This window comes from Oxyura jamaicensis, chromosome 3, assembly GCF_011077185.1.
Source record: "Oxyura jamaicensis isolate SHBP4307 breed ruddy duck chromosome 3, BPBGC_Ojam_1.0, whole genome shotgun sequence".
NCBI lineage: Eukaryota > Metazoa > Chordata > Aves > Anseriformes > Anatidae > Oxyura > Oxyura jamaicensis.
Window position 1 is genome coordinate 102,432,606 of NC_048895.1, and position 117,537 is coordinate 102,550,142.

The 117,537-nt window shown below is 39.3% G+C and overlaps 1 protein-coding gene across 1 annotated transcript; it reads right to left on the bottom strand.

Moving 5' to 3' along the window:
• Window positions 1-2,623: 2,623 nt before the first annotated feature.
• On the bottom strand, window positions 2,624-98,624 carry MBOAT2 (membrane bound O-acyltransferase domain containing 2). Its single transcript, XM_035320854.1, has 13 exons — window positions 98,428-98,624; window positions 82,649-82,794; window positions 80,025-80,102; window positions 40,239-40,334; window positions 36,699-36,754; window positions 28,207-28,261; window positions 27,203-27,386; window positions 21,418-21,610; window positions 18,230-18,333; window positions 17,819-17,883; window positions 12,848-12,980; window positions 10,008-10,159; window positions 2,624-9,428 (listed from the first exon to the last, which is right to left on the bottom strand). Exons 1-13 carry the CDS (start codon window positions 98,497-98,499, stop codon window positions 9,206-9,208), a joined length of 1,557 nt encoding a protein of 518 aa, XP_035176745.1. The 5' UTR covers window positions 98,500-98,624; the 3' UTR covers window positions 2,624-9,205.
• Window positions 98,625-117,537: the final 18,913 nt, after the last annotated feature.

The following is a 117,537-nucleotide window of genomic DNA, read 5'->3' on the forward strand; positions in this document are numbered from 1 at the left end:
CATCGTACAGTTATTGGGTTGGCCAAGCTCAACTTCCCCTTGGTGAATCCATGCTGATTACTTCCAGTCTCCTTGACTCTGAGATGCCTCAAAATGGCTTCCAAAATTAGCAGGGGTCACCTTCCTGGGGATCGAGGTAAGGCTCAGCAGTTAATTAACAGCCTAGAAACACGAGACTCAATGAAATAATTAGTACAGCTGAACAAAACTGTTGTATGAAAACCCAGAGCTCCAAGACCAAGAGCACCATGAAAAATAATGAGACTATAAAAGCAGCAGGTCAATTCATCAAAAGCGGGTATTGAATTCCTTCCCCACTGGAACAGGTTTTTCTCATCTAAGGCTGGAGATGCTCTTATCCACTTAGTTCTAGTTTTTCAATTGTCATAGCCACAGGTCTCCAGTCTGATCTCTTTTGATGTATAATACTCCAAAATCATGGATGAAACTTAGCAAGACTCACCAAAAAATCATCAAGTGCATTTTAAAACTTTTTATTTGCCTCTCTCATCCAAGTATGATTTTTAATTTTTAAACAACTGAAAAGCTTAGCTGTCACAGTAAACAAGCTTGTCTCAGGCACACAATTGCCTATTTCAGATGTCAACACCTGCCCAATACAAATAAACTTTAAAGATGATTACTGTATTTAATGATTAATGAGCTTATTATTCTACTGATGATAATTACTACAATACTTGAACTGTTTTCTTTCCTTCATCTGATTTCCTCAACCTAAATTGATCAAAATCATGACCACTTAACAGGCATATGTTTGTCTTTGGACCAAAGCATTAATGTGGGAAGAGGCTATCATGGGATGGAGTACATGACTCATTTTGTAATGAGCCAAATGGTAAAGTAGGAGACTGAGAGCAAACCAGGAAGATTTGACATGAAGGCCAAGGTGTTTTGAACAACAGAAAAGCTGGCAAGGAATTCTCCCCCAGTGAAATAAGTTATTAATTACCAAGCTAGTAACTTAGGTATCCCATGGGGAATTCATTGGGAAACATCACTTTAATTATGTGAAATATGAGCGTTTTGTTTATATCATGCTTGATTCATTTTTTTTTTTAATAACACCAGAATAACTAGAATAAAAATGTGGAGATTCCATTTACTGTTATTGTTTACTTAGTTTGGAAAGATAGTGAATAACCCATACAGAGAAACATTTATTTGCTATTAGATACGACCATCCTAGGAAGAACTGTAAGATGTACTGGCAAACCCTGCTGAGGATACACGTCTCCACTTCTACTTCACTAAGTAGGTTGGAGATATCTTCCCCTAGAACTAATTCTGTATTCTGTACTAAAACATCCTGCATGTTATCAGGAAGCTACTCAGATGGAATTAAGTTCAATTACAGGCACAGGAAAATGTCTGCTTGCTCCAGGATGTTCTTAATCAGGACTTTTTCTTCAGCATCTTAAAAAAGTGGAGTTACAGTTTTCCATCATAGGAATAAATCAGATGTGCAGACAAGTCTCATCGTCCTGAAGTGGTATCAGATAACCGTATTTTATCTTAATCTGTTCACATGTTCCTCACTAAATGCATTGATAAATCAGTTAGTTAGTTAATTTAGTTCATGGGAATACTTTTCATACCGGTGACCCCCACCCCTGTGAACCTGAAAAGGCAATTTCCATTGCAATATCTAAGTTCTGGTTGAAATGACAAATCACCAGAGTTTCTACAACTGTATCTGTAGTCCTTTGGGTTGAAATAGCAAGTCTTTTTTTGTCTTGTTGCTTTGTTTTGTTTTAATCTCCCGTGATATGACTTCCTAAAGGGGAATTCTAAATGTTTAAAAATATTATTAGCACAGCTGGGCCTTTCAAGAGACCAGCACGTATGTTCTAGTGTTGCTCCAAGCAGAGGCATATTTGTAAAGATCTCTTCACAAAATTATATTGGCTTTGCAAAGTATGCTCTGAAGCACTATTACCAGATCAAGAGAAGGGAGAAAATGATTCAGTATTAGATAGGAAGTGACAGAAACAGCACTTGAGTACTACTGCCATACTATATCCCATCTTTTCCATAACAATTTATATGTGCATGGTAAAAGAGTCCCAATCCGCTTTAATAAACCATCACCAGCCAACTCTCACAGTAGAATCCTAATAGTGGAGTTTCAACCAGCGAAAGAAATGCACATGTATAGTACACATTTAGTCCTGTTTCTTTTGAGCCAGCAATTAAATAAGCTACTTGTTTGAAACAGTGATGTTGGTTTGTTAGTTATGAAGTTGCCAGCTGAAAAAAAACCTTGAGTGGTCATGTTCAGAAACAGGACACACGGGGTAGCAATAGGCTTTTAGATGGAATTTTAAAGTTGTGTAAGTACAATTCCCAAGTAACAAGTAGTTGGCCTTGAAATTCTATTTACCAACTCTACTGGAAAATAATTATATGTGCACATTTGTATGCAAGCTCTAGACAGCATATGGGATACAAACAATTTTTAAACAAAATACTGCAAATAACAGTGCAAATGCAAGTGTTGTGAGGCTTAGTAATCTCTAAAGGAGAAACTGCATTAAAATAATACCATTTTTAGCACTCATTAAAAACAGACAGACACCAATGAATTTAGAAAAACAAGTTCACATTTTTTTAAACTACAGTTTAATCAGATTTAAAGACACAAATTAGAAAAAAACATTTATAGGCAAGTTAAAAACACCTTTAAAACATAACAGCACACTGCTTCTGCAGCACTGCTGAGACAAATTAGAAATAAGTAATTATTAAAATATCACAATCACAGTGTAACTAACAGTGGTATTTTAATTTTACCATACACCAACACTTAGTTTATGGATCTGTTGAAAAATAACACTTTTTTAAAAATATATATTTTGGAATAATAAAAATGAAATTCACTGACAATGCATTATATTCTGAATCAGGAAAGGCAAATTTAGGAATACTGTAGCTATCCACACTTTCAGGGGTGTTTTCTCATCTTAACATATGGGTATTTGGAGGCATTACTACTTCTGCATTGAGGTAAAACTATTCCCTTGAACGTGTGACCAAGGCAGGAAATAATGTAGTTCTGTATTTTAAATTCTTAAATTCAATAACTTATTACAACATCTTTGAATAATGCTATTTTCACCCATCTTACACTATTTTCCATTCAGTGTATTTTGAATGTTCTCTCCTAACTGATCTAGAATACATCTGAGGTCTGGGATTTAAGAATGACTACCTAGTTTCTATTTATCATTTTTGACACCTTTGTCACACTAAGACACATCAGAAGGTTCATCAGAGAAATAGTCAATACCACTGGACAAAAACAGGTACAAAGAAAAGACGTAAAAAGAACTGAAACACATAGAAAGGCAAAATATGTGTAGGCAAATACTCCTTTAACTTATTGTGACAAAAGATTGTTGCACCTTTAGTACGTAGTATTACACTATTCTGATTGCCAGTCTCTAGGCACCCTATTTTTTATCTCAGATTTCGCTATTTTTCCTATCTCAGATTACATCTTCACCATTTGGACGGAAGAAAGGGACCCTCCCAGTCTGACTGAAGCATGGAGCACAGCTGTCTGTTCATACTACGGATCATGGGGAAACATAAAGTAAATCCAGCCTGGGGTGTTTCTCCCTCAGAACAAAAGGAAGGAGATTCTGCAGAGGTCTCTTTTGCCCAGAGGTTCCTTTGGAATAAAGTGCTAGACTGAGCCACTATTAACAGAAAAAGCTTCCTCTGCAAGTGGCCCAGTTTCCAACTCAGATTTCAGTCATGTGTCTGCAGTCCAATTTTGCCTACGTGGTCTGCAGCAGAAAACCCAAACTGAACGAAGCCCTTTACCTTCCACTCAAGCCGTAACCAGCAGATTCTGTTTGTGCTTCCAGAAGCAGAAAGCTTAGTGCTCCAAGACCAGAGCTGAACAGACGTCAGCAGATGCAGCATACGACCGGCGGGCTCAATGCTACTGTCATGTAAATATTGATATGACCTATTTTAAACGTATTTATGCACACCATAGGCAGCTACAGCTCGTCAATTCGTGTTTATATGGATATGCACATGGATCCAGGCCATCTAAAAGTGCCTAAAACCAAAACCAGGCCTATGTCACTGGACACTGAACTAACTCACAGAAGAGGGTGAAGTGGCAAAATTTGCTTTTGCACATTTGTATAGCTGCAAAGTGAGCAAGTTATGTTTTAGATATCATTCTATGGGGTGAAAATTGTTACAGTTGTTAGGTTTTGTTAAAAATATACAAAAAGCTCATCTCAAAACTCACTTTTAAGAAATTAAAAAAAAAAAAAATCATTTAGTTTTAATCATAATAAGTAACCATTGCAACATGTGAAGTTAAAACATCTCAGGGAAACTTTGCAGACGCCTGTATTTTGTGGTGTTTGTGAAGTGTCCAGGTCAGGATAGCAACACCTACCACAGTTCCAGGCAGATCTAGCACAGAGCAGCAGCAGCTGGAGCCACAAGAAGCTCCTCTGTCCAGCCCTGCCTGTAGCATTAGCAGCGTGAGCCACCCCAGGAACTCCATGCCAAATCCTCCTGGCCACTGCTGGGACACGCTCAGACTGCACAGAGTTCTGCGCAGGGAGCTGTTCCACAAGGCTGTGAGGAGGGGAAAGGCTGACGGTGCCAACTAGCTGAGATTCAGACCTCAGATCTGGTAATCTGAGCAGAGAGTAGGTGTGATTCAGTAGAGTATCTGCTTAGATACTTAGCGTAGTATTTAAGTACTTGTTTAACTTGAAGCACTTATAGCCAACCGGTGTTTTGCCAGCACTTAAAAATATACCCAAGTGCTGTTCTGAGTACTACTGGACCTAAATAAATAAAGAATAATTGTGTACTTAAACACCGTGATGGATCAGCACAGAACATGTTTTTATATGTAGGGTTGGCATCATAATAAAAAGCTGAAATTTATTTCCATCAGTTTTTCTAACACTGATCACTTTTCAAAACAAATGGCATCATTTACAAATTCATTGCAAAAATTAAAAAAAAAAAAAATCAAACCTCTTTCAGAATTCAGTGAAAATTACAAAGTGAAAGAGTTAAGGGTAAAGGAAACAAAAGCCTAAAATTATTCTAGTTTGTGCTTTTAAACTTCTCTGTCTCTCAAGGCCAACTTATAAAGTTGAACACATGAAAGTTTACATGTAAGCAACAGTGACACATTTGTATGCAAACACAAGTATACATCTGCTCATGTACTTCAACAAATTGTCAGCAATTTGTTTGCAAAGCTTCCAAGAGAAAAATCCAGACTCTTTTAAAATTATTTTTGATATGGATTTGACAGTAGGCCAGGCTCTCACAAGGGTGTTTACAAAACAGATCTCATCTGCATCAGAAGTTTTATGACCAACTAGATCATTGCCAGTAATAGGAGCACTACTACCTCGTGTCCATCCTGTCATACAAGCATAGTACTTGTGTTTATTTTACTTATTCCCACAGGGGAAAGGGAACAAGTTAAGTAAGCGTAAAATTCTTTTCCTATACGATATACTCTACTGGTAAAACCCATATCACAGGTCAGTGTAGAGCACGGAATACACAAAGACCTCTTTGTAAAGTCTTCTCATTAAAGCATGATTTCTATTAAGAGCATATTAAAATGCATACCAGTATTTTTACATGATAATGTTTTGTACATGATACTATGTTTTAAAGTGTCACCTATTACTGAAACCTTGTCTACATGTCAGCTGAAGGAATGGCCACAGGAGTTTCCTCGAGAAGGACATAATGTAACTGTAAAGCTAACAAAGCCTTCCCTATTACAACAGTAGTAGGCACCACTGAAACTAGTCTTTAAATATATATATAACACATATCTCTTTCATTAATACAGAAGCATAACAGGTTAAAAAAAGGTTAAGCAAGCGAATAGTTACTAGCAGGGTGACTACATTTAGTAACTAATATTAACTCATTAAGTGCCTGTTTGAATTGTTCACAATAGGCAAGGATCTGCAAAGCACCATAAAATTATCAGTAATATGTTACATTTACTTTTCAAAGAGTGCTCATCTGGAATACAGAAAAGACTTCTGCCTTTTGGATATATATTATTTAAGTGAAAGAATATTGAAAACCATGTTTCCTTCATGTCCAAAATGGTTCTAGCCAATTTGCTTTCTGCTTTTTTTCTCAGCAAGAATAACAGTAAATCACCATCATCCTTTCAAATTCATTATTAGGAAGTTACATGTGTAAAACTTGAAGATTATCTAAAGCATCTGAGCTGGCTGCTCTTGTCTTTTTGACTGACTGAATGAAAAGGATCCAGTGCCACATTTTCATTTGTGATAGCAAGGCAGAAAACTAGCAAAGCTGAGGGAAAACAACAACTAAAGCCCAATTTGACTAATATCAGAGTGCTGCCATTTAAAAGAAAAACCAAAAAACTGAAACACCTCCTTATGTAGTCCTCAAGAGAACTCATCTGCATAAGGAGCAATTTTTGTTACAAGTACTTCAAGTACTTCTATATTCCACAATGATATTTTGAAAACTAAATTTTAGGACACTACAGTTAAACAGAAATTCTATGCAAAATAAAATCATCATAATTTTCTTATGTTGCAATTATTTAAGGGGTTCAAATAGTGAAGAAAAAACTAATTGTATTGCACACAGACACCAGTCATGTCCACTTTTGAAACCCACATCTTGCTACTTGTGACCAGCTAAAGCAAGCACATTTTTTTTTATCAGTTTTAACTTGCACGTAAGTTCTGAACAAAACTGTATCTGTGAATTCACTCACACTGAAGTACGGGACTTCACTAGCCTAAATCTGCTTATTTTCTGGGAGTGCTTGCAATTGCTTTTGTATTTCTTAATGAAGAACTCAGAAGCCTCCCTCGCACGTATTGGCACTCCTGCCAAAACAAGAAAAGAATACCAGAAAATTGATGGAAAAATGGCACATGAGATGTACTGGCATCCAAAACTGCTTGTTTGAGTAGATACATAGCCTGCACCAACAAGAAGAGGAATTCAAGTTGAACAGCAACAAATACTGAAAGAATCAACCCAAAATCTACTCACCCACCCAGAAATGTGCAGTTCTATTTGTTATTTAACGTGAATGTCCTTCCAAGAACAGAAAGTGGAAAATGTCTTTCCTGATTCTATCTCTAATAAGGATAAATAAGCATAAAGAAATTAGTGTGCCCTTGCTTAGAAACAATGGAAGAAAAAAAATGTCATTTTGTAGAGACAAATGATTACAATGGCAACACCATGGGGAGGTCTACTTGGGTAATCAACAGAAGGATTTAGAAATCAGATTATTTTCCTTGAAAGATAATAAAACTGTCACTGAAACGCTCAACATCCCTGCCCACCTAAGACTCACTCCATATTTAGGTCCACCTTTCTGTGTCAGTTTAGTGCTAACCTACACGTAATAATAATAACAATAATTTTTTAAAGTGTGTTTTCCTCCTGTGAGTTTTAAGGAGACAAAGGACAGACACAGAATTACCACAGCAAGGAAACAGCTCTGACCTGACTTAGGTTTGTAGGGAGTAAGTCAGACAAGTATTGAGACAAATTCTGCATGGTAATGTCCCTAGAGGGCAAATGATGACCATTACAGTTCCCCTGGTATGAGGAATATTGACCCCCCAGGCCAAATACTTGATCAAAAAATTCAGGATCAAAACAGTATGACAAAATTTTCATTTGTTTCATTCACCCATAGGTTACTAACCAACAAGCCGCATTATTTTTCTCCAATAGTATTTTTTTCTAGCTTTAAAACTGGTACAATGTATGGATAAACAGTTCATTTACTAAAATTAAATCATATGAAAACACTGAATATAAGCAATATGTAGCCCTTTAACACGGTACTTTTGCAGGGACAATCATCACAACAAATGGTCTGGAACAGATATAGCCAATGCATTATCCCCTTGACTTTCTTCCATAATTCAGTTAGTTAGATATTCTCAAGGATTTCTTTCTTTCACTATGTTACCCACAAATACTATGTGAAATCTGCATTTAAAATCCTAATTTAAAGAGAAATCTTTTCCTCTAATTCATAAACCTCTTTGCATAAAGGGCCATCAATGATTAAGCATACGGAAATTGGTTATCATGGTGATTTCACATTTTACCGTATGAATTAGATCTCAAGTTAATTTTGACATTTTTACACCTCAAGCATCATCGACTAACTACTGTATGCCTTAAAATTAAAAGTGACTTTGTTTTTAAGTATTAAAAATCATTTTTGGTAAAATAGTTCTATTCTAGAACAAGTATTTCTGGTATTTAAGGGTAAAAACACATTTTCATTGAAGTCCTGCTGCTTGCACAATGTCTTCAGTGTCCTGCGGCTGCCTTTCCTACTCTAGCTGCAAAAGCCTACTTGGTGATGTTTTGTAGTGATTTTATACTTTAAATTAAACAGTATGGAGCTGTCAAGCTCTGGAAAAGGTGAACCTCCAGGTGTGTGTGTGTTTTTTTTACTCCATTCAGAAGGATTATGCGTAATTAGACTCTTTATCACAGAAACCTAACTATAATTTGGCATCAGTAAAGTTTACAGTTCCATAATATACTGTAATTGTTTGAGATACTTTAAGAAAACCCTCCAAATACTGAGATGCTTATTGCAATTCCCTTTTAAAGAGGAGGTTCGAAAACCTTCTAATGACTTTGCATTTCATATTTGTATCTTCTTTATAGCATATAGGATCATATATTTGAAATACGCTTTCCACAAAATCAGTCTTGAAAATATCACTTAGAAACAATATTTCAGTAAATAGAGGGTTTAAGGCAAGTCATTCATTTGGAAAAATTAATTTCCATTTGTTAATCCTAGATTGACACAATTGTATCTCACCCCATCAGTGCCTTGGGATACACAACGTACATTCAGCAAAGGGCACACATATGACCCTATGGACATACGTTGCAAGTCCTGAGTGCCCATTGAAATAATGGTAATATCTTCATATAAGGCGTGACCCACAGGGACATGGCATGGAAGGGGTTAATCTGTTTTGTTTCCAGTCTTGCTATTGTATGTGATTTTCCTAGGTAATGCATTCTTTTCATACTAAACATCTTTGCAAACAAATACAAACCCCTTTAAAAGGTGCTAAAAATGGGTTTCTGAAAACATACAAAATATATTCATCATAGTACTCCTCAATCACTGCTTTAGTGCTTGATATCTGCAGGTTATTTCTTCTTTCTGACTGAAACTATTATTTGTTGTGGAATAACTGTTCTTTTGCAAAAGATTTTCTTCTTCTAGTTTTTTGGGCCACGCAGGCTGGATGCTTTCGTGCTTTTTACTTCCTTTTTGAGTTCTTTTCAATGGAAATACCAACAGCACCAGGATGCTGACAATATGAAGACAGAAATAGCAGGAGCTAAAAAAAATACAAAAAACACAACAAGTAAAAACACTAGTTCAACAAAACTCTGACTAGTCTTACAAGATACTTAAGGAAATCTACTTGCATACAGTACTTTTCACATAAAATATCTAAGTAAAACATTAATATTTTCTTTTTAAATTAAAAAGTAGTAAGGGGAGAGATAGAAATAAAGTCTTCTCCCACGGTATTTAGTGCGGTATCAGAGATGGTACCAGGTTTCTTAAGTACCGGATGCCAAGTAAAGAGAAATCTGCTTTGAATTTATTATTTCAAAAAAGTTACTTGTAGGAAGTCATTATCTAGTCTTGATATAAAATAGGTCAAGGACAAACTCATCTCAAAGGTTTTATTTTCCGCTGCAAGAAAAAATAAGTCCATTATGATAGGAAAACAAGAGCACTTCATGGTTTCTTAAACAAAAACCAAGCTCACATGTTAGAATACAATAGCTTGCTCAACTAACAAATCTGATAATTATCGCTAATGTAATTCAGAATTCAGGAATCTTCTGCCACAGAAAATGCATCTACTTTGAGTTAAAAAAAGAGAAAGGAAACAGAACATACTTACCTGTAAAAGGTGAGAGAGGGTTTCACAGAAAGCAGTACAAATGGCACAACTGTGTAACTTATTGCTACTTGAGTTGTCATCCATGTTACAATATCATAACATAGTTTAACAGTAGGAGATTCAACAAAATAGTGTCTGATATTGTTTCTTATCTGAAAAAGCAGATAATAGCAAGTTAGATTAGTAATAAACTGATTACTGCTATCTTCCTGTATAGAATTTTTCTACAAAATTCATAGGATGAATAGAGATGTTACTGTCTGGACAAGCATTTGTCTGTTTAAAATACTTAAAAAAACATTAACTTCAAAAGGAGTCTATTCAAATTCCTTGCCTTTTAGGATAGCATGCTTCATCCAGTGCAGGACTTTTAACTATTTAAGAATTTAAGCCAAATTAAAAGAATGCATACACACTTAGACTACTTATCTGAATGTGGCAGGCATTCTATTCTACAGAAACATTTTGTAAATACAAAGTTTTGGAGTAAATGAAAACCAGAAGGCTTCTGCTGAAAGCTCCTACCTAGTAAACAGCTCACATATGTAAATGGGTAGGATATATTTGAAGACTAGTGGGATAAAAACAAAACAAAACAAAACAAACAAACAAACAACAACACACACACACAAAAAAAAATAAATAAAAAAAAGAAACCAGAAAATTCCAAATTTCAGTTCTAATGACAAATGTTAGGAGCCTTAATAAGAACTAATATCAAGTGGGACTAAGTGGGACTATTATAAAAAGATTTATTATTTCATATGCTGAGTCTTCTTTTGCTTGTAAAATTCTGTTTGAGTAATAGAATACCAATGGTATTTCAAAAAATCCCCAACTTGCATAGGTTTGAGTTCAATTTTGTTTAAGACAAGACAGAACCTCTAATATGAGTCCACTAAACAAGTATCTTAAGTGGGGATGTGTAGTGGGTTTATGCGGCAAGGTTTTGGTAGCAGTCAACCCCTCTTGGTAATATAGATACAAAATTGATTCCTCTAAGGTTACATTTTCCTCCTAATTACATTTTCCTCCAAAATAACTCCTAAATTATCGCAATCATCTGCTGACTTCCAGACTCCAACAAGGTTCCTGTGCCTGACAAATAAAGATTTTAGGATTGATGTGGGGGAAAATTAACTAATGCCCTCCATGAAAAGGTTGTTCCAATAACCACTCCTCTGAAGGCTTCCTGCCAAAATGGAATTCTAGGCTGGCTTATGCTGATTTCCTTAAAACCCTTAAAAACATTAAAACCCTTTTTCAGTTTTCTTGCCCTTTTTACCCATATTCCCATGTACGTATCACATTCCCACTCAGACTTTGTTAGTTAAGCTAAGACAGATAAGTCATTCTAGCCTCATACCCTTCTACCTTGCTGCCTGTCATCTCCCCTGCTTTCTCCTATCACCACGTACAGTGACTTGTTCCTGACTTCTGTAAAGCTTCATCCAAGTTTTACAGAATTTCTTGTAGAGAAATGGAGTACGGTAGGACCTGAAGGATGACATTTAAGATAAATCTATGATTTCCCATAGTAAACAACTGATAGGAAGCATCGAATGATTAACGGGAATAAAACAAGTTGAATACATATTTAGGAATGACAGGTGAAGAAAATGTGAATCGGAGTTGCCAACTTGTTCAGTCTTAATAAAGGCTAATAGAGTTAAATAACAAACATGCTAAAGTGCCTCTAACGTATCTTACCAGTTAATATGAAGTACCTGTTTGTATAGAAACTGAAAATCTTTTAATATTTTATTGATTATTGATATGAAATACGAATACAACACAGCTTCCTAGCAAAGCCCAGGACTAAGAGCAGGAAGCAGTCTGATTTACTGCACTTCCGCTGTTGAGAAAATACAACTTCTACCTGTGAACTGTCCCTGAACCCTGGCTTTTGCCCCTGGTTGATAGATGCCAAAGTTCACTGTGACAGAGACTGGAATGGAGATGGGAAATACACTTATTCTATAGAAAGGAGTCAATTCTGTCAAACAAAGACTATACTCCATCTCCATGAAGTAACAGAAGCAGGTGTTTTATTACTGTTAGCAACAATCTAAATCCGAAGTACCACTTTGCCCTAGCTATCACCGCAAGAAAGAGCAGGCTGCTTCATTTCTCAGTCTCCCGGCTCTTTCAATGGAAAAGCGGTCTGCTATTCTGCTCTGGGCTGACAGCTGAGTATCTTGCTCCTCTTTCCCCTTGAGCAGCTGAAAAACCTGCCTCTGTTCTTATTCAGCTTCTCCAGCAGGACTGTGAGGTTTCTTGACAGATTTGCTGGGTCCATTTCACTCTAAATAGCAACAGCAAAAGTTTGTTATTATTACTGTGCTGCTGGTTGGGCAATTTTAAGTAGTAACTGCACTACAGATGTTTATCTGCTGTTGAGGGTGATCATTCTTTAGTTACCATCATTATAACAGTATTGGACAGAAATTATGGAGGAGGGTGGACTCTTTAAATATCTAGCACTAACCCTCAAATTTTAAGCTAATGATCATCTGTGACAAGAGAGTTTTTTTCATAACGATCCCAGATAACACCTTGATCAGCATGGCATAGTAACACATGATCTGTTACAAGAAAGGAAGAGTTTACACAAAAGACATGCTACAAAGATGTTATAGGATGTGCATAGTCTTGCTTGATTCTGCTGATTACTCCCTCTTTATAATTAATCATTCCCACTGTTCTCATAACTAAAAAATAAACACTATCACACATACTGTTTGTCATCTCTAAAGCACATCTTTGGAGTACAGAACACGTTCTCAATTTTCTTTCACAAAACTACTTATTATTTAAGAAGATACTTGGCTGGTACTTACAGCTCGTGCTGCTAGTGTCATTAGTACTCCTGTTAAAAATGTTAAATAATATCCCGGGTAAACCCCATGCCAAATGGCAGAAAGGATGAACGTCTGGATCGTTGGGCTGAAGGTGGCTCGCTCATAGCACACTCTAACAAAAGAAAGACAAACCAAGATAAATAACATGAGAGACAGATCATCAGTCTTTCCAGTTACCATTTATACATTTATACTATTAGCAGGTTCACCTCTAACATAATACTTGCAATGCAACTGCAGTTTACTATTATTTACTAACATTGCCACTACATTATGACTTACAGAAAATATCTAAAGCTACTCAGAGCTGCAGACGTAACCCCTCAGTGCTAACCTAAGCTGAGTGCCATCATTTATGGTACTTATTCATAGTGAAGTGATACAGAAGCATCCAAAGACGGGTGTTGGTATTAATAAGGGATCTTGAGCCATCCAAAAATAGGTTTGAAAAGCTAGACTGAAAGGCACAGATTATCCCACAAGCTCTTGCAGTAGGTCCGATATATATTTTTCATAAAATGAAATCTGCTTATGGGTGAAGGGGCAAAGTAACAGCTACCTTCAATTCTGAGTAACAGAGAGACTGCAGTTGTACATGTGTGTGTAGGGCAATCACATGAGCACGATGATGAAGTGATAATTAATGAGTCTAGGGATGCAAGAATACTAAATAAGGAGAATGCTGAATTTTGCTGTTTAAAAATTGAGACGGAATTACTTGGCAAGGTCCTATAATAAGGAGTTCTAGAAGGACAAAGGGAAAAAGGAATCCAAGAGAGGTAGTAGTTTCTAAAAGACAACATTAAATGACACAGTGACAAACCATCATGATGTGGAAGAATGATAGGAAGCATGGTAAGGTCCTGATATGGCTTCATCAAGAGTTCTTTAATGATCTGAAAACCAAAAAGCAATAGGAAATATGGAAACAGATGCATACTTAAGCGAAGCAAAAATAAACAGCACAAGCATGCACGAACAGAAATCTAAGACTAACATATAAAAATGAGTTTTAACTAAAAAAGGGCATTGACACCAATATGTGAAAAGGTTTTTATAAATACGTAGCGTGTAACAGGAAGACAGAAGAGAAGGCATGTCTATTATTGAAAGAGGAAGACTAATGATACAGAAAACCAAAATATTCACTATTTATTTAACTATTTAACTACTTCCATATATGCAAAGGGTTATTAAGGCTAAGTAATACAGTCAGTGTTAAAGAGCAGAAGGTAAAAAGACAGGATCTGAACAGGGAAAGATCAGAAGTGTATTCTGCTAATTTAAGTTATTTCAGACAAATAGATGCGATGAGTTTTATCTCACTAGTTCTTCAGTGTGGGGCACCACTACAGCCCCCTTCCCTCACCAAAGGGCTTTGCTAACAACAGCTGTTAAGATAAGAATGTGGGCCTTAAGTAGGGTGCAAGTGTATATGTGCATAAGTAATACACAAAACTATCTGAGGTCATTTGCCCAAAATAGATAACTTTAATGAAGAAAGTAACGTTGGCCAGATTAAACAATAACCAGGAATTTCAAAGAGACTTTTGAAACAAAGAAGGTGTCAGCCTGAAAAGAAGTACAAAAGCAGCATGAAAAGTTGCAACAATTCAGAGATGCCTTGGAATAAAAACACCAGGAGTCAAAACCTGGTTTCACACTGCCAGAAGTCACCCCACGAGCATCACCTGCCAATGCCAAGACAGAGCAGCCTTCCCAGTGGACACCAAGTAGCCTTCATCCAGCAGGGGGAATGTCAGTACAGTAAGCAATACACAGGGAGCAATATCTCACCCGTATCAGCTGCATTCACGTGAACTCGCTGCCTGCTTTTCTAATTGGCATGTGGATCAGAAGGTTCACATGGAACTGGGGAACTCAATCTCCAACAGGCAGTGTGCACAAGCAGGATGCCCACGCGTGGAAAAAGAAGGTGTGTTTTTGTAACCTGCATGTCCTTTGGCGTGTAGGCGGGCTGCATGTAACTGTGGGCACGTACGCGCATTTTTAAAACTCTTTGGAATTAGTTACAGAAAAGGGTTTAGAAATCTGTTTATTAAGTCACAACACCATGCGCTTACAAAATGTTTCCTCTTCTAGTACCGATATGAATCTTGAATGTGTATTTCACTGACCGCTGGTTAATTAAATAACATTAATATACTGATAAATGGCTTAAAACTCCCTTTTCTTTGGTTTAAACTACTTTAACTGAGCAGATTTTCCCCTGTAAAGAATTCAGGAGCTAACAATCTAACTTCATTAACTAACCAAATATCAGTCGTATCAACACAAGTCAGGCAAAATACATACTAGAAACAATCATCAGGCTTCAATTGCAGAGAATTAAAAGTAAGCTTAAAATTTTCTCTATGGATTTTTCAATAAGAAATTCTGTTTGAATGCTTCATTTGACATTCCTAAAAGCAAACCAAGGAAATAGGGTCATCATAGCATGCTCAGAAAATCTGTTCAAATGTGGGTTGTTTGGGCTATTTGTGATTTGCTCTAGCACTGGGAAGATGCATCAACTGCTCAGCAAGGTACTGTCCTTGGCCTGGTTCTGTATGTTCATTACTAGTTTGGGTGATAGGCTAAGAAGTGTATTTTTCACCCTTTCTTCCCTTCCTTCTTTATGGGAGGGAAAGTGAGGTAGAGAAGATGTGCATCGTACTCTCACCAGGTAAAGAACTAGCATCCAAAATGATCTTTGACAGATCTGAAATGTTTTGAAATCAACAAGATGAAGTCCAAAGTCTAGAACCTCTAAGAACATTGGAAGATACAAAACTTTAACTGCCTATGTAACACTATGGGAAAAGTAATGATCATGAATAGGAATCTACGGTATGGAAAACCTGAGTATCAGCTGAGCATGAATAAACACTCGATTGCTGCTGACAGATGTAATACTGATGTACTAGCAGGAGTGTTATCTAAAGAAAAGAAGGATAATTAAGCCATTTTAATAATTCATTCTGCCTGTACCAAGCCAGGGGAAAGACCTTGGAGGTCTCAGAAGTACTACATCCACTGTAAGAAGACAAGAAGTCTGGGAAGAAGCCAGAAGAGAGAAAGAAGTACCACAGAGGCTTTGCAAACATAATTAGATGTTTCCTTTGGAAAAAAGAATGAATAGGCTGAGGAATTTCCCAATGAGGAAACATTATCATGATATATATAGTGTTGATACATGCTAATGTGTAAGTATCTATTTTGAAATGCATGCTTCTAAACATAATACTTTTGAACTGCTGTATTTCCTAATATGCTCATTAAAGTTTATGATCCGTAGACCAGATAACTGCGTAACAGTTTTTACAAAAGCTTTTTTTTTTTTTTCCACACACAATCGGGGTTTAAAACCTGTAATTCTGACAGCTTCTGAGAGCATCAGAAAGAAACAGAAACAATATTTACATTCCGCATTTCTGTATTTCTTGTGAGATAAATACCTAAGATTTTAGGTGCTTCTATGAATGGTAAATAAGTGAGGTTTTAAAATGTTTAAAGTAATTTATGAGCATGTCTTCTTAAAACTGCTGTAGCATTGCAACTAGCAAAATGATAGGTATTTGTATCATATATTCTGTGCCATTACTTGTAGTCCTTGTATGTAATCATTAAAACAATCTTTTACTCAAAATTTAACTTTAAGAAACCTTTCCACTTTCTTTCACTGTTGCAAGAATCAATTTGTACTTAGAATGTCCTCAAAGAGTCTCCTCCAATTGTTCTAAAAATATTTATTAAAGAAGATGCATTAATTTCTCTTGGCACCTTCTTTTAATGTCACCCTAAGAGCAATTGATTTGCCTTTTTTTTTCTCCTTCCAATTCAAAGGAAATTCTAATATTTTCTGCAGTAAACCAATGTTCCGTTAAAATCATTCAATGTAAGAGTTTGAAAGGTTACTGAAACATAACCACACTAAGTTTTAATACTGATAAACTTCTATAGATAAATTTAAAACTTGCTTTATTAAATGATGCATTTTTATGACTGTGGCATACAATTCTTCCTTGTTGTCCTATCAGCAGATCCTAGTGCCTATGGAGCCAACTAGAACATGCACATGAAATTCTATTTCTGTTGTTTTGTTTGTTTAATTTTTATTACTAAGTCAGATAAATATTTAAGGAAGAAATTATGGAAAAAAGAGCACTGAGTATAAAGAAATTTGATGGAGGCAACTTCCTGCTGCCAGCCATCCAAGAATGAGATAAAGTCCTCTGAGTGATCCCAAGATGGGGGTCTAGGTTAAACTTGCATCTAGTTTTAAAGGATTATCTATACGGAGACTGGAAGAAGGGAAACAAAACCTATGTACAAGGACACTTGTACAAGGACACTTTCTTGTCTTACTTTCTAGTCACCACAAAGAAGTGGTAGAAGTAGAATGATTTACTTCACCGGGCACTACGCCTGTTTCTCAGACAAGGGAAGAAATGCATCTGAGGGATATTTGTTTGCCTTTTTTTTTTTTTTTTTGATAGCACATTGCATGGTTTGGTATTTCCCATGCACCAGTTACAGGAGGAGTGCAGAAAGTTCTCTCAGAGAATGTATGGAAATTCTTGTATCACTGTGTGGCTAGGAGCTTCCACAGGCTAGCAGCCAAAGATGTATGCTACTGCTCTCAGCTACATGCACAGCTTTGAATGGAAACAGAAAAAAAAAGGAAAGAGATTACTCCGCAGATTAATACTTCTAGGTTACCTATGGCCAATAGTGAAGTTAAACAGTTTCCATCGCTAGCTGACAGTTTACACTAAGTGATCAAAATTCAGAGGCCTTAATACAGGTATTACAAGAAGAATGTTCTATGCAGTTGCTGAACAACTGTACTGTTTTGTGGGCTTCAGCTTTAAATGCTAAATTATCTTCAAAGAAATATTTATTTTAGAAACTTCTGTGCAGAAAAGCTTGCCTTTAAGAAATACATACCTTTTAAGCCAAAGAGCTGTTTGGATATTCCAGTTATCAAGAAACATCTTGAAACTTGTGGAAGACTGTAAAACAAAACAAAACCAGTAATTGTATTTCAGTGATTGTAAAATGTTATTAAATATTCCAGAATTCCGGCATATAAACTGCTCAAAAAGTATTTTGAGATTAACTGAATAAGGAATTTACTCAACTATTTATAAGCACAGAATGTTTTGGAAATCAAACGACAAGTAAAACATATTCAAAGCAGATTCTATTTTCCATTCTTCCCTAAGGGTGTGAACTTGTCATTTTTGATTTAAAACATACTCAGTATCTTGATAAACAAAATGCTTAGAAAAAAATAATGAAATTGCAATTAAATACACACATGGGCACGTATTTTATTTAAAAGAGCAGTGAACAAACCTCTATTTGCTGGATTCTCAGATTTGATATTAGATCCCAACGTGTAACTCCGTTTTTGTCATAGCCTCTAAAACCAAACCCTGCTGCGTTATTAATTGCATCTGCTGCAATGGGACAAAAAGAAACAAAGGAATTATGAACTAACTGCTGGTATTACAAACATTGTGCGGTACACAGCATGTATTTGTTCAAAATATTGGTGATATTTCAAAGGCTATGCATGTGTTTTTAAATACTGCATTAGACGCTGGAACAAACAGAAAACAATCCAAGTAACAGACTTGCTTTCAATTAAAAAAACGTGTACTAAAGCACAAGGATGGGTGCCATTACTATCTGCCTCACAGTACAGATGCCTCCCTCTCTCACAGAGCTTACTTGGATGTGCTTGAGCAATTTGACAGAAAAACAAACTCAATGAGATGCATCCATACTACAAAACAGTGGCTGCTGGTGATGACTTGAGACAGCAGCTCAACTCGAAGGTATGTGCCTTCAGTGTTTGTAATGCAGCAATAGTGATGGTTAAAGCCCAACAATAAACCTGCACGATTCAGCTACGTGCACATTCACAGCACCACACGTAACCAGTGAAGACCTAATAAAGTATGCAGCAATTTACTTAGCAGTGCACAGTTTGTCAGACTTCCAGTGATCACAGAATCACAGAATAGTCTAGGTTGGAAGAGACCTCCAAGATCACCCAGTCCAACCTCTGACCTAACACTAACAAGTCCTCCACTAAACCATATCCCTAAGCTCTACATCTAAACGTCTTTTAAAGACCTCCAGGGATGGTGACTCAACCACTTCCCTGGGCAGCCTATTCCAGTGACGACATGAGGCTGCTGTTAACATCCCACTTGTGAGTGTTTACAATGCATATTGTAAATACTTCCAAACAAACCATATTTTTCTGCAGGAAAGCAGCTACCATCATGTGGGCTGTGCAGGAAAAAGCGAGGGGTCTCACCCTGAACATCACGTCTCATGTTCAGTACTCACCTCTGGCTCAGCTTTGTCAGCCAAGCCACTAAAGCTTCCTCAGCTGAACTTCTCAAACTCGGATGGCCACTTGCACATAAACTGGAGTCCTTCCCAAATATTGCCTCTGCTGAGCCAGGCATTGAGTGCATGCACCCAAACATCATAACCATGGGGCACTTGGCTACACCAAGGACCATGGGGAGGAGAATGCCCATTCCTCTCACAATTCAAAGTACTCCAGAGGAATTGGAAGCAAGGTAACCAAAAGGCTCTGCAGCAGCAATACAGATCCAGTCCTCCAGTGAGAGGACATTAGCCCTGTGTGTGAGCTCAGAACTTTTCCAAAGCACTCTAATCAGGTTGTCCCTTTTTAAATTACAACTAGCAAGGCAAAAAATCCTCAACTTTTATTACTATTTTAAAAAGAATTTACTTTATATAATAGTGATACATAAGTGAAATTCATCAATTCATTTTCCTTTCTTCTCAACAGCTTTTTCAAGGTACTAATCAAACATACTCAGAAAATAAAAGATGCGATTGATCCAAACACTCAAACAGTTCCTTTCCTGAAGTTGAGTTTCTCCAGTTATTCACAGGTCTTGAAGAGGGCTTTGTGATGGTTGATTTGATTTAATACAAGGCATTTTATAGTATTTTTTCCCCTCACCAACAACAATTTTAAAAGATATCTATCTGGTATAACTGATGTCACCTGCAAATATTAGACAACCATTTTACGTTGTTAGAAACAGCTCAATATATGAACTCCACAATCCCTTGCTGGCTAAAGCACAAAGACTACAGCTAGAGTAAGTAGCCATTTTATCAACTAGCATTTAGTAAGTACTCATTTTATTAACAGATCTTTTTTCTTAAGTGCAAAGAATAGCATTGTGCAACTCAGAAGTATAACATCCAGTAAAAATGTTAAGGTCTCTGCACATTCAACTCACACCATTATAAGTTTAGATGAAATAAAAGCGAAGGAGAAAGTTGAAAGAAGTTATTTAGCAAACCAAAAGTACAAAATTAATATAGTGTATTTTTGTCAGTGTTTTACCAAAGAATGCTAACACTGCTCTGCTAGCAAACCGAAGTAGAAATCTATCTGAAGAATGACGGGGGAAAAGAAGAAAATTATTCATTTTTCAGCTGACTCCTGCTTTTGACAGACGATGGTACTGGTGCATAAGAGCATAATATTCAGAAATATTTCATTCCACAACAAGGCCCAGAATTACTATATCCAGACGCACTGAAAGCACTTCATTCATTGACCAGGAATGAAACCAGCAGCTGTAAATGAGTCATGCTGCTCTGCTACACTGAGGCTTTCTTTATTGCATTGTTTCCCACAGATTTTCTCTCCAAAGACTTATGAAACAAATATGTAAAACTGAAGAGGAGGAGGAAACCAATGAAATCTGTTTTGTGAGACACATCCAGTATGCCAACTTATATAAATACAGTATTCTGCTTTTGTTGTTGTTGTTTTATTTTAAATAACATGATATGAAAAGCAAAACATAGCTTAATCTATTCAGTGTCTTAGATCAGTGACTATGGGTGTCCTGTCATTTGTCAACTAGAATTTTTAGCAAGCAAAGACTAAAAATGAAGTGTCATCCATCAAATTCTGGAAAAACCACTGCAAACACTATCTACTATTAACAACACTATTACACATCTGAATTTCAATATACTCGTTTTCCCTTCATGCTTGAAAAAAACATCAAGCAAATTACTGCTAACGAACCAGAGAAAGAGGCTTAGAATAACTTTTCAGACATGCTGAAGGCAAAGAATAATAATAATATTAAATAATAATAATAAAAAAAAACATAAAAGCACCCCCAAGGACTGTACATCAAACTAGTTCCATAATTTTTAAAAAGCAAAAAAGACATTGCCCATTAAAACACTGTCACTCTCCAAAAACCCTCATGTTTCACTCAATTTGTTCAGTAGACCATGATCTCATTTGCAATACTGTTACAACGTTGTGCTTAGTTTTATGATAGGTTTTGTTTCATGAAGAAAAGACATCATTCAGTACATTTGACAATCCATTGTAATACTTGAATACAATAATGTTTGCCTAAGGCCTCAAGAGGGCACTGTCACTTTTTAATACACAGCGTGCAGCATCTCAAATGAAACTCAATACATAGAGCTGTGGGTTTTTTTTCCGTACTTACCTAAAGTCCATGCAAAATAATATTTGGGTCTGGCAGCCATAAGAGACACGTATAGGTAGAAAAACCTTACAGGCCATGATGCTGTAGCTCTGAAGTTCTCATCAATGTTGTATTCCACAGGCAAAGTTTTCGTAATCGTCATGTGAAAGAGTAAGGAGAGTCCACAGATTAAGAGTTTCTGTGCCACAGCTATCTGAAAAGTTTAAGATAAGAGACTTTGTAAGCTTCATTTTTTTGTTAGTGTTATGGAAACAAAGGCAAGTTATAATTCTCCTTCCCTAAACAGACGTGTATATACATCAATTTTTCAGTAATATTTACAACCAAATTTAAAATAGGTGTTAACATTTTATAGAGGTTCATGAAATATCCTTAGCTTGATGACACTGTGAGCACCACATCTTCTGGCAAACACAGAAAATCAAATTCAGCTACACCCAGCCCCTATGAGGCCCCTACAATAATGGGAAGATCTTTTGGAACTCCAGTTTCTATTACATTGTCAAACTACCTAACCAAATAAGACATCGCAACACAAAGAATACAACCTAGCACAGAATGAGATGAGTACAATTATTGCAGAGATTTCAGAAATAATGGCAAAATTTTAGTGCATCTTTGGTAATCTTTGGTGTAATATGGGTGTTCAATTGCTGCCCAACTCAATGTATCAATCATCTCTGTTGGATTATTACAATATCTAAACCAGTAAAATAAAGAAATAATTTATGAATTTACAACCAAAATGCTTCAGTACTATAAAGATCTGCTTTCCCAACTAGAATGATCAAAGGAGTCAAATAGTATGCTCACAGATGTGTTAAAAATAAGTTCTTCAGCTAGAATCTGGACTCAAATTACCCCAAAATTCAGTTTTGCTATAACCACCACAGTAAACAGTATACTATTTTTAGGAAATCAGTATTTCTAAGTTTCTGTTACAAAATGCACAAAGCACTAATGCATGACATTCACTGCTTTGACTAGTTAGTATCACCCATATTCCAAGGGTGGATAGTACAGTCTGTGCAAACTCCTAAAGGAACACACTAACCAAGCGCTTACAGATGAAAAGATTGAGAGCTTGAGCATTTAAAAGTAATTAGCAAATTTTTGTTGTAAGCAAACTCGGTATTTAAATTTAAATATTATAATTTTAATTTATGTTATTATTCTATCAACACTAAACTTGGGAGGAAAACAATAAACACAGCTATTTTGCTTTGCAGCACTGGAACAAAGCTAACCAAAATCCTTCTTCTGCCCATTCTGCTTCTAATACACCTACCCAAATCTTTAAAGTCCTAGTTCAATTCAAGTGCAGCTACATGCACCTAGTTCAAAATAAAGAATAGCTCAGTTCCATAATGCAGAATACAGCATGAAGTGCCCAACTGAAAACACGTTTCTGCAGGACGCACAATATCAAAGATTCCCTCACTCACAAAGGTGCATGAGGTGGTACAACCTGATCAAAAAATCTGGAAAAGCTGTAAAATGGTAACTGCTAACTTTAGAGACTGCATGCATTTCACGTGGATCGTCAGAGAGGATAAGAAAACCCAGCCAGTTTCACAAACCGGCTGGATAATTCAGGAGGCAACCACCTATCAACAGCTAAAGCTGCGGTTTAGTTATTTTTTTCTACTTGTTTTCTAATAATGTTACTTTCAATACTTTATTACAAGAGTTCAAAGTAGAAAGCATTAGCTTTCCAAACATGTTCCTTTGTTTTTCTAGCAACTATTAATCCATCCCCTTCTTTGCAAGATCAAAGAGAAAGTTCAGTTGGCAAAACTTCTTGTCTTCAGTTTATACAGAAACCAATGTTACTCAGTTATTATTAACACTAATCAATCTTTGACTTTGGTAGGCTATATCTAATAAATACAAAAGCTGATTATTTGTAAATATGAAAAGTATCGATCCTAAACAATGAAGACAAGTTGCAAAGACTTAACTTCATTGAAATTTTCAATGAAATTCATCTTAAGAAAAAACAATGAGCTCACACAGCTGTACTTTTAGAAAATAAACTCTGCAGTTTTCAATCTGTAGTTGTAGAACTCCTACGTACTGTAGGAGGAAGGTGTTTTTATTTAAATTATGTATTTCTGCAATTTTTTTTAGCAGCAACATTTAACTACAGGGACAAATATAATAATATCCAGACACAACATAACATATTAGTTAATTTTGTTGGTGGTGGTTAGGGGTTTTAAATACTACTTCACTCTATAATTTTAAGTCCCAGAACCCCAATCAAGCATGCTGACATCACTCACAGAGATCAGTACAGGTGTATTAAAGTCCTTAGCAAACAAGGATGGAGATAACCTCCTGACCCTACAAAGACTGGGAGCTGCAATTTCAGGACTGGTTTAAGCTGAATTTCTGAAGAATAATCCAAGCACGTGCTGCAATGCAAAGAAGCAGTCCTTTCTTTTTTCCTCACCTTAGCTGCAAGTTTTTCCTTCTGGTGAGTCGGATTAGGGAAGCAAATGAGGTGAGATGGTGAAATGGTAGCCTTTGCAGGTTCTGACTTTTTTTTTTTTTGACAAGCTAGCTTTAGATGGGATCAAATGATGTGAATCAGATCACCATGCCATGGAATGCACATTAGCATTTATATGATAAGCAAATGACTTGGAAGCCCCAAGTTAATACTTGGGTTGGCCTCAATAGATGATAAAATTACAGCCTGAGACTTGTTTAGCATTCTCAAGTATGAATACATTTACACAGAAACAGAAGCCCTCACCTGACACCACAGTAATCTATTGTTCAATTGCCCGTATAAATGCATTTGGTAAAGCATTGATTCACGTCGTTTTACTTAATCAACTAGGCTATTGATATAAACTTATTTGCAAAGGCATAAATGGCTAACAACTGGATTTCATGTTCATGGGAGGATTGGTCAGTCTTTACAGGGATGAAGTAACTAATTTTAAAAAGTTTCAAGTTCATTTCATTCACTCCTCAAAGTTTTCAGTGCATCAAGTTGAAAAGTAAAACCTGTTTATTGTGGAATAACTGAAAAACTGCACTCCAAAATAATAGTTCCATTAACGAATTAAGAGAACAGCTGCAGGATATCTTTCACCTCACGTGAAGTAGAATATGCAATTTATTTTACAACAAAAAGGTAGAAGGGCCTGGCTCATTTAGTTTTGATGAATAAAAATTGGGCATACCTGTATAAAAATATCAAATATGGTTAACACTGGGAAGGGAAAAAGATATTTAAGGTAGAAGACAGTGCCAGGAGAAAAACAAGTGTGCATAAATCAGATGGCAATGCAAGCAGGTTGAAAGCTGGATTCCTAATCTGTGAAACGAGTTCCAGAACAGCTTTCTAATTGAGGTAATAAACACTCACTGAGCTCCAGATTATATAAATATATATCACTGTATGAACAATATAATGTATATAAAATACATATAAAAAGTAGAAAAGGATCTTCTAAGTTTATCTGAATATTTTTTGTTGCTGTTCTTGGCTGATAAACAATAAGGAGCTCAATATAATACTGAACTATGTTAAAGTGTATCATTTTGTGGAGGATAGCACCTCAATTAAAAATTACAGGTAATTAAGCAAGAACTTTATAACGTGTAGGAAGAGTCTGCATAATATGCAAGAAAGCAGGTATCTGCTGACAGGCATCTTGAATTTTAAGGGTAGCCATAATAAAAAGAAACTTACAAAGACAGATATTAATTTCTGAGAGTTGACACCACTTTGAGCACCAACAATTGATAGCTTGCAAAAAGGCACAATAGGAGGGATATAAGAAATAAGTTTTAATATGTTGACTTGATTCATTTAACATGCAATGAGCACAGAAAATATACTAAACCAAGTTAATATCATGCAGTCAACACACAGTATAGAGGAGGAGGCTGGCATGAACTACTTTTGTTATATAAATGATAATTAACAAGAAATGAAGCTTATATTATTATACTCAACTCAGCTGAAGGACTTTTTTTCACTTACTATATTAACATTTGCTGATTCCATTTGTATTTCATTTTTTGAGTTACCTAACAATTTATTCTTCTTGAAATAATTAAGTAACAAGGAACACATTTAAAATATTAACATGAAGTTAATGGGCTGTAAGCATTCTTCTAGAACAAAACAATGAGTACTTTAGTTGATGCAGCAAATGCAGTAAACAAATTATATCATCCATATTTCTCCAAAAGCACACAATACTCTCTGGTGTTATAAAATGCAGCCAGATTTCTCTAACACCAGCTGGGAGATGAAGTATCAACAGCATAGACAGCTTCTCTTTATTTTTATGTCAAAAGGTAATGCAGCATAAATTGCAAAAAAAAAGTCAAGCATTTTAAGAGCAATACAATTTAAAGAAAACTGCTTACCTGAAAGAAGAATATGTTATAGGTTCATGCTTTTATTTTTATTGACTTTGTTCAAATCACTAGCAAGATTATGTGGTAAAAAGCTATGAAGACCTACCAAGCACTCGGTAGATGAATGTCCAGAAGTAGTGATATTGACAGATTTGGTTAGTTCCATTTATTTGCAATAAATTTACTACACAATATTTTCCTCCAGAAATAGGATTTTAGTCCATAAGATGTGATGCGTCTATTGAGCCAAGAGGATGTTTAAAAACAAGTGTGCAACTCTGCCAACACAACATATCCGTGCAGTCTATGGACAGACTGTGAGGTGCCCACCTATGCAGGGAAGTCTCATTTGTCGTCCTCCCTTCTTGACTACTTGCTCAACAGCACATTTCTATGACCTTAGGTACTTTGTCAACATGTGGAATGGTTTCAAACATTATCATCCTCCAACCACGAGTTTACATTCCTGTGGTGCAAGTTACTACAACCACACGAGGCTTATAGAACAGAATGTGCAAAAAAATCATCACCCACATTCAAAGGATGGAAGTGGATAGACATCTACTTAATTCTTTGGATTAAAATAGAAAAGTAACAAGCTTTGGGAGCTTTTGATTTTAATTCCAACCATAAAATCTCTCTGGTAAGGTACGATCAACTGGACTTTCTTCTGTACAGATGTGTTCTCTTTTCCAACAATAGAACAAAGAGAAAAACAGTAGACTGTATGGATGACTAGCCATACTCTTTATTTCTTAAATCTAAAGATGTAGTAAAAGATGGACTATCAATTACAGTATGCATCTGTTTTAGACAAGTTTGTAAACTCTTCAGAGCATTATTGCAAGTCCACCATTTACCACACCTTCAGATAAAAGAAAAAAATATATCCATCCTCAGTATCTTTGTAGACAAATAAAAGAAAAAAAAACATATTTTGATGAGTATTTTTCAACTTAATGCATATGAATGGTTTCTACTTGCTGCATGCAGACATGAAAAAAAAAACAGAATTCAAGAATTTTCATGGAACTTTGCTCAACTGTTAAGATGTGCAGCTCATCCTTACCAGGACATTTTTGTACACAGTATATACTTTGAAAAAAAAAAAAAAAAAAAAAGATGCATTAACCACTTCATCTAAAGATGACTTTTTACCATATAAGCTTGGTAGGAAGCACCAATTTCATTTGCTTTTGTCCACAAGATCCAGACTGGAAACCATGGAGAAATCCTGCCTTAAAGAATAAGTATTTAACTTTTGGAACAGAGAACTGAACTGTTAATGAATGAACTCCAGATACAGCTCAGAAGTTATGCCTGTAAATGAACAGTGCAAATCAAGCTTTTCATGCAATGATTACATCAGCATCGGCACTGCAAGAGTCATACATCTTACATTTGGAGAAGGATCCGTTTGTTCATATTTTGTATCTTCCTTCCCATTTGCTTCAGACTGTTGCAGTTGGTATGATCTGCCTTCAATGAAATTAATATAGTCTTTGTAAGAGCATAACGGGCCTGCCAGGATACCCATGAAATTACAGTTGTAACTTAAATACTCCAGTAGACTTGGCATGCGTCTGTAATTCAAAGACAAGCAGCTCGTGAGATGGCATGTGTGTTTCCACAGAATTTCCACAGCAGGAGAAGTCATACTGCATGTCATTGCTTACTCTAATTGCAACAAGAACCAAACACAGAAAAGCAATTCATGTGTATTTTGCAATCACAACTTAAAACATTCTAAACACAGTATTGCTTTCCAATCTGTACTGAGCATTTTCAGTCTGATGTCTTTAACTCTGGTGACTTTCTCCTTGCTCTGAGGAGGCATTTGACTGAAGTTGTGACTGGGGAAGAAGGAAGGGTGTTTCCCTAAGTGTTAAATTGTTTCTGTTTTCTTTTTTCTCCCCAGTAACTGAATCAGTAAACAAAGGTGTGTGTCAACTGGTGATAAATTAAGTTAAGCAAAATTCCTCAAGTCAAGACTGTTTTGCCCAGGATAACATATTATTTTCAAGTCTCTTGAATAAAGAAAGGAAAAATATAAGTTAAATGCTGAAAAACAGAAATCAGACAAATATGTTCCTTCACCAACTACTTTATATGTGTGTACTAAGTGTTAATTAGTCTCCTGTCTGATATGGCATTAATTTGCATATAATCCATAGAACTTTGCATACTTAAGAAAAACATTCAGTTTCAAGTGGTATTTTCCAGGAGAATAAATGCATGCAATTAAGTTACAAATATACAAAGCATGGACCTGTTTTAGATGAGTTTATAAACCTTCCATTTTGAACATAAACTGCAGCAATTCCATAAAGCATCAATAAAGCACACAAACCACTGGCTTCTCCCTGCCCCTAAAACTAAACTCTCAGATCCCTGAAAGCCTACCTTACAGCCAAGCATCTCTGTGATGGTGTCAAATCTTCATTTTTTCGAAACATTCCTAGGGAAAAGCAAAAGGAAAAGGAAAACTAAAGAAAAGCTCTAACACCACACATTAATTAGCAGTGTCTTTAATCAGTAGAGCAACTCTTATGCCACAATGTAATTTTTTTAATGTCCTCAATTCGTTTCAGAGATATTATAAGACGTAATAACTGCTGAAATTGGATTGGACATTTCTTACCGTTGACAAAATCACAAAATTTCATATTCTCAGTTACATCCAACAGTGCCTAAACCTGAAACCAAATGGATTTCAGGAAAGTGTTAAAAAGGCTTGTATTAAGTTTTGAAAAATCCAGTTACCTTACATTTGTTAAGATTTCAAAATGTGCAGGTTTTAAAGCCCTTTACTGCCAGTCAGGGAAGTCAAACTCCAAACCCCATTAACCCAGCAGTAACCCAGAGACACCACACTAGTTACACGCCTTGGACGTGTTATATGAACACAGACCACGACAGATTTATGTTACCCAAAGCACGATGCAGACCTAAAAACCACCATCATGCTGCAAGTAAAGTTTATAAACAAGGTCCAGTGAAGCAGACACGACAGTAAAGGGTGCCTGAGTCTTTGCCATGAGCCCAAACCAGAAGCCCTAACCCCTGCCAGCAGAAGGGGGCAGGCCAAGCCTAAGTTAGGCAGGGAGGCCTAAATTACATTCTGGTCATACCCGGCCCTTTTTGAAATGCTGGTGGCCTACTCCTGAAAAACAAGTTTCTGAATTGCTGTAAAAGAGAAAGGTTGACAATATAACCTTCAACACTTTAAATAATTATAAAATACGTTAATCCGAGGGCAGGGCGCAGAACAAGCTGAGCTCCTTCCAATAGGCCTGGCTGCTTCAGCTCCTCCTGCAGGCTTGCCTACAGCTCAGACCCTTGTGAGGGCATCCATTCTGTGCCGTTCACATCTGCAAGCTTCCTTTGTGGATGCAGACACTCAAAAAATTATTTTCTAAAGCATCTCTTCCTAAGGGAAATAAAGCTTATGGAATCCCACTTCAATTATCTTCCTCTCTAGCAGTTCCTAAACCCAAAAGCGAATTTCCAATCAAGTTTAATGAAGGAGTAGAGGTAATATAGATATGAAATTCTAATGTGTTTTATAAAAATAGGTGATTATATAGATAATATAGAAGGAAAAGATCCTCCTCCGCTCACAGAAAGATTACACCTTCAAGGCCTGCCCCTTGATGCCAGTAAATCCACAGACAGGAGCCTTTATATTTGATGTAAGCTTATATAAGCAAAGTCTCAACTGGAGTCTCTCCCTGTTTTTATTTGTATATTTATATATAAGATACCAAAATCAGTAAAGTTTGAGGCAAGAAAAAGAGGGGGGAATCAAACCTTTCTTAATCCTGTGGCTCATGGCAATACTTTTATCTAAAGAGAATGTACCTGTTGTCTTCGTGTGACTCTAGGAACTGTGACCTATAGACACTTAGGACTTAAAAACTGCACTCTTAGTCTTCAAAGCTGAGACAATAGAGAGGGCTTAAAACACTGGCATCTCCTACAACCTCAAAAAGTGCCTTCTTCATTCCTGATCCTCCCCATTCATTCATACTCAAGGGAAAAAAAAAACAAAACAAAAAAAAAATAAAAATAAAAAATAAAAAATAAAAACACTAAGGGACAAAGCACAATCCCTAACTCCACACAGACACTTTCTCTTCCCCACAATTACAGTGTCACATCATCTCTTTAATACTACAGCAAAGATTTCTATGCTGATAAACTGCACTGAACAAAAACGTGGGAGAAGCTTCTTGAAAGGTCCTTGAACTTTTAAGGCTGTAGCATTACAGGTCTCAGGTACTGAATCCTGGAATTTAGCACAATCTAAAAAAGAAATTCAGAACAGAGACTCACGTAGGATGTAGATCACACAACACAAACTGTATAGGGAAGAAGCCTGGACAGAGCCTTACAACCCCTTACAAAACAGCCCAGAGCAGGATCCTCCCTAGCAGCTGTATCCCACGTGAATACCTTCTTCTCTGAATCAGAAGGAGGAAGCAGTGACCACGTGTGTCCAAATGAACATACCCAAAGCCAGACTAACCACTAAAGAAAGGTAATTAGCCAAACAAAAGATTTCACACCATTGACACATTACGAAAAAGGAGAGGAAAAAAGCTGAAATGGAGTGATCTAACCACTGAAACATGCCCTTTGGGGCATGTTTATATACATATTTATATACAATATATATTTCTGGTGGGGTAAAGAGCTGGAATATTTAAAAGGAGTTCAAGTATGCTTACAAATGTATATGAAGATTTACTTTCCAAATGCATAAGCTGGTGGGCAATAAGACCGGCTGTCTCAAGCTTGTACATTGTACAAGTAAGACTCCTTGTAGTTTTCACCTCCCTATCTCACTAACATTTCACTCCATCCATCAGCTTCATGGAGGTCAGTGGCTTTCCCCATAAGCTTTTTTTTAATGTCTTTTCAGTGCCTTTGTCACACTCTCAAAAACTTTCAGGAAGCTGCTGTTAACACTTTTTAATTGACAGAAAAGGGCATAAGGTGCTTTTAAAATCATAGAACAGCCCAGGTTGGAAGGGACCTTGAAAGACCATCAAACCCAACCTTATCTAACACAAGATAAATCCATACAAGTTCATCAATATTTCCAAGGCAGTGTATCTGCCCATGCGGTCAGAGGCCTCAAATCATAGCTGTTCCTGCACGCTGGAGATAAAGAAACCCCATTTCATCAACATGCTACTGCCAGGGAATTCACGAAGTTTTCTAACTTTTCTCTGGGGTTTGTGAGATATATTTTCTCATGTCCTAAAGCACCAAACTACTGCAATGGCTGCATCTTTCAGTTGCTACCAAATCACACAGTGGGGATTAGAGAATATATGCTTTATTGAACATCAGTTAGAAAGGTGAAATGATTTGGCCACTCAGCAGCTATAACTCAGTTTTCTCATCTGTAAAGTAAGAAACAAGCCTACATGCCTTCCTTGGTGAAGGAATTTTGTAAATTCACCCTTAGCAAAATTTATCCCCATTGGTCTAAATCATGAGGAAGCTGCACCTGTTCATTCCTCCTCAGGAGATCACATCCTAAAGGTAGCAAAACCAACATCTTTAGGTACATGCCAACATCGTTCCCTCCCTATAGGCTTTATTAAAGCTTGTTTTGACTACTACCATGCATTCTCACAAAAACAGTACAACGTTATCATCATATCCTGGTATTACCTCAGCTTTGTAGTTAAGCTGCTTGAATATCTACCTTTACATTTGCATGAAAATCTGGCTATTCAGTAACTCATTAATAATGCTTAAACATGAGATTATATTACAGTAATAATACTTAAACATGGAGATCCTATCACAAGCCTTGTTGTAAGTACAGCAAATTTTAGTTTGAGGTTCTGAAATGGATCACCAGCTGAGCTCAGATGCTTGCTGCTACTGAAAGTTTCAAGACGTGAAGAAGACCCAGACATTCAATATCAGCTTTAGTTGTTGCTAGCGCACTGGAAGCAAACAAAGATACCAGCTGAGTAAAATTGCACAGAAACTACAAAAAAAAAAAAAAAAAAAAAAATCTGAAATTTTGAAATCCAGAAAGCCACACCAGCAAACACAGGCTGAAAATAAAACACTTTAAGACTTAGGGGTGGAGAAATACAATATAATCCTTTAAACACTAATAATGTGTATGGTAGTGAGTGTGATTTGGTAACTCCAATAATGGCCATGTTGTCCCTAACACAAGAGGAAGCACTTAAAAAAAGATATACAAAAATGCAGATCAACAGACAATTGACAGAGGGCATTAAAAGAAATTCCTAGACTTGTGAAGAAAGTATCATAACTAAAAAAAAAAAGGCAAAAAAAAAAAATTCAAAACAAACAAAAACACACCACCACACCATTCCTACTGAATATGGGAGGTATTTGCCTTTGAGAGAAGTAAAAGGCAAAGAGTCAAATTAACTGAAAATAAAGACGGAATGTTTGTATCAACTAAACCAAGAAGCATTCCTCAATATGTTTGACAGCATTACATTATTTGAGAACAGCTAATAAAACTACTAGTACTAACAAAATAGTAGATACTGCTGTTTGGATAGGACTACTCATTACCTGCCAACCAAGAAGGAATTAACCTTTTTTTCTTTTAAACTATATTGCTTAAAAACATCCCAAGTGTACGGTGTGCTGCTACGACTGTATGAAGCTGGTAGCAATAGAGAATCAAGACCACTGCAACTAACAAGGTGTTTGCATGCGAGTTTCTCCAACTTTAGGCTTGTTTCTTTTTCCTTATCTGTTTTTTTTTTTTTTTTTCCCATTTTTCCATGTGTTTTCTCTATCCATTAAAATATCTTCCTCCCAGGGGCCATATGGAACAGAGACTATGCTATCATAATTTTCTGGGGAAAGTAGCTCTAATGGCCAATTTGGAAATCTTACAACGCTATAATAGTACAATAGTAATACGAGCACAAAACAATCCAGCCACTGTCCTCATATGCTGCTGTTAAAGTGAAGTAAATGTAGGGAGATCAAAAAAGAAATATTGGTGTACGACTAGCATATAACTGTATTTTGCCAAATCATGATTCAAAGGAAAAGGAGAAGCTAAAAACAAAACAAACAAACAGAAAACAGCCCTTTAGAGTACACTGAATATGCAACTCATCTCCTTCTAGCTCTCACAGTGAATGCAGTGCCTTAGATCAGCATCAATGTCTGTTCTATTGCTTTTAAAAATGGAGGGCGCCAGATACATCATCATAATTAGAAAAAAGCAAGCAGTGTTCCAGGAATAGCACATTTAAGCAGTGGCAACTACAGAGCTTGAAAACCAAGACATGAGGGATGGCAGGAGGGTGCATACAGGACAGGAAAGTTTATTTTTTTGTAGTCAGAAAGCATGTGAGAGATAAGCCCCAGGAACAAAGAAGAAGCTGACGGAAGAGTGTTATGGTTCTGGTTTCCTACCTGTGTTTGAACACATTTTTCTGACAAATGCAACATGGTAATATGGAGAAATAATTTGGAAGAATTACACTTCTTTCTTAGTAGATGAGTATTACATTTAAGTGACTTTTTCCTGTTTATATTTAAGTTTTATGTATTATTTAGTTTAAGTTACAGAAATAAGGATGAGGTTAGAAGAAGCTGTGACCATTTTTCCCCTTTTAAGTTGCAAATATCAAGTCTAACGTTCCCTGTTTTTGCTGACTGAATCTCTTGGTGATTTAAAAATAAGTATGTTGTGAGCTCCAGAACTTCCTTGGGTTATGAATATAACTGATGAAGAGACTCTTTGTTTAAGATTAATTAAGCACTAGAGTTAAAAACAAGCTGCCAAAGTCCATACAGATTAGTGTATCCATACACATTGGTGAGATTAGATTTTGATACAGGTACTTCCTGTAAAGATTCCCCAGCTCATACAGAATTGCAGAAAATGAGTGAGGCTCATGTGCTGGTGAGCAAGTTATAAGCAAAAGAGGGAGAACTCAGTATGTAACTCATCACAAGTTACAGGAGTTAAGCAGTCACAGTATCTTTCTTCTCTTCTGTTCAAATTTTGGTACCTTATAATTGCAAAAGCCTCTCTACTTGACGCCATCTTCTAGCTAGGAATTTCACATGCACATTTTTAGCCTTTCTAAACCAGCTGCAGACTAACGTCGTGCTTCTGGAACGTCTGCAACACACCTTTCCTTCTCAAAAATATGCCAGTTTTAAATTCGGTGAAAAAAGGTACTTCAGACAGAATCTGAAGTACAAGTTCCTTTTTCCCCCTAACTCTGTCATTAGCCTAACAAATCTGTATCTTATGTCTATATTAATACACAAATCTAGATCTTCCCGTGAAGAATGAATATGGACACAAGCAGTCTCCAAATAATGTAAATATTTCTGCCTTTAAGATGTACATGTGTGATGCCAAAAATAATCTGCAAGAATTAACATACTGACTATTCATTTTTGGCAGTGCTCATTTAAGTAGCAAGAACCTGTATGAAGGCAAGAACTATCAAGGGCTTAAGTTCAAAACATAAATCAAAGTACACCAAAGGCATAGTCTAAGTTTATACAGGTGTAAATTTGTGATCCAAATAACCTTCTGAAAAGAATCATAGAATCATTAAGGTTGGAAAAGACATTCAGGATCATCTGGTCCAACCATCACCCTACTACCACTGTCACCCACTAGACCATGTCCCTAAGCACCACGTCCAACCTTTCCTTTAACACCCCCAGGGACGGTGACTCCACTGCAAAGCAAATTTAAATTATTCCTGTGCAATTTGCATAGAATTGTGCCATTGTAATAATAAAAGCCCACACTAAGTACACAGGGTTGTAGCAGTTACAGGAATTGTCACTGTTTATGTACAGAAGTACTAGAGTTCCACTTGGAATCAAGAACATCCACCAAGACTAGACAGACTCATTAGCATGCAGCGTGATTGAGTGGCCTTCATGATTACATCCAGTTCTTTCCAGAACCTTCACATGCAATACCAATACCACGTGAACACAATGCTGCCAGGAAAAGATCAGGTCCAGAAGACTTGCCTTTACCACAAAACCAACAGTTTTCATTGATTTCTCTTGATGGATCCCTTATAAATTGTGTAAGTTGTCTGGGGTTAAAAATCATTACTTTAATACAATCTCATTTTCCCTTGTACTTCTTTTCTCGGCATCTCCTGACATCAGACTCATCGTTGCTCCTGAATTTACATTGGTCTCACCAACTTTTGAAATTCATGCTCACACTGTGCTTCTAGCAGTTGTCCTTCTCCAGCTCAGCTCAAGAGCTCTGCTAAGCTGCAAATGCAACCAGAGAGAAAGCTTTCCAATATTTTATCAGCTACTCCCCAGAGGCTGACAAAAAATCTAGAGGATCTCTGATGTGGGGGCAGCAAGGACAAAAAAAAATCAAGATTGATGCTCAGAATTCAATGACATCCCGAGAAATTCAGACAGAAAATAACTTGGACTTACTAGGAAACTACAAATTGTCTGTATTAAGTAGGAAAAAAAATCTAGCATAGTCTGTAATGAAAGTTAAGAATAGTGCTGACTAAATGAAACATTTTTTTCAAGACTACCAGAAACACCCACATGGCTTGTCCCATAACCCAACTCCACTACTTGTGCACGATGTCAGCAACTCTAGAATAGCTCTTTCCCCTAGCAAAATAATAGTAGGAGGAAGCATTTATCTTTGATACTACAATTATTACTTCCTTAGAATAAGTTGTTTCCTCTAATCTGCATACTCTGTACTCAAATTGATTATAGCTTGCAAAACTAATACCCTATATGTTTCCTCTGGAAGTTAGACATCAGCTTTTTGACCAATTAGATATGTCTAGCATTATCCATTCATTTTCATTCATTCAAGAATTCAAACAGGAAGTGTTCCCCAGGCTTTTCATCTTTATGAATGTTGTTGCCTACAGGCTTCTCTAGGCAGTGTCTTACAAGAAAGGAAAAAATGCAACAACAGCACTAAAGCTTGTAGGCACATAGGACAAAAAATACATTGAACTCCATATATAACATTACTAAACACTTCTCAGAAAAACAGGTGGCTTGATCCAGGTGTCTGGGGCCACCTACCCAAATCTTCAGGTGACAGCTGTAGTTCAAGAAATTCATGCTGATCAGATAGGTTCTCTGGATACTTTCAAACTAAGAGAAAGACAATCGCTCTTTTAAATTTAAAAGTAACTAAATACCTGGATGCCCTACCCTTGAAATAAACATTAGGATACATTTCTGTCACAACTACGGCTCATTCATCTGCTGGAAAAAATAGGAGAAAAGGTAGGAGAAAAGACAAAAACATGACTATATAATGTCCCTGTTTGCTCTTTCACACATTAGCAGTGAGTGCAGTTATGACAATGAACTACATGAAATGTATAGAAAGGTTTTATACACGTTGGTATACATATCACAAATTAGGAAGAGATCAGCAGTTAGCAGTTTATGACAAGAGGTGTTCAAGAACAGAGATCACCACATACCACCGATGTCTCAATAGTACCCTTTGAATTTGGAAGAATTATTTGGCTAACTCTCAGGATCTATATACTAGCACAAAAAAAAGTCAGTGGTCTTTGGCCCCCAAAATGTCACTCATCTTTTATTAAGTAGTATCTTCTGCACAACGTAAGCATGTTCAGAGCTGGTATAGTGTTTGAGCTACGTTTCTTGATATTTCCTGTAGTAAGCACCAAAAGAATCCATTGGCACATAAAAATACTTTACAAAAAAAAATTACAATTACAATACAATTACAAATACAAATACAATAAAAATTAGCCTAGAGTAACTTACTGTAGTGGGTTGTGACTAACTTTCCTTAAATTTATTTTGTTTAGACTATTAAATGGAAAATTAATGACAGTTTAAAGAAATCTTACCATCATGAATCTCAAAGGCCAAACTAGTGATCTTCTGTGTAATTATCATCATGGGACTGTTATAAGAAAAGAAAGAACCATTTAGAGAAAAAAGTTCTGAATTTTCTTTCACATGTAAACATATCAGGGAAAATTTATACTACTAGACCAAGTTAATTGCTCTCTACTGAAAGATTTCTAAGACAAGGACAAAGTGGTTAGTTTTTAGAGGTCAAACCATTACAGAGCTTTCAAACTATCAAAATAATTTACTTCTTAGATACAGTATTTGAAAAATCATGCTTTTTGTTGTGCATTAAGTTCCACAAACACAGCCAATGTTCTACATTTACTTTCTAATAGCATAGTCTTTTGTTGTCGTTCTTGTTGTTTTAAACAGCAGGAATAGTAAAGAAAAAAGGGCTGTAAGAACAATCATAGGCATTATAAGTTACAGCAGTAAGCAAAGGACAATATATATACCAAAGCTGAGAAGCATTATCATTTATTTAGATATGCAGACCATTTTCACTGTTTCTACTAAGAGCTGGTCCTGCGCTTAATTTTTCATTTACAATTATTATGTACTTCAAATAAATATACATGGCAAAACTAAAACCTAGCATAATTATGCTGACTCTAATGGAATTCAGTTTGTGCTGAATTTGGTACACTTGATTGGATCTTAAGCTTCCCAAGAGAGATTATTCACTGGCTAAGTAACTCAGCTTCAACTGTATTTGGAAAACCAAAAACTTTACTGTGAAATGGTAACCATCTCCGTAATATCTAAGAATTATCAACTGATATAAATCCCAGTAATCCTAACCCTTAACGGGGGCAATGGAGAAAAAAGCATAAAGAAGGCTATCAGAAACTTAGAAACTTATTTAGAAACTTAACTTTGAAATCAGATTTTAAAAATATATTGGAGAATTTATTTGCCTAGCAGTATCTGAGCTGGAGTCATAAATAAATAAATCATACTGTAGGATGAGTGCATAACTTTGTTCAAGTCTTGACTGCACTCAGCCTTTTTTCACATATTTAAATTACAATAGAAAACTAAATCCAAAAGCCATCAAGTCCTCCTTTACTGACAGTATTTTGCCAGATGGTTCAGTCTGTCAACTGGTATTTTTTAGGTTTCAGGTTATTTCAAAGCACAATATATTTTCAGTCCTCAAAATGCAATCACGGAAAAAAGTTTTGCGTTGTATTATCAGTGCCCTAAAAATCCTGTTATCGAGGCTAGAGTGACAGGCAAGTGTCAGCAAGGGAAGAACCTAAATGAGAACAGGCAGTCTGGGAAATCCCTCATATCTCTTTCCAGCATTTAAGCTGAAGACTTGCTTGGTAGTGTCACAGATCCCTGATTCTGAACAGAATGGGTTTTCCTTCTGTAAATGGACATTTTCAGTAAATGGACAAGCATAGATCCTGCTTGGCTGAAGGATGGAGCCCAGGAGGAGCTCGGCCAGACCTTACATTAATTCTAGCTCATACATCTGTTATTGTTATCATAGCAGACCCTGGCATTTTTTCCTTCTGAGGTGGCTATTCCAGCATCTTCAGAGACTTGGCTGAGGAGCAACAATCTAGAGACTAAAAGAGGAAGAGCCCTTCCTGGAACAGTGAGGCTGTGTAGCAAAATTTTAATTTTAATTTTAATTTCCCTTTTAGGTGCTGGCTGAAGGGCAAAGGAAGCTGTGGAAGGCTTGCTGGCACCTAGTATCTGTCACTACCAAAGCCAGGATTGCAACGCTCTGCACAAGCAATGGCACCTCCAGCATGGGGCCAAATTTCCTTGGCAGATTCTCTGGGCTTGGACACCTCATATTTGCACAATGGGCTAGGAGAAATATCTAGGTATTCATTCAAAGCTCTGTCAGGGCTAACCACTATATGAAGCCATGCCAATTTCTTCAGTACCAAGAAAGAACTTGATGGTGCTGGGATTCAACAGCTGTTAAGGGCATTTTTGTTATTTTTGATCTTACTCTCCTCCCCTAGAACTAGAGAAAATTGGTGGAACATAGCCTTCTTCAGTTCAAGTTGCAGCATGTCGTTCTCCTTCTGTTTTGGAAGTAACATCTGTCTCAGGCCTCAAGGGAGCAGATGCAGTTTATGCCAGAGACTTAATACAATATGCATGCACCAACCTCCCAAACCAAGGCATGAAAGGGTATTTTAAATCAGGCAGCTCAAGCACACAATCAGAGAGACAGATCTAGGCTTTAGAACAGTTCCATCCAGAGCAGAGACCTCATGAATCTCCAGACATGTTGAGACCTAGCAGAAATCTCTGCACCAAACCAACACAGCCACGAAGACAGCTGGTATCTGAAAGCAATACAGTCCCATTTGAGCAAGTGTGCTCAAGCTACTATTAATAGTTTGAAAGCAGCAACAAGCAAATGTAATTACACTGCTTCCCGGTACAGCTCAGAGCTTTGGTCACTGCAAGGCTGTACCTATTTTGGCCCTACACTGAACTGGGAGGGACCGCATTTGGATTTATTGTTCCACTCCTAACGGTGACATTCAATTCAACATTGGTAAATCTAGCTTTGCGTGTCTTTATGTTTATTTCTGCGTTACAATCTCTCATTAAAGTCGTCAGAGATGTAGACAATACAGTTAGGGGCATATGTCAAGTCATCCAGTTCACATCAAGGTGGATACGTAGTGGTGGGTCAGCTGAAGTGCCCTCCAGGATCTCCTGTCTACATTGATTAGATCTCCTCTGCCCGTAACAACAACTTGGGTATCTGGCTTGAAGGCAGACACTTGCGTGTAGACACACAGAAAGATGTTTCTGAAGGTTAAGAGCCAGCTTATAACAACAGAAAATAATAACTTAACAAAAGCTATAGGTTTCAGCCTACAAATTAGTTTCTGGGCTCTTACCGGTGAGGACTGAGAAGTGACAAGGCTAACACACACAACTCTACTACTAAACAATAACGAGTACCACTGAACTACAAAGACCAAATGCCTTTCACAGTGTTCTGAAAAGTATTTAATACATTTTATTATATTTTTTTTTTAAACAGACTTGCAAACGCTTTTTTTTGCCTTTTTTTCCAAAATGCTCCTTTACAACAAAGCACCATCAGGAGAAAACATTTATAGAAAATGCTGTGCTTTGTTTCTGTCTGCAGTACAAAGAAAAATCACCAATTTTTTTCTTATTTTTACTTTGCATATTTATTCTATTTTGCTCATATATAACTCCAACCAAATATAGGTTAAGCTCATTATATAAAATGAGGACACAAGCAGGCATAGCTTTCCATTTCCAAGGGCTGTATGATTACCCAACCACACCTCTGCTTGGATTTCACTTTTTGAAACAGCTAACATAAAACCCAAAACAGAGCAAAGCTAAAAGCTGATTTCCTTAGAACATTCAGAGTTTCCTCATGTTGTGGGATCAGACTGCATAAGACATACATGTCCATGTACCACAATTCATATGGTAGTAAAGGGGGAAAAAAAAAAAACAGATACAGAATCACATAGCAAGGCAAGATAGGAAGATTTTTTTTTTCTCCTTACCCAGAAAAATCAGCAGAATACTGTCCATAATCAAAGATATAGACTCTAGTAATTTGGCACACAGTGAGGTATCCCAAAGCAAAAACGAAGCAATACCTGGAAAGAAAAGAAGAAAAAAATGCTTTTCAATTAAAAAACAGCAATTTTTAATTAGCTTTTAATCTCCAATTATCTCCAACAAGTATTACATAATTTGCATATGCAAATACACCTTCATCCCAACTACTTTGGGTAATATTTATTCTACAGAACCATGTAGATTTTTTTTAAGTGCACAGTACTAAATTACAAATGCTATTGTCATTATCATATTTGTATTCACATCAAGCATAGGATTTATAATTTAAATCCTGCTGTAAAAATCACAAGCTCTAAAGAGAAAATGAATCTATTAATTTTATGCCAAAGTTAATTTTTGTCTATATGAGTACACAAATTAGGCAAATTATACATTGAACATCATCTCCATTGAATGTACTTCTATACATTTAAAATTCAGCACCCCAAATCCCACTGCTTCTGTTTTCAGAGATTAGAAAAGATGACTGATTTTCAAATACACACATTAAAACACATCTGAATGAAAAGGGAACAATACACCTTTATGCCTCCTGTTAAAGCTGATCCTTGCAAATATAAAAGATAATAACCTTTTTTAATTTCACGTATCATTTTTCAGTTCATTTTTTTCTTATCCCCTTTTTAGGACATAAAATGGTAAATTGATGGGACTTGATTTGCCAATATACCTCCCAAAATTGTCAGAATCCTTACAGTCAAAAAGAATGGTGAATGCCAGCAAAAGCTTCACCAATTCTTTAAAACTTTATATATGAACCTTACAGTCTTGAATATTCCCATGCAACCAATGAAGCATTCATGGTAATGAAATCAAGCTCTTGCTTAATGTTCACAAGACTACTGTTCAGCCCCTATAGCAGACCATGCTGTACCATCAGAATCCAGTTAAAATGAAAATATTCATACACTAAATGGAAAATCATGACTAGGACTGTACTTAGATGAAGTGGCGAGGGATGCTACAGGAGGAGTTTGGAACAGGCTTTTCCTTTCTTTTCCAAATTATCATTTTAGCAAAAAAGTGTTTACATAATAAATTCTAAAGTCTTAGAAATTAGTCTTCAACCTGAAAGTGATACCCACCTTTGGCACACAGAACACTTGCAATTTAACCTTCAGTTAAGAATTGTGCTAGGTATAAACTACGTAACGTTTTTAAACATCCAACCTTCAAATTAGAGAGCTATTTCCTACCATATATAACACATATCAGTAGCTACATTAACCCATGCTTCTTTGTGGTTTTAGAGCTTTAGGTTTCCTGCTTTAGCAATAAAGAGTAGTTCCTGTTTTCACCAATATAAACAATTTAGAAACAACTATTACACTGGGTGCCTAATTGGCGCAAAAATGCGTATAACAGAAATCCAACAAAATTCAACAATAATTAAACAATAATTGGCTCATAACATTACTGAACTATTTCAGCAAGGAGAACAATTTCACACAAATAAGTACTATGTAGTGGCCGGCCAATATCAGGAGCATGATACACTGTAAAATGAGTTCAGAATTAAAATTTCACAAAGTATTTTAAGAAAAACTACTCTCCCAAAAAATCACACAGGTTTCACACGAATGATGACTATTCAAGTTTGATTTGCCCACACTGTTGGTCCCAGTGTTTCTGTTTGCTAAAATTTCAGTATGATTTTCAGCTTTACCAGCCTCTTGATTTACACACTTCACAATCACAGACAGAAAATAACTTGTTACATGTAGGGATACCTACATACCCCCCCACAGATACCAAGAAAAAAATAAAAATTAAATACTGTAGTTTTCTTTAAGAAAGACTCAAGTTATCCTCACTAGCAAGATGACGTACCTATTAATGACAGCTCACTCACCGTATATTGCAATAGATCTAAAATAAACAGAATTACACACGAAACTGACTGCAGCCTTCCTAACTTATTGTGCTACCCATAGCAGTAAGGCTTATTTTGTTAGGAAAAGGAACACGTGATACATTAGTGGATCAGTCACATCCCATCCGATAAATAAAAGCAGGCACCAGTTATGACCTCATAGTTTGTCTTGTAAATACATTTACACCAAGTTTTTAACAAAACATTATGAAGACTTGTTTCTACAAAGCTACATTGACCCTACAGCTGAAGAAAAACAAATATCCTAAAAAGAAGAAAAACACTGAAAATTGAGGAAACCTTAGGTTCATTTCTACATAGTCATAATGATACAGTCCTGCAGCACTATGTGAACATCCAGCTGAAAATTCAACTGTGAACATTCAACTGAAATGGCCAGTCGTTATTTATATCTAAAGAAAGTAGTTTAAACCCAGTTGCAGTATACATTTCCACTTAGGAACGCAGACTGAGGCAATGATCCTACCTGGTTATGGACCAGTAGAATGTGCAAGAGTTTTAAAGGTACCGGCAGGTGGCTATGGAATTGCTTAAATGCCTTACGACTTCCACAGCGAGGTAACTTTCTACAGTGAAATGACCGTCTTGGCAAACAAGTGGAGAGCAGTGGGTATTGCATACTTGGATTTCAGTAGGGCTTTTGACACTGGCTCCATAAGATCTTCACAGAGAAGCTGTTGACGTATGGGCTGCATGGGCAGTGGGGTGGATCAAAAACTGCCTGAACAGCCAGGCCCGGAGCGTGGTGATCAGCGGCCTGTAGTCTTGTGGGAGGCCCGTAACTCGTGGTGTACCTCAGGGGTCAATACGAGGTCCAGTCCTGCACAACACCTTCATTAACGATCTGGATGATGGGACAGCACCCTCAGCATGGCTGCCGATCACACAAAACTGGGAAAAGTGAAGTGCCTGATATGCCACAGGGTCACGCTGCCATTCTGAGGGACCTCAACAGGCTGGAGAAATGGGCTGGCAAGAACCGCATGGCAACAAGGGTAAGTGCAAGGTCCTGCACCTGGGGAGGAACAACGCCAGGCACCAGGACATGCTGGAGGCCACCCAGCTGGACAGCAGCTCTGCAGAAGAAGACCTGAGGGTCCTGGGCCTGGTAGGCCTCCACGCACTGCTTCCAGCCACAGCCCTTCCGTGATTCTGTTACGCAAATGTCCAATGACAAGAACACTTTTTTACATTTCATGTTCTTAACCACCGGCCAACCTCCAGATTACTACACTCTGACATCCTTATATAATCCAGCCATAAATTTGCATTAATGTTCCTAGCCTAGACTCCAGGGCAAACAATCCTACTTCTGACATTGCCTGGTGCTGGAGCACCTGTCTGCACACATTAACAGCTCACTGAGAGTGGAAGCTGTTAAAAATGAAGAGTAGAAAAACCTTACATGTCATTAAGGATTTCCTTTTTCCCATTTTCTTATAAAAGTGTAGAGGTTCACGCTCACCATTAAACTTAACACATCTTTACCAAAGAAAGTGGCCAAAATCCTAAAGACTCAAAACCTGAATTCAGTTGCAAGCTAAATTTAAAGCTTTGATTAGTCAAAAGTCAAATAGACTCTGACATCAAAACTCCATGTTCCATGTATCTGAATTTTGCCTAAGACTTTATTAATTAACATTTCTATCCAAACCACAGCTTCAGTGATAGCAAGGATGTTAAAGACAGCAAGGCACACACATCGTCACACGCCCTGTATGACAGCTCCTCTGCTACAGGTGTCAGAGGTCCATATAATAGCTCCCAGCAGAAGGTAACACAGACCCTTCTGCCCTGCTGTGACAAGTTGCAGAAACTGCTGAGGAAGAAGGTGAGTTGAGCCAATCTGGAGAAGTGAAGGCCATCCAGCTGGCTTTGGATATTGCTGAACAAATTAAATGGGAGATAGTTCATGCAGTAGCCCTCAGGCCAGTCTGGGCAGGGCAAGATGTAAAAAAAAATACGCTGCACACCTCAGCTGAGGAGAATGGCCCCACCTGGAGCCTCTGGCAGAAAGACCCCAGGGAGACTCAAGGTCAGCCCCTAGGGTTTTGGAGTCAGGCATACAGAGGATCCAAGGCCCACTATACTCCACCTGAAAATGAGGTATTGGCAGCGTATGAAGGGTTTCAAACAGCTTCAGAAGTGATTGGTGCTGAAGCACAGCTCCTCCTGGCACCCCAGAAAGAATCAAGTCAGACAACAGGACTCATTTTTGAAACAACCTCATAGACACCTGTGCCAAAGAGCACGGTGCTGAGTGGGTATATCACGTACCCTAACATGCACCAGTCTCTGGGGAAAAAGAATTTGAACATCACTGTTAAAGAGACTGCACTGAGAGCAATGGGTGCTGGGACATCCAAACGTTGGGATACGTATCTGGCAAAGGCCCCCGGTTAGTCAACACCAGGGGTCTGCCAAGTGAGCTGGCCCTGCCCAGTCAAACCTGTTACATGCTGTGGGAAAGTGTCCCTGTGGTGCACATAAGAAACCTGCTGGGGAAGACAGCCTGGGCTAGTCCTGCTTCAGGCAAGGCAAAACCTACCCGTGGGATTGCTTTTGTTCAAGGACCCGGGCAGAATGATGGGGAAGTCTGATGTGTACCTCAAGGGGGCCTGATGCTGGGTGAGAATAGCCCGGGATTTGAAGTGGATGGTGCTAATTGGTGCTACATAATAGCCTGTGTCATCACTGCTAGGGTTGCTATATGCCAAATCAATAGTATTACAGTAGGAATCATCCAAATCAATGAAAAATGAATTCTGACAGCACCAGACAAGCACAGCAGTGAGGGAACCAGATCTGGCTTCTGCAGCAATCTGATTGCTACAACAGATGGAGGCCTAAGTCATGGAAAAGTTACATCTGTGTGTGTGTGTACGTATCAAAGGATAGGAAAGGTAGGAGTGATTTAATTGGAAAGTGGGGGACAGGAGGATGACAGATAGTATAGAATAAGGGGTGGATAGTTCCTGGTTTCAGCTGGGATAGAGTTCCTTTTTTTCCTAGTAGCTGGTATGGTGCTGCGGGCTTCGGATGAGCATAACACCGATACCATGGGGGTAGTTGAGCTGTGGCAGAGCAGTGCTCACACTGCCCAGGGCCATTCTGCTCCTCACGCTGCCCTGTGAGGTGCCGGGGGGGGGGGGGGGGGGGGGAACCAGGAGCAGGGGGGCACACGGCCAGGACAGGTGGCCCAGGCTGGCAAAAGGGGTGTCCCACCCCATGTGGCATCATGCTCAGCAACAGAACTGGGGTAAAGGAGAAAAAGGGAGGATGCTTGGGTTGATGGCATTTGTCTTCCCATAAAACTATCCCATGCACTGAGCCCCGCTCTCTTGGCAGCAGCTGACACCTGGCTGCTGAGGGGAAGCAGCAAAAGGGGTCCCTGGTTTGCTTTGCTTGCACAGGCAGTTTCTGCTTGTCCTAGTAAACTGTGTCTCAACCCATGAGGTCTCACATTTTCACTTCTCCAATTCTCTCCGCATCGCACCTAGGTATAGCAAGCAAGCAGGCAGCTGGGTGGTGCTGAGCTGCCTGCCATGGCTAACCCACAACTTGTGTTAGGACACAACCATGCATCACAGCCAGGTTTGAACAAACAGACTTCTGAGATTTGTTTACTTTTATTGCTTTAGCATTGCAAGTTTGAACATGGTACATAATTCTATGCAAAGACCTTCAGTAGTAACTGAAAGGTCAATACATACACAAGTAAAAGATACAAAACTTGGTGCTTCATCAAGTGAAACCTACTGTTTCAAAATCACATTTGCTTTACGTGCAAGTGAGAAATCCACCTTTCTGACATGACATAACCTGACATTTGTCAACACTTGGCCTTTAAGTCTAAGTAGGATTATTATAGTTTGTCATGTGGCAAACCAACAGGTCCATGTAAAATATGAAAATACTATCCACTTTAAAGACATAGCAACGACTAAGTATTACCTAAATTAACCTGCAAGAAACCAGAGATTGTTTCTGGATGGAAATATAGACTTTTTACTGTTAGCAATGACAATAAAATAAATCACAAGAACCATATGGCAAGACATAGACAACAAGTGGCCAAAGTAAAGATAAGTAATCCTCTAAGGATTTCTTACATAGATAAACAAAATCAGAGAAGCACAGCAGTAATGCCTGCAATTCTGTAATATATAGTTCACTATTATTTTTCAATGGGATTTTGCCTGACAATTAACTTCTGGTTATTTATAAAATAATTTATGTTTACCTTATCAATGAAGAACTTGAACTTCCCAGGTAGTAAAACTAGAAGGCTGTTGTTTTCTAAACATAACAAAAAGCTTGTTCATCACTGTAAAACACAGTAACTGGACAGAATTTGGTATACTTTTTCTTATTAAAGGTAAGAAAAACTAAGGAAAAGAAATGCATAATTATATGCCAGTTCCCTCATTCCCCTAAATTGGGGAAGGGGGGTGTCAATGACATTGCCCTCTCTGCTACCTCCAGAAAGGAGGAAATAGAAGAAATTATATACTACTTCAAATGCAAATCCAAGTTTGTGTTCAAGATTCAAAGGAAGTCTTTAGGGTGCACGAAGTTGCTATAATCATCCATGGTGAATCCCACTGTCCATATAGGAAAAACAAAGATCAGAAGCCAAGATGAAAACCACGTTCTCTTGAGTGTTCATGAAGGGTTACAAATACAGGGGAGACCTGCCTATAATGAACCTGACTATGAAATGTGCAGATGAATCCTTCAATAATCCATGAATACAGCTCCAAAGGTTACTGGTTACAAGCTCCTTGTTTGTTCTCCCCTTTTTTCTGTTCCTTCATCAGATTTACTTTCAAGTTTTTCTAAATAAGACAGACAGTGGAAACAAGGTGATACAACTCAAAAGAAAACTGAGAAACCAGTGATATTTTAGCCCTACTGAATGAAAATATCAGACCCAGCCATAACGACCAGGAGTTGACAGGCAGTTCAGTCAGTTAATGACAGGAAAAAAAAAAAAAAAAAAAAAAAAAAAAAAAAAACAGAACAACCAAAGCAGAGCCATGTGCTGAGGAAATGTACGTATGTGATCATCCTGTAGCAAAAAATAAATAAACGCAGCTTTTACGACACACTTAGCAGGGACAAAAAAGGGTTTACAAGTACTCAATTCTTTTTACAGAGTATTAGATGATACCTGGGGGGGATGGGACAGACATCTTTCCCAGCGTCTTTACAAGAGACGCTCATCGAGACAGTTGAGCAGGAGCCCAACTGGCACCTTGCCTCAAGGAGAACCAGAAACATCCAACAGATCCAGGATCTGTTATGCCTACCAATATCCTCTTCCAAATCAAAACCTAAATTTTATCTGCTGACCAAAGCGTCAGCCACCTGGGTACTTCCAGATAACCTTTGAAATAGATGTTGGCCATCTTGACCTACATGGTAGGGTGTTTTTGCCACATTCAGCTGATGTCCACACTGAAGTTATCATGCAGAAATTGAAAGAAAAACCCTCAGACTTCTTGACGGGATTTCAGATTCCCTTTTATAATTTATCTAAAACAAAGCTGTCTTCCCACAGAGTAGTAAAATTTACTGCTGTGTTATGTTAACAAGTTACAACTGAATTACAACTATCTTCCTACTATGTCAACCACCAGCCCCAAACTACACAGAGCTCTGAAGAGTTCAGATTTTTAACTGATGAGGGAGATGGAAGAACTTGCAGTAGTCCATACAATGGTTCTCATTTTCCAAGTGAATCACTACACTTCTGCCATGCAACACCATATCCCTTGTTAACAAGAGTTGTAATTTAACCAGGGAAAGTAGAGCAATATGTTCTCCCCAAAGGAGAGCTAAAAGGTTTAGAACAGTCCTGTTTCTCCTGCAGGTTTGTGGTGCAACTTGCTGAGTATCTCAACTCCTGTGCAAGTTCAGGTTGATCAGGTTGACTTGAAAGGATTCAAACCACATGTGAAAATGCTTCAAAAACATCCAGGAGTACTCTTCCTGTATGTTGCCCTGATGTTAAGGAACCAGGAAACAAGCTAACGGGCCCTTTCACGAAAAACACCCCACAGAAAAGGTCAGAAAAATTAGTAAAGTTTTGCAGAGCTCAAATACATGAAGTTCTTTACCCAACTACCACAACATTAATCATAGGCTGTACATGAATGCAACATTACTCAATGCTAAATTTTCTCCTCCAGTACAAAAGCTGTTGGTCTTAAAATCCATGTTACTCTTCCACCTATACCTGCTACTAGGTAAATCATGTTCTCATGAGCAGAATTACAGAAGTAAGTCACATTGGACAAGAATTACTAAAAACAAGTCACAATATGCTTCTACTAATAACTCTAAGATGCAGTGACCTGTAATGTACGTTGTACTATATACAGCTAATAGACACCGAGACATTAATTTAGAATTTGTCTAGGACTAATTCACAGGATCTCTGTCAAAATGACCTTGCTTGTCTATCAACAGATGCAACGAAATCAGGCATGTCTGAGACATTGCAATAATGAAATAGCAGAAAGCAGAACAGATTGTCTGATACATCTAACTTCAGCTTTAAAGTTTAAAAACAAAAACAACCAAAAGAAAAGCACCACCAACGCCCTCACACACCAGAAAATAGATTATAAGCAAACAAGACTAGATACCCCATTAGAAAGGTTTTTGTTGTACAAGTTTGCCATATTATGTTTTAATTCATTACTATTTTGAACTTCAGACAACTAAAAACAGTAATATTTATTTTCCCCATTAAATTCAGTATTTTCATTTTTAAAATTGTTAAGTAATGAAAGTTTAACTATGTTCTAACATTATACATTAAATATAATGTTCTATATATATACACACATTTTTACAATAAATATTAAAAATACTAAGCTGCCTCTATCGGTGGTACTCTATAGAGCATGCAGATCAAGAGAATATGTTTAACTTTCCATAAAAAAAAAGAAATGCAAAGATCTCTCCTATTAGCAAAGAAAATGCATTGCCCTATAGCATTATTTCTTGTCCAATGTTTTTTGGTGCTGTTTTTTTTTTTAAAAAAAACCTGCATATGCAAATATTCAAGTCTACAGATGTATACAAAGCCAAAAAGTGTCCCATAGTGTCCCATATATATCTACCTGTATCTGTACAAACATATAAACACACACAAATATGCACCTGCTTTAGTTCTTTTACACCACATGGAGTTTCTTTTGGTTTCTGAACTTCTCTGTTGAATTCAATATATATTTTGTATTACACCCTGTATTGCTAACCAGAGTGACTACATTTAATAGATTCATGGGCATCATTTCTGCCAGTGGAGAACACCTCCTAAAGCTCATCCTTGTATAATCCCTCTCCTTGATTGCCCCCACAAACAACAGAACCTGTAACACAGTTCAAAATCTGCTTATTTACTTCAGTGCAAGGTGTGGTTTAACAGCTAGTTATGCTTTTACAGGCAACCCCTTTTTAATTTAGCATGGCCTTATTAATGCATTCCACTTGATAATACTGCTTTGCTGCCCACCACCTCATCTATAACAAAGAAGGACATAAAGGCCCCATACAAGCAACAGTACTAGGTCAGGTTAAGTCTCCATCTAGCACAGCATCCAGGTTTGTGTTCTTCCACAGAAGGGGCTAAATGCAGGTTCCCAGGCAAGCACACAAGCAGACCAAGGAGAGAAACTACTTCGAAACTACTTCCCAATGCTCTCCAAGACTCAAACCATCACCATCTTAAAGGCCTGGAGTCAAACACAGCATCCACACATTTAATAACCTTCTATAAACTCCCCCCACTCCTCAAAAAAAAAAAAAAATGCACACCCTTATCTTTACCACCCTCTGTTGCTCTGAATACAGGGCAGAAATAACTGCTCAGCATTTTTAAGTTTCCAGCATAACTACATAAAAATTAGGTAGAGCAGAATGAGTGAGCAGAAGCACCTGCAAATACAAAGCTTCAGTCCCCGTGTCCCTCAGAGCCTTTGGTGTGCCAGCTAAGAAAGAGCAACCACATCCATAGGCTAACTCCAGAGCTTTGCATACACTGACCAGTCACAGTCCCAGGCTAACTATAACATACATTAGCTGGTTGTATTTGTATAACCGGGGGCAGGAGTTGCGTTTTTGTTTGATTTTACACTTCTGGGGGGACTCGTCATCTTATAAATAAAATATTTGGCCAAGTACCTAACATACCTATCTCTATTTGCAGAAAAGCCAATGAAAATAGGAACCATGACCTTGACAAAACCACCCTTCAGGATCTGTCGTAACAGCTTTTGTTATTTTAGGCTCTTCCCTTGCAGTGGAAGGACAACAGCATAGTACGCTATCTTGCTGGAAGAAAGTTAAATAAACCAACCAGCCCAGGGCACTTTTTCACCAGCTAATCGGCACATCCTACAGATTTAGCCTTGAAACAAAGCTTTCATGTCCAGTCAAATCCCATTCCTTCCATTACATTAGGAAACAATAGTTTTTTGTTTTTTTTTTTTTTAAATGTAGTTACACAGTTTGAAAAGGCAGAACTGACCACCGTGTAGCATCACAGCACATTTTTTTCTGAAATTGGTTTTCAGAAAAGGTGACAGAATAGCCTCAGAGTTTCTCCATGGCCATGTTCCAGCCCTGTGCTGAAAGCTTCTGCCTGGGTTGGGTAGTTTGATTTTTTCCCATTGCTTGTGCCAAGGTAAAAATCGCTAAGAAATAAAGTCTTGTCCCTAGGGTCAGAAGCAACTTGTTATTAAACACAGCTATATTAGCTGCTTCACTTCTAATGAGCATAATTAGCTTTCATTGCTCACACAGCAAAATTCCACTCGCAGTTACAACATAAAACATGTTTGCAAAACTTCTGAGGGAAAAACATCAAGCAAAAAGGTCCAAAGTGCCAAAGCTCAACATCTAATTCTGTAAGCATCAAGTCCAAGCCAATAAAAATACTGATTAGAATTACTTTTGACTGTGTAACATTTCACGGGGTAAGCCAGCCTGCCCCAACCTGTTGTTGTTAGAGGCAGAAGAGATTCCTTATTGACACAATTCCTGTTCAAAGTATAGATACACTACTGACGTAAATCTTCTGGACTGCTTAGCACATGGAGCAGTTTTTAGGGTGCAGATAACCAGTCACAGAGTGAGATTATGTGGCCTTCAGCAAGTCACAGTTCTCTGTTTCAAGAGACAACCCTCTAAAACGTGAGCAATATTAATCCCTGTAATTCATCTGGAAGTCTCCTGACCCATATGCTAGTCTGTCCTCTCATTACTTCAAGCGGAGATCTAAAACGCATTGGAAAAAAGCCAAAAGACAAAACTAGACTGCTTATTAGCCTGTGGCCAGAAGGAAGTGCTTACACTATCATGGTTTGGCAATGAGCTACCTGGTCATCCCACCCTCCTCAACCTCCACATGAAGGCTTTTGTGTCTGATGGCCATCCTAAAGCACATTTTCCAGGTGGACATGTAGAAATAACAGCAGTCCTAGGCAACTTTTGGCACAACAGCTGCACATGGCCTCCAAAGCCATTTGCTCGGCCTACCTGCCATGAGTTGGCTTGCTCAGCCAGTCAGGCAGGGTGCAGTAACATGGCGCTGACAGGCCTAGCAGCTGGCCTAGCCTCAGGGCCTCATCTCCGGGCTAATTAGCGTCTGTAAGAGATTCACTCAGCCAGCAGAGAAAGATATCCAGGGCCATTGGTTTTCCTGCATACAGCCAGGCACTTGAAGCCAGGGGAAAGAAAGCCTAATTAGCTCTCCTACACCCAGAAGCACTTGGGAGCTAGCTTTGTTTACTACAGATCAGCCGGAGATGTTACCACTCGCCTAATGTATTTTGATGTTTTGCTACAGAATGGTAATGTAGTGGCCTGGTAAAGTAAATCTCAAACCAAGCTAAATTAAACAATCCGTCCATTTATATCTGCAGGCCATGTTCCAAATGCACCATTAACATATGACAGATACAGCCACAGACATTCTTGTCAAAAATGAATACTCAGATTTTGCTATTATCCACATGCTCTCACACGGTGTTTTCTCTCACTTTCTGACCACTCCCCCCACTCCCTCCAAATCTGGAACGTCTCAAGGACAAGGAGATCAGCTCTGGGCTGATCAAAGGAGGAACATCAACCACAACTGAAGCGTGGGGGGAGCACTTTCATTGCTTCCCTGGGATCGAAGAAATGTGTTGTTCACTTCATTCTTCCTGGGTGTCTCCAAAGGAACATGGAACCAGGAAGGATGGGAATAGAAAAAATTGCTTTATCCCTTATTGGACTTGAAGCTGAGAGCTGAAGTTGATCCTGTCCAAAGTCTAGTATTAAACTGAGATGATGCCTCAGAGGTCACCCAAGTTCTCTCTCACAGTGTGTCATACCAACCCTTATTTCTGCAATCGCTTGGAAGTGTAACAGTAAACAGTGTAGATAAGAGCACCAGATCTGACCTTTATATTTTAAAAAGCTGCTAACAGTATGTAACAGTTAAAAAACATGTACAAAGAAAACCTAACAGCTTCACAACACGAAGCACAAAGGCAAAGTTCCCTGACCTTGGAATCTGCCTTACAAACCCCAAGCGAAGGAAGAAGATCCCTTACACATCTTCTGATTAAGATGAATAGTCATAACTCAGAAATAAAATAGCCACTAAATTCCACAAACACTGCTATTTTAGTGCTGTGAATTTTCAGCTGTTCACCTGTATTGCTATACAATATTTGCCTGCCTGTATGATATTGCAGCGTCACAGCACTGCTGATTTTATCCTCACTCTTTCTTCCATGTGATAAACACCAGAAACACACCCAGTGGCTTTACTTCTACAGACCAGCAGAAAACCATGGGTGGAAAACAGTCTCCTTTAAGGAGGCAGGCAATGAGACAATTTCTGAAGAGTATTTTTAAGGAAATAAGTTGGTACAGAACACTGACAGTAGCAGGCCTATTGATGAGAAAGCACTATTTTAAAAATACAGCTCTACTAGCCATAACAGTTTAACTACTGTACACAAAAACTGCTAAAATATAAAATATTTTATAAGACTAAAACATTTTGTTTCAGCAGACCATAAAGTTTCATACAAGAACTTAGGGCAAGCGCACTGGAATAAGTTTTCAACTGGCAGACCCACAATGAGGTCAATCATTAAACCCATTACCATCGTAATCTCAGTACTTGGCAAGTATCATCTTGGATAAAGATAGGAGCAAGCTGTTATTTTCATTCACCCACTCATCGCCCCACTCCTGCTCCATACCCCTCCCGGGCCCCACTCACACCCCCCCGTGTCACAGCTGTTGTCCGTCCTGGCCCCAGCCCAGGACACAGTCCCAGCTGTCTCAGCCTCCCCAGCTCTGCTGCTACCCCCACATCCTCAGATGCAAACACCTGAGACAGAAACAGGGCAACTGCAACCCCACCAGGAGACGGGGAAGTTTTGCTCAGTCCTGAGGTGATGCCAGCTGGAATTTGTGTTCGGCCAGCCGGGAGATGTTCTCTGCAGGCGTTAAGGATGGCAACAGCTGTGGGGATGTGATTTGCAGAGAAGGTGGTTGTGCAGCCAGAGTCAGGGCACGCAGCAGCTTGCAGAAATAAACATCCCAATTCCTGAAAGGTGGAATATGCAAAAGGAAAGGCCACAGGAATCAAATTTAGTTACAGGAATAGAGGATTTGAATGATTTGAGTATCACGGGGAAGCCAGGTGTTTGTGTTAACAGCCTAACATATCCAGAACACCACTGAATTTTCTTTTAAACTGTTTATCAAAGCAAAATGCCTTTCTTATAGAGGTACTCACCAGAGGGAATGATGTCACTGTTTCCCATTTCTCACTTCTCCAGAAAGGGAAGACACAGTCCTACACAGTCCTTTCCTTTCAACTGGCTGTGAGTAACTCTCTGCCCTCTTGCCTGCAAGCTGCTCCGACCTACACCAGATCTGCAGCTCCGCTCCCCCTGAGGAAGTGATCTAGTAGCGATCAGGCACATATCTCAAACAGTGCAGCATTTGGAATAAAAGCTTATCAAAAAAAAACCACCTGATTTAAAATACAGCTTGAATGAAATTCCTGCTTTGTTCTGATGCTTAATGCACCCTTAACCTGGAAGCACCTATTCGTTCAGATGACTTGTTTCATTTGGGGCTGGTTTTATCCCATCTCAGCCCCCCCCTCGAGCTAAACTACATCACCACAATCACACAGCAGTTTCTTATCTTCGACATCCTTTAATTAATTCATAGCAACAGATATAACGCATTCACATGATGCATCAGCTTTGCCACTGTCACAGTCCTTGTCATATGCTCCTGCAGAATCATATTTAGAGATCAAAGTCAGCTGTCTCCTCCTCCCAGCCTGGAGAAAACCTGTCGGTAACTCCATTTTCTTGGCTAAATGGTGAAGCCTGAGACAAGTTACTCCTGAAAACAGAAGCAGTAACTTATATTTTCATGCAGATTTCTTTTGTCCCACATGAAAGGAACACACTGAATCATTTCCAAGAGCGAATCTGAGCTGCTCCACAAAAAGGATATGCAATAGAAATAGCATGCCAGGAAACCGACTGTCAGCACATGTGAGCTGTACACACAATGATTATTTGCGATATACGGTAATCCTATTGCATATCAATATGCAGATACTTCAAAATGCTGATTACTGAGAAGAATTAGTACTTGCAGATTGTTGCATGCAAGTGTAGAAGGAACCCTTTATGAGAAAACCTGCATTTATTTTTGGAACATTTTCCTTACTCCTGATAACAATGCGACACTGAAAAATGAATATTAATTACTTAGTGACAGTCTAAGTCATGGCATAATCACTCATGGAAGTGTCACACGTTAACCCCAAACAATAATTATTCAAAGCTACACTTCTGATGTCTATGTTAGAAGGTATTTTCATAACATATCTATATATTCTATACATAGCTATTTATAATTATATATTTAGTTTTACTTGGATACTGCCTCGATCGTGTCTCCATATGCATTTGAACTTAGTCATACGTTCAGCCTGCAGTTGCTGCTAGACTGCTTGCACCCAGCTTTGTAATCTTGCCATTCTTCAGTAAAGATGATAATCTTACACACTTTGGGCAACCAAATTATCTCACAATTAACTAAAAATATTAATAAAGAATAGAATTGTTCAGTTTACTCCAGCCAAAATAATCATATGACCTGTCCCTAGAAATATACTGTATAAAGTCAACAAGCAGAACCTTTAATAACAGAAAATTTAATGACAATATATGTTAGTTGAAGAAGCTGTATAAGTGCAGTTTTAGTGTCAATGCGAGAAAGATAAGGAATGTCAGGTTGTTCACCAATTATTCTTTGAAATGTGAAATCAAAAATCAGAAGTCCTTCACCTATCAGTGCACCCATGTTAGCGCCATTTGCCTATAGTTCCTAATGAAGGTGTTCCATTACATTCCCCAATTATCCTCTCCTATTTCCTAAAAACTCACTACAGACCTCAGTTTACAATTCATTGCATTGTTATAATTTAGTAGAAAAGTCACTTGAAGATCTTTCTTGGTGTAAAAAAATAAAATCGGTTATCTGAATCTTACTTGAAGAGTTTATTTCTCCCAGCATTCAATCACTTTTCATACTCATGGAGTAGCTGGGAAAGTTCTTCCTGCTATGGATTTATTCTGTTTTGTACAGGCAGTGGCATGTCCAGACACAATGAGCTATTCTTCAATTGAGCTAGGACCAGTTCTGTTCCTCGTCACAAACAGGGTGTCCAAGGAAATGAACTTCTCACTCCCAAACCTTTTGCGACACTGTCTTGTCAGTGACAGAATCTTTGGCTGGTAGCAGGACTGCAGGCTACAAGTTATGTACAAGGAAGGTATCTGGCAATCATTTTGCCAGCTTGAAACTTGCTTTGTGAAAATTTTCATTAGAAACATATATATATATATTCCTTTAACTATAGGTAACAACAGTCATAACAAAAATCTAAAAAACAAGCCTACAGATTTTAAATATGAACCACAAAGAGACTGAGAAGAAAGTTTATCTAGCATCAGTCTTGAAAAATAAAAATCAAGACTGAATTAAGAAAGGAAATACACTGAAATATCTTTTTATCACAATTCTAGACAGTATGGAGTGAAATGTGTTTAGGCTATTAATATACAAATATTATCACTTCAAAGCAAGTTTGTTAAATCAACAGCCAAGAAGTCATTTACACAAAGTAGTTTATGCCTATTTGTTCATAGCAGGAAATAGAACTGCATATGTATATAAACAATTTAGATAGTTCACCATAACACCACTCAACAGCCAAAGCAGAAAAGCAGAACTAAGAAGGGACAGAACACAACTTGTACAGCCTGGAAAACCCATCGCATACTTATTGTAAGGCTATGAGCAGGTGACTTAAACCAAGATCCACAAATGTAAGCGTTCCTATTTATGTAGTGCTTGTTTAGGCATTCAATTTCCTAATGTATAAATCCACAGAAGCTTGGGATTTAGGAGCTAAATTTACAGAACTATTTCAGTCCCTCCGACTGCCTCCTCTATGGAACATGAATAGAAGCACTTACCTAGCTCGCAAGAGCATTCTAGGAGCAAGTGTGTTAAAGATTACAGTTTGCTGAACTGCTTTAGTAATGGTCACTCTTACATGAATACCTAAACACTAAACTTGTCTGCTCTCCAAAACAAGTTTAGTTAGAAAACATGAAATGCGTAGCAATGTATTAATTCTGTTCAATTAAAATGACTAATTTTTAGATGGAATGAAATTCAGATCTCTTCCAAGCATGTTGGGCTTCACAATGTAACCCTTAAGCCTAAAAATAGGCTGATTGTCAGTCAGCCAGAAATTCTGCATGCAGCCAGAATCTCCTACGCTGCACTTGCCAGGAATGTCAAGACTTCGAAAAATCACATATATTGTAACAGTGAAGACAAACTAATCTGTAACACAAGCGCACAATGTGCAATCTCTGATTATTCATTGTTGTGATGCCTAGCAGTATGGCTGCTGCTAAGCTACCTTCTGTGTGGCCATTATAAACCCAATTTGAGCAAAATTTCAGCTAAACATGCATGCCATGTTCTACCCACCTTAAAAACAGTTTAACATGTTTGGGTTTTATGACAGTCATTAGCAACTTGAATTGATTATCTTTTAAGAGAACAGAATTTCAGTGGTTTGGCCCCTGAGATCCATGGGCCCCACTGCGTATCTGTATGGTCACAGACTGCAGTAATGAGCACTCCTGTGACATATTTGAATCAGCTATACTCTGCTCAGGTGAAATGAAAACCAGGGTCACACTCCTATTTTTGCCTCATTTATTTATCAATTAACACTATTTTCAAAAGGCAAGTAACTTCTATACAGCATCTTCTACCCACTCATTGCTCGATCACCAGGTACCCATGTTCATACCCTCCACTCAAGGTTCAATTTTAATTATTATTCAATAGCCAATCCTTCTGCAATGGTTTATAATGCTCCTGCTGATCTAGTCACTCACTCTCTCCTCCCATCTTGTTAGAGCAGTTGAGAAAGCACTCTGTAAAGGCAGTGCTAGTCTGAAAATATATCATTTTTAGGCCTTTTTGTTCCTTAGAAAATTGAAATGGTTTTAGCTTGGAAAAATGTCAAGACTGAACACTTTTCAAACTTGTCCTAGCTGTTAAGAGACAAATACAGCTTGCTGTAACACTCCTTCACATACTGAACCTTACCCAAGAGCACACAAACTAGAAAGCAGCAAGAGGAAGGAAAGTGTTGGTGGCAGCGTTGCAAGAAGAGCCCAGAATTAACAACAAGCAAACAGCTTGTAGCATTCATATTTTGCTTTGGTGAGTTCAGCCGAGCACCAGAACTTCAAGTCATACCGTCTCTGGAGATGCAAAGCCAAGCGTGGAACGAAATAGGAGGGGAAAAACAAAGAAAAAAAAAAAACACAAGTAAGGGACATCATCATGCGAAAAAGCACCCTACTTTGAGCTGCTTAAGATACAGCATCAACTGTAAGCTACACTTCCAAGAGGGAGCTTTGGTCTTCTCATAAATCATAATGAATTTATTAATGGCCAAAGCCCCAGAGATTGTAAACTTCTAAGTTTGTTTACTAAAGTATTCCCAGCCTGTACAAAGGTTCCGCCATACTCATCAGATCAGACATTTCTACTACAGCTGAACGCACATAAGGTAGCCTTCAGCTGCTAGTAAATTAAAATCAGTGACAGCAAAAAAAAAAAAAAAAAAAAACAACCCACAGCATTTCCTTAAGTTATTTGTATCTTTGCCAGAGAACACCCTATGAGGGTATCATAAACACACCGGCACAACTTTAGGGTAAACTCAGTATCGCCACTAGGTACAGAGCTAATACACCTCCAGAATAAATTCTGTCTCAATTTATTTCAACAATGAAGCAATAAAGCTTGGTCTCAAGGTCCACTTGGATTATTATTTTTTTTTTAATAGATCTACTAACTTTCTGATTATCAGCTTGAAGGAGAACAGCTTAAGTTGTTGATGGTTATCCAGACCCCACAGGGATCTGAGCAACCTGGTCTGACCCCATCCCTGACCCTATCTTGAGCAGGAGGTTGGCTTGGAGACCTCTTAAGGTCCTCCCACCTGAATTAAGTGAACTTTCAAAGGCTCCAGTTAGCTGCTAATTTTCTAAGACAAAAAGTGGTATAGAAAAATCAGTATTTTTCTTAACAAGATTTGGCATCCAATGATGAAGTAGCTGCACTATGAGCATACAATAGTTGGGTCTAGTAGCTTTTTTGTTCCAAACCAAGTTGATTTTTCTCAATTAATTCAAGTCATTCCTAACACTTGCAAGAGAAGAATTTTGTGAGATTACTGCAGGATGCAGGGTGAGGCAGACCAGTAGTCATCAGTGCTCCAAACCTGGAGCACAACTGAGATGTTGTCACATGGGATAGATGTACTAATGATACTTCTGCACATACATTTGTTTATTATCTACACATCAGCAACTAGTAAGTTATGAAACATTACTGTACTTACAGAATTGTGCAAAAAGCATTGAGTGTAATATTTCATTATACATATACGCAAGTATAAACACGTACCTCCTATATAAATTTGTGAATTACCCAAACTAGGATTAAAATAGGAAATTCTATTGTGCTGTAAGCACCATAGTTAAATCTCAGGTTTCACTTACTGCTCTAAAGGCAGAACAATTTAGTCCTGAAGACACATCTTTAAGTTATGGATGCCCATAACAAGGAGAGTAAATGCATCCTCACAATTTTCAGTACTGGTATCAGAGATAAATAAAAAATGTGGAATTTTCCACAAAAACACCAAAGATTTGTAATGATGCTTCAAAATAAATTATTGAAGAAATGATAAGGGAGTATTTGAGAGATAAGGATTCAAAAAAATCATTTACCTTGTTTATCCATATGCTCCATCAGCCACTGTGATTTGCTGTGGGAAAACATCATTTAAGCAAAAACAATCTCCATATGTGCATGCCCCAAACAACTTAGTCTAAGAAGGACAGGAGTTAAACAAAGGACCCAAAATTAGCCAGTTTTAAAATGATGTGTCTGGATCCCTTCCTTACGGGAAGCTTTCCAGAACTTAAGCTAAACAAAACACAACCCTTCCCCTCTCCCCAAGCATTGCTAGAACAAGAACCAGAACCCTAAGTTTTAAATAGAAAAAATCCCTGAGCAACTAGGGCAGGCAGAACAAAAAGCACACCTCTCCCTGCGTTCATTGTGTCCTTGGCAGACCAGCCCATGCTTTCAGCCAACTCTGCTGCTCTCTGAATGGTGGCAGACTCTGCTCCATTACCCTGAGTTCCTGGGAAGCTTTTTGTGTCCCCTCCAAGGCCTGGCTGCCCATTTCTGGCTTGTCTCTGAAGCCCCACAGCCTCCGGACAAGTCCTGGGCATCATCTCTGTCTGCTGCCCCCTCGCCCCACTGCAGCAATCCCTCATTGCCTCCATGCCTAAGTAAGCATCTCAAAAGGATGGAGCCATTTCCCCATCCTCACAGAAGCTCTACCACATCACGATGTTTGTTTATCACTATTTATTTTGTTAGTTTAAAATATATATATTTTAGATAAGGGATCAAACACCGGTTCACTTAAACTAGTATCCTTACCAGCACCAGGTAAAGCAGAAGCAGTTGTGAAAACCCCACAGCACAGCAATTCAGAGTAGAAAATATCTGATTACAACACCAATGTTACTGTCAGAGTGGAAGAATATGAGGTCCATTAGGAAATCTTTTAAAAGGCAAGAAGTGGGTATAACAAGAATTAATGCCAGGAATATAGCAACCAAAGACTCAGTTTAGAATCTGTAAGAGTCATTACGGGAACCAACTTTTAAATGAAGACATTTTCTGACTCTCAGAATATTCCACAAAACAATCCCATCTTGAAATATATTTAGTTTGTAGTGTTTAGTTTTCATAACTGTCAAAAGTACCATGCCTATGCTGTAGATCAGAAACCAGGTAAGAAGAACATACACTCTCCTTTAAAAGTAGAGCCTATCCTCATTAAGACCTTATCTTATTCTTACAGCTAGAAGCCATTTCAGAATTTGAGGTCTAGTGTTAATAAATCTTCCAGCATCCTTTCAGTTCAATTCATCAAGGATATTCAAGATCTTCTTAGCTTTTCCCTATAGTCTTTGCCCCAGGAACGTCCTACAAAGCTAAAAGCTAGATTTCCATTATATACTAAGACAGAAGCAATTCCATTATGTACTAAGATGGAAGTAATCCCTTGCATCTTTTAGAAGTGGAATTTTAACAATTTCTTTTTACATTATTTGTGAGAGAAAAAAAAAACTCATGCTGTCTTATACGTTCATTTACATCACTATTCATAGCCCAAACTAGATACAGCATTAGAAGTAGGTGCTTTCTACAAGAAACAGATTGCCAGGAACAAAAATACTTACTTTTAGAAATGGGTACCCCTACTGGACAGGGCAGTCATAACTCCTACAGCTTCTGTTTTCCCAGAAGCAACAGGAACATCAAAGAGGCAATTGGCATGCAGTGGAATATGAACAGTTCTGTCTGAACATGAGGAAGCACTTCATTAATATGAGGGTGATGGAGAACTGGCACAGGTTGCCCAGAGAGGTTATGGAGTCTTCTTCCTTGGAGATCTTCAAAAGGCATGCGGACATGGTCTTGGATAACCTGCTCTGGGTGGCTCTGCTTAGAGAAGGGGGTTGGACCAGATGACCTCCAGAGGTCCCTGCCAACTTCAGCCATCGGGATTCTGAACTTCAGTGTCTAATCTCCTTCAGATCATTAGTATGCTTAATTCTGAGTTGTGGGTTTGCTAAACCTTTATCCATGTTCAATTTTCCTAGCTTCCTTTTAGTAGGAATATTCAATCCACAGCAACACTTTCCCTCTAACAAGCTAACACTGCTTTTCACAAGGAATGGCTTTTGATCTATCCTTCTTTCTAACCACAATTGCAAAACATTCAAAAGCATATAAATCAAAGGGCCGGTAAGCCACAAAGGCACTACTGTCAATTTCAGAAAACTTCAGAAATAAGGTTCAAAAAGACAAAGCTGAACTCTCAGAGCTCCGTGATGGCAGTGACAGGACCCAAGGAAACATCACAGAGCTATGACAGGAGAAGGTCAGGCTGGGTGTTAGGGAAAGGTTCTTCACCAAAAAGGTGGTCAGGCACTGGGACAGGCTCCCCAGGGCAGTGGTCATGGCCCTGAGCTTGCTGGAATTGAAGTGTTTGCACAATGCTCTCAGACATAGGGTCTGAATTTGGAGTGGTCCTGTGTGAAGTCAGGAGTTGGACTCGATGATCCTTGTGGGTCCCGTCCAACTCAAGATATTCTATGATTCTATGAAACTGGAAAATAGGGCAAAGGATCTTGAGTTTCTTTGGAAGTAGAAAGGGGACCTCAGAAAATCACAGACCTGCAAATTTGATTTCAAGTACTATAAAGGGATTTATTTTTCTTTTAAACCCAGTCGGTATTTCTGAACACCTGGAAAGTCAACAGCGCAACACAACCAAACTATAGGATTGTCCAGAATTAATATGATCAAAATAGTCTGTTTAATGACTTGGATAGATGACTGCAACAGAGGTGCTGTCCCCACTGTGAAGACCCAAAACCTAACAACTGCCATGAACAAACCTACCCAAATAGCAAAGCCAGTGTGAGGTCAGGGTAGGCAGCCAGGAACTCCAACTGAATCCTACTGTTTCAGTTACTGCAGAGCACCAGCCAATAACCAGATTGTACAAAAAGGTATTGGTGATGTTGGTGATGTAGCATCAAGTCATAAGGACGTATCAGATACAGTTCTGACTCAAATGTGTACCAGAAGAAGAAACACCAAGTATTTTGTTAACAGTAAGTACACTGATTAAATCAGCAGGTGGACATTAAGTTATACGAACTGCAAATAGTTTCTTAGTTGGATCAGGAAACAAAGTTACCTTGAAAGAAAATGAAGGCAGGCTTAAAAGCATCAGGTGGAGTGGAATTAAGTTGTGTGCAAAGCACCGTTCTGGCTCTAAATAATCAACCATAGAAATCTGTAATGGAAACCAACTATTAAGGGGCATTACAGCAGAAACAGCAGAAAAGGATCCGTGGAAAGGCACAGCACTGCAAAACTGACAGACGAAGCTTTTATTCTGCTTAGCATTACAAATACCTCAACCTGTTTTGAAAAGCACATCTCCAAATGACATAGAACAAACGAAAGAAGTCCAAAAGCAGCTACACAAAAATGGAAAGAGGTCTTGAAAACACAGCCTAATGAAAGATTTAAATAGGCTTGGTCAGTCCTTATGGGAGTGAAAGGAGACAACATAAACAGACGACTACTGTGAAAACTGCTGTGAAAAAGGCACGAGAATAAGCCTTCCTACAGAAAGGAAAGTTTAAACTACAGAAAATTTAGATTTAAGCTAATTTCTAGAAGAATCTAGCCTAACTGAGCAACTATACAGACTAACAAGTCTGTGGAAGTTTTTTTTTTTTTTCTTAACCTCAAACTGCCTTTAAGCAGAGGACCAGAACAACTCTCAAATCCCTTCTAGCCTTCTCTTCCACGATTCTATTATCGGATTTTGTTTCCTGAAGAAAATAACTATTTGTAGATACAAGAGAAAAGGGATCTGGCTAAAACAGACCCAACATGTAAATGAAAAGATGCCTGCATTTGAAGTATTCATAATTTACTGTTAGGGGGCTGAGATGCAATAAAGAGAAAAAACAGCTGTGAGCCAGTGAAGATGCTGATGATCTGGCAAGACAAACAGAAGAACAGAATGAAAGAGACACAACCATGGGAGTTGTTTTTGTAACACAGCATTTTATTACTACCCAGACTTCCTTTATATGTTTCTAAACCAAGGTTAGGTGTGCTGCAGATTCACGTTTTGCACAATCATTTGTTTTTGAACACATTCTGTACATTAAGTGTTGTTTGATTAAGGAGTTCAGCTGTGCTTTGAGGGCAGGCAGTCTACACCTCTCTTCTGGTCAACGCAAATGAATATTCTTAAGAGGGAACAAGGCTTCAGCACCAGTAATGTCAGAAACATTTGTTTGGTAAGAGGGAGGTAACCCAAAACCTTTTATTCTTTACAACTGTTTCAATATTTGTTGTATTGCATTTCTTCGCAATAAGCTGCACATCATGAAATGCAAGAATAAAATGAAAATAACATAGCAAACTGAACCAAGTCAAACACACTTAATTTTTCCCCCTATATGCATCCCACATGCTTATCTCCTGGAAAAGCCACGTGGAAGGCTTCCTATTATTACCTTGGGAAAAGCAGGGACTGCAGCAGAAAGGACAGGATCTCCAAAGAAATTCAAAAACCCAAGTAACATGCTCAGAATATTGGATTTCTTAGTTTCCATAGAAAGGGGGGAAAATATTGAGCCAGATGCAAATCTGGCAAGAGAACTATGGATGAGAATAAAAAGTTTGTGGCCAAAGCAACACTGATGGCAGTCCTACATAAGGCTCTATTCCTAAAATGTACATTTGGAAAAAAACAAATACAAACATGTTTACCCCAGGAACAGATGTAAAGAACTGGCAGATTTTAAGAAAATAGAGTTACATTACATCAAAAGCCTTGCTCCTTCTCCTTGAGGAAAGACCTTGGACTCCATAGCAAAACTGCACCCATGCATGGATTCTCAGAAGACATCCCCTCATCAGCTTAATAAAAAAAAAACACGCAGCAAGCCAAGAAGCATAAAGGAAGATGAAGACTGGAAGTGCTCAATGGTACTTCCAGCAGTGCTAATCTGATGACATAGAAGACTCGTTTTCTCCTTTCTAGTAACTAGAAGACAGTGTAGGAAGAATAGGGTATTGTTTCTAGTCTACTCCTGCCTATTCCTGTTGGTCTTCTACATCATCTGCCATGGGGAATAAAAGTCAAAACCAAAGTAATGCACTTAAAGCAAAGAAAGCCTCTGTGATTTAAGAAAACTATGTTAGAAGTATCATATTTTTCAGCTCCACAAAAAACCTTCAAGTTCCAATTCAAGTTTTCCTACTGACAGATCATTAAGAATCAAACTCTTTGTAGAGGTTTAAATAAAGAAAATACAAACCTTTCTTTTAAAAGCCGTAAGTGATGACCTGCACACTAGTAGCTGGTTGGCAGACTTCCTTCACCTTCCATTTTAGGCAGCTTTGTGTACCAGTGAAATATCCAGGAACAGGACTTCTAGAACATCAAGGAAGTCCAGAAATGCTCCTGCTATCTAGAAGTGCTTCCTCTGGATTTAGATCTGTATTTACGTACTCTATGGAAACTGCATTTCCTTGTATTTACCTAGTTCAAGTAGCAGGGAGATCTGAAGTTTCACAAATGATCTCTCTCATTACTGCAGCCAAAATCTCCAAATAGCCTATGACATTTAAAGGGTAAAGCTGCTAGTCTCCTTTTAGAAATTAAGTCACCCCCTCCCCATGGTTTAGCAGCAGAGCATGATGCTAAGATCAGGAAAAAAAAAACAAAAACCACAAACTGCATTTCTAGAAAAAAGTACCAACTACCAAGCTAATCGAGTCAGAAGACTTTCTCCCTGCTCTTGCTTTTCATATTTCACTTAACCCTCTTCTCAGCTTTTGCTATGCTAATCTGTCAGACTGTTATAAAGGGAAAGCAAACATGCAAGGATTCTCATTTGTTTAAGAACTAAGATACCCCAAGCAAGGAAGATCATATCAAAATACTCTTTTAAAAAGATCCTAAAGGAAATGAGAGAAATACTGGCACATGCTCTGATACCATTATCTATTTGGGAGAGTTAATTAAGCCTTTGGAAAAGAACGGGAGTATTAAAAACTTTTGGGAATAGTAGGCTCTTATTAATATAGTTCCACAGTTATCATCACAAAAAGAAGGAAGAGGTGCAACAACTTCTTTCCTGCCTAAGCCAGAAGGGTCTTCCTGGGCCAAGCTTAGGTTAGAGGTTGACCTGCTGGAAATATTTATAGCAGACATGAATACCAGAAAACACTGGAACACTAAGTACATGACAGATGCATATCACCAGTTCAAATTCAAGAAAAATGAGCAAGCCACCCACAAACTGGGGAGCATGGAAATGCACAGCAGTTCACTGATGAGAGGTCAAGGCACCAGTGTTCTACGGCAAGACAGGAGAGTCAGGTAGCAGGCTGAAGGAAAACAGCAAGGAGCTGCACAAATGGAGAGGAACACAACCATTACCAGGTTGTCAGAGTGAAACCAAAGATCCAGCCTGTGTGGGTACAGGAGGACAGCTGAGTTCAGTCTGCAGGACAAAGTGAGCACACAAGACATGGGTCAAGGTTGTGAAAGTGTCACAGACTTGAACTGTAGGAGCTCTTCTTCGCTCAGCATCCAATTTTCACTACATGTATGAGAAATTATCTTGAAGAAACTTGAATTTATGCCCAGGCTGACTGAAGCAGCCGACCAATTTCAAATGCACAAGTATAGCATGAGTTTACTCTCACTAAGAAACAAAAGGAAAAAAACATTAAGTCCATTGTGTACTTCCATTTTTGAGAGGGAAAGGGGATCAGAAATGGGTTGAATGGTAGAGGAACAATTATCCCCATTAACACTATAATGAAGACCCCATCTTTGGAAATGTTTGAGTGCCTTAAAGTATTTTTCAAGTATTAAAAACTTAAAAGGCAAAACCAAACATACAGTAATGTCTCTGGCCTCAGACACAGCAGACAGGCTAACAGGTACTGCAGCTAGAAAGACTGGTATAAAATTAAGTCGGTATTATTTCAGGGCTGATAGGTATCTTAAGATGTTTTCTTAAGGGAAAACATCCAGGTGTTTGTTATCCAAAAACAAAATTCCTTCTACTTTAATAATCCCTCACATCAGACACAAGCCAGAAGCGTGCCCTTGCTGCTACAAAGGCTAATGATATCCTGGCTGCATTAGGCACAGAACTGCCAGCAGGTTGAGATGATCTGCTCAGCACTGGTGAGGCCACACCAAGAGTGTCATGTCCAGTTCTGGGCTCCCCAGTACAAGAGAGACCTGGGCATACTGGAGAGGGTCCAGCAAAGAGCCATAGAGATGAAGGGACTAGAGTATCTCTCCTGTGAGGAAAGGCTGGGAGAGCTGGAACTGTTCCACCTGAAGAAAAAGTTCAAGGATCTCCCTTTGCCTGTAAATACCTGAAGGAAGGGTAGAAAGATGACAGTCAGGCTCTTTTTAGTGATGTTCAGTGACAGGACAAGATGCAACAGGCAGAACTAGAAAACAGGAGATGCCAACTGAACACTAGGAAGCCACCTTTTATTGTGCAGGTGATGGAGCACTGGCACGAGCTGCCCACAGAGGCAGTGGAGTCTCCCTCCTTGGGGATCTTCAAAAGCCAAAGGGATGTGGTCCTGGGCACCCTGCTCTGGGTGTCTCTGCTTGAGCAGGGGCTGGACCAGATGCCTTCAGAGGTCTCTTCCAGTCTAAACCATTCTGTGATGCTGTGAAGACTTTTCAGCCTGTTACAATTAACAAAGCAGACTCTTTCAGGTGAGCATCAGAAAACTAGGACTTGCTTCTGTTAGTCATTCCTTGAACTCCAAGCCCAAAATTTTGCCATCAGAAAATAAGATGCTGGCAGAGCAGACAAAGCCACCATTTGCTGCAGAAGGATCACTGTCGAGCCTTTAATTAGAGCTTTCTGCCTTATATTGAGGCTATCATCCATTGTTTTGGCTCTGCCTCCTCAATGCTCTTGGCATCTAAAGCATCCAGCAACCACTGTCCATCTGGCAAGAGTCCCATGCTGGAATCCTTCAGGCTCCAAGAGATGAAGGGCTCTGAATTTTTCTAGCAAAGCTAATCAATGTTTTCCCCTGCAAAAGATGACAGTGAATCCTTAACTGACCACATTGACAGTTCAAGGATTGTCTGCTGAAGTTACCCAACAACAAAGGCTAAGTACTCAAAGATAAGAGACAAACAGGTCAGGAAAACAATAAATACAAAGTCCAGAATTCAACTACTAATTATTCTGTTAGGGTTGTTTGGTCTCCTCTTGTTGCACTCCACCTTCACTCAACTGCCAAGTCAACCATGAATTGCAAGAATTACCTATTAATCACTACACACTACCATTCTTAATCACGTTTGCACACAAGAACACAAACATTGCAAGAATTTTCACTCCCAAGGAGAGCAAAGGAAAGTGACCTACACAGGTTGGTCAGGCACCTGCTCAGTCACTTGATCAAATGCCATTTCAAACATATGTCATCACCATTAACAACGTCCTGCGACATGGCAACTGAAGCAGTGCCATCAAGAATAAACCAGACGTTCTGCCACAATGCTCCTGTGTGTTTGTGGATGGCAAAAGAGAAAAAGAACAATGAAGATATAAGAACAATTTGGTGATTGCTGACATTATTTTCACTCTTACCATGAGAAAAAAGACACCAAATCAAATTGTGATTGTAAAATAATGGAGAAATACAGCATGGATCATCAGATAATGGCTTCATTTCACAATGTACACAAGCACCCAGTGACCATTCTGATAAAAGATATATTAAACAACTAGTACCCAGTGCTGACCCAAAGAACAAATTTCCAAGAATCTCTCAGCAGATGACCCTATACCTAGTTAATACCTGTAGTGGAAGATGCAAAAGTTTACATCTTGCAGAAGATGCAAAAATAATTATTTTACTTCATTGATTTTGCTCATCAGCACAAGCAGGTGATATTAATCAGGAATGGATGTATTAGACATAACGGCATTACTTTTATATTGCCCCTTTTACCAATTTTAGAAAGCATCACATGCATCATTAACTGTTAAAATACCTTTTTTCCTACTAACAGGAACAGATTGATCACTGACCATAAGACCTGGACAGTGATGCATCCAATTTAAGCATGCATTCTAAATTCCTTATTTTGTCCTTTATACCTTAATTCTCATTTGATAGGATGATAGCATTTAGGAGCAGAAATCATTTCATACTCTTGAGGTACTTGCACTTCTACACTGCAAAGGGAAGGCCCTCGCAGAATCTTTGAAAAATGCATTGAGTAATTACCTTTTTGTCAGCAGTGTGTTGCTATTCAAACTGAACTCAATCTGTTTCTAGGTGCCTTCGACTTCTTTCAGATCTTTCTACTGTTTAGATGAATTGTCTCACAGACACTAATTGCCCAAACATGAAGCATGGAAAAGTGCCAGGGAAACAAACTGGCTCCCAAAGATAAACACTTTATATCAAAGCAACATCAGAAAAGCTTTTTGTCAACCTACTTTTCAGAAGCCACCTATGGATCCAGGTGTTGCTTTCACATCCTTTTGAAAGGATTAGAAAGCCTTGGATATTTCAGTTTGCAGATATCCTGCCTGGGTGTAGATATTGTTATATCAGACATTCAAATAAAACAGTAAAATCCATCTTTCTGCTCTCCAGCAGCCAGGAATAATGAAGAAGCCCTTGGCTTCTGATAGAGGTCTGACAGCATCTCAGCAGCAAGGCCCTTCCATTCTGCATTGCATTTGCATAGGCCAGTTCTAATTTTGTTCTCATATAATCTAGTAATAAGTTGCTGTATAGACAATTCTTCGTAAATCAGTCACATTGCTTACATGAATTTCCAAAGCAAACCTTCCTATCAAACTAATGTAGTCATCAACTGACAAAACTGCCCTCAAGACATGACATTCATGGACTAAGTGTCCTATGCCTAAAGAATGTACCTCTGACACGTACTGATCAGATTTCCAGAGCAGCACAATCATATGGAGGAAGAATCAGAGGAGCTCATCTTTCTTTCTTTACTGTCAGTGACACAGTTAGCACTGCTGATCAGTAAGAGCTACTTCCATCTTGTAGGAAGAAGAAAAAAAAGTAAAAAAAAAGTTTCACTTAATACATGAAAATAAATTTACCAGAAGTTTCATCTGATATCTGTATACCTTAAAAGAGGTATGGCAGAATCTTACTAGTTCTCCCAATACTTGCACTACCTCATTCATACCTCAGGAAGTCCTTGAAACATTTCATAGATTACGAGAAGCTTGGCAGATGAAAAGCTTCTCTACAGAAGTGGTAATAAAGATCACAAAAAATAGCCCTCAATATCATAGCCAGAAGACTCTGATTAAACAGGGTTGATGCCAGAGTATATATGAAGTGGGGCATCAAAAATGGATGCTATGGTGGAGGGAAGGAGAGGGGGAACTCCTGATGAACTGAAAAGCCTGAGACTTACCAAGGACTTTCCAGGATGGGAGACTTAAAACATCAGACATTCCCAAAAAGGTCGGAATACCAAGAAAAAGACAGCCATTTACACAGCTGTTATTTGAAGTTATGCATTACTGGTATGCATTGTGTATTTCCATGTGAGATGATCTCTTAATAAAATACATTACTCACTCTAATCATGCACCGAAATATCCAGAGCCTCCTTTCGCAAGCCTACTGACTTCACAGTTCCTGTTGTGCCTGTGATTAGTAATGACTGCAAACTGCTCAGCACTTGTCTATATTCAGTATTTCATATTTCATTTCCAGCTTTGAAGACCAACACCATGCTACATTGTTCATGGTACTTGCACGTTCTTAAAAGACAGACAGAGGAAAAACTGCTTCAGTACCATATAGTCAAAATCTGTTAGGAAGTAGGACATGGAAAACTCCATCACACTCAGGTCAGATTAAAGAAGGGTGTCACAGACAGCCATTCATGATTTATTTTCCTGTTACTTATCCACTTCTCTTAAAACATAATCAAGTGCAACTTTCAAACAGCAGAGTTGGAAATTTACTGTCAAAAGCATAGGTCTGCCAGCTGAAAAGCATGCCACCTATCTGCAAGGAAATACAACTTCTTTTTTGCACAATTACCCCGCTAAAATCTCCAGGCAATCCAACCGTACTGAAAAGTAAATCCCTTACACATCATTTCATGGCACAGAAGAAGGAAATTCTTGTTTGTACAGTGAAAACACATTTGTCTTCAAATGCAATTGAGAAGCAAATTGAAAGTAAAAACAACTTAAGCTATCAAATACTCCCTCTGATATCTCTTTATTACCCAGCCTGGATTCCACCTGTTCCTACGAACCTAAAGATGCAAGATTTCTATATTTTCAGTTGTAATCTTTGTCTTCTGTTTCTCCCCATCTCTTTTTATTACTGGTATTACTTTTTCCTCAGAAAGAAAGACAAGAAAAGAGTTTAATATTCGTTGCCTAACACGGTCTCCTCATACCAAAGTAACTGTCTCAGTTGTTTCATTTCATGTTAATTGAAAGGATCCTACTACACTTGAGTTAACAATACTACATCTGTGCAATTTCAAGGAAACTTGACAATACTGGGCTATCACAGAACAAAGGAAAATTAAATAATAAAAATAAAGCTTCTGTAGTTAGTCCAGATCAGAAAACTATACTGCATGAAGTCACCTCAAAGAAATGCTAAGCTGTAATAGCCATTGAAGCAAGACACCGAAAGGAAATGGCTAGCATGCTTATGACAACTGGAACGATCCAGGATCATGTTCGTATTAAGGAAGGTTTCAGTTTCATAGAACAACCTGCTGTTGTTGATCCAGCTCTAAACAGGAAGGGCTGGACTAGGAAACACTTCCAGACTTAGCTATACGATGATTTTATGGTCTCACATATTCCCAGTAAAGGCATTTTACATGCAAAACTGATCACCTTTATTAAAAATGCTAACAAATTTATAAAGATACCATATGAAACTTCTTAAGTTAATGGATTTTTAAATGAAGTTCATATTCTTTAATATCAGTCCTTTTTATTTACATCCAGCTTTCCTAAAAAGAAACAGTATACTAAGCAGGTTTTTCAGTCTGTTTGTTGGTTTGCTTTAGAATAACGTGCACCTGTATAAGAAGGGCCATCCCCTTTCATCTCTTCACCATCTTTTAGCTCCAACCCAGGCACTTCATATACGACCACTTGCAGTTCTGCAGGCAAAATGGACTTGCATAATTTACAGCCAATAGTTCCATTAAGGACAATGAAATGATTGTTTGCTTAACTTGCCATTATTACTCAAGTCAAGTCTGTCTTAAATACAAGACATTTCAAAGAATAAAGTATGCAAAAGCATGCTCTTAGAGAAAAGAGTTGGCTGCAATATACAGAATCCTTGCATATAATCCCTCTATCACAGGCGCAACTGGTTCAATTCAGTCAATGCCATGCAACCAGAATTTTTAATCAACTCCTATTAGCAGCTGTCTTTGCCAGAAGCCAAAGACGAACACAGCTTTCACTGAACTCTTCTAGGTACAATTTATTCTGCCATTTCATTTTGTAGGGAGCCTGATTTATTTGACAACGATAGTTTGTTGAGGTAATAAACCATGCAGCAATGATACCATGACTCAGAGCTCATTTGCTAGCAGTCAAGTTGCTTGGCAGCATGACAGGCAGAGTAATGTGCCTTGAAGAAGCATCTATCTAAATGCTACAGCTTTCAAGGATTATCAAACAAACGTGCTGCCCAGAAAACATGACCTTATACTCACTACCAGTTCTCTTTTGCTTGATTAATTGTGCCCAGCTTCACTTCAAGCACAAAGATTACAAAAAAAAAAAAAAATAAGAGATCTACAAAAGCCAAAAAGCAACAGCTACTCAGTACCAACAGATTCCTCACACACCCAGCCATTTTACATTACTGCTTCCAAGGAAAGGCTCTCCTCTCTCTGCCTATAGAAATGATGTACACAGAGTGAAAAAAGCTACCTATCAATTTAGTTTAGGGAAGCAAGAGAACTCTTTCAATTAAACATTAATACTTGATCTACAGCAACTTCATAAAACAGAAGTCCAGAACTTTTTCGCTCAAGTTTCCTCAAGCGTGACAGAGATTTTACATTCCAGCAACATTGTTAACATGCTTGTTCTTCTGAGAACTCCTTTCCTTAAAGGACATCAGCAATCAAGTCAGGAATAAAGAGGTAGGAAATTTAAAATACACTAACTTAAGACTCTTCTCCCTGGAAATAAAAAATATACTATAAGGATTTGTTGTAGTTGCACTGAGACAGCCTATGTCTCTTGTGTACCGATGCAACTGAAGACCTGAATGTAACACAACTACAAGACTTGAGAAATTATTCATATTGCTTTGTAGTTGGTCATCTTTACCAGCCTATTTTAAGTGCAAAGCTTCTCAAAGTTTCAGACATTATATGATTATAGTTTGTTCCTTCTTCCTCCTCAGATATAAACACCAGGGGAAAAAGAAAACTAAACGTATTTAGTCACCTAAAATTAAATGAAAAATGTACACACATTAAAGATAACAATTCTAGTTCTAATTTTCATTTAATTTCTGCAATCACAAAAATATGATCAAAGGCCTTTCCATTCAAACATTTCAGTTTTAAGAAGGTTATTATATCAAGATGCTTTCAACTTATACCTTTATTGTTTTAAGTAACTCATTAAGTTACATCAAAACACAGCCAGGAGACTTACAGGAAATTATTGAAGAGGATGAGCTTGTAGCAGCTATTTAAAACAAATGCTTTCAAAATTCACAAGGATTATGTGCAAATTCCTTCACAGCTATTTACTTTGACAAGTGCTCACTTGAAGTCATTGAAGACAGCCATCTATTTACATGGTTATTTTTGTAACGGCCAAATCTTCAGCATACAGAGAATCACTGCCTGTTGCTAGCCACTGGTTTCGTGCGCACTCCTCAGAATACTTAAGTTTGATCTCTAGTTAAGGCTCACAAAAAGGAAATGTAACAAATTTGGGGGATAAATAAACCAATAATGGACACTTGAGGAAAAAAACTAAACCCCCTGGTACTAACAATCATAGTTTTCAACCTCCACAAAAATAAAGAGGGATATAAGACTTGCTTTGTTAGTACTTCTGTTGTTGCCGTTGTTTTTTAAAACTTGGTCAGTTTTAAACTGTTAGTTGTTTCGATGAGTAGTGTGATGTAGAAGAGATGCAGAGAGGATGTGGAAAGCAGCTATTAAACTTGAAAGAACTACAGGACATGCCCCATCCAAGTTCTAACTCCATAAATAACCAAGGCAGCACCAGCAGGATAGTGGAGCTCTGTGCAGAGTTCTCATGTGCATGGGTAAGAGTCTCAAGTAGGTCATCTGATTTAACCACAGAAAGAAGTAACTTGGCAGTTAAGAACAAAACTGCTTTAGGATAAAGTTAACAAAAACACAGACCCTATTGCAAGTCATAAGCTTCAGTTATCTCTGTTAGTTCTATTTTTAACTCTGTTTTTAACCTTTTCAGTATACATGCAGAGTTAAGCTACGTTCCTGCAGAAAAGAAACTAGTACTCACTTCTGCAAACAAAGAAGTTTGTAATTTATAACAATTACAATTTATAATGGCAAAGACTTTATATAACTAGAAAGACCATCTAGGAACCAGACCACACACTTTCCAATTAAAAAGTATGCTAACCAGTTCAATAAGTGAAGTGAAGCATCCTCCTGCACAGAAGCCTATTAGCATTTCTGATAGCAAAGATCAGTCTCCAGCTACATTCCTAAGATGGGAATCTTGTTTCCAGTACCTTTAACTCACTTTTTGTAACGCTTTGTTAAAACAAAATTTCTCTCCATTTAATTTCCTGTATGAATGCTTTACTCTCTTGTAGTCCTTCAATGAACTGAATGAACAGGACCTGATAGGGTTCTTAACAATACTTGGATACAATCCCTCCAATCACTGATATAGCTCTTTCCATTAGATTCAATTTTTCCAAATCGTTTCTTAATCATGACTACTAGAATGGGACAAAATTCGCCAAGTAATCTCACCGCTACTTCTGGAAAACAAACAAAAGAGGATGATCTTTTCCTATGTTTGAGATTTGCATTAGGTATTTTAGCTACAACACTGCTTATGCTGAAGCAGTTATATATAACCGCCATTAATCCTATAGGATTATAGGAAATATCAACCAGTACAATCCCTTTTCATTGTAAAAAAAACACTCCACTTCAAAACAGAAAATTTAGTTTTGTTAGTTGATAACTATTGAAATATTCTCCTAAATACAGTCATTGATTACCTTGGGAGTTATTTTTAATAGGGGAGGATGAGACTGCTCTGCATGCTCTAAAAGTTATACTGTTTAAGATGTATTTGATTCTCATCTATGCAGAAATTAGTTTTAAATTGCTTTTTAATCAAATACATATTTCCTAAGAATGGAATTTTGGTTTTGTTTTTTCTTTTTGCATACAGCATCCATCTGATAAGGCAACAAAATTTGCTTACAGTGACAAAGCAGTACTTGCTTTCTCTGTTATTTAAGGCTACAGAACCTTAAACCTGTAGATCCGATGTTCCCACCATCACCACCACACGCATCTTGAATTTATCTTAGACTGAATGATACAAAAACCGTAGAAACAAATGCAGAAAAATTTCATTTGTATATGAAGAACAGCTTGCAGCTCCTAATACTTCGACAAATTCTGAGTCCAGGTATTCTTAGTGCTATGCCACTGTCCTTTGGCAGCTACTTAAGTAGCAGACATTTTACTCAAGTTACATAAATGAATTACAAACTTTACCTGAAAAGTTATGCCAGATAGCTTGCAGTTCTCTGGATGCCCTCATGCCTTCAAAGAAATGTAATTATGTTGACAGGCTTCCAATCCTAGTTTTGCTAAAAATTACTACTAGAAATTGATAGCATTTCTTATTCAAATCCTTAACAGTTATTAGGTTATTTCAGTCTGTTGATTTGGTGATGACTAATTTTAGATGCTTCATCACATCCTCTTTTGAAGACAAAAAATAATACTTTATCTTTACCACATATTGTCTTCATAGACCTTCAAAGCACCACACTTGCTTTTCTCCATCATAGTCTCCATATTAAGAAGACAGATTTCTGCAAGACATCCATATTACCATTAGGTTTACTTACTTGCATTTCTCTGGTGGACACTGACTGCATTTGTAATCCCTTCACTGTAACATTTATAGATTAAATCTGTGGCAAAACATTAGGAGCTCAAAATGCTAGTCTTCAACCAGCAGCCAGTACTTGATCACTTGATCGGCTTCTACAAAGTAGAAGTGTTAGTGTTAGGTTAGAGGTTGGACTCGATGATCTTGAGGTCTCTTCCAACCTAGAAATTCTGTGATTCTGTGAAAGTACTTGAATGACTTTAACCTAGTAAAGTTAGTCAAAAACAATGTGACTGTGGTGGCTTATCTTCTTCAACTGCTAAAAAGAGAACTAAAAGCAACTAAAATAGATTAAATCCCCTTTTAAAAATAGCTTTCCAAATAGCAATCACTACTATTCTACAGAAGTGGCATATGAAAAGTATTATACATAGTTCTGAGAGTATCTCATAAAGATGTACACAAGTGCTCTATGGAACAATCAGTCAAATGTCCAAGGCCTTTACAGAACTCTGGAAAAACAGAAGTATCTATAGAATTGTCAGTTCTATGCACACACATACCCAACTCATTAAATAATTACCACTAGTAGTTTTCAGGTCCTTCATTCGTTTTCTTTTTAGACCTTACATATGACAGACAATAGGTAAGTGAATTTTGTTTTCTAAAGCCAGAATTTACCCCCTTAAGTTTCAGTAGTTCAATGCTAGATTTCTGGATCAAGAAAACCATCATCCTGCAAGTGGGAGTATAACGCAGAACATCTCAGACACCAGTAACACACTCATTGCTCGGTTTTACATCAGATTTTTAAGGTTTGACAGGACTGATGTTAAATGAACAGATTTACTTTCTACCCAGACACAGCTGGGACTTCAGTCTTATCAGTGAAGTCACTGAGAAAACTACTGACTTCAGTGAGGCAACTGTGAGCCCTATAATTGACTTTCCTTTCTGCACAGGCCAAGGGACATTATTTACCAACCATAAAATGAACAATTAGGTCAAAAGAAGCAGTTGCCTAGAAGCCTTAAAAAGCTTGTCATCAAGTCACCTGTGCAAGATCTGCTTACATAACTCCTAGCCAACAGTAGCCAAATGCATTGAGGAAAAGCCCTCTGACATTTGGGCTTTTGTCTTCTATGAGAAATAGAAGTTTCACAACCACAGAATGAAACAGAAAAATTTATAAGAAAAAACACAGCACCGTATCAGTTACCAAATGCATGCTTAGTGCAATTGAGAACTTGTTAAACATGTCTTGCATTTTTACAACTGAGCCATGAAAGCACCGCAAATAAATATTAACACAGCTCAGTTGCAAATTCAAAAAATACGAGCTTTTGAACCGTTCAGGAGCTAACACTACGATTCCACCTTTTGCAGGAGTACCTTTGTTTAACGAAGACTGATGTATAAAAATGATTTTGGTTAAATTCAAGTCTCAGATCTCCTTCCACTAATTAACCTTATCCCCAAAGTTGCTAAAATACAAAAGGTAAGGTTTCCTTCCTTGTGTTCAATTTCTTTTTTTTTTTTTTTTCTCCATTTTTAACCCTCCCCCCCCTTTCCTCCATGGACAGGGATAATGGTTTTCCCAATCCATATACTCACCTGCAGGACAGCAGGCAGGGGAAGAAGGCAACTCACTTCAGTTATTTAATTTGGATAATCAGAGAAAAAATATTTAGTACAATATGAAAGTGGTTTTTCAATATAAAATCATCTGAACCCATATTGATGTTATGTACAGGTAATTGATATTTTATGGTCTAAGTTTAAGAAGATTATGAACAAAGGTAACCTCTGAGTACGACAACCAGCAGTGGATGGGCCCTTCTACCACCTATGAAATAAATCCCAAAACTTGAACTATGCAGACATATATGAACAGCTGATCTGAATAGCTGGATAAATACATACCAGTAGGACATGGGCCATATCACCTGGCCTCAGGACTGGAGAACCAGCATGAGTCCTGGAAAGTCAGAGTAACATTTTCACTGCAGAAAGGTGCAGGCATGTAGGGATACCACAAAATATTACTTGTCCTGGGATACTGCGGCAATTGAGGGAAAGAACCTTGTACAGTTTTTTCTGTCACCTCCTAGGAGTGGCTCTTAGAGTTTCCTAGACAGCATCCAAGCATTGCCCTAGCGCTTGCTGATGGAGGCTACAACTGTGCCAAGCAGGTACTGCCCACAGTCCAGCACTCAAGCTTGCTTTCTGGACATATTTTTGTCTTATTTATTTGGCAACATGACCAATGTTTTTTGAATACAGGAAGCTGAAGTCAAATCTCTCTACTGCTGCCAGAAAATAGACAGCAGCAGAACTATTGTGTTTCCACACTCCCAGATGTTTAAAATTTCTATTCACTCTGCTGTATCAGCAGAAATCAGCTGAAGGGCTTAACTGTGAAAACCACTAGACACCAAGCTAACTATATTTCAGGTTTAGTTTCAGCACCTGTTTTTAATGACTTTAATACTCTCACCAATTTTGTACTCCAAGTGCTATTTCTAGACTTAGTGTTCAGTCTTCATATTTTATTTTGCATAACTATGCAGCATAAGTGCTATCCTTTTTACTTGAAGTAAATTCATTAGATAGCATCATTAAAATAAGGTTGGTGAAAGAAGTTCATTGGAAATTTACTTGAAACAAAAATATTGCAGTTTGAAATAAGCCCATTTTTCTAGTAAGCATAAAGTATGAGAAATTATTTGCTTAAAAAGTTCCTTACTTTCCTTACCATTCTTAAGAGTAGAGCTTGTTTTAACCTACTTGTAACATGTGACGCATACAATTTGAAGTAACTGCTTTGTAACTCAAATTGCTCCATTTGTTACATTTTTTCCTCCACTGAAAGAGAAGATTTCCAGTTTTATTCAATTAACTCACACTGTGATACAGCAACAGAAGCCTGGTAGCCACATCTACAGTTTACTCTCACATGAGCAGCAGCTAGGAATAACAGAGAACATACCTACAGAGCTGTGCATAGCACAATCATTTCAGCAGATCAGGCCATGGAGTTGAACTATTTGGGTTGAATCGGGAGAATCAGGAGCTAGTTGGTCCCATGCTCCAACACAGAAACATTAAACACACTCATGCTTATCTAATTACTAGCAAGTACATGGCCATGAGATTGCTTTTTACAAGAAGCATAGGTAAGTTGTTAGAACAAAGACCCAAATAGACCTGCCTGGTACCTCCCTTTGCAGCACTTAACTGTATTCATAGCTTCTTTCAGAATATTAAGCCATGTAACTTCTAATCAACATTCTTACATTTCTGAAATCAATAGTTGCTTCAGAGCAACTTCCTATCAAAGCAACTAGACTGGATGGCCTGCGTATTCCCTACAACTAATGTTCTCTCACATCCGTAGTTGTTTGAGTGTCAACTTTTATAGACAATCCTGAAAATGAGCCACTGTATGTTTCAAAAACCACAACAAACTTATAACAGTACAAAGCAGCAGTGTGTTCCAACAGACACAATCATGAACAACAGCCACCCTTAGCTTTGCACTATGTAAAGCAATTTTCCTTTTTGGTTCTTTTACCAGCATCTTTCCTGACAGCTTCCTACATGTCAGGAACCTGTTCAAGCATGGATTTGCTGTTTTGCTAAACATTTATGCAGGAATTAACTCAGTGGGAACCTAATTTGGTTCTGATCTCTAGACTAGCAGAATATTAAAACATAAGCATACAGCAGTAAGAGACATGCATTTCCCGGTTTTAAGAATGATTTTTAAGAAGTTCTGTTCTGGGTAGATTCAGATACTGCTGATCTAACCAATGTATATGCAAACCTAAAATAATGTCCTACAAATGGAACTTTATGACAATATTTTTAACTTAAGACAGCATTCATACTGCATTTTTCTTACACAAAGAAGGAAAGAGAGGAGGACAAACAATACCTTAAAATCTCAGAAATTTTCTTCCCTTCAGACCTCCTCCTTCTACTAGCATTGGATGTTATCAAGTCTCATTTGTACAGTTAACTCATTTGTGAGACACTTAGAATTTATTAAGTAATGGCAAAAAAAATCAGGTGCTAAGAACACAAGGGAAGTCTCAGTGGGGATGCTGCCAATTGTAACAAGCTTCAGGCATTATAAAAGGAGGCAAAAATACCCAGATGAACCATTTTCTCTCCTAGAAACAAAACCACAGTTAGAATTCAAATCCTGTAAGATCTGAATGTTCCAATACATCCAGAAGCACTGCATATATGCAGTCAGAAGAAAGCGTAACAGTAACGTTCGTTACAAGTTTTATTTTTTGAAAAGAATGGATACTTACTTGTGCATATTTTCCACTCCTATTATGATCATGATATAGTAGGAAATTCCACTTTGTATAACAAAATGTAAGGCATACCTAGGAATAAAGAAATTATAATCACTCAAGGCATTTTTATTAATGACAATAAACTACATATATTTAATGCAAAATTAAAAATACTTGTCAAAATCTAACTCAATCACTTCAAAAAAGTTCCATTGAGGTTTTCTACAAGCCTCCCTTCTGTTGACAGCTTCCCCCTTTAGCACAGCATGGATGAACAAAGACTACAGACTTAGAGTTTTCCAGCTGATAAACAAAAATATAGCAAACAATAACAATCCTTAAAAATACAAAGACTAGGTCTTGTAATAGTTTGGTCTGGCATTGTTTCTTGTATAAATAACATGAATGTCTTGTATCTTTTTGCTACAACAGATCTCAAGTAAGTCCAACAATATTACTCATTTTGCACCCCCACTATATTTTTATATTCATATTACATTTATTTATATTTTTGTATTTAAATATAATTTTCATATATTTTTATATTTATTTTAAAGGAGCTAGTGAGTAGAGCACTTGTGGCAAGCCATTGCCAGTGATGAAGAAACAGTCTTCAGTAAGTTGATTCTCTCTCACTTTGGTATTCTAAGTGCTCTGTAACACATTTATATGTGCTCAAGTAACACACTGATCTAGTTTGGGGATTTTTCTCCATGAAAAGCAGCCTAAAAAGCAGTTAATATTCTGTTATACTGATACTGTGGTGTTTTTTTTTTTCAGCTAGTTATTTCTTAATCAGTTATTTCATATACTTTTATCAGTTATTTCTTAACTTGACTCCTCATTCACATGGAAATGTCTTCAAAGCAATTCAACCAGTTCTATCCAACTAAAATCCTACAAAGTCTAAACATGATGAACTGATGGAAGACTACTCACTGACTTCAGAAGTTATGACTTTTTATGGAAAATAGGATCCAATCTGCACCGGCTGTCACGATTCACTAATAGCTAGTCTCATTTAAGTGCTAACTTCCTAAAATTCTTCCTGTCCGACATCACCATCACAAGCATTACAAAAAAAAACTCAAAAAATGTTGCACAATATACATGTTAGCAATAGGAAAAAGAATTGGCACAAGTGAAACACAAATATCAGCCTTTTACAGAATAGGTACTTTTAATATCTCACTTAAACTATGTTCTTTTCTGCCTTTTTAAAAAGCCTTTCATTCCAAGATAAGGAAAAAGCATTTAGTAAAATACAAGTTCATAGCTAAAATAATTGCTCTAAGTATGATACAGAGCAAACTAGAATAACCTGGATCTCTACCATGGTATAAAGACTTTTCTGGTTTCTTTTTTAGGGTGTACTGACAGAGTCTTCCATAATCTTTGTTTATGTCTGTTGGGATTGAAGGGTTATTTCTTTCTTTCTCAAGCCTCCCATCCACAACTTGAGTTACAAATATTCGGTAACACTTAATTCCAAGCTGTAGTTAATGATTTCTGTTCCAAAGCAATGGATACAGAACAAGCTTCTAAAGCTTACATGGCTGTCATGAAAACCACATACATTAGCACGTCTCCTGTATCATTCTCCTCATTTCGTGCTGAGGGCTATAAGTCTTTGACATTAGATCACTGTCTCAAAGCAGAATATGAGAACCAAAAGTTTAATACATGCATGGAAGTTATGCAATTATCTATACAAGTAAATTGCAAATGTAAACCCAAAGAATAAAAAGTTACTGGTTTTTCTTTTCCAAAACTTAAAAGTAATGTCTACCACCTAATGTGGGGAAGCCGCTGCAACATGCCAATGTAGAGGCCAAATCTGTGGTTTGGAATTCCAGATTTATTTATGCACACATGGTGCGTGCACAGCCACACGTGCACAGGCTGTATGCATCTTCCCACCTGCACTCCAGCTTGAGGGAAAGAAATAATTCCCCATAGTTCAGCAACATTTTACAAGAGCTGGTATAAATCTACGCTCCCTATACAGTTAAAATTGAGAGCGCAATTTGTTTACCAAGCAATAAAACTCAACTGGTTCTTAATTCATTTTAAACCAACTTGGGAAGATACAAGTCATTTCATAATTATGAAGAAAAAAAAATTACTAAACTAAAACTACCCTCTTTATAAACCCTACCACCATCCCATCTTGCTATGTTGTGCGAAGATCAAAATATGAAAGCAGCAATCAAAGAAGATTTTCTGCATTTCTGGTTACTTTTCCTACAAGAAGTCAGATTATATTCAATATTCAGAAAAGGACACAGTGAGTTAGCTCATGCGGAGAATATTTAAGAGAAATTCTTAGCCAGCCATCACATTGCACAGTGTCTCGAAATAATACTTTTCAAGCAAGTTTACAGAAAAAAATAGTACAAGTTAAAGAAACTGCATCTGTCCCATCCTCCCAAAACCACTGGAAGAGAGTGTGTTAGTTACCAGCTCACAAATGGGAGGTCTTTCACGACTCACACACTGCATCACAAAACTTAAGCCCCTTTCTGGACATTTGAAGCAGCTAAAAAACACAGGTAATGTGATTCTTCACATGAGAGCTGCAAACAAGAATTGAGAAAGTTACAAATCCCTGAAAAGTGAAATGAAGTGGAACTTACCATCCAAAACAAAAAAGTGCAAGATAAAGGCCCAAAAGGGTTGCAACAACGTGTCTTATAAATGGGCTAGTTTTGCTTGAATGAAGGTATGTTCGAAACCAAATAGCCGCGAGCAAGGCAAACAGTTGGCACACTACAAAGTTGACCTGTATAAGAGAGAAAAAAATTCTCACACACTTGTGCATTAAAAATTTACAAAAATATCTATTAAGTATTAGCAATCTGCAAAACTTTCACCTCTCCCATGGCTCTTATCATAGCACATCACCTTCAGAGCTTCTCCCAAGAGACACCCCTCCATGAAACACAAGCCAATCCTCCCATGAGCTACTACAAAGAAGAAAAAGTTCAAACCTTTACAGGCAACGTGCGCATGTATCAAAAAAAAAAAGTTATAATTTCTAAGTATTTTCCTGCAGGTTTTCTGTATACCAAACCAGCCTTCTCTCAACCATGGAATCCTTTATACTCTCCCAGTAATGTAAAGATCTGGGTTCATGTTTTTTTTTTTTTCCTTTTTTTTTTTTCGTGTGTGCGCGTTTGTTTTTTTTGAATTAACAGAACTTGGAAATGCCCATCACATACACACATCACTGGCAGACGACTTCCATGGCCTAGGCAGAACCAGCATACCGCGGTGGCATACAAGCAGATGTGGTGCACACGGGGAGCACCGCTGGCACCGTAACGCAGCTGGCCCATCCCTTCAGTTCTCTGCCAAGCTTCAAGCAGGAACAGGCACAGGTGTGAGAGCGCACAACCACCGATGTATTCCAAGTAGAAATTAAATAATACCAGCTACCTACAGAACTCATTAACAGTTTCATAGGTACCCCAGTTGTAAATTCAAGGAGAACTCCCCTTTTTCCATACTACTCTAAAACCATTCAGAGCTAGCAGGGAAAGAAATTGTGAACACAAAGCTGTTAAAACAAGAGGCAGGTTCCCTAAACCAAACCAGTACACACATTTTGCCATCCATTCTTGTACTCCCACATTTACATTATGCTTTTAATAGCATCTGAAAAATCCTAAATGAAAGGGGAGATATCCTGTCAGGGCATAACGTGGCCTGTTTTCTCTCCATTATACGTAATGATGCAAATGAAACAGATTTATGACTAGGGATGAGTCTGTGGATTTAGTTGAAAAGTTTCATACAAAACAGTCAGGTTTAATGAACCCCTGAAAAAGAAACAAATGGATGTTTTAAGGAGAGAGCAAGAAAGAAAAGATACAGCCAAAGTAATTGACTACAAATTCAGTAGTGACAGTTGTTTTGAATATTTATATAGAAATCATGCTACGCATGCTGCAGAGCAATCATGTTTCTGACCTCAAAAACTGGCACTCCTGACAGACTTGGACGGGGAGGAAGACAGAAGAAAACTGGGACAAATAACAGAACACAACTGAGGAGAAGAGGCAGAGGGAAGAAAAGGGCATATATACCTGCCCAGAACCAATGGCACAGCATACAAGTTGGCTGCATCACAGATCATTCGCCAGTTTGGTACCTCATGATGCTCCTCTTTTTGAGATGCCCCCTGAAAGCAAGGGAGCAAGACCAGGGGAAGGAGTCATCACCTGGCTCCTATGATTACCATAGCAAGGGGTAGAAGTTGAAAGCCACACACCTCCAGATCAGCCTTTACACGTACCTGCTTCTGGTTAATAGTCTGCTGCTCTATTCTGTTCTCCACCAGCAGAATTTCTGCTTCATTCAGCAAATGGACAACTGCCAAGTTTCTGCCCTCACCCTACAACCCATTAAATACTTACATCTGCATCCTACGCTGAATACAGAACTTCAAATTTCCCCAGACATGTTTATGCAGATCTGACCACTGCACGGGAAGGCTACATAAGATAACAAAAGACCGAAGTATGAAATAAATGCCCACTACTTCTGGTTGCCCGATTTCAGATACACAGTGTCTAGTTTTTTAGTCAGTACTTGTAACATAACTTTAATTGAAGCTGTGCTTTGAAAAATGTTAACTTCAGCTGCTCTTATGAATATTCAACATTCCTATAAATAAGGCCCAAAATACCGCAAAATGCAAGGAAAACTGAAAATCATCCTTAGGACATTTTCATATCATGATTTCTCCAGATCACCAAAACTCCGTGGTAGACTCAGAGGTGAAAACAGTCAGCCAAGGACCCTCATTCTGAGCAGGGAAAGGAGCTCACATGGAAGAGTTTGTGACCTCTGTGGAACTGTATGACAGTCATATTGAGCATCTTCATCTGATGCTTGCCTTGACTTTTACGCATGATAGCACAGGCTAAATATTCACTTAGTATGCATTTTGAGTATCTGATTCTTTACATTTTCAACAGAAACAAAACACAGCACTTCTGCCACAAAGTCATTGCTTCTATCAAACTGTGATTACCAGTTATCACTTCAATAAAAAGTGCAGATTTCTACCACTCCCCCTATCAAAAGTAGCTACTCATTTCTACATGGGAATATAGGCCAAAGGAGATACGTATAGGTCAAAGGGGAAACGGAGACTCTGGGCTCCCAAATCCCATCCTATTCACTTCGTATTTCAGCACCTACAGCGTTTTAGTGCAGGTCAGGAGGTCAGCTGAAGCAGCTAGCCCAAACACCCCCACTTACAAATGCTTTGGCATGCATTGAACACCAGTGTCCAAATAAAAAACTATGGATATGTTTATATGAATTGTGTTAAAGTTAAACTGAACAAGAAAACATATTCCAAACGGAAATGGACATTTAGTCCACGGGCTAGAACTAGGCAGGTTTAGGTTTCCCAAAATCATTACAGCACCACTGTTGGGCCCTCAGTGCCAACAATATCATTTGACAGGTACACTCCTACTGCCCTGCAGTTCTTACCAAAGAGATAAAGCCAAAATTTAGTACTCAGCCTTCTCTTATTTAGAAGTCCCATCTTTACCCAGCATCAACCTTCAGCAAGAGCTCCATGCTGAGCTACATGAAGATCTGCAGATATACAACTTGCCTTGAAACAGAGCACAAAAGTTAGCCAGCTGGCTCGACGACAAAGAGAACAGCCACTCAGATGGCAAATGAGGAGAGAGGTACGAGGACAGAGCTGAACATCATCATCCTGAGAGTCTCCACAGAGAACACATAGAGCCAAGCAGCTATTTAGTTTGCAGATGTTACATACAGTAACCTCAACATCTGGGAATGATATACTTGTGTACCTTCTGCAAACTTATGTCAAACTCATGTAACATTTTGAGTACAGGCAGAATAAAACTTAAAACACCTCATGATTTGGTCAGGCTTGAGCAGAACACCCACAAAGAACAAAGACGACGTTCACGAAAGCAGGACGATTGACTCCTCAAACCAAGCTCTAACTTGTCTCCCCTAAGTCATAAAAGCTGTCCCTATAAGGAGCTCCAGTTCTGCTGAGGAAATAAAAGCCCCGATCCACTTGAAGCTCAGACTTCATAGGGGTGAAAAAAATCTGAGCCATTGCATGGAATGACAAGTTTCACCCCAAATAGTTATAACTTAGCAAATTTATAAGAAAAAATAGTATTTTTGGCATTCTCACGTTACAGGTCATACCAACAGCTCAGCCTAGAGTGGCAGCAACACCTAAAAGTACCAGATATCTTTCAATTACATATTGCTGTATGGGCATACAGAAGAATAAAAAAAATACCTTACAACCATGATGCAAATCATCATTTGGCAATAATTCATGTAGGTACATGTTAAATACCACTTTGACACACTAAGCTATTACAAAACCTGCTGTATGTATTCGAGCAATTTAGAATTAAATCCAGTCCTCTGGTGCAAGCCCAGCTGTATAGCCAGAGCAGATAAGCACACATTGTGCCAAACGTAAGCCATTAGTAGAAATTCAGTTTCAATGTTTAGACTATTCTTCCTTAGCTACTCTAGAAAATCCATTATACTATTAACTCTGTGTTAAACTATCTACATCATAAATTTCATAAATTGCATACACTACACAAAAAAAGTCAATAGAAAGTTTATAATAAAACTTAAAAAAACATTAATTTTCGCCTTTTAAAAGTTTAAATGCAATTATGACATGCATTCATAATAAAAATTGTTTCTTGGGAAAAAGTGTTTGAGAGAAGAGTTCTTTATGTAAATACGAGCAGAGGGGTCAGTGACTGCTCAGAAGGATTTTCATAATTGAGAGGGAGTTTTGGCAAAACATTTGATTTCAACAGTAGAAATCGCCAGCCTTCTGACACAGTCAGCATCTTTAATAAACCATTAAAGTTTTTTTAAAGTCCATGTTAAGATGAAATATAGAAGACTATTTTTCTTATGAAGCTCATTTTTAACATACTGCTGTGCAATTTTTATGTACTAATTAAGACTTTAGGCCCAGCTTCCTCTTCACATCAGCTATATTTCAATACCAAAAGCAAAGTGTCGCAGCCAACCCCTCCAGATCCTCCTTCACAGCACAGAAGGCATTTGCCTCATTCCAAAGAGCAGCCAAAGCAGCAGCAAGGGATGGTACCGATATAGATGATTCCTAACTGGATGGCACAAATTAATCACAGTGGCTCGTACAGCCTACATTTGGAGAATCAGCAATATTGTTGTATCAAGTTCTGCTCACCAGCTCCTGCAAGGCACCAGCAGGTGGTCAGACATACAACACACTGTAAGGTACCTTGCAAAAAGGTAAGGTGTGGGGAGTGCCAAAGATTGAGGGGATTTGCATTTTACTTTCTCCTCTGCCAACGATCCACCCAAACTCTCCTTGAAAGTCACCTCTCTGTGCTTCTTCATTTTCTTATTTTTTTAATAAATCTTCTTTGATCAGATTTAAAAATAAGTGTTCAAACCTGTAAGCTGCAGTGAGCGCCTATGGCCTCAAGAGCACACTTTTGAAGTATTAATTATTTTTTTTTAAATTCTTCATTTGAAAAAAAAAAAATGAAAGCAATTTAGTTCTCATTTTCCCCCATTTTGCCACACAGTGGTCCATACCTTCCATGGAACGGAGCTGCAGGATGCCAGCATTACTCCTTATCTCCATGTCTATAGCCATTTTTGGTCCCCCATTCTATCACAGAAACAACAGTTATCTTGCTTCCTTCCCACATCACCCTATAGGGCTAGTGAGCAAAACACATTGAGCATTATTCCTCTTTGTCTTTTCAAGAACTCTGGTTATTGGAGAGAAAAGCCAATCAAAACATTTTAGAATATCAATTATACAAACACTTTGAAGAGAGCTCTTGCAAGAGCTAGCAAATCAAGATAGAATAACGTACATTTTCTTCAAAAAAGAAGCACTGATCTTCAAGCTGAGGCTTGGATTTCTTTTAATATAAATTTTATTAGCAGCAGCAGCGTAAACACAACCCTTCCAAGCATCACATTTGGTGACGCACTTGTCATAAATCCCCAAACCTTACTGTAACTGGTGAAGCGTCAGTTATGCCTGGTTTCTCAGATGTCAGGATTAGCTTGTTCTTGCTGCCAGTTAAGTCAAAGCCATTCCCCTTCCCACCAAAGCAGTCAGCTGAAGACTTAAAAACATCTACAGATGTTCCCCAAAAGCTACTTTTCACACAGGAGAACTGATGCTTCTCCACAGCAACCGCAGAGCAGTACAGATGGCTCATCTGCTGTCCAATTTCTAACCTCCATCCAGTGTGAAAGAAAAGGAACAAACAGCTTGTACAATTATCCAGTAACTGCCTATTGCCAAACCACTAGGAAACAAAGAGTGAGAACAATTATTGGAAAGCAACAATCAATTTTCCAACTATTCCCCCAAAAACCAAAAAAAGCAATCCCATGACAAGACTCTAAATCAAAGCATTTAGTAATTTTCTTCAATTCCTTGGGAAAAGTTGCAAAGAATTCCAGAGAAACAGATTAAGTTGAAGGATCTTTGATAGTTCAATTCAGAGAACATTTCTCTAACTGGCAGGAAGAAGCAGGCATTCCTCTTACAATTCAGAGGTCATAAATCCTGTGGCAGTGCTTTCAAGCACATTTTTTGGTTCAAATAATACCAAGCATCTTCCATGATGAAGATTTAACTGATAAGCACTCTGCCTTGAAGTCTCAACCTCATCTCACAAGTGAAATACAAGGAAACAGGATAAGCAGCAGTGGTTATTTTGGGTAGTAACAGCATGGGAAATGTTGAGAAGTATTCTTTGTAGCAAAGGTTGTGTTACTCCATGTTCATACAGCATCCCAGGTGAAGGGACAGCCATTTTTCAAGCTTACCTTCAGGCACAGCTCCCCTTCTAGCAGCCCATGATTTAAGTCTGTGCTCTCTAGCCATTGTCAGCCACCTTCAGCACTACTGGCAAGCACTTCTCAACATCGCACTAAGGTACTTCATACAAATTTACTGGCAGCTGGAAGGACTTACTCAGATTCTGGATGCTTGTCTTCCCAAGCTGATTTTAGTCCAAAACAAAAGACAGATATGACATACATTAATAATAGTATTTCTATTTCCAATATCAACTTTCAATTTCTAGCATGCAATTCTTCAGCATGCTGGAGAACATCCTGAAGAACATGATGGAGACCCCAGCAATCTGGTTGGCGCAATAAATGAGCATCAAACCCAGCCAGCTTTTCAAAATAGTGCTTACTAAATCATCACTCAAGGTATGAAAAACTGTAGGGCTAAGGGCTTACAGTAAAACCATGCATGTGTTTTACAGTAAAAACAACCAACACTCACTCATTCATCAAGGATGAGAAGAGGACCATTGAAGAGTACGCTTTCTGAGCAACTCATAAGGACGTAGCATGATAGGTACTGAGCTTTGAACAGCTACATATTCACACCGAAAGCCAAGATCTAGGAAGCAAGTTTCATTCAAAGGTGAAAATTGGAATAAGAATGCTGTTTTGTTGTCCTTGTTTTTTTTCCCTTCCTCCCCCTCAAAACAGTAGCAGTCTAACACTTCTGGAGAGCAGAAACTGGTTTGGGCAGGTAAAGATTGCAGATAACCAAGGAAAAAAGGCTTACACCATCAAAACACAACAGTCTGGGACTGTTTGGAAGCACACTTTGTTATCACAAAGACCAACTCTACAACTGAGTTTTGAAAATTGTGCCTTTTTATCATATGCATGCAGCACACATGCACATCACGACTAACACCAAAACCTCTGACACAGCAATGTACAAGATATCCAAAGGTGTATTTGAATGAGAAGCTTTTAACAGAGTATTAAATACTTAGAGCTTGATTTAAAAAAAAAACAAAAAAAAAAAACTATCAGTTTATTTCACTTTTCTAGCTATTTAAAAAGGCAGCAAGAAACTACCATCTATGGGAGTATCCTTTTCCAATATAAGCAGAAGCAGACACATTCACCAGACAGTACTGTTGTGTTCTGCTATGTGAGAAATGGAAACTGAAATGCAGCTCAAAACGAGCAATACAAGCTTACAAAATTGTATATAAAGCCTGTTTATAAAGCCTGCAGAAATGCAGCAACAGCACTAGACTTCACTTCACAAGTAAACATTCCCCATCCCCAAAACTTAATTCAGCTTCGGTGTTCTCCATTAAAAAAAGAGTTGAGTGCTCTCTCCCCTAAACAATCACCATTTACCTCAAAGAGCCCTTACTCCTTGTGATGGTTTCGCTCGGGTGGGTGACCGAGCTCCACCACAACCGCTCTCTCACTCCCCCTCCTCAAAGAGGAACAGGGAGAAAATACGATGAAAGGGGCTCAAGGGTTGAGATAAGGACGAGGAGATCGCGCAGTAATTATTGTGATGGGCAAAACAGACTCAGCATAGGGAGATAGTAAGATTTATTGCCTATTACGAACGAGCTAGAGAAGTGAGAAACAAAGGAAAGAAACCAAAAGCACCTTCCCCCCCCATCCACCCTCTTCCACCTCCTCCCCCCGAGCGGCGCAGGGGAACGGGGGAATGGGGGCTATGGTCAGTCTATAGAAATTCTTCTCTGCCACTCCTTCTCAGTCACTCTCGTCCTCTGTGCTGTGGGGTCCCTCCCACGGGATGCAGTCCTTGCTGAACTGATCCAGCGTGGGCTTCCCACAGGCAGCAGCTCTTCAAGAACTGCTCCAGATCTGGGTCCGTACCACGGGGTCCATCCCTCAGGAGCAAACTGCTCCAACCTGGGTCCCCCACGGGCAGCAGCTCCTGCCAGGTCACCTGCTCCTGCGTGGTCTCCTCTCCACGGGCTGCAGGTCCGGCCCGGAATCTGCTCTGGCAGGGGTCTTCCACAGGCCACAGTCTCCGTCGGTGCAGGGCCACCTGCTTCACCGTGGTCTCCTCCACGGGCTGCAGCGTGGAACCCTGCCCCACCGTGGTAACTCCATGGGCTGCAGGGGGACATCCTGCTTCACCATGGTCCTCACCACAGGCCGCAGGGGACTTCTGCTCCGGCGCCTGGAGCACCTCTCCCCCTCCTTCTTCACTGACCTTGGCGCCTGCAAGGCTGTTCCTCACTCCTCTCACTCTCCCAGCTGCTGTGTGGCGCAGTGTGTTTTTTTTCCCTGTCTTAAATATTCTCTCACAGAGGTGCAAACAACATCACTTATTGGCTCAGTTCTGGTCGGCAGTGGGGCCCTTACCAAACATGGGGCAGCTTCTAGATCCTTCTCACAGAAGCCACCCCTATGGCCCCCTGCTACCAAAACCTTACCACATAAACCCACTACACTCCTCCACTTCTATTTCCCTTCTGCTCTTCCCAATTTGGGATCACTTAGAACCACAGAATAGTTTGGGTTGGAAGGGGCCTTAAAGATCATCTAACTCCAACCCCCCTGCCATGAGCACCAGACCAGGTTGCTTAAAGCCCCATCCAGCCTCGCCTTGGACACCTCCAGGGATGGGGCATCCACAGCTTCTCTGGGCAACCTTCGCTAGTGCCTCACCACCCTCTGAGTGAAGAATTTCTTCCTTACATCTAATCTAAGTCTTCATTTGTGGGAAAGTCAGCCACCCCCAATGCCTCCAAGCGCCGAACAGCCCTGTACACTTCTGCAATACACCCTACAACCTGCAGAAGCAATGGGCACTACCCAGACCTGTAATTGCTTTTCAACTTAATTCCATTTCCTTTTAAAATGCTTAAGTAACACCTAATAACTCTTAAGCAATGAGAGTTATGCCTCCACATTGAAATATTTTCTCTAGTTTCTTATGTTTAACCCCACAACAGAAGGATTAGGAATTCTGTACAGCAGAAGCGTTAGCAGTGCAGAATACAGCCCCACAGTTATTCAACCAAACAGGCTGCCCACAAGCACCAAAACACCAGCACCTTCATCTTTAGCTTAAGCCACTTTAGAAGTAAATGGAAACTCTCAAATCCCAGCGAGGGCAGTAAAATTGCACTATTACAGCCAACCCAAAATAGCTCCTTCCCCTTTGGATGTATTATTGCAGAACAGAAGGCAGAGGTATGGATCCCTTGCAAGGAGGGCTGAGCTGCTGGAAACCATTTACGATAAGCAGACAAACTGAAAGAACCAGACAGCTCTGCTCACTTCAACGAATGCTAAAATACAATATATATATATATACACACACAGCAGCTTAAACTACATTCCAAGGTAAAGAAAGTGAAATATCTGTAACTGAAGAACTGCATCAACGTGCTTTTTAAAAGAAATACTGTACCAATGCACACGTGAAATAAACAGGCTTTCACCCGGCTTTCCCCACTTTTCAAGGAAAACAAAACCCCACAGCCTAACCTCCCTTGTTCAAAAGCCTGGAAAGTGAGCGAAAACCTGGGCAACTGTTTCTGATGGAAAGCACAGAAACGTACCAAAGACATGCCATAATTAAGGCTGCAAAGCAGAGCTTCATCAGGTCAGAACAGGAGCAGGCAGCCAGGAGTTAAAAATCAACAAATGTTAAGGCTAATGAATGACCAAAATGACTTGTTTCAGCTTTACCCGTGCTCAGAACACCCTTTAAATCAGCGCTGTGCCCACCCCAGCCTGCAGAGCAGAACCAGCCCTACAGCTGCAGCAAACAGATTTACAACAGCAACTCTTTGAAAATAAAGAAAGCCACACAGTAGCAACTGCACTTGCAGTAAAATAAGTTCCTCTCGTCATCATCAGTGTGCCTTTTTCTCTGTTAGCCTGTTCTCTGGCCACCTCAGTATTTCTTTTCAGCATCCCAGGACTGCAGTGTTCTTGTGGTAATTTCAGAGCAGCACTCTGAAGACAGAAATGACTTGTACACAACTCAGGAAGCTTTTTTTTTTTTTTAAATATCAGCTAAATGAATTGCCTAAGGATGGGAAGAACAGTTTGACAGAACAAAGCAGGTGACTCCAGGCTGTTCAGGTAAAGCCTGTTTATTTTAGATGCTTGCTGCAGAAAGCCTGAGCTGGAATTATGTTTTTTTTCCACTATTTCACCAAAACCTAGAGAAATCCCCACTCTCATAGTGAGCGAGGCTGTATCAAAATGAAAACTCACTGCTGCCTTTGTTGCAACAACATTCATAAAGGTGAAACCATAGGTACTCCTTTCTTTCCTCCACCCAACAGCTGATCCATCTTCTCCAGCAGCAGATCCAGTGTCTGTCGTCTTTTCTTTCCCAGTTCTGTTCCAGCTCCCATGCCTTTTTTCAAGGCAGTCACTTCTCCCATTGATTTTCTTCTCTTTTATCTCAGTTCAATCCTTCTCCACACCTCTCGCACAACAGAGCAATTTCAGCCAGCAACACCCAGAGTTAAGTCAACACCTGAACACTAAATTCCAGGAAAGGCATCCCTGCAGATACCGGACCCACATGATGATATATTCCCTCCCTTCCACTAGTCCAAGGGAAGTCAAGAAACTGGAAAAAATAACCCTGCACTTCGCTAGCAAGTCTAAAATATCAGAACCATCGATTCCTTGGGCACGGCACGCACAGAAAGGACATGGGCACTTCCTTCAGCTTCTTTTCACGCCCTGCAGCCTATGTGGATTGTCACAGGAGATCTTGCTTTGCTTCACACCCTTCATTCTTCTGACTGCTGCTAGCAGCAGATAAGGAAAGACCAGCACAAAGTAGGGGCACAGGTTTCTCTTCCTACCGCTCCCTTATCTGCAGTGTTTGGATTTTACACACCCATCAATACTACTCTTACTCACTTCTATTACTCATAAGTTTCCTGGGTTACATCGGCGGAGGGGGGGTGGGGGAAATCAATACATTGCTTCATATTTCACAGCCACACACAGGATGCAAGAATCAATGGTAAGCAAGAATAAAAGCCTCTTGACTTGGTCTTCTTATTTATTATTAGTGTTGTAATTCTTAATACAAATACAAGGTCTAACACAAATTGTGGATGGCTAGACAAACTTTTTAATTTCTCCTCTATATTTGAACAAAAAGGCTTTCATTAGACCACAGCATTTCAGCCCTCAGGAAGCTACGTTAGGTTGCCTGAGCAGAAAACAAGGCAGACTAAGGCATCACAAATGCCTCAAACTTTGGAAAATAACAGGAGACGTGTCCAGATGCTTCCTGCAGGCAAACTGGGCTCATGCTGCCGCTAAACAAAATGATTCCCTATACCAGCTCCAAGCCTGGTCTTCTACACAACCTCCAGCTGTGGCTCATCTCCGAAGCATCCAAATAAAGTCAAAAAAATTGCAAATACATCTTGCCTAACACATGCATATATGAGGGGGAAAAAGAAATAAAAGCTTGCCTCCTCTCTGTGAAGACAACAAGGAGAAAGGTGAAGGCTCAACATGCATCAATGCTCACTGCTTGCACGCCGAGCGGTCAGGGCACGTTGCAAGTCAGGCAAATCCTCTGCACGGGGAAATGCACGCTGCAAGTGATGCAACGATGCAGCAGGCTTGCTTGCCATCTCTTAATTAAGAGATTTTATATGGTTCACATAGCTTTTGATGCCTGCTCTTAAAAAATTTCAGTCTGGGTTCTGTGAATCTTGGTGGCGCTCATGTAGAAAATTCTATCTATTCTACACAAATAAGCCAATTATTCAAATAAAAGCTAAAATTAGTATGGGGGGATAAACAAGTATAGAAATAGAAAGGAAGTTTCATGACTTCTGTTGAAAAATGCTGCTTATCTTTATTTCCTACGTGAAGCATATAACCACACATTTATTCTATCCATGTATCTTCATGTATTTACACCATGGCTACACTCGTCACGCAGTAGCTGCAGCTACACTTTCTTTTCTTATCTAAAAGATGATCACTACAGTTAGCTTAGCTGATCCAGTTCCTCAGCCCGTAACTCCAAATCTCAAGCTCAATCTCTCACACAACCGCACCGACAGCTGAGGCTCATGTATTGTGGTAATTGACCTCCCATCTCCCCTGCCAGCTACTCCTTTATAACGGTTGGCTGTTTCTATGGCAAATGAACCACAGGAATATTTCAACTAATTTTTGCCAATTTTCAGACAAAAAAAAATTTTGCTCCCTCTAGTGGAAGCAGTAAGAGCAGAGATTATGCTCTGAACTTGACTTACCCCGAGGAGACCCAAAGCTAAGAAGAAAACTTTGCTCTCCTAGGACCATTCTCATATCAGAACGGATTTAAATGCCTCCAATTTAATGGCAGAAGAGCTGATATATCAGCAAGAGAAGCAATTTGCCAACATATACTCAGCAAGACAGTGCCAGAAGTAGAACCACAGCCCAGAACGCTATCCTGTCAAGGCTTCACCTCAGAGAGAGAAGAAAGTGGCAGACACACAAACATGACAAGAGTATAGCCAGGAAAACTAGAAGCACAGGTGAGAAACAAGGCAGTAATAAAACACTTGAAGTTGCAACCCTGATGCATTATGCAACATAGAAGCCCCAAGCCGCCAAGCTTTCATGGTAATTCTCACCACACTTCTTTATCTGTAAGGGAGGGAAGGACATTACTTTTATTCCCTCTCTCCTCCAACAAGACAGAAGGAGAACAGCGGTGCAATTATGTGCGTTCACTCTTCATTAACTTTAAGGACCCAAGAAGACAGTTGTCATCAACAGGATGCTCCCTGTGCTGAGCAGCAAACTTAGATGCTCCAAGAAATGAAGACAGAGCCCTTCTATTAGGCTTTTCACCTACAGAGCGCAAAAAACTATATTGCTATGACAAAATACACCAAAAGTAGGCAAGTTTGCCTTCCCAAACCTACAGAGACTGTTCTAGGTTGCTGCTCATGCCAACCATCTTCCGTAGCATCAGAAGACTGGAAGTAATAAGAACAAAAAAACTCTTTAATGAATGAAGCAGCCCATGAAGAACACATTAGCTTTTTCAAGCAGACATTTCGGTTACCTTGGTGCAAGAGAAAAGCTAAAGGAAGGGTTAATACTGGGGCAACTTATCAGTAACACCTTGTTGAGGGATACACACAGAAGAGGAAAACGAGTTCTTCTCCATTCCAGTAACTCACTGGTACTCTAGTACCAAGAGGAAAAGTCGAGGAAGAGTAATCTTAAAAGAAACAAAGCTTTTATCTAGCAACACAGCTGGGCACGGCAGAGATTCTTCTTCTTACAAGTATACCAAAAGGCTCCAGTGGAGCTGTCACCCTGCATCTTCCACACTGGTCCCTAACCAGCATGTAACCAGTCTTAGGTCTGCGCCTCCAGCTCCACCAAACGTTACTTCCAAAAGTAACTGATTCCTCTCACTCAACCACACGAATTCCGATCTGATTGATTAGATTGAAATTAGAGATAGAAGCTTCACCTTTCACTCAAGTTTCCACTTACATTCACTGCCAAAAAGGCAAGCTTCTCGGTCCGTTTGTTTGAACACCCAGGCAGTAGAGAAACACTGACACACGCTACGTGGATCTGGCTGCCAGAGTTACACACCTCCACCTTCATTCAAACTTTAGAGCAGTATAATTACAGAAAGTAATGGCTTAATTGCCGATCACCATCATGGCATTTCAGATATAATTAGCATCTACTTGTGGTCAAAACCAAAACATACAAGCAGAGAAACAAATCTCATCCATCTATATCCATCAGTTCCAAGTGCTACCAAGGCACTTCATTCTAGAGCTCCCATTTCAAGTACCTGCTCCTCAGCAAGTGTTCAGATTAGGTAGTAGGAAAAAAAACCTACTTACTAATCAGAACCCCCTTTTTTATTTCTTTTTCCTCACATACACAGCTACATTTTCATCCTGGTATGTGTATAGTATCACTAAATGCCACACATAACCCTTGAGCATGCACACAGAGTATCAGCACTTTCTCTTCTCTGCCCTCATTCTCCCCCACGTTTGATTTGATTACACTGAACACATTTCACATTCTTTCCGTATTACAAGCTTACGATCAAGACAGACTTAAGCTGAGAGGTTACAGAAATCTGACTTTGAGCATTGGGTTTTTCGCTTGTTTGCTTGTGATCACTTCAAGGTGCATTCTCTTTAGTGCTGCATAATCCTCTAACTCTTCAATTCATGCTTCAGTCACAAGGCTCTTCATACACACCTGGGCCTATATTTTCTATGGTCCACTGATGTGGAAAAAAACAAAACGTGTATTTTTAGCCACTTATCAGAAAGTCTTTTAAACCATGTGGTTAGCCACCCTCCATTGTGATTATCCCCAAAGCTTCAGAGCTTGAAGCACACAGCACTTTACAAAACCATCTTGCCTTTCCAGGGGCATCTGTTGCAACACATTCAATACAGGGAAGTTTTCCAGGCTTTGATAAAAAGTAACTTCATTACCATCGAAATGCCATATCAGCAGTACTTAAAATAAATTGGGTAGAAGCAGCACCACGTCACGAAGCCATTAAATTTATGGCTGCTGTTATGAATAGATAATTACACGACACCAGTATCATGCCACGGAGAGACGGTCACCTCTTATTATTTCTTTCGCGGTGCCCTGAGGAGGCTGCCCATTTAATGGAAATAAACGTGTGGCACCTGCCTGGCAGGGCTCACAGCCCACACGTCAGAGGCACGGAGCCATGTGGCGCCACCGACCCAGGGCGCGGGCAGCACTGCCACTTGTGCACCACATCCACTCCACCACAACCAGCTCGGCTCTAATTCGCCCGCTTTTGGCTGGTTTCTAGAAGAGACATTTCTGTAGATGAACTTAACCTCAGGTTGTCTCACCTCCGCTCACACAAAAGGAAGGAAGAAAAAGCACATAGTTTGGGTACTTCCAAAAGTCACTAAACGTGCTCCTTGCTCTGCGTTTGGTATCCAGTTGCTTTTTTCCACTCAGTAGGTGCATTTTATAGAGAGGGACCACCACCTCCCTCTACATGAAGGGGCCTCCTGACCTGCTCCATTCATTCATATGTTAATATAGGTTATTTTTCCCCCAAGAATTCCTCCTATGAAGTTTCCCGGTGCTGTAAGAGGAGTCGCTTCCAAGTCATTCACACATTTATAAGCCCATATACATCCCGGGGGGTGATACCGCTCCCCCAACAGCCACCCCATACTACCACAGCCCCCCCCCCCCCAAAAAAAAAAAAAACTAAAAACCCCAAGCCCCCATTCCCCAGCCCTACCCAGCACCCCCAGGACCCCCCCTATCACACAATACCCAGCCACCGGGGGCTGTGGCTCCGGGGGGGGGGGGACCCCCCACCCCCCCCCCCCCCCAAAAAACGACTCTACGATCCCAGTCACCCCCCTTCACCCCACAGCAGCAGTGCCCCAGGGGGGTGGGAGGCTGATTGAGGGGGGAAGGCGATGAGGGGGCTCCGGGCTCGGTGCGTGCCCCCCCCCGGTGCATCAGCGGCGGGGCTGGGCGCTTCCCTCAGCCTCACCTGGTCGACGGGCAGGCGCACGGCGTTGCTGAGGGGCTGCAGCAGCGTGGAGCCCGTGGTGCTGGTGGCCATGGTGCGGCAGCGGCGCCCCGCTCCCCGTGAGAGGAGGCCGGAGGCAGCGCTGCCCTCCCCGCCGCTAACGGCAACAACGGCGGCCGCGGCCCCGCACGGAGCCCTGACAACAAGGGGCCGAGCGCGGCCCCGCCGCAGACTGACGGCGCCGGCGGCCAATCGCAGAGCGGAGCCGCGGCGGAGTGACGGGAGGGTTCGCCCAATCGCGAGAGGTTCTTGAGGGGTGTGGGAGGGGCGAAGCGGCTGGGCGGGAGGGGGTTGTGGGGAGGGGGGAGATGGAGGAGGGAGGGGCGGTGGTGGGGGTGAGGGGAGGGGGTTTCGCGGAAGGTGGCCCCGGGGAGGGGGCGGTGGGGATGGTTTGGGATGGGGGTGGTTTGGGGACGGGGGTGGGTGAGGTGAGCTGAAGCGCGGGGCGGCCCCGCCTTGGCTGCGGGACGCTGAGGTGGGGCTGCGCGCTGCGCGCAGGTAGCGCGCAGGGCCGGGGCGGCTGCTTCGGGGCGTCAGGTTTGGGGTGACAGCCCCCGTCCGGCTTCTCGTGTCCAGCGAGGGCTTCAGGTGGGCAAGGACCTCCCGAGGCCCCGGCCCAGCCCCTGCTCCAGCAGGGCCACCCAGAGCAGGGTGCCCAGCACCACATCCAGGCGGCTTCTGAAGATCTCCAAGGAGGAGACCCCACTGCCTCTCTGGGCAGCCGGCACCCACACAGCACAGAAGGCTCCTGGTGTTCAAATGAAACCTCCTGTGCTCCAGTTTGTGCCCACTGCCTCTTGTCCTGGCACTGGGCAACACTGGGCAGAGCCTGGCTCCATCTTTGCAACCTCCCTTCAAGTATTGACAGACCCTGATGAGATCCCCCTGAGCCTCCTCTTCTCCATTCGGGGAGCAGTCCCAACTCTCTTAGCCTCTCCTCACAGAAGACCTGCTCCAGTTGACTGTATGCTAAAGAGTTCTCAAAAAAAATCCCAAAATGTTCCTACAACCCCCCATTGATTTAAGGAGGGTTGTCTACCATGTCCATAAGCCACAGTTTTTAGTTTATTAAGGGCCTGTTTCTTACATACAGAAACCTGAAACACTACAATCCCAAGTGCCTTTACCATAGATTTCAGGCTAGCATTACTTTCCCTAAAGAATCACACCGGCAGTAATAAACGTGTGTGTAGCACAGCTCTTCCTCCTGTCCAGTGAATGCTCTGTAACATGAAACAAAAGTCTTCAGTGACTTGACGTGAGGACACGCAGCAAACGCTGACAGATGATCTCGTGCAGCAGGGTATTTATTAAATATTTCTGGTTTAGTACCCTGCCCTGCTTTTATATTAGAGTTTTCTGTTGCAGTAGTGTTCACGTTTATTCATATAAAATCAACTTTTACCTTTGTTGTTCTAAATGATGTAGAGAAGGAGCTTCCAAAGAAACATATTGCCCTTATCTATAACTGCTCAAGAATCCCGAGTCTCTTGAGAGAAAACTGGTTATTCCTTGTACATTATTAAACATTCTTTTTTACAATTATTGTGTATTTCATCTGTAAGCTGTGCTATAACCAGTAGTGAGAATTTCATTTGAAGTATGTGAAAGATGAAATGCCTTGTCCCATATCATGCCAACAGCCTGAACCAGTCTGGAATAGCGTTGAGGTGGAGTGATTTGCATACCCATTTAAGTTCACAGTTAATGCTAATTGGTAGTAGCTGGAAAATGGAGGTAAGTGTAATTATCTGAAAACATCCGGTGTTTCTCTTACTGAATTGAAGACCACACTCCGTACTTATGTTTTAGCTTCTGGTACGGCCTTTTGTCTGCGTTTAAAGAGACTGGTTAATAGGTACAAATAAGTGGTTTTAATTAGATTTCTTCACTGCGTGACAGGCAATTACAATTGTGGTAGCATCTGCAGCTTCAGAAGAAATTACATGATGTTTTTGTAGTAAAGGAAAGAGACCTGCTTTCAGAAAGGGGAAAAAAAATAACCCCCACCTTTTCCCAATAATTCTGAATCAGTTTCTTAAATCTGAACCTCCAAATGTACATACATGTGAGTGACTTTAGGGGAGTGCAGTACCACTAGGCGCAGTCTGCATTAGCCTATACATATGTATATATGCATATAAAGACTAAGCTCATTGTACCTGCTTTAATAAGTAGACATATACCTACGCACAAATCTTTGGAAATCTTAATCTAAACATTCTCACATGAAACTGCAGAAGGACTGCTTTAGAGAAAGCTGATAGCTAATTCTGAATCATAGTCTAATCACAAGGAACGATTCTGGTGCATCTATATAAATCCATGGAGGTGGTGTTACTGAGAGTTTCATGAAATATTCCCAGCAAGTAATTGACCTACTGAATGAAAATCTTGGTTTCAATTAACAAATTGTCTGAAAACAAGCTTGTGATATCACAGCATAAAGTATCGGTTGTAAAACATAACCCTTATTTTTCTGTTAATTTTCATTCTTTTTTCAATGTACATGTTCTTGCACTGCTGAGAAAATACAAAAATACGCTCCCTCACATGACGCCCAAGATGTTAGGAGTTCATACTTGAAAGATATGATATCTATACTGTAAACCACATTATCATTATAAACACTTCGCAGCTAAGGCTTTAAGTTGCATAATTTCATCTGTCACAAGTTTCCATTGGAGAATGCAGTGTTTTGGGAAGATGTTCTTGTGCTGCTATTTAGGAAGGTGTGCGCTGGGGAAGACAATGTCGGAAAAATGCACCTTGAAAACAGTCAGAAAATAATAGTCCCTTTGTACTGACATGGCAGATACATTAGGTGCAAGAACAAAAAGGATCCTGCCCCACAGAGCTTAAAATCTAAGTTTGCAATCAAAAGTGAAGCATGCAAATGTCACTTGAAAAGAAAGCAACGGGAAAATAAGCAACTTTTGCAGTAGAAAATGCAGCCTGTCTTTGATATTGGCTGTAAATTGTACGATGAGGACTCTTACAGGCATTGCAGTAAAACTAGGTCTCTGGCTGCTTTCTTTTTTCTTTTTTTTTATTTTTATTTTTTTTTAAGGATTTCATTACATATGTTTTCATATGTTTTCTGAGAATTTCCTGCCTCTGTGAAAACATTGTGTTGCCTGTGGGAAGAAGTAGCATTGGCTGGAGAAAGGTGGCATCCCACATCATACTGACATGATGACAGTGTGATTAGTCCCGAAAGTTAAATACAAAAATCTTTTGTATGATTCTAAGAAAAAGAAGGTTAGAGAGTGAGACGAAGAAGCTAATGTACCCAGAGTAGTGAACCTGTAAAACTTGGTCATTGCATCAGTGGAACAGTTTTACTTAATTCCATACTGTTAGAAATATTTGCATGTAATGAGCAAGAACTTCCATGAGGAAATTCCAGCAAAAGCTGTCAGTCAAAGTGCAGGAGGGGGTGTGTTGATTTAAATAATCCCTGGAGAGTGGCTTGGCATAGCATGAACTACTTTTGATGTTCTGCGATTAAGTTTTTATGGTTCCATAAGTGCTCGCAGTTCTTGTTTAACAATGAGCACAAAGGCATCTCTCAGCCCTAAAGAGGTTACTTGATCTGTCAGAATAGTGTAACGCTGAGGTAGCAAACACTTTCTATAAACTTTGTTTAGCTGAATGACCATCGAAGAGAGTCAGTTGTTTACAGTTCTAGTCCTACCAGATGACACTAACCCATGAAGAACAAACAGAGAAGGTTTGCGGCAGAAGATAGGAAATGGCAGTGGGACAATGTTATTAGATGCTCCTTGTAGTATACAGTTTTGTTTTGTTTTGTTTTTACAGTTTTTAGCATTAGCTATATCAAGTTTATCACTTTTTCACAGTAAAATCTTATTTTAGCTTTACCCACCTGGCTTTGCTTAGCCTAAATGTTTGAGACTTAATTCTAAAGAGAAAAATATTTCAGCAAAAGCTGATGCCAATCAAACTGAATTACTCTTCATAAACATTTTGCTATTGAAATTTTGCCATTTATATCTTTGTCTCACCTTTCCTCTAAATCAATCTTTTTCCATCTCCTCAGATATTCCAAATGTTCCAGTACAATAAGCTTCACATGCATTGGCTGTTTGCTAATCTAATATAACCTTTAATTCTTTAATTAGTCAGGTCTGCTATGAAGTCAGTTTCTCCTGTGAAGACAGCCTGAGGGAGTTGGGGTTGTTCAGCCTGGAGAAGAGAAGGCCCCAGGGAGACCTTACAGGGCCTGCCAGTACTAAAGGGGACCTACGCGAAAGCTGGGGAGGGACTCTTTGTCAGGGGGTGTAGGGATAGGACAAGGAGTGATGGCTTTAAACTAAAAGAGGGTAGGTTTAGATTAAATATTAGGAGTAAATTCTTTACTATGAGAGCAGTGAGGCACTGGCACAGGCTGCCCAGAGAAGCTGTGGATGCCCCATCCCTGAGAGTGCTCAAGGCCAGGTTGGATGGGGCTTTGGGCAACCTGATGTAGTGGGAGGTGACCCTGTAAGTACCTTTCGACAGTCAGTAGCTCAAATCTACCTTTTACTTTTTTTAGCAGAACACTTTGGCGTTAGATTTTTGACATGCGCTTGTGTTTCACTCCTACAGCTGTTCTGAAAGCAAACAAGCTTCTCAGCTTTTAAGGTAGCAATCAGTTTCTATCATAAAACAGATTTGGGCCAACTTTCTTTCATCTAAGTACTTAAATTCTTTGGTGGGAAAATGCATTGGTGTTGCTTGTGACATAAAATATATAAAACTCCTGTTCCACCCAGACCATTTTACATTTCAATTACACACTGTCTGTTAACAAAATCAAGCAGAGCTTGTAAAGGCAGACAAGGAAAAGCTCACTTTCCTTTTCAACTGCTGCAAATATCAGCTCTCAGGTGCAGATCTTAGAAATGATAATTTTCTCACTAAAGGAACTTCATGCTTGCATGACAAGGACAAAACAACTGACTTCAGCAACAAGAAGTTGCTCTTAGGAATGAGTCGCCTTTTCAAAGCAAACTTTACTTGTAAAATAGCTTATGGAAAAACAATGCAGACAGTGCACAGTATTTCACAGTGTAATAACTGAAGTGCCATGTACATATGCGTTATTGTTTTCACTTTGGTGATTGAAAAGTTTGGGGAGTAAAGGCCCTTTTTCAGAACAGAAATAAAAGCAATGAGCTTCAGAGCTGAACTACAAGTTCAAGAGCCGTCGCTCTGGGCTTTGTTAGGTGTGTACATATGAGACATAAGCTAGATGGGAGAGGCTGGTGGTAACCTGGAGAGGAATCTACTTGTCGGTCTATAAAACAACAGTAAAGAACTGACAAGTATACCTATTTAACAGCCTTAACTACAAAAAACAAAGCAAACATTCGTATTAAATGCATACAAATAAATGTGCCATTGATAAATCACTTAGTTTACTCTCCTGTTATATTGCAACAGCAGGCCATGGAAATAACTGCTTTTAACAGGTTTCTCAGGTTTCTGGGCTGTCTTTGTATTGTGTCTCCTTTGCTGAAAGGCGAGACCTGACTTTTCTTCACATCTGATGTTACAGCTTCTCAAACTGATCCTTGCCATTTCGAGAGTTCAGTTCCCAGGGTTACTCCCACTAGCCCTAGGTGAGTGCAACAAGATAGGAGTAAGCCTCTTCTTTATATGGATTAATTGTTTCTGAAAGAATAATGCACTTTCTTCTTGCCAGGGTTGCTTAAGAGTTGCTTTCAATGCCAAGATAAGCTTAGAGAGTGAACTAAGTTTTTTCTAAGAGCAAAGGTTGAAGTGTAGGAGAGGGTGCAAAGTATATAATAAAATTGCAATTTAAAGTTATGCTTACCAAATAATTTTTCCTTTCAGTTGCTTCATGCTGACAGTTAGGAGAGAGAAAGAGCTGTGGGACTTTCTTTTTCTGTCCCTCAGGACTGGCTTGCCCTGGATAGCTTTCTGAATCCTTATGGCCATTGCTACTTAGCTCAGGATGGTTCTCCCTGTTCTTAAGAGTATTCATGTGTAATCCTGATCCTATTGCTGTTCAGTAAGCAGTAGGAACTTCTCCTAGAGGGCTTTCTGAAGTTAGTCCTTGTGTTTTCTTTTGAGCTTAAGTTGCTCTGTTATTTTTGGAAGATTTTGTAACTTTTTGTTGTAAGACATTTTAAAGTCCACGCATCTTACTAGTTTTATTGTCTGCCATTCATTTTAAAACCTGTATAAAACTGCACATACCAACATTAGAAAGGATGGGTTCAGTCCTGTGACACTTCATTTCCACTCCTGTCATCATTCCCACTGTCTCCTCCACCCAGAGTTTTAAAGCTCCTGCTCTTAAAATTCCTCCCTTGCTACTTCTGGCTCTGGCAATCAGCACAGCTCGAGGTACCTTCTCTTTGCCAGCCAGTGAGTCATGTCAGGCTGCACAGTGGACAAAACTGATGGTGTGAGCAGAAATAGGGTGTCAGCTGGTGAATGGAAAGGAGGTACTAGAGATGGGATGCTGCAGCCTGGAACAGCCCAATGCAATTAAATTTGTCACTGAGTCAGAGCCTGAATGTTTCTGCATTTGTTCCAGGACCCACCTGCTTCCCCAGTTCTTTTCTCCAGCTTTGCATGACAAGCAAGAAGCTGTTGCCATATGTCCTAGTGGGGAAGCCTTCCCTTTGCAGAGCAGCAGGGTAAGGGAATCTTGCTCAGCTTGGAGACCTGAGAAGAAATGGTCCTGGAGCCTTGCACCAGCCAGCCACTGAGCATAAAAATACTTCATTGCAATTTAATTTTGTTAGTTGTGTCTTCATGTCCCATCTGTTAAGTGGCCCTCTGCAAGCATATGGGCCTTGTCCAAACACAAATTTGTGAGATGTATTTAAAATAATGTAGTCCTCCCCACAAAACACACAAAGCTTTAATGAATAACATTCTGGGCACTGCAGCCAAAGATGCAAGCTAGTATTCAGGTTTCTGAGTGCTACTTCAAGTCATGTACAAGCTCAGATGTATGTTCTATTTATACATGCAGTGCTATTTGCATAAGTAAATTCATGAGTTTGTTGGACCACCCTGTCAGTCAAACAGCAGCCTCACCAAAATTGCAGTGCTCAAACCAAAATGCTCTAGGATATAATATCTATCTATTTATTTATTTATTTACCTTGCAGAAAACCTATCCAGTAGACCGAAGAAGCATTTTAGTGAACTGAGCGTACTAATCATACTAATACATATATAAAATTCAAATTTTCTTCCTTGTCAGTTAAATTATTATCGCATTAAATATATTTATCCTGCTGCATTTCATGCACAATACTTCATTCTTCTGATGCCCTAGACTGTATGTTAGAGCAGAGCCTGGTTACTGTGTCCTCCATGACTTCCAAAATTGATATTTGTGGTGACAGTAAATTTAACCTGTTCCTAAAATGTACTGTACTTGTGGAGAATATTTGAAATAGGGCTGTGAAAGTTTAAATAGCCTGAACTAAGAGGCAGTATTCCATCTCTTAATTTGGTAGCCACTTCATCATTTCTCTGAAAAGTAAGATATATGTGTGTAACAAAAACAGTTCATAACACCAGCTTGCTCTGCTCTCTTATGGAGATGAAAATAGTCCAACTTCATGTCATAACATTTTGTCTACACAGCATTCGTGTAGCAAGCAAATCTGTCTGATACCTTGCTGCTTGTTTTACTTCCTCCTGCTCTTAATTTTGATATTTTCATTGAACTTTATGGCAGCATTTACTTTTAGTAAGGGGTTGTGAGTACTAAAGATTTCATAGGAACACTGGCTGTATCTCCTTTTCTTGTTTGAATATGAAGTACAATTACTACAAAATTGAGGGAACAATGAAGAGCTTGACTGTTCTTAGTTTCCATTTCAAAGTACCATGCTATAATGAAATCCTGTGAGAAAGTGTAGAACAGGCAATAAATTCAAAAACACGTAGTTTTTTTTTTTGTGAAAGTCACTGCCAGAAAATAACAGCCATTTTAAGGGCATTTTAAGTATCACTATCAGTAGATATCGTTTACAATTACAAGGGATATAAATCTTTAAGCTCTGGGCTTTTAGTTATCAAGCTAAGCAATTGATATCTGTTCTGAGGAAGAAATATGTGTGCATGTTACTGTACAGTTCACTTTTCAGATTTTTTGCACTTCTTTTGAAATATTTAGCTACCGTCAGAGAGGATGCCAGACCACTGATCTGATTCCCGAGCACTGTGAAGGTGTTCCACCTCTTTCTAACTGTACCCATTTCCATTAGAGAGTTATTGTGTCACGGTGGAGAAATACTAACTTCGGGATCCTGCAGTACATGGCATTACAGGGGACTGTTGAAGCTGAATAGAGCACTGTTCCTGTAACGCTGCAGTCGGGCTAATGCTGTGAATCGTATGATTGATGTTCTAGGGGCTGCACTCCCTGCTGGTTTAAACAGGAAGCTCTTCTCGTATCATTTCAGTTCAGCAAACAAGGCCACTTCCTTAACAATACAATAACAGGAATTTGATCAGAAACTTCAAAATTCAGTTCTCAAAGGCATGAAGGTGATTGCTTTCATTCTTGCATTATCTGCTGTTATTAGGCATAAAAGTTGTGCTTCTTGTTTAAAAAAATAGGTTTTCCTCATATTCTTTTCACAAGGAGGAATCTGGCTTTTTTATGATTGCTAAAATATCATTGCCTTTTTGCTAGAGATTTCTCATTCTTCTTTTTTCCCCTCAACTAGATTTACATTGCCAATATTGCAGTGTGATTCGGCAGGAAAATGCACTCAGCTACTTCTAAGTAATTTTCTTCTTTTAATGTCCCTATGTGGTTCACCACCGAGAACAGTAGTTCTAGGCACACATTGTTCAGGCGCAGGTTGCTCCAAGAGGTAAGCCTCTTCCACTGCCTGTGTTCATTTGCTGCTTCTATACAGATACAAGAAATATTACAGCTCAATAAAACAGAATTACTTATATTGCAGAACTAAATTATTTGCCTTGTTTTTTTTGCTGGTAAGATTTGCTTTCAGGGTCATGGACATCAGTGGAAAAGACCAGAGTTCTGAAAACTTAACCTCAGCAGAGGCAAATCGAGTTAGGAAATGTAGAAACAAATAAAACATACACGTGTCCATGGGATCTGGTGGGATTCATCCATGAGTGCGGGGCTGCTCTCAATGATATATGAAAGGTCATAGCAGTTGGCGGATTTTCCTGGGACTGTGAGAAAGCAAATGTCATGCCTGTTTTCAAGAAGGGCAAGAAGAAGAATCCAGGGAACTATAAGCCTGTCAGCCTCACCTCAGTCTCTGGGAAGGTGATAGAGCAAATCCTCCTGGAAAATATTTTCAAACATACAGACAAGATAGTTGGGAGTTGTCAGCAAGGACTTAAGCAGAGGAAATTGTGCCTGACCAATCTGGCTTTGCAGACAGGGGGAGAGTGATGGATGTCGCTTATTCCTATTTTAGCAAGGCTTTTGACACCATCTCCCATAACATCTGCATAGACAAACAAGTGAAGTACGGACTGGATAAATGGACAGTGAAGTGGACTAAAACCTGGCTGAACTGTTGGGATCAGTGGCACAAAGCCCAGCTGTAGACCAGGCCCTCGTTCAGTACCACAGGGGTTGACACAAGGGCCAGTACTTATTCAACCTCTTCGTTAAGGACCAGGTGATGGGAACAGAGTGCGCCTTCAGCACATTGACAGATGATACAAAGCTGGGAGGAGTGTTTGATGAACCAGGTGGGCATGCTGCCTCTCAGAGGGACGTTGACAGGCTGGGGAAATGGACACACAGGAACCTCATGACGTTCAACAAAGGGAAATGTTGAGTCCTGCACCCAGGGAGGAACAACCCTGTGCATAGTACACGTTGAAGGATGACTGGCTGCAAAGCAGCTTTGCAGAAAAGGATCTAGGGTTCCTGGTTGACAAAAGATTTGCCATGAACCAGCAATGTAATCTAACAGCAAAGAAGGCCAACAGCATCCTGGACATTGCCAGCAGGTCAAGGGTAGGGAATCATCTTTTCTAGCGAGTGCTGTGTCCAGTTTTGGACTCCCCAGCACAAGAGAGGCATGCACATAGTAGAACAAGTTCAGTGAAGGATCACAAAAGTGTTTAAGAGAATTGTCATACAAGGAGAGGCTGAGAGAGCTGGAAATGTTTAGCTCAAAGGAGAGAAGGCTCAGGCAGATCTTATCCAAGTATGGAAATACCAAAAGTAAAGGACAGCAGTGCCAGCAGTGCTGCCCAGTCAAAGGACAGGAGGCAAGGGGCACAAGTTGAAAGACAGAAAATTCCACGTACATATAAGAAATACCCTTTTTACAATGAGGGTAGTCAAACACTGGTGCAGGTTTCCCAGAGGGGTTGAGGAATCTTCAGCCTTGGAGATCCTCAAAACCCAACTGGATAAGGCCTTGAGCCACCTTCTGTAGTTGATCCAGCTTTGAGCACAGTGGGACTTGAACTGGACAGTCTGATGGGGTCCCTTCCAGCCTCAACTATTACTATTTTATTATTCTACCTAAATACGGTAGACACAAAGTTTTGAGGTAAATTTCACTCTTTGCAAGCAGAGCATAACAGCACAAGGAGCCAGGCACAGCCTCAAGTTTCATTGTTGGCCAGCAGTTTCTAGTCAAGAATCCAGGATTTGTGCATACCAGAAGTGAAATACACATAAACAGACAAATGCTTGAAGGGCAGACTTCAACAGTTCCCTTTGGCACTCTTTGCTAAACCACTAGCAGATGACATCCAAATTGGAATTTCCAATGGTAAGGAGGCTTTTGACTGAAAAGGTCATATAAAATCCTTCTTAATTTCTGTTTTAAACTGTTAATTCAAGGAACCTGCTGGGAAGCAATGATTCAACCATGCATAGAATTGTATTTTTAATGTATTTGAAGAACCTGATTAAACTCCTAACTTAAGAAATCGCTAACTGTGGCTTTTATGTATATGTGCAGCAATATCAGCAACTAAAAGGGAAATAGCACAAAGATGCTTTTCTCCACCCTTTTACCAAATCCTAGTTTAGTAACTCACTTATACTTTCAGGCCTTTGGAATTGTCTGGGTTGGTGCCATGTCTTGAGTAGTGCTATGGGTAATGCTAAGATAAACCACTCCTTTCCTTGACATGAAAAAAAAAAAAAAAAAAAAAAAAAAAGACCAGTTTATTCCTAGCTGTGGTTATACCTAAGATTAAGTTATATATATATTTTTCTCTCTCTCTTTTTCTTTTTTTCCCTTCATTTCCCCTTCCATCTCCTTGGGGGCCGTGGTACAGCATGAACCTAGAGGCATAGCACACTTAAACTTCAGGTTATTCCTTGGGTAAGAGATCCTACACCCTTTCTTCCTCTGCATGTTCTTCATCAATTCAGACATTTCTCTTGGATCCTCAGTGTGATCTGTGCAGGCTTTAACAGAGATTCGACAACTTACCTTTTTTTTTCTTGATAGGCTCCAATAGTCTCTTCTAGGTCAATGTGGAATAGCCTGTCCAGAACAACTGCAAAGGCTTTCCCTTTTCAGTAACAGATGGGTGCTTGCATGGTTGGGAAAGAAGATAAAGGCTGGACCTGTATTTTTCAGCCATCTGCTTCCTTGACTATCTCTTTCTTCAAACTGTGTTATGGAAGAGGACTAGCAGAGTCTCCAGCATGATGGTTCTGTATAAAAACATGAAAAGATTTGGTTCTTGCTCTAAAATTTTATACTAAAATGAGAGAAATGTTATGAAAATCAGCTAAAATGCTGAGTCTTGGCACAGGTAAGCAAGTTTAATAGAGGTAAAGCTGGGTCACATAAAATAGAGAATATTCATCAATTTTTGCAATGCATAACTATTTACCTTGTATACTGTTCCTCCCATAGATTTTAAAAAAACTGTCAAAATCTCATATATTAAATTTTGTGGCACCGTAGTGTAGAAGCATAGCTATGTGTTTTATTCCTGACATGAAAAACCCTGTTGACAGAGGTGCTTGTGTTGAAGGGGTTATATGGTGTATGCTCCTTCATTGCACAATTCTCCTACTTGCTTATGTACGCACTTTGGTTTGTCCTGCAAGTTGGGAAGTGCAAAGCCTTTTTTTTTTAAAAAAAAATAAAAAATAAAAAAAAAATCCCATGCTGCTTTTTGGAAATTATCCCAGGTCATAATACCCATGTGCATGCTGTGCTGCTTGGAACTTGTAGGCTATGTTATCCTGGGAGGAGCACTGTAGGTTTCCTACAAGATCCAGTAAAACAGCCTATTTCCCTTTGGGAAAGAGTGGTTTGCCTTTCTTTACTAGCCCAAAGCAAGAGACTATTTTAATCCTCCAAAGTCTGCACTTTGCTGATCTAGGAAAATACTCAGTCTTTCATGCTTACTAATGTGTGGAAAAAAAAAATAAAAAAGAAAAGAAGAAGTAAAAAAAGCATAGATCTTTGTCTGCAAGTCATGTATCCTTATCGGGGAGCAATGCACAGACACATTGCACAAAGACACTACAGTGCTAAGCAGGACATAAAGCAGGAAGGGCAGATGCAGTACCGATGTGGAAGATCTAATCCGTGGCTACCTAGTGGGCTTTTCAGAGCAGGATAACTGCCATTGCCTGCATTGTTCATATTTTCCCTGCAGAGAGAACAATACCAATGATCCCAGAACCTTTGCCTGAGGAACCTGCCTCAAATCTTCCATGTCTGAGACAGCAAATGGTAGAGACTGGCTACTCCAGCCTGGGGTCTGGTGTTGGTAAGTCCACTACTAGACAAAATGGGTAAACCATGCTACCAGGAACGCATCTGAAACATTAGCTGGTTTTTTTTTTTTTTTTTTAGAATGGTCTAGAATGGAATGGAATACAAATACCCGCTTGATTGCATCATTTGAAAGAGCCACATTAACCTCAAAAAGTATTATAACTTTGTCCTGCAGGGTTGAGACTGTTGGGGAGTGTTCATAATCACCTCATGAGGCTCTGCTTCCCCATGTTCTGAAACAAATGATCACTGCCCTCCTCGAACAGCTGAAACCTCCTGCCAGGCTCCCTACCTCAGTTCATGAGATTGTGTGCTTGTCATCTCCTGACGTGGCCTGAAAGCATCCTCAGATAATATGGGACATGCCAAACATTTTGTTCTTACTTACTCAAAGGTAACAGAGTTCCACAATCATAAAGCAATCATGTAAGAAATGTTGACCTAGGCCAAGAGAGGCTAGTGAAATTAATGTCAAACATGTTTACTTCCCTGCTTTTTACAGCCACTTTAATACATAATTGCCTGCAACCATGTACAGTATTAAGTTGCAAAATATCTTGCAACACATTGCCCTCATTTCTTCCAGACCTTGTGGTCTATATTTGCTTAAGCTTCTAGTGTCTAGGGCTGTTCTTCTGCCTACGGTGTTTTGTCACAGATTAATTTTTGGATTTCATTAGGCAAGCGCTTAATTACTATGGGGAGCAGTATGACATGTTTAAACAGAGAAGCATACTAAGTTCACAGTGTGCAAGAAAATATTCAAGGAGCCCTGTAAGATTGCTAAAGGAAAAGTAAATGTACTTTCTAACTGTGGGAGTGTGTGCAAACAGGTCAAAATTCAAACACCTGAAATGCCGGCATTGGGCTATGAGGTGTGATTTCTTCTGCATTCGAGGGTCTTCTCTTCCCTGACACTTCTTCATTTGGCAAGGACTAAAGAGGTTGTCTGACCATTAAGACCACACAAGCATCTTCTAAAATGCTTGCCTTTGCCTTTTTCATTCACTGGGAGAAAAACAGACCAAAGATTCAGAGGAGTTTTGGATGCCTGCCCCTGAACTTGGAGGGAAAGTCATGAGACAGGGATCGTGTGTCTTTGTGTCCATAGTGGCTGGTTCTCAGAGCTCTGGCAAAAGTGCCAGTGCTGGGACTTGCACATACCCTCGTTCGTTCATGGATGTTTATGGACCTTCATCACTGAACCGCATGCTTGCAATAATTTTGCAATTAATTTTTTGCCTCTCACTTTGGATATAGAAGAGCATTTTCTTCTGGCCCGACACTATGGCGACCACATGCTCATGCTCCTCAGTCAGATGGCTAGGTGGTTAGTCCCTCTGTTTTTGTAATGTCTACAGTAGGAAAAAACAGTCCATTCTGTATTCTTTTTCAGATAGCAGGACAGATTCTCAATACAAGAATTACTTCTACATACAGAATCACAGTTTCACATTTTATTTGTGTGATTTCATCTTTGATCTCAGCAGTCTGTAGCAGTTTCTGGCAAAATGTATCAAGGCAGCAACAGACCATATTAAGAGAAGGGTTTTTTAATTTATCGCTTTGTTTAAGTCACTTCTGTAGGCTTACTGACTTCCAATGGAAAGTGATTCGCCTCTTAGCATTAATGTGGTTAAGCAGGTGGTTAGAGCCCCAGGCTGGCACTGTGTGACTTTCTCACAACCTGGGCAAGCCACTGGGTTAGTGTCCTAGAGATCCCTGAATGGGGAAAAGAGGAAGCCTTCAAGGCCTACATGGCCAGTCTCCCAGTCTGCACAAAGCTTTTTAAGAGCCTTCTGAACATAATGAGTAAGTGAAAGGACATAAATTCTCAATTACACAGAAACTTGAACACAAAGCACGCTGTTAATTGGCCAAATCCATTCCTAACATGCCTTCTCCCTTACATATTGGCAGCTGTTACTTCACAGTCATCAGGATGGATCTGGAGGAGCACTGATCGGCTGCTGACGTACCTGCCTGTTGTGTGTTACCTGCCGAGCAGCACACCCACAAGCACAGCTTCTCTGGCACAGAGGGAGAAGAAGTGAATGGGTTGCTATTTATCACCAGGAGCTTCCATGATTTAGCTCTGAAAACCGAATGCTCAAAGGAGCCATTGCCAAAAAGCATTGTCTGCTGCGCTGCCTGGGACAGCTTCCATGTAAGACAGACCAGTACAGACTTCTGGTGACTTTTAACTTCAGCAAATGCCATCCACTAAAGCAGCCCCACAACTGAAAAGCTAAATCACAACTTCACTTTGGTAAAACTTTTCCTCAGACTAGTTCACCAACACTGTGCTTATGCAGATTATTGTTTTTATCAGCAAAACGCAAGCTGCAGTATTTCCCCACACTATAAACCCTCTTCACCTAGGGGACAAACCCTCTGTGAAAAAAAAAGATATCATTAACATAAGTGAACCCACCAAGAGGATGAAGTTTAAGCAGATGGTTGACTTAAAAGCTCTGCAGCACTGGTGCTGTTACATGATTTTGGTTAAGGTCCTTGAGACAGTGCTGGAGAAGTTGCCCTGTCATTCTCATGGGTTCTGAAAGAACAGATCCATACAAGAACTCTCACTGCAAAAAAATTGCTCAAGTATACAAGACAGTTTATTTAAGGGAAAAAACATCAGGCTAGTTATAGTTTCATTTGCCACACCTGGCTGGAGGCAGCAGACCACACCTGGCTGGAGGCAGCAGTCAAACCAAGCAATGCAGCACAAGCCATCAGCTGCTTCCGACACTTTCCACATGAGTTCACCACACTTGCCTACAAACACACAAAACCAGCCTTGTTTCCCTAGTTCAAGATTTAGGCACGTAACTGCATATGTAAAAATATTTTAACTTTTGTGTGACAATTGCTGAGACTTGTTTTATTACATAATTAAAAAAATAAATACATAAAAATCCCCACGGCAATTCTGTGTGGTACAATTGCTCAGTTTCTGTATATGAAAACACCCCTGGCTGGCAGTCCTCCAGGCAAGCAGCAGGCATGCACCCATAGCTCGGTTTCTTCCACAGATCAAAGCCTGCCCGTCTGTCAGGAGAACAGGATCCTTCCTGACGGCGTGGCTCCCTGCAGCCATCTATCCAGAAATCTCCTCCCCTTCATACAGAAATTTTCCTCAAAGGTGTAAATCAGCACTTGCTGCTTTGGGGCTCTGGTTCAGGACACAGAGGGATCTCTCCTGGTCCATCGGGGCCTTGGATTATTTTTCTGACTGCTGGGGGAATGGTTTGTTGTGGAGTTTGTTGTAGCTTCAGACACTGCGTCATGACACCTGGCCATGTCTGTGTTGTGGTAGCACTTTGTTATATACTCTTCTACTCTTTTTCTTCCCTTATCCTTTGAAAATTTGACTGGTGAAATTAATAGGCTCACAGAAAGCTCTGTGCTCAGCGCCATGTAAGCTTTTTACCAGACTCCACGTAGCCAGGGCTTGAAACCTGGGCACGTCCAGGCACAGTTCGGGCCTTTCAGGAAGTCGGTCTGCCTCTGCTGCGCTCCTTGGATGCCGCGAGCAGCCTGCCTCCGCACGGAATTGCTGCCGAGTGCTGGATTTACCAGCGGAAGGCACGGGGCCTCGTGTGTCCCTGTCAGGCTGCGGCCACGACTCGCCCAGGCTCTTCCTGCTTGTGTGCTTTGGGCCGGCAGCCCAGTTCGGTGATGACAGGCTGAAGGCCAGACAGAGTTGTAAAATGCTGCCTGTGTAGTGTAGCGGGACGGGACAGCTCGTCCTAAAGGCACAAGAATAGGAGATCTGGGGATGGTGAGTGAAGGACGGACGCGCTTAAATCCCAGCATCTTGCGGTTCTGCTGCAGCCATGGTGCAAATTAGCAGGATCAACTGCAGACAGCAGCTGAAGCAGGTGTACAAGTGCAATCTGATCCGGGCTTACAGAGTCAGGCTGCCCTTACGCCACAGAACAAATATAGGGATGCGGAGGGCTGGTGCTCAGCGAGCCGGGCAGAAGCGTGGGCACGAGCGCACGCCCAGGCCCAGCCGAGCAGGCAGTTATCCCTGTGTGGTCATGAGGGCAAACCACATGAGAGATGGGTCTGGAAAGCTGGGAGGCAAATTTGTAACCACACAGCCCTGAAAGACAGCCTTGCATTGCCAGGCCTGCTCTGCCTGAGCTTTTCTTCTCCTGGCTGCAGCGTTGTTTTGCTTGGTTTAGCTGGGACAGCAATTTCTGTCATTGACCAGGTGTCTGTATCTCATTTGTCTTTGTGTGGTGCCACGATTGCTTTATGTAGATAGCAGTAACAAGGGATTGTTCTAGACAGGGAGAAAGATTTGCAACAGCCAGAATTCACAGACAGCAATGCGGGAGCTGCTATGATGGCCCTGAGCAGTGGAGATGTGGGATGCGAGGTAGAGGAGTGCAGGTGCAGCAGGAAGGTAAGAGGTGAGGCACAGGCAGGCACTGGAGGTCCTGCAGCTATAAATGGCTCCATAATGGCCAGCTAAGAGAGACTGCAGGCCTGCAGCTGGACAAGACTGGTTTTAGGTGTAATAAAGAAAACAAGGAAATAGTAAATGGCACCATACATCAGAGAAGGGAGGAGAAAAGAAGAAATGAGGAGGAAATCATCAGCATAAGCATCATATTCCTCCCGGCAAAGTACTCCAGCTTGCTGTAACATCCCCCTACACCAATGCCTGCATGAACTCACTGCCCTTAGGACCCAGAAGAACAGTGGAAAGGAGAGTATGATGCCAGGAAAAGGGGTAGAAATTAAGACTGTGTTACAATTTCAAGTGCATTATTGCTATTACTGCAACTTTTTATATATTTAAGTATCCTACCTGCATAATTATTACTTGTTTTTCTGTAATAATTAGATTTAGGGTAATGATTCCTGAATTAAACTGTGAAGATTTGTGTTATATGAGTAGTAATTTCTTGTCTTGGCTTATCTATATATATATATAGGGTATACTTCTTTGTCCATAAACAAGGTTTTGAACATAACAAAATTTAGCACAGGTTTTCTTTATTTGTACAGTTTTTGGAAGTCTCAGGAAGAGGGGCATTGTACTGAATGGAGGCTTTGTAGAGTAGTAGACTGAGTGCCTGCTCAATGTGCAACTCAGCAAATACATGGCAGAAGTACCTACATCATCCTGATTCATCCAGCATGTATTTTCACTATGTGACTACACTCTTGTTTCCCATAGACTTTAAGCCTGAGATTTTTTAATTTAACATATGATCTAATTAAGTACTTGTGACACTACCATAAAACTATTGTCTGTAGCATTCTGATTTCTCTTCTTGTCAGTGTTCTGAAGTAACCCTCTAGACTGAATGCAAGCTTACTCAGAAGTTCAGATTTAAATGCTAATTAGTGTTTAAAGATAAACAATAGCAATTACTACTAATTGCATGTGTACCATTTTTTTTACCCAGTAAGTGTATAGCACTTTACAAATATTGATGGAGTCAGTCTCGCAGTGCCAAGGAAATTTAAGCACAGATTTTGGCACTCAGTGTGAAACAAGTCTGGTGATACATGTGTACGATGTAAGCGTGTAATGGTTTACGCTGATTTCCTAAGGCCGTTGACTCACTGTGTAACCAAAACCTGGTTAAAGGAGCTGGGGAGTGGCTGTGTGGGGCAAGGGGCAACAACCGTACAGCCTGGAAGGTTGCTAGGGCGGGACACTGTAAATGCAAGGCAGAAAGTTTGAACTGAGATTTTTTTCCTTGCTTTATTTCTTTCTTACGGTTGTCAGGTTCCAGAAAGGGATGAATTACATCGAATATGACATTGAGCAGGTTGGGCTCGACATCTGTTCACACTGGAGTTGCATCTGCTTTGAGATGGGAAATTGGAAGAACTGAGTATAAGAGCAACACTGGAGCAGGGAGTATCACATAAGCACAGCCACTCTCAGTCCTTACATATTTCTGCTGCAAATTAATCAAGTTGATTTATAAGCACTGTTACAGTTTGCCCTTATCGTTCCCATTGGATTTTTTTTCCAGAGTCTCACTATTTTGTTCTAATGTCAGTAAAAATCACTTTGGGTACTTCAATACCCACTTGCGTTTGAAAAGCATACTTCCTATCGTGTGTTTCTTTACATCAAAATTGAATTTAAAGTCACATTCCCACTGACAGCTCTGCACTCAGAGCTGTGCTTAGAGAACACCTGGTGTTGTTGCTGTTTTTGGTGTGTTAAATCATCCCTGTGTTGATTTCTTCCCTCAATGCCAGTGCCCTGAAGTAATTCCAGACAGAAAGACAGAAAAAAATAAGGAAAAAAAAAAAAAAAAAAAAAAAA

What these genes read in the sequence shown, in the direction of transcription:
- MBOAT2 (XM_035320854.1), bottom strand. Translation starts at nt 98,499, where the DNA reads ATGGCCACCAGCACCACGGGCTCCACGCTGCTGCAGCCCCTCAGCAAC. An exon ending in TATTCTGCTGATTTTTCTGG is followed by an intron (nt 36,755 to 40,238) that starts GTAAGGAGAAAA and finishes TTCTTATAACAG; the next exon opens with TCCCATGATGATAATTACAC. An exon ending in GGCCTTTGAGATTCATGATG is followed by an intron (nt 28,262 to 36,698) that starts GTAAGATTTCTT and finishes GCTTTTCCCTAG; the next exon opens with GAATGTTTCGAAAAAATGAA.